This window comes from Rattus norvegicus, chromosome 8, assembly GCF_021556685.1.
Source record: "Rattus norvegicus strain SHRSP/BbbUtx chromosome 8, alternate assembly SHRSP_T2T, whole genome shotgun sequence".
In the NCBI taxonomy this organism is placed as follows: Eukaryota; Metazoa; Chordata; class Mammalia; order Rodentia; family Muridae; genus Rattus; species Rattus norvegicus.
The window spans coordinates 93981498-94125676 of record NC_141541.1 but is presented as its reverse complement, the minus strand read 5'-3'; the positions used below and the strand labels follow the sequence as shown (position 1 = coordinate 94125676).

General features: G+C 40.9%; 1 protein-coding gene and 1 long non-coding RNA gene across 3 annotated transcripts; one reads left to right on the top strand and one right to left on the bottom strand.

Annotated features, from left to right (window-relative positions):
• Positions 1-74750: 74750 nt before the first annotated feature.
• On the bottom strand, positions 74751-112069 carry LOC148004284 (uncharacterized). The gene is made up of 5 exons (XR_015627919.1): positions 111986-112069; positions 111602-111724; positions 110242-110375; positions 87817-87894; positions 74751-75212 (listed from the first exon to the last, which is right to left on the bottom strand). It is a non-coding gene; the product is annotated as an uncharacterized LOC148004284 (long non-coding RNA).
• A 2707-nt stretch (positions 112070-114776) lies between these two features.
• Tent5a (terminal nucleotidyltransferase 5A) lies at positions 114777-121534 on the top strand. 2 transcript variants are annotated; one of them, NM_001436475.1, is given in 3 exon segments: positions 114777-115031; positions 115275-115818; positions 116848-121534. In NM_001436475.1, coding segments are annotated over 2 exon segments (1284 nt in total). In that variant the 5' UTR covers positions 114777-115031; positions 115275-115311; the 3' UTR covers positions 117625-121534.
• Positions 121535-144179: the final 22645 nt, after the last annotated feature.

Below are 144179 nucleotides of genomic sequence, written 5' to 3'. Positions count from 1 at the left end.
TAATAGCATGGCCTTGCAGGCCGGTGTCTGCCATACCCCAGCCGTCCCCCAACTGGGAGACAACAATATCCACAACTCTCCTATCAGCACAAAGATTTGTAGTATTGATCTGGGCTATCAAGCATTTACTAAAATGCCAGTTGAATCTCAAAACTGCTTACTGAGCATTCATTTTAATTTGGGTGTGAAAGTTTCCCCCACAGGTTTGACCATTTGGTTGCTAGCTAATGGCTCTGTTTGAGAGTGAGTCTGTAGCATTCTCGGGTAAACGGGTCTCCCTGGAGGATGTGTGTCAATGAGAATCAGACTTTATAGGTGATAAGCCAGCCTAGTTTCTTGATGCTCTCTCTCTCTCTCTCTCTCTCTCTCTCTCTCTCTCTCTCTCTCTCTCTCTCTCTCTGCTTTCTGATCCATCAAGGTGAGTAAGCAACATCGTAAGCTACTGACAGCACTGCCATGGGTCTCCCCTTTCCCGGAACTCGTCAGAAAAGTTGCATTAGCTATGCGATCTACTACAGTGAAAGACAACATTTGATACAGTACCGTTCTCAGCACTACAGGTGGACGGTATGTGAAAGGGCTATTTGACCTCCTCACTCTTGTGGATTCTGCCCAAGGCAAGGCGACATTGCAGCCTATTTACAGATACAACAGGACAGTCACTCATCAGAATGATGATGATAAACATAAGAACTGGAACAAGAAATGACATATTGTGAAATTGCTAAATATGGGGCTTGGCTCTTCAGGTATATCATTCCCTTCAGTGTAAAGTGGACGTGGGGGACTTCATGTTAATAATTAGTGGAAATTTACATACAAAGAAACTAAAAGTCAGAGTGAGTTAGAGTACCTGCTACAGTCAAAGTGTGAGGAAGCCTTTGTGATTTCTCCCTTCGGGGGATTTTAAGTCCCCAAACTTGTAGTTATAATGCTGATATTTTGTTAAAGAGAGCTATTTAAAGAGAAATTGTCTAGCTTGTTTTCTAGAGAGAATAAAAATTATGTATTTGAGTAAAACATATACTTTGGAAAGATGGGAATTGGATAACTAATACCTATATCTTAATAATAACCAGTATGCAAACAGACAGGCTTTATAAAACAAATGTCTGGCTATCTACTATTTTAAGTATCTTATGTGAATTATAGACTTATGCCCTGTAATTATTCCCTACCCCTATAGCAGCCTAATTAGGCAAATGGCACAGCCCTCCAAATTTATCAACATTTTACATTAAGTAAACCCAGGCGTAGCGACATTAAACTTTCCAAAGTTACTCTACTAATGTGATGAAAGACTCAAAGTGTAACTTCCATTAAATGATTTTAAGTTTTGAATTGGATTCAAGATAAACTGCTTGCGACCCCCTACAATTAGCTTTAACACTTTATGTTTTGCTGTCTTAATTTGAACTATTGAACAAAGAGTTTTATTAGCACTAACTTGATGACTGACAGATAGATATCCGTGCTAAACACTAGGCACCAACAGGTAGAGAGATATTCTCTATAACACCTTCTTTTCCTCTTATGAAGAATCTCAGCCTGTTGGGGTTAATGAATTAGAGAGACAATTCTGAACACTGGATTCACAGAAGAGCCAGTGGCTGAAAGATACGGAAGAGCCGATTTAATGGCAATTCAGAGAAAATGTTCTGATAGATCAGGAAGGCAAGACATAGGTCACATAGAAAAATTAGTGTCGGGTTTAGGTGTCGAATATATTAGAATGTACTGCAATCATAAACATCTCATCCTTTTCGGAAGTAGAAGGAATATAGGACCTTCCCTACCTGTATTTATGTTGATTTTAGGAGACTGCCCTCAGTATAGAATCAGCATCTGGGTGCTCCTTCACAACGCTGTTCTTGCCAGAGTAGGAGAAAGGAAGATGCAAACATCCCATGTCTCTTCCCCAAAGTGTCTGCTTGGTTGTGATGCCCGTTGCTTTTTCTTATTTTTCACTGGTTAAAACAAGTCAGATGGCCGTACCATCTTTAAGGTGGTGAGATCATTACTTTACTGTGCCCTCAGAAGGAGGAGTCAGGTGGGAATAGTGTCAGGTAATGCTAATAAACGGAAGTGGAAAAAAAATTGGAGAGATGTGTTCAACAACTTAAGTTTCGTGAAATTCCATGTGGTTGAGAAATTAAATATTTTGGAACTTTTAAATAGTGAAGTGGGAAGTGTTAGGGATCTTTGACGATGTAGACTAAATCTGAGTTATAAAGGCCCTGGTTTGCATGCTTATAAGCTCTGGCTTATTCTGTAACTACACAGGAATGTTGGAGACTGCAAGGAGGTGAACATTAGACTTTGCTTTGGATAGTAGTAGATGAATTAAAAAGCACAGAACAAAATCTTTAAACTCAGGATGGACTTAAACCTGTGAGGCTAAGACTGTAGAGGAAAGAGTAGCTACAGATGAGTATGTGCTTAAAAGCTACAGGCGGCAGAGTGGATCCATTTGCTGAACAGGGAGAGCAGAGGCAAAGAAAAAAATGAGAAAAGTTCTCAGATTCAAGATTTGGTAGCTGTTTGTTTACTGAGTAATCTAGAAGACAAAAGAGGGGCCCTGCAAGGGTAAAGTGAATTTTAGATGTAGCCTGTGGCTATTGTAAGACCGGAAGTGTGAAGAGTGAACTCTGGATGAGCAGGTACAAAAGGAGATTCTCTTTGGACCAAAGCACCAGAGGACAGAATGTAGTTAAAATCCTGAAAACAGGTAGGAGATGAAGAGAGAGCTCAGAGGTTAAAAGCACTGGCTACTTTTCCATGGACCCGGACTGGAATCACAGCACCTACATGGTAGGTCAGACCTGTCTGTAACACTAGTTCCAAAGGATCCGACACCCTCTTAAGGCCTTAGCAGGCACCAAACACACAAATGACACACAGACGTACATGCAAGCAAAACACCCATACGTGTAAGGGAAAATAATTATCTAAAATACTTGTATTAATAAAAAAATCCTAAAAGCAGATGTTAAGACAGAGATCTGTCAGGAGAAGAACAATGCCAGGAGGCTGGAACCCTGGAAAGGGAAAGGCAAGCCAGGAGTGAGCAGGAAAGGAAGGGATCAAGGTCTGGATAGTTACATAGCCAAGCAAGTCAAAGAAGGGGGAGGGCCCGGAGGGAGAACTCAACAAAGAAAACACGCCTACATCAAGGTGATTTATGAAAAGGTCATGACGTGCCCATTGGACGTAGGAAGAATCACTAAGTCTTGATAAATTTGTTAGAGCATGTCAGTTGGTTGGCTTGGACAGAAAGTTAACGAACCAAGAAGTTACTGGACACTGCCAGAGTGAACGTATACCATTTTGCCAAAAAATTAATGAAGAAAAGCATTCAGATAACATATTAATGGGGCATAGGTTCAGGAAGTTTCATATAATTGATGATTTTAGGGGGTATTTTAGGGTATAACTTTTAAAGAAAATACAGCAATTATGGAAATGTAAGAGATTGAAACAAAAGACATTTTTAATCTTATATTTTTCAAGGAAAAATGTTTCTGAGTCAATGAAATTTTGTGCAAGGCTGAATTTTAGGGCTATAGAGATGAAGCTTTAGGAACAGAGGGTTTGGGTATCATGGCCAGGTGATTTATCTGCTGTAGAATGTAGAAGAAGTTATCACCTCGTTCAAAGGCATACAAAGTTTAGTTCACCTGAATAGAACTTAGTTCTCTGACTAGTTTCTGAAGTACATAATATAAAAGTCTAGGACCATAGGAGGGATAATTTGGCAAGATATCCGTAATAAAAAAATTATAGATAAACCACTGCATAAACATTTCTTAAAACCCACCCTTTCCCATCAACTTCAAACTGTTCTATGCTGCACCCTTATACTTACAAACCCTATTCTTGAAAAGTGACCAATAAGATTATAGTAGATTTCAAAGAGAGAAAGAGCATGGGTGTTATTTACAAAAGAACGAGATAAGAAAACCACATTCAAGACTTCCCTTGAATTTATTTCAAACGTTCTGGGGTTAGCAGACACCAACAAACCCTGTGGAATGATACCTCTGTACCTTCAAGTTCAGACTTGCAGGTAATCCAATCAGCAACTTGCAGGGTGGAGCAAACTCCTGCTCTGCTCTCTCTGCAAGCCTGTAACTTACAGTATCATATGCAGTCATGATCCCTGCTGCAGAGGGAAATTATCGTTGCTGCTCTTCTGTGCTTTAACTCGATCTCTAATTGAACGGCTAGTGATCTTTGTTTATCCTGCCCCGTTGCTTGGCAACCCAGCTTCCTCTCATGCTTTCCTGAGGCAGCCCGTCTTCCACTTGCAACTCTTGCCTGGTCCGAGGTGAACGGTCGAAAGTTGAAGGCCTTCAGTCATTAGTTTTCCCACACAAACTTTTATTTTTAATCTGTACGGCAATTGTTCAGACTTACTGCTTATAGGGTGATGTTGCAATACCTGTAGACAATCAAAAATTTCCAGAACACTATTAGAAAATTGCACTTGATTGTATGAAGTATCACAATGTCAGCTCTGAAGCCATGCCGCAGAGCAGCAGAAATCACTTGTCCTGTTCCTCTTCCTGCTCCACTGCCTACCTGTAATCCTCCGAAATGGAGACTGGATATGTTACTTTAAAAAGTTGGTTTTGGGGGTTGGGGATTTAGCTCAGTGGTAGAGCGCTTACCTAGCAAGCCCAAGGCCCTGGGTTCGGTCCCCAGCTCCGAAAAAAAGAAAAAAAAAACAGTTGGTTTTGGCTAGCATCCAAAATAATTTTTTCCATTACAGGTTTTTGTCCCTTGCCCTAATTCATGCTCTAATTAACAGTCATAATTCCCAATCCATGATTCCACTGGTCCCTGTCTAAATAGACCCTATCTGTTTTAATTATATAGCATATGTATGTATATAGTATATACATTATGTAGTATATGTATGCATGTACTATACACACAAATATTTTTCCATTTGAGAGAAAGAATGTAACATTTGCATATTTTTAAATTAGTTTTTCATAGTGACCTTGAACGCAGTGAAGCAGCCTCAGCCCTTGGAAAAGAGTATAGTGATGAGTGACAGATGGGTATGAAGGATGGAGAAAGAAAAGACAACATGAGACTAATGTAGACTAATGTAGCCATTTCCTCCTTCTCTGTGGCCCTTGCTTACAGATGACGCATTTGCCGTTGGGAGCTTCGACCCATGGCCTAAATATCACTGATTTTCTGCCTTATTCCACACTGTGGGAACTGTATTTCCACAGCATACCTTGTATCGGAGCCAGTTGGAGATGCTAACTGCTAGATTCTTTGGATGTGAATGTTGATCATGTGCAAGTGTTTCTGTCCTTATGCATGGGTAGTTTCAATTTACATCCTTGGACTATTTGTTGTCATAACTTTGCAATTTTCTTTCTTAGGGTTTGTAATCAATGAGCTATAAAAGAATTATGTTAAATTGACTGGAAAGGGAAAAACGAGTTCAGATAAACCACAGCTTTAATACCTACCAAATGTAAAAGAATATAGTTTTGAGATTATAATTTTAGTAGAAAAATGAAATTGATTAGCTTTCCATACAGTAAAACAAATTGAATGATCTCTGTGCTATAGGATAGAACAAATGAGTAAATTCACTGTATCATGGTGATTCAGGATTCATACCGTGTAAGAAACGTGTGAGGGAGATGGTGAAGAGAGACTCTGAGGTGTTGCGTTTGAACTACAGTTATCAAATGAGCTTGTTGTTTAAAAGTATATACATATATGGCTCTGTTTCCTGAAGGAACCTAAAATATATCAATCCCTTTAAACAAGAAAGACTTTGAAATCTGTTGAACACAAGCCATATTATCTGAGAGCTCTGCCCGAGAGTGAAGAAGATCACAGCGGATACTGAAGTTGCCTCCCTGTTCACTACCGCCTTTTCTTGCTGCTTTTCTTTTTTTCACCAACACATATTTTAGAGGATTTGAAAATCTGAGCTCACATCAATGATCACACACCTTGCTTCTGCTGCTCTATGTTTTTAACAAGTTCAAAGCAATTTCCCACTACTTTTTTTTTGCTTTGATGCAATTTCCAGTTTGGAACTGTTCAGGCTTGTCTTACGGAATGTTTCTGAATCTGCCTGAATGCATGTTCATGGGAGGATCCAAGCTGAACACTTTTAAAGAGAACTCTGCATGGGCGCGATCGGATTTATGCCATTTTACCACAGTAAGACATGCTTGAGCATGTTACCTTGTGTTGTTCGGCAACCTGGTTCCTGTGGTGAATGCCAACTTATTTTTCATTCAAAAATATTGACTTATTTAATTTGATGTTTATGTGTGAATGCCTGGGTGTGCACACTGGGTGTATGTTGTCTGTCTCTAATCTGGAACCAGCCGTCTCTCCAAACACTACTGTTTCCATTCAGTGATAATTCAAAACAAAGGGTTGTTGTTATTGTTGTTGTTGATGATGGTGTTGTTGTTGATGTTGTTGTTGTTGTTGATCATGATGATGATGATGATGATGATGATGATGGCCAGTATGGTTGTACAGGGCTATTCTCTGAGCTACATGGCCACCATCTCCAGCGATTTATCTGGGCCTGCTCCAAGATCCTTAGTTGTCTGTTCTTTGTGCAGGGTTGAGGCCTTGTGAATGTTCCATTTTCCATGTTAGCATGCCTATTGGTATCTTCATTGTTCAGGTCTAGACAGCCTAACATTGTTCATTGTTTAGGCAGCTCTTTTAATGAGACTTCCTGAGTGTGTGTCCTCTGACGTTACTAGGAGCCCCACCCACCCAGCATACTTCCTGGTCCTCAACTCTTCTAATCTTTCTGCCCTCTCTCCCATGATGTTCTCTGAGCACGAGGCGCAGGAGCTGCCAGTAGACCTGTGGATCTGTTTTATTTTAATTTTGAAACTTTAAATAACAAAGACATTGAAATCTACTGCACACAAATGATACTGTCTGAAAGTTCCAAATGACAGTGAGGAAGATCTCAAGCTGATACTCAAATTGCCTCCCCTGCTCACTACCACCCTTTCTTTCTTGCTAAAAGGGTCCAACTAATTTTCTCAGGGTCCCTCAATCTCACGATTCTCCAGGCTTAACTTCCTGAGTATCTGAGGTCACAAATATGTACCACTGCTCTTGGCCCCAGTTATTTTTTTAGGCATATGGTTGTATTATTTTAATATATAGTGTTTAATATACAGTGTAAATATTTGTTAATATTTGAGTCAAGTATTACATATTTTCATGTTCCATATATAAAAATTACTTGAAATATTTACACAACTTCAGACATTTGTAGATTATTAAAAACCAAACAACCAAACAAACGAGTTGCAGACTAGAGAAATGACTCCATAGTTAAAAGTGTTTGCTCTTCTTCCAGCAGACCCAAGTTAGACCGGCAGCACCCATGAAGTGGCTCACAGCCATCTGTAACTCCAGTTCAAATGTCCCAATGCTCCCTCCATGGGCAAGAGTCATGCAAATGGGGTGCAGACATACAAGTAGGCAAAATACCCACATACATATAAAATCATTTTCAAGGTTGTACTTAAGTAATCCTACGTTCTTCTCAGTTCATTTCACTACCACTCCCTTTCTACCTGACTCCAGAAAGGGAGCCACATGCGCACTGTGGTTTGCCCTCCATATTCATGTACTTTGTTAAAGGGAAACGAAGAATGCGACACTTACATATGTCGTGATATTAACATGTGACAATACACCCATCTATGCATTGTTTTATTTCATTTTTATCCAAATTGTCTTCATTTTCTCATTATAGTTTTGACCTATAACACCAGGCCTCAGATGACTGTCCCAAAACTTTAAAAAGAAATAAATTAAAAAAAATTGATGCTCAACCAACTCTCTACAATATCTGGGTAGCTTCGGGTGTTTTATTGTGACAAATGACAGAGTGAGTAACTTTTTAACCTATGATTCTTTTGTATTTATGGTAATTTAAAGTTTCGAGTAAGTTTTTAAAAGTGAGATTTCTCGGTCTCATGACATTTTGATAGATATTGCCAAACTCTACCCCGTAGAAGAAGCTATGTCATATTCACATTTCTGTCCAAGGTCAGAGAGGACTGTCCTCCATTATTTTGCCAGTAGCCTGTGTTATCACTTTTTGTTAATTTCAGGGGTGGACATCTTCCAGAAAATTTCCAGGTTAATCTGATGCACGGTGAGACTGAGGATAGCAGTGATTCTATGGGAATGAAGCACGCTGACAGCAGTGGTCACTGCAGCATACGCTAAGAGTTAGAGCTAGAGATGTAGCTCAGTTTATGGAGTACTTGCCTAGCATGTATGACCCAGTATGTTTGATATCTGCCATCATAGGGAGGGACGACGGGAGGGAGGAAGGGAGGGAGGGAGGGAGAAGGGAAGGGGAAAAAAGGAATGGTCAATGAAGGACTAAAATCAATTTTACTAAATTTTGTGCGGGCTTAGTAAACCCATAAGTAAGGAGTAATATTGTGTGGTAGCTTAAGTTTGCTCATGGGATAATGTGCAGGCTGCACTGGTATCTGCTTAGGCTCAGGCTGGGGAATACTTTCCCAGTGCATGGTATGTCAGATGTTCTATTCAGAGTAACTAACACTCATCTGAACGTTAGTATCCAAAATGCGCTGATAGAACCCAGGTATGCTGTTTTATTAGTTCTTAGATATGAGCAGCTGATCGACATGGGCTGCGTTCTGTATGTATCACTGAACAAACACCTCTGCCAATGGGAATGATATGGCCAAGGTCTACTAGACTCACAATCTTGTGTACTCTTGGGATTGGTATGTCAAGACAAATGTATTGGTGCACATGTATTGGCACACTTTTTTCTTTAATTAACTTAGAGGTGCTTATTCATTAATTACAGCCATAGAGAACCCCATCTACTTTCTCTATTTCTTTTGCTCTCTGTTTCAGAACTGGGATCCAGACTGGAACTTACTCACGTTTGTGGTTTGTGCCAACAAGACTTCCTTATATTCAGATTCCAGTATGTACAGTTCAACATGTGTATTTTGTCTGGCTCTATCTGTTGTCTCCGGGCGAACTACACTGAAGGTCAAGCTCTTGCTAACTCCTTCCTATACCATCTGTCTCTTGATTCCCACAGTGAGTCTTCTGTTTTAAGACAAAACCAACCCCTTCTCTCAACTCACTGTTACCACTTCACAGCCTGTAAGTTTCTCATTCCTTTACTCTCACAAATAATTACTCTGTTAATAGTACTCTGTCCTAAACCTGTTCTGTTCCCTAAAGAACCCAATTTGAGTGTAGGGTCTATGCCTTAATTAGACACTACTGGCTGACCAATAAAGCACAGCTGCTTGTTCATGCAGGGATACAGAGTCAGATAAGTTACGCCACAGGCCTCATGCTGCTCTGTAGTCCACTTAATTGTCTCCTGGTGACAGAAGGGTGAGTCTGTTCATCCAGTTCACGTCCACTGCACATCTAGTTGCAAAAATTCCCACAGAAAGTGACTTGAAAATTTGCAAATCGCTTGAGAGAAATATGGTTCTAATAACAGGACATTTTGCTCTAAAAATGGGAGATTATATCCATGTTTTAAGTTGTGAAATTTGGAATTCTGAAAGGTTTCAGACCATTTCTGGTGGGAGGCCATAAATAATATTTTATGTTTATAATGCCAAAATATCTTATGAAACAGAAGAGAGAGAGAAAGAGAGAGAAGGAAATGAAAGAGATCAGCAACCCAATCTGAGGAAAGCCCAGCCAACACTCTGCCTTTATTACAGTCTGCTCTTGCAGCTCTGTCAGTCAGGATGTGGTACACTGAACTGACAGTCTTGAGCCGAAGAAAATGGACACAACAATGATTTAAAAAAACAACTGCCTCATGAGTTTGTCTTGGTGCCTATTCTGTGATGAAACTTTTCAATGCCAAAATTTTAACCTTGTGAACAATGGACTCAGTGTGGCCCTTAGCAGAGGATCATAAATAAAAGATAAGCAATGGTTCATACTTTCCAACGGCCTCAGTTCAGGAGTAACTCTGGAATTCCAACCAAATCTGCATTTGGTTATATCCTTTGGCATAGTTTTTTACTTTGATACATTAAATTATAAGTGCTAGTTGTTCCCTTCTCTCATTCCAAATAAATGTCCCCAAAGTAGAGAGGACGAGGTCTTCTCTTTAGAGGAGAAAGAAGAACTTGAGGGCAAAACAAATAAATAAGATCAAAGGGAAAGAAAGCAATTCCAAAGCTAGTAACCTGCATGTGGTGTCTTTGCTGTTTAAACAGTACACAAGGTTGACTGTTTCAGGATGCTAGGATAACTCAAGTTCTCAGTAGGCAACCAGGAGGTACCGCTTACTACAGGAAGGAAGAACAAAGTTTTTATGAGAAACCCATTGTATCAGCTATCTTGTGTATGTCTGTGATTCTATATCTAACAAAAGCAAGTTAAGGTAGAACAGGTTTATGGCTCAGTTTGGAGATTAAATCCACCAGAGTGGAAAAGGTGCGCCAGTGTGTACTCGTCAAGCAAAGCAGTGAATCACATTATACTCAGTCAGGAGGCAGAAAGAACTGCTTACTGGTGTTCTGCCTGCTTTTGCCTTCTAATTTGGTTGGAGATGTTAGTCCATGGAACGGCGCTGCACACACATTGAGGGTGAGCCTTTCCATACCTCAGCCAATGTGGAGTCTCCTTCAAAGACCCACTCAAAGTGTCTACTAACTGATCCTGGACCCTATCACATCAAAAATCAGTTATTATCATCGGTCCACTCTTTATCAACTTAATATAGGAATTGCCTTTAAGCCATAACCTCCCCTTCCCATTGCCATAGATACATGGTCATCTGAGAATGTGAAAAGCACTGAGCCCAGCTTTTTTCTTTTTCTTTTTTTTTCGGAGCTGGGGATCGAACCCAGGGCCTTGCGCTTGCTAGGCAAGCACTCTACCACTGAGCTGAATCCCCAACCCCTACTGAGCCCAGCTTTAAAACTCTCCATGGTCTTTAACAGATCCAACATGTTCAAATGCAGCGTTTCTCTGGAGACTCAGGTAGTCTCTTAGGAATCTCTATAACATAACATTTGCATATTTTCATCATGTTATGAAACAGTAAATATTTCCATTCCAAAATATTGGAATGTATGTATAATGAAGAAAGACTGGACGAAAGCAATTTTGGTCTCAGCGGGGTAAACACAAAATCTACAGCTACTTGTCCACCATGTGTGTCAAATGATAGAATTACCTGACTGTAAAGGACTTTGGCAGCTGTACTCCTCCAACTGTACTCCCTGCTACACATGTAGTCTCTCTTTAGGGCTGGTTCCACTTCATCAATCTGTCTTTGAGGATGGAAGTCCCATTGCCCTGCAATCTACATCCTAAGGCTTCTACTGAAACTTGGACATTGCCTTCTCAGCTTTATGCAGTGGCTACTCTACTTATCTTTCAGGAAATTCAACTCTGACACATACTTCCTGGCCTCTGAGGGCTCTTGAAACCTTGACACAAGGTTCCATGACACTCTCTCTTGCACCTGACATGTTTAGAAAACTAACCCCACATGGATGACACTTTGCAAATTTTGCTGCCAGCCATAGATGCAGTCTAGACCCCTGCACAGACCTCCCTTTGCTGACCATAGAGAAGTCCTTCTCTAGCCCTCTCCCTCTGAATGAATTTTCATTTTCACAAAATGAAACCTTTGGTGGGTGGGGTCAAGCATATTTCCTGTTGGTACAGGGCTTCTCTCTAATGATGTTAACTTTGTTAACAATTATGACTGCTTTCTCAGCACCTGCCTCGCCTGCAACTTTAAACTCCCTCCTTTCCTAAACAATGTGCAGTTTTTCATATCTTTCTCTTCCTCTTGCTGCTCTTCCTCACAAAGAGACCTTAATCAGAACAGGAAGCAGTGACCATAACATAACCGACTAGCATCCTATCTTGTGCTGTCTCCTGCCAAACAATTTAACTCCTTATATTTGAATTCAACCTCACTGAAGTCCTCAGATGTGCATAGATTGACGTCAGATGCTTTTCCTGAATCTAGTATGAGTAGTTCCTACCTACATCCCAATAGATCCTCTGTCCTTCTCTGAGGCAGGCCTTTATGGTTCACATATTTCTCAGCTTTCTGGTCTTCAAAACTCCCATGAGATAAACCCATAAACTCTGTCTACAGCCTATTAGAGTTTCTCTAGCCCAAAGATCCAAACGCTTCCACATTTTTTCCACAAATCAGGTTTAAAAGATGAAGAACCACATGGCCAAGTTGATCACAGCAGCAGCCTCACATGGTATTTTATTGCTGTTGAGATGACCTGTCTGACAAAAGCAGCACTAAAGAGGCGTAATATGCCCTGGACCACTGCTTTAGGATGCCCTGGACCACTGCTTTAGGATACAGACCACTGTTGTGGACAAGGCATGGCCTAAGAACTCCAAACAGCTGGTCACACTGTATCTGAGGTCAGAAAGCACGGAAAGGTGATTTTTTTTAAATTATTCATTCTTATCCCAATTAATCAATTAATTAAGTTTTTGCTATGCAGAGGATAGGAAGGATATAAGTTTTAGGAGCCAAAGATAAATTACAAAGAAAGAGAAGCAAAACAAAAATAGGCTGTCTCAACTAAAGGAGTACTATGTTTAATATATTTGTATTTTAATTCTGATTATATTCAGTATCAATCTGAAACAAAAAAATTAAGTAAAGAATGATTTAGACAAAACACAAATTTAAAAATTTCCCTATTATTGTTAAGTACATAATATAATAAAATAGATTATAAATATAGTTTCACAAAGGTAACTAATGTATATATATCCATATATATATATATACATATATATGTGCACACATACACTTTCACTTTTTTTAAAATACTAAACTATGTTTAGAGTTTGAATACTTCATGAGTGCTCTTAATAGTGCTACAATATTCCATCACATGTGCCTTCTATGTGAGATTTAAATAATTTCTCAGTTCTTCTAAATGACATACATACAGTGAACATGATAGAACTTGTTTCTCTCAACTAATTTCTTAGCATTTACTTTCCCAAGAAGAGCTTACCAAGCAGAGAATGAAAGCTGGGTCCTATGGTCTGTGTCTCAGAGCTGAATTCCAGAAGGACTGTGTCTCCAACAATGTTTTTAGGGCTCTGATTTCACAGGGTGGCCTCTGTTTCCAATAGTTCAAGTTTCCTGGGCAAACGTGCCTTGTGGCCTTAAGAGGAAAACTTACCAGAAGTCTTTCATTTTAATTCTAAGTCAAACTTAAAACATGTTTATTCCATAGCTAGTAAAGTAGATGTTTTGTTGTTCTGATAAGGAATATACCTCTTATTTAAAACATAGGAAAAGTAAAGGAATTTTTCTAAACAGTCTATCTCTATAATTATTCATTGCATTCTAAGGGCTTTCTATGAATCGATCCATCAAAGGATTACCACTGTACAGAGACAGAAAGTCTATTGGTGACGGTTGCTTGGACAGAGATCCCATCTGAGGACAGTCCAGCTGTGGAGTCACATACTCAACCAGTGTGACAACAGAAACAGATTGCTGCTGAGTAACAGTTCCATGGAAGTCTGTTTCTTCTTAGTAACTTACGTTTAGACTGGAAATGGGCAAGTCAACCGTCCTCTTTCTTTAGTAAGGCCTTGATCTCATTGTCTTTCTCTCCTTTTTGATGCATGCACACAGGAGCAGAGGGCAAGGCCAGGACACACAGGATTGGACCAGTCATCTGCCTACCTCTGCAAATCTTTGGCTCCAGAAAATTATCAATGAAAATTCCAAAACAACTTTCCTATCAACCTCAAATGATTTAATTAGGAAAAATCCCTCACAGGCATATCCAACTGTTTGGTTTTAGTTGTTTCTAGATAGTCACAGTGACAACTAAAAATATCTGTCATACACACTGATGTTTTTACTTTCTAAGTAATAACCTCAGAGGAGAAAAGAAAGTAATAAATAAAATAAATTCAAATGGAAGGGTCATGCACCATCTTCCGTAGATTCTACAATCATGTGTAGTATGTGCATACGGCAGCCATTTTTTTTTGCATTGTCCGCCTTTCCAAAGGTGCTTATAGGTGTGGATCCAAGAAGGTTCAAAGTTATTTATTTTCCTCTTTACACTTTATTTCACTGCCATAATAACAAACATGTGATCTCCCCTCTTTTAGTGTAATTTAGAAAAATAGTGGTAAGAAGAAAGGAAACCATGTGTGTTGAGTGGACTCATGTATCCGTGTGATCCAGCTGGAAAGAGAAGACCATGTCCAATCCAGCCTTCCCAGCCCAGACCTCATCCCACCTGATGATTAACAACAAAATTCACAAAAACATGTCTTAGGAAAATTTTAGGCCTAGCACAGAATATCTGTTGAATAGTTGCTGTCTTGGGCTTCCTGAGCATGCAATTTGGCAGCTGTTGCCAATTTGCTGAAGAATCATATCTGTGCCATCGCTCCGTTTCTTATCCAGGTGGTAAAATGATAGCCTATCCCTATGAATCTAGTCATTTAGTTTGCTGGTATCTAATTAGAGGGCCTTGCAGACACCGTTCTCTCACATCAGAGCTGCAAGGACCAACTCCTCCAGGTGAGCTCTGGGTTCTGCCCAGAGTGCTTGCATCAGCACTACCTGCTGGGTTGACTTCCACAGGGACCCTCAGTCACAGGGTGGTTTGAGAAGACTGACTGAGATTATTAGATTAGGACCCCCTTTATCCCAGGGGGCTGGCTGGTGCAGGAACTTCTGGCAAGGTCTGGCTACTCAGACACACAACTTTATTTTTGCTTCTTTGTTTTGTTTTTAATATTTTGTCTCTTTTCTTGTGCGGTTAAGAAAAATGTTTGTAGTTCTGAACTAGGAATGTGTCATGAAGATTATGTATTCAAATTTTGGCAAGATTATGCCTTCTTTGACTTTAAATTACCCCAGTGGACATTTTACCTGGGATCCTTTTTACTATAACTCTTGACATTTCTTAAAAGTTTGCTTCTTAGCCAGCATTCCGCTCTTGCTTTGGGGATAGAAGGGAGGCTGGGATGAACGTTCTGGGCAAAGGGTTTTGAATGGAACATAATTGACTTTTCAACTGCCTCATAGATAAACCTCCTACAGGCATTACTCAAGTGAAAATATGCATATGTACTTTGTTGGCACCAGATTTTCTGGCTTGGGGATGATTGTTTTGCCCCATCATTTTAAAGGACAATACTTTATTTCTGTCTTCTACATTTTCATGTGAGTGACATTGTCGCCGAATCTCGTGGTCGAATCCATGCATGTACTCAGTCTCAGGCAGCTGTACGTGCTGTTTTCTGGCACTTCTGGACTCTGTCATTTGTGCCTAAAATGATCAGGATGCTTTCATCCACAATGGTATGTTCAGAAGCAACTTTTTTTTTTATTAACTTGAGTATTTCTTATATACATTTCGAGTGTTATTCCCTTTCCCGGTTTCCGGGCAAACATCCCCCTCCCCCCTCCCCTTCCTTATGGGTGTTCCCCTCCCAACCCTCCCCCCATTGCCGCCCTCCCCCCATAGACTAGTTCACTGGGGGTTCAGTCTTAGCAGGACCCAGGGCTTCCCCTTCCACTGGTGCTCTTACTAGGATATTCATTGCTACCTATGGGGTCAGAGTCCAGGGTCAGTCCATGTATAGTCTTTAGGTAGTGGCTTAGTCCCTGGAAGCTCTGGTTGCTTGGCATTGTTGTACTTTTGGGGTCTCGAGCCCCTTCAAGCTCTTCCAGTTCTTTCTCTGATTCCTTCAATAGGGAACCTATTCTCAGTTCAGTGGTTTGTTTGTTTAAAGATGTGATAACTAAGAATTTTAGTAGTAGAGGTCTCTTCTGTTTTATCCCTACATAAACTACATTTGCGTATTGAAAGCTTCCATTAGTACCACAAGTTCTATTTAAAGAGGATGTCTTTTCAAATTCTTTTGTACTGAAAACAGGGGCAAGACACCTTCATCAGAGGAAGATGCATGCTATGACACAAATAAGGGAAAAGAGTTGATGTCTGACACTGTATTTGCATATCCAAGCAAAACAAAAACTTAAAAGAGAAATGAAACAAGATAGGAAAGTTTATGCCAATTGTTAAAGGGTGGTAATGAATACATGAGTCCATTGCATTATTTCATATGTTTTGCTACTGTTTATCATCTTTTAGAATAAAATATTTACAAATTTGGGGGGTCATCCCACTTCTGAAGCCTTCTGTTCCATAAATTTTACTGTTAAATGAATGGATTTTGCAAATTCTCTATTTCATGCCACCATGTTTTCTTCTCAAACGTTCCTTTAGGGAACTCATTCTATGTTAATGAATGGGTTGCGAAGTGGTCTTGCTACTTGTCTGAAAGTCGGCATGGAGAACTCTCAAAAACGTAAAAACGTCTGCCACCTGACCCAGCTATTTGACTCCTCAGCAAATGCCCAAAACACTCAAAGATACTTGCTTAGCCATGGTCATTGCTGCTCTAGTCACAGAAGCTAGGGGATGCAAACAGCATATCTGTCCTAAAGCCTACAAATGCATAATGAAACCTTGGTGTATATGCAGTATGGAATACTATTTGACTGTAGAAGAAAGAAAAGAAAGAAATTCGTAGGTCATGGGTAGAACTAGAAAAAATCATATTGAGTAAGGTAACCAAGACTCAGAGAGACAAATGTTGAATGCATAGGATCAGTCGTTATGTGTGAATACCAGGAATAGCTGGAGAACCTAGGAAAGTAAAAGTAGATGAGTGTGGTGTTATACGGGTGAGGAAGAAACATGAAAGGGATGAGCAGGGTTTAAGTGATCTGAAGAGGGGACTTAGACAAATTAGACGGTGCTCTAATTAGGGAAGGGGAAGATAAATGCAGAAGAAGGAGTGAGGAATAAGAATAAGGAAGTTTGAAAGAGTCAGAAGGGGTCATACTATTAATTATTTACCCAAAATACCTGTAAAACACGTAATGTGGTCTATGAACATACAGACAGCTTAAATGAAAATTCACCATCTGTGCTGATAATGCTCCACTCAATGGCCAAAGACCATCTAACAAAACCTTCAATACCAGGCATGGGAATGTGTTTTTGAGTTGTTGGTTAGACTTATCAAAGAGTCTTCCAAAACATTATAAACTGCTACTATTGCCCTAGGCTGATCCCTTCCCACAAGAGGTGGACTATAAATCTCTGGTGCTGAAGACACAATGTGTTATAGAGATAGGGCGTAGAGGTTCTCTGAACTGGAACTGACCTGAAAGACTCCTCCGTGAGGACTAGGTTTCATGGCATCAGAAGGGTCCATGCCAGCTTCCAAAGGAGAAAAGCAACCAAGAATCCTACCGTGGTGCATATGACCTACATCAGTGACCAGAATGGCATTAATGCAACTAGGGCAACCCCAACTATGCAAGCAGTGACAGGCAAATATTTGACAGTAACAATAGGTCTTCAATCGGACTTAAAGGCCATGCAACAGGAATAAATCATGCCTGGGATGGGAAACCTAGTCAACTACCCAGGGCTGGTGAAGCCATGGATCTTAGAGGAGAACCTACAACCACCATTTACTAAACCAGAATAATTCTTAACTACATTCTCCATTTTTGACCTTATACCCGCAAATAAGTGTAATTGTCACCCCTTGTCAAGGAAACTTCTATTTGCAACAAATGAAGAGAAAAATCACTTAGAAAAATCACAGCCAGTTACAATGTAGAGTTGTGGAGCACAGTCCCCACAGAGATATCTCTAACAAAACTCCCGCACCTAAGGAGATAATTGTAGAAGAAGGGGTGGGAGTATTGCAAAAGCCAGAGGATCTGGGAATTTGCTGTGAGATTGCATTTCTTAGGTAAGTAAGAAGCCACACCCCTTAGCTTCATCAGCAAGCTTGCCTAAAAGTGAGCCGAACAAGGATGATGCTATAAGGCATGCTATTATAAATGGGTGAAAGTCTCACAAGGCCTCAGTCCTACACAAAGATCCACAGGCACCTAAGAGTGAAAGACAAAGTCTTCCTCAGGGAAGAACACTAACTGGGTATCTAATATCAAATGGTTAGATCTAAATTCATATATACAAGTAACCTTATGTGTATTGAACAATGTGTTTAATGACAATGAAAAAGGAGGTCATGAATTTGCAAGAGAGCAAGGAGATTTGGGGGGAGAAAAGGAAGGTGATTATAGTATAATGACAAAACTATTCTCTCTCTCTCACACACAATTGGTATTTTAATAGCATACTTTATGAAAAATGGCAAAAAGTTCTACTTATGAGTACAGTGTATTTGTAACATACTTTCCCTTCATCCCTTTCATCTTCTTCAGGTTATAAAAATAAGATACTTTTAATGATGTTGGTAGCAATTGTGATTGTCCTGCTGTCCTAGAGATGTGTCAATCTACAGCTTCTCCAACAGTCTTAGATATGTTATGACAAGTGATTCAGATCACCATCCACATTTACCTATGTCTGACTTTTGCTTAGCATTGCACTGGATTGGATTGGTACCCTGGAGGTTTTTAGTGGCTCCTCCCTGAAGTCTTCCTGGGTCTCTGCCCAAGACATGTTACTTCCTCCCCTGTGTTCTCTCAGGGATTTGCTTATACATTAAAGCCATTACTTAACACATTGTGACCTTTTGTGCATCTAAGTACCAGGATTTTGGCACCTTGTTTATAGTTTTAAACATTTAATTCCTCTTTTCTTTAGCTACTACCATAGATTTGCTTGAAAAATATTTGATTTCCTCTCTAGGTGAGAGAGTTAAATGACCCCATTCATCTTTCTTTTCTTTTCTTTCTTTTTTTTTGAGTTTATTTTAATAGTTCTCTTACCCTGGCCTAAATGGAAAGAAAAGTTGCAGCTGTTTTTATGTTCCACGTTTATCTCTATATTAATTTTTATGACAGTCTTCTTACACTTCTTAGAAAGATACCTCAGCATTTCTCTCAGTTTCCTTTCTGTTGCCAGTATGAAATATTCTGACTAAAACATTTTAGGTGAGGAAAAGGTTTATTCAGCTTACATTTCTCAATCACGATGCAATACTGAGAGAAGTCAAGAGCATAGTGTAAAGGCAGGCCTGCTTGATAGTCTACATCATACCTAGAATCAAGGGACTTTCTTAACAGCCAAAATGTGTAGGATGTACCATGGAGGAAGATGCTTGCTAGATGGCCGACACCATGGCTCTCTTGCACTGGATAGGTAGAGCTACATACCTAGAAATAATACCGCCTCCTTTATCGATTACCAATCATGCTCCCAGGTCATTCTGATTCAGGTTTCCCTCTCAGAGGGATCAGGCTTTGTCAAGTTGACTGTTAATGTTAACCAGGACATTGTTAGTCTGTATTTTATGAATGAACAGTGACACCTTTACCAATTAAAAATCATATTATATATTCAATTAGGGACCAAAAATATTTGGGGGGGATGATATACAGTTTTATACTAAGAAAATGGATTTAAATAAGTCAGACAAAATTTCTTGACACTGTCCTACTTCAGAATGTCCATTTCAGTCACCGTGCACTCCTTTTTAGCACTTGACTTCCTGTTATTATGAAAAGCTACCTTTTGTTAGACTCAATATATTACAGAACTAGACACATCAGGAAAACTGCAACTCTCATTAAATAGAATTGAAAACACCAGAAGCCCCAGAGAGAAGGGAAGATTAACAGATAGTAACTTGGTAACACTAGCCAAGCCACTGCACTCTGGTTCCCTTTTATTCTGTTTGTTGAACCAGTGACGTCAGAGGCAGTATGAGTAATTTTGTCCTTGTTGAAGGAGTGCACCTGTATCTACATCTCCACAAAGATACTAAGAAGGAAACTGGCGACACATGACTGTTGAGAGGTCATCGGGAGTGGAATGGGGAGCAGTGCATAAAACTACTTCTGCAGCATATTACCGGATCCAAGAAGTCTGTCTACTTCAAAACTACACATATTTCTTCTGACATTTTCTCCTGTTTTCATACTGCATTTTGGTTTTCTTTTACTATGGAAAAAACTTCTTTTTGTGATCAACATCAAGAACTAAGATGGAAATAAGATCTTTTTTTTCCCCCTCAGAGATTTGTCAAATAGTACAGGATAGTTTTGTAAGAAATATGGTGAGTCACTTCCGGCTTTGAGGAACAATTCCAGAAGAGTAACAAATGTGAACTCAAGAAGTTCCTTCACATGCCCTCCCCATTCATCCTCTTAACAAATACTGTTTGAACGCCTACTTGCTGTGTGTGGGGAACTACGGAGTGTTTTAGGGAGACAGAACAGAGCAACGGTTGTTGACCCAGCTCGCAAAACAACTAATCCAGCAAAACTGAAAGTGGCAAACAGAAAAGGAAAGTTTCAAGAAACAGGAGAGGGGAGTGGTGGTTTTTAGAAAAGGCTTTCTCCTCCGTGTGTGAGGGAAGATGATGCCAATGGACAGGGTAGATAATCAAGTGGCTCCAGGGAAAGGCTAATTTAATGGAGGAAACACCTTGTGCAAAGTCATTGAATTAGTAGCATGCTGGAATCACTTAAAGGTATGACAGCTCTATAAGACAAGGGGGCAGTGGAAGACGATAGGTGCACACAGTTCATGGCATTCACAGTTCCCTTTTGAGCATAGAAGAGCATAAAGTGGAAAAATGTCCCAGGAAGAGGACATTGGAATAAATCTATCCAATGAGAAGAGCTCCTATATGTACCCAGTTCTATTCAACCATACATTAAACAAACAACAACAACAACGACAACCAAACATCACTAATAATATTCCCTACCTCTATATCCCATTTTCTCTTCCAGACAGTTCTGGAAACCTAAATCCTCACACCACATGAGAGTGTGGACTGAGCATACAGGGCATCTGACAAACATGTTCCATTCACCAGGATCTTCACCCTGTTAGTCAATAACTGTTAACAGCCTTTTCCTGTATCATGTGTGATGAAGGAGGCCCTAAGAGGGAGAGAAGAGTGAAGCAGAGCAGAGAGAGGGGACATGCTCCCGAATCCCATCCTTTTAAGTATTCATTTTACATATACTAGTGTGTTTAAATTTTCTGAGTGCTTTGACTACTGCATTTTACTGGTGAGAAAACAGGCATTCGTTAACATTCTCTGTGTGATAAAGACAACAAAAATTCTGACCCAGTCTTAGTGACGCTAAAAATATTTTTTCTTTTTAACTTAAATTTTAGTTTATACGTTCGTTATGTATAGCATATATCATTGTGTTTTGACATAAATATACTCTATAGAATCATTGAATCAAGCCAATCAACAGCCATTTTTCTTTGTGTAATAAAGCATTTGAATATATTCTCTGAGCAACTTTCAAATAAATGACTTACTGTTAGCGGAAATAACCTTTGCTACCTACATTGGATCTTCTGAATTTATTTCTTTGGCCTAACTTGGCATTTGTATCATTTGACCAACAATTTGCAAGATGTACCTATCACTTCTGCAATGCAGCCTCCTTCTCATCTTGGCTTCTGTGAATTTAGCTTTATGGGGTATAGAATACTTGCCTTTCGGTGGATGGCTTACTTAGTCTAATGTTCTCCAGGTCCATTAGTGTTCCTCAAATGACAGATTTCCCTTTATGAAGGCGGTACAGCATACCACTGTGTTTACATACCTACCACATCGCATTATCCATTCATCCGATGAGGAAGCTTAAGAAGCAGATTCCATATTCCTACCCCACAGAATAATGATCGGATGGGATGAGTGCCAATATCTCTCAACAATTTGACTTCATCTCTCTCTCCACTGTGGTACTCGATACCCTGTCCAGGTGCAATCTTCTGCTTTCTAATGAGGCAACATCACAATGGCCAACTAGTCCTTTAATAATAAACCCAGGCCAACAATTTAGTCATGTTACAGTCTGGGACAATTGGACAGGTCAGGAGAAGGCAAATGAGAAGGAAGCAAAATGAAACAAGAGGGGAGGGGGAAGGAAGGGGTCTGGGCATGTATGAACAATCCCTGAGCCAGGTGATTCTTCTAAATTAAATATAGTCGTCAGATAAGGGTAACGGAAGAGACAGTGTAGTGAATTGTTCAGTTTGATGCCCTGTACACCCATTCTCCCAGGGTAGGGCCCTAGCTTTTAACTCGAGGTAACAAAGAAGAAAGAACTAGGATAAAAAGAAGGTAAGGATCCACCTCAGAGCAAGAGAGAGAGAGATAAACATGAGATACTAGCTGTCAGTCGCCAAGTGGCAAAGGGCAGAGATGAGGTTTAGAGAGTGAAATAGTCATCCCTGCTTGTACACCTCCTTTAGATGTCTTTAGCATGCTGTGATGTGGCTCGGACAGATACACTCTTTAATCCTTGAGGAATGAGGGTCCTACACATGATTGGGATGGAACGAAGATGCTCAGTCGCTTTGACCTGAAAGATCATAAACCTTAAGGGCCAATAAGGCAGATGCCACAAACCTATGGATAGACCTCGGGGCAGCTAGGAAATGCCGGTGTTTTCTGTCTGACTCAGTAAAAATGAAAACCAGAGCATTGCAGGAGAGATTTCAGTGGTGTGTGTGTGTGTGTGTGTGTGTGTGTGTGTGTGTGTGTGTGTGTGTGTGTGTGTATGTGCGTGTGTGTATGTGTGTGTATGTGTTTGTGTGCATGTGTGTGTGTGTCTGTGTGTATGTGTGTGTATGTGTGTATGTGTGTGTGTATGTGTGTGTATGTGTTTGTGTGCATGTGTGTGTGTGTCTGTGTGTATGTGTGTGTATGTGTGTATGTGCGTGTGTGTATGTGAGTGTGTATGTGTTTGTGTGCATGTGTGTGTGTGTCTGTGTGTATGTGTGTGCATGTGTGTGTGTGTATGTGCGTGTGTGTATGTGAGTGTGTATGTGTTTGTGTGCCTGTGTGTATATGTGTGTGTGTGTGTGCGCGCGCACACGTGCAATGATGATGATTACACATTGGCATATACCAGCTTAACATCTGAGTTCATAGACGCTTCCATTTCTCTGATAAAGAGAAATGGCCCTCGTGACGCCAGCTGTTTATCTAGTTTCCATAAAAAGCCTTCACAATTGTCAGCGAGGCCTCTAGGACTCAGCAAACAGACATAACAGTGCCCATGCTGCTGCCTACACTTCCTGATGGTGCTGCTGCTGGCCCTTTGCCACTCTCTGCATGAGGGAGAACTCTCAGTCCCATTCCCAGTTCAGGAATCCTCCATCTCCACAGCCAGCAAAGTTAGGGAGGTGTGTATTTCCTGTGTAGCTTTGTATCTGCTGACATTTCCGTCCTTTGATTCTCAATCACCTACACCTCGGTATAGAAAGAATAGGCTGCTGTCTTGTAAGTTGTGTGGTGTCAGAAAGGACTGAACTAAATCAGACCAGAGTATTCATTTGGAGGCTATCAGTTGAACAAGACAAGTGGGTGGGGCTTGAGTGTAGTTCAGTGGTAGATCACCTGGCATATGTAGGACCCAGGCTAGGGAGGTTAAAAACTAATTAGATGGTAAAAAACTGTCTCAGGATGCTTCAGGGAATAGCAAGACTTAGTGTTTTGAGATGTCCTTGAAACAGAAAAGAACACTTTGTTCCTCCAGGTAAGATGCTTCTTCTACTCAGTTATCAGAAGCTGTAAAAGAACATCTTGAGAAACTACCCCCTCGGATAGATGGTAGTGCTTCAACACTGTCTTAAACCTTAAGGCAATAGAACCTGAGATAGAAACATTTCCAAAGCCTCCCGGAAACCATCAAAGTTGAGAGCATCATCTAGTCCGCCTCCTTGTTGCACAATCCTTTATCATCTCCTGTTCAAGGTCCCATGCTGTTGCTAAGGTGGATCTGAGGTATTACTAAAGACAATGATTATCAACCAAGAAACCTCTGGAATGTTAGTGGCTTGCAGGTAAAGATCAAAGACTGACCCTCAGTCTTCGTTCATAGTTCAAATTTAAGGTTTACTGATATAAAGAGGCTGTAATGTAGAGAAGTCTATGACTATATATATCTGCCTTTAACTTTAAAATACACCCCAGATTCCAAGCAACCAAAAGGGGTGAGATCCATACAAATATTTTAGCAGCAATATAAACTGGATATTTTTGTTTTACAGGGCCCCACTATGCAGCCCTGACCTGGAACTTTCTGTAGCATGTGAAGAATACACAGGCCATGAACTCACAGGTACACCTATGTCTGCCTCCCCATTTCTGGAAGGGTTATGTTTTTATGATATGAAATAAAAGTTTAAGTCTTTGTTAATAATTGAGTGCTTCAATAAGCACATTTGTGAATTAGAGTATGTTATAAAAGCTTAACATGAGGGTGTCGCAGCATTCATAGTCATGTGGCGAAAACACGAACATGGTTTAGCATTGCTAGTAAAACTAAAAAAAATAACAGAGCTGCTCTCAGTCTGTTCCAGGGAGTCTTCTTTTGTGTTACCATGGCGAGTAGCTAGTAAAGAAGCTCCCAGCTGGTCAAAGTGTGGGAACAAGTCACTGTGGGGTTCTTGTACCTAACCAAGAGCCCTACTCACCCTTCCAAGGCTCGGGAAACAACAGAAGAGGGAACAGAAGATAAGAGTCAGACATTTGGCAGGGGGTGAGGTGGGGAGGGGGCAGTGCCTTCTACCTAGAGCAAGCAGCGTTGTACTCATGAGCTCACTGTGACGATGCTTGCCTGCACAAAACCTGCCGAGTCCATCCGCATTTTATCATATATGGAGGAAGGCCCCATGAGGCTCCTCCACTTGTGGGAACTGTATATATATATATATATATATATATATATATATATATATTAATCTATACTCAAGCAGATAAATCAGCATAACAAAAATGTGAAGAGCCAGAGTCCACAACTCTACTTATAGAACTCAGGAGGCAGAAGCTGGTGGAATTTGAGGTCAGCTTGGTCTCTATAAGTGAGTTCTAGGCCAGCAAGGGTAAAGATTAAAATAGCTGTTAATAAAATTAAAAGGTTTAAAGAAATAATCAACAAACCTAAAATTTAACAGTTTAGTTAAAATTAATCCATACCTCCAACTTTTTCGTATTTCCTGTAATGCAGATATAGGGGAACCATACTGTTTTAAGAAACATGGTATATTTTTAAAATATTACAGAGTATTTTCCAAGTTCCTCTTTTCTCATTTCATCTAGTCATTCACCAGTTGTAATGCAAAAGTTCATTATGAACCGAGAGGAATGCCGTTAAAAAGATTCTTCCCCATGATGACTTATTGTTCCTGCTTGAATAATCTTCGTACCGCTACTTATAAGTCCTGTGACTGTCAGTTTCTCTGGAATGTCTTCATGCAGTCACCTGGGAAACCTACAGGTTTTCTTCAGTTTGTCATCTAGAGACAAAGTGTTGTTAGCATAGCGAGCTGTCTTTAGCAACTCTCAGATGGCTTCCAAAGGCTGAGTGCTTTCCCTGAGGGAGAATATCACTGATCCTTGGACTGTGCCCTGGGTGGTTGGCTCCTCCTCGCTCTAGGTCAGAAAAACAGGCCCCCAATCAAATCCACATCCAGTCTCCCTGGGAAGTGATTTTATGGCTTCCAAAGGTCGCATGAATTAAGAGGCTGGCTGAGGCTTTTATGTGGAAAATGGCGATATAATTTGAAAGGTCATATTTTTTCTAGCTAGTCACTGCACATAAAATCTGTTTTTATAAGTTCCATTATAAAGGCCCTGTTCCTACAGCAGGAGAACCAGCCTGTGAGTGAAAGAACATGGCTTCCAAGCTGCACTGAGTTGCTGGGTGGGTCTGAGCAAATTTAACCAAGGGCGCCTCAATAGCCTTCTCCAGAGAACCAGACCATTATCCAGCTGTAAGTGGTAGGGAATCAATTATTGTCAGAGGCCTATAAAACAGAGTGTTAACCAAACGTTTTCTAATGCCTATCATTTATACCACACGTTTCAGCTAAACTATCCTCTAAAATGCTTGGGTTACTATAGCTGTGGCCTACATCATAGAAACTAATTCTTTGTTCAGGATCTGTGAGTATCCAGAAAGAGTCATAGTACTTCCATATTTAACTTTCCTGTCTTAATATCCCATTTTATCAGTAGGTGAAGACAATGGAGCCATCATATACTTAGAAAAATGGTGTATTTTGTTAGCTTCTGAATGAAATATTAACAGTAAGTGAAACCGTCTTAAAATCTGGCTAGACGGGGCTTTCAGACACTCAACCACCAACCAAAGAGCTTACACAGGCTGGACCTAGGCACCTCTCATATATATATATATATATATATATATATATATATATATATATATATATATATATATATATATATATGATATGTTTAGCTTGATCTTCATGTGGGTCCTGAACAACTTGAGCAGGTCCTATCTCAAAAGCTATTGCCTGTCCATGGCCATCTAGCTGGGCCACCTCATCTACCCGAAGTCCTCAGTGGGAGAGGATGAGCCTAACCACATAGAAACTAGGGTGGGAAAATACTCAGGGGTGGCATTCATCTTCTTAAAGTAGAGGTGGAGGGCAGAGGGAGAAGGTGTGGAAGGTTGTGGAAGGGGTGACCAGGAGGAAGGGCAGTGATATGAGGCTCAAACATTTTATCATACTCTAAGGAGACTGCATACGCTTTATTAGTAACCTTTCTTCCTCTTAGTCTCCAAGTCCCTACAGCTGCTGAACTGATGTTGTGGTTGAATTTCCCATTCTTAATTCTTTATGTAAATAGAATCGAACACTAGATAGTCTTTTGTGTCTACTCTCATTGAGAAAAATGTCTTCAAGCGTTAGCTGGGCTGAATCTTGAAGCACTATTTTCTCTGACTCACATACACATGCCATATTTTCTGAGCACATGTGCATGTGTTTGCTGGTGCTCACACGGGTTGCAGACACTGAGTCCCTAGACCCGGTATTGCAGGGAGTTGTGAACCAATAACATGGTGGTGCTATGAACTAAACTTCGGCCATTTGAGAGAGCAGTCAGTACCTATTCTTAACCATGGAGCCATCTCTCCAACGCCTTGATGTCCTTCTGCATTTTATAAAGTAAAGGTCCAACTTAATTTATATATGACTGCTTGATTTTACTTAAATTTACTGAAAATTTTCTATGCTACTTTATCAATTATCCAATTGAAAATTAACTATAACTGGTATTAGGTTGTTTTATATTTCACTGCTTTATAGGTTTTTTTATGAGCAGGCAGGTTTATTATAACCATCATAATTGGCTATAATAATAATTTTTCATGTGCATGTATGTGTATGCATGTGTTTTGGGGTATATATGAGTATGTGTTCATATGCATACATGCACTGGCAAGTTTTCTTACCCATGTGTGCCTTTGTGGAGGCCAGAGGTTGACACAGAGAATCAGCTATGGCTTTTGATATTATTATATATTTATTGTGTAAGATGGGGTTTCTCACTAGACCTTGAGCTCATTGTTTTGGCTAGACTGGCTAAAAACTGAGACACTGCGATCTACTTGTGTCTGTCTCTCAGCATTGGGATTTCAGATACACATGACTCCTGGCTTTCTATATGAATACTGGGGTCAAACTTTGGATCTGATGTTTGCACAGTAAGCATTCTACCAATAAACATCTCCTTGACTCTTTGATCACTGTAACATTTTTATTGGATATTTTATGTATTTACATTTCAAATGTTATCCCTTTTCCCCATTTCCCCACCTTCCCCTGCCTCTATGATGATGCTTTCCCTACCACCCACTTACCCCCACCTCACCACCCTGGCATTCCCCTACCCTAAGGAAATGAGACTTCACATGACCAAGGGCTTCTCCTCCCACTGATGCCAGACAATGCCATCCTCTCTTACACATATGCGGCTGGAGCTATGGGTCCTTCCGTGTGTACTCTTTGGTTGGTAGTTTAGTTCCTGGGAGCTCTGGGGGATCTGGTTGGTTGGTATTGTTGTTCTCCCAAACACCTTAGTCCTTGCTCTAACTTCACAATTGGGGTCTCCATATTCAGTCTGATGGTTAGCTGCAAGCATCCTTATCTGTATTAATAGGGCTCTGGCAGAGCCTCTCAGGAGACATCCATATCAGACTCCCGTCAGCAAGCACTTCTTAGCACCAGCAATAGTGACTGGGTTTGATGACTGCATATTGGATGGATCCTCAGATGGGACACTCTCTGGATGGCCTTCAGTCTCTGCTCCACTCATTGTACCTGTATTTCCTTCCATGAGTATTTTGTTCCCCCTTCTAAGAAGGACTGAAGCATCCACATTTCCATCTTCTTGAGCTTCATATGCTCTATGAATTGTATCTTCAGTATTCCCAGCTATTGGGCTAATATTCACTTATCAGTAAATGTATACCATGTGTATTATTTTGTGACTGGGTTACCTCATTCAGGATGATATTTTCTAGTTCCATCCACTTGTCTGTGAATTTCATGAAGTCAATGTTATTAATAGCTGAGTAGTACTCTATTGTGTAAATGTACTACATTTTCTGTATCCATTCCTCTGTTGAAGGGCATCTGGGTTCTTTCCAGCTTCTGGCTATTATAAATAAGGCTGCTATGAACATAGTGGAGTATGTGACCTTGTTATATGTTGGAGCATCTTTTAGGTATATGTCCAGGAGTGGTAATGCTGGGTCCTCAGGTAGCACTATGTCCAATTTTCTGAAGAACTGCCACACTGATTTCCAGAGTGGTTGTACCAGCTTGCAATCACACCAACAATGGAGGAGTGTTCCTATTTCTCCACATCCTCACCAGTATCTGTTGTCACCTGAGTTTTTGTTCTTAGCTATTCTGATTGGTGTTGAGGTGGAATCTAAGGGTTGTTTTGATTTGTATTTCCCTGATGACTAAAGATGTTGAACATTTCTTTAGGTATTTATTGGCAATTTGATATTTCTCAGTTGAGAATTTTTTGTTTAGCTCTGTACCCCATTTTTTAACAGGGTTTTTGTTCTCTGGAGTCTAACTTATTGAGTTCTCTGTGTATATTGATATTAGCCCTGTATCAGATGTAGGATTGGTTAAGATCTTTTCCTAATCTGTTGGTTGCCATTTTGTCCTGCTCACAGTGTCCTTTGCCTTATAGAAAGAAGCTTTGCAATTTTATGAGGTTCCATTTGTCTACTGTTGATCTTAGAGCATAAGCCATTGGTTTTCTCTTCAGGAAAGTTTCCCCTGTGCCTACGTGTACAAAGCTCTTCCCTACTTTCTCTTCTATTAGCTTGAGTGTAGCTAGTTTTATGTGTAGGACTATAAACAGATAAAAATGGATTAATTTGCATTCTTCTATATGCTGACCTCCACTTAAACCAGCACCATTTGTTGGAAATTCTGTCTTTTTTTTCATTTATTATATATAAGTACACTGTAGCTGTCTTCAGACACACCAGAAGAGGGCATCGGATCTCTTTACAGATGGTTGTAAGCCACCATGTGGTTGGTGGGAATTGAACTCAGGACCTCTGGAAGAGTAGTCGGGTGCTCTTAACCACTGAGCCATCTCTTCAGCCTGACTTTTTTTCACTCTATGGTTTTAGCTCCTTTTTCAAAGATCAAGTGATCATAGGTGTGTGGGTCCATTTCTGGGTCTTCAGTTCTATTTTATGGATCCACCTGCCTGTCTCTGCTCCAATACCATGCAGTTTTTATCACAATTACTCTTTAATACAGCTTGAGGTTAGGGATGGTGATTCCCCAAAATGTTCTTTTATTATCATCAAGAAAAGCTTTCACTATGCTGGATTTTCGCTTTGCCAAATGAATCTGCAAATTTCTCTTTGTAATTCTATGAAGAATTGAGTTGAAATTTTGATGGAGATTGCATTGAATCTATAGATTGCTTTCGGCAAGATGGCCATCTTTACTATATTAATCCTGCCAATCCATGAGCATGGAAGATCTTTCAATCTGCTGAGATCTTCAATTTCTTTCTTCAGAGTCTTGAAGTTCTTGTCCTACAGATATTTCATTTACTTAGAGTCACACCAAAAAAATCGTATATTATTTGTGATTATTTTGAAGGGTGTTGTTTTCCTAATTTCTTTCAGCATGTTTATCCTTTGAGTAGAGGAAGGCTACTGATTTGTTTGAGTTAATTTTATATCCAGCCACTTTGCTGAAGTTGTCTTTCTGGTGTGGGAGCTCTCTGGTAGAATTTTTGGATTCGCTTATGTATACTGTCTTATCATCTGCAAATAATGATATCTTGACTTCCGCCCTCTGAATTCATATTCCTTTGATCTCCTTCTGTTGCCTAATTGCTCTGGCTAGTACATCAAATACTATGTTGATAGGTAGCAAGAGAGTGTGCAGGCTTGTCTTGTCATTGATTTTAACGGGATTTCTCTGAGTTTCTCTCCATTTAGGTTGATATTGGCTATTGATGCTGGTTTGCTGTATATTGGATTTATTAAACTTAGATATGACCCTTGAATACCTGATTTCTCCAATACTTTTAGCATGAATGGGTATTGTATTTTGTCAAAGCTTTCTCAGCATCAAGTGAGATTATCATATGTTTCTTGCCAGTCCTAGGTATTTGAGTTTGTTTATGTAGTGGATCACATTGATGGATTTCTGTATATTGAACCATCCCTGCATCCCCAGGATGACGCCTACGTGATCATAGTGGATAATCATCTTGATGTGTTCTTGGATTTGGTTTGTGAGAATTTTATTGAGTATTTTTGCATCAATATTCATACGGGAAATTGTTTTGTAGTTCTCTTTCTTTGTTGGGTCTTTTTGTGGTTTAAGTATCAGTGTAACTGTGGCTGCATAGAAAGAATTGTTTAGTATTGCCTCTGTTTCTTTTTTTATGGAATAGTTTGCAAGTATTGAAATTAGATCTTCTTTGAAGGTCTGATAGAATTCTGCACTAAACCTATATAGTCCTGGGCATTTTTGCTTGGAAGACTTCTAATGAGTGCTTCTATTTCATTGGGGGTTTGGAGCTGTTTAGATGGTTTATTTGATCCTGGTTTAACTTTGGTACCTGGTATCTGTCTAGAAAATCAGATTTTCCAGTTTTGTTGAGTATAGACTTTAGTAGTATGTTCTGATTATTTTTTGAGTTTCCTCAGTTTTGTTGTTATGTCTCCCTTTTCATTTTTGATTTTGTTAATTTGGATACTGTCTCTGTGTTCTCTTGTTAGTCTGCCTAATGGTTTATTATCTTGTTTATTTTCTCAAAGAACCAGCTCCTGGTTTTGTTGATTCTTTGTATAGTTCTATAGTTGTTTCCACTTGGCTGATTTCAGCCCTGAGTTTGATTATTTCCTGCTATCTACTCCTCTCGGGTATATTTGCTTCTTTTTGTTCGAGTTGTTAAGCTGCTAGTGTATGCTCTCTCCAGCTTCTTTATGGAGGCACTTGGGGCTATGAGTTTTCTTTTTAGCGCTGCTTTCAATGTGTCCCACAAGTTTGTATTTGTTCTGCCTTCATTTTTATTGAACTCTAAATAGTCTTTTATTTCTTTCTTTATTTCTTCCTTGATCAAGTTATCATTGAGTAGATAGATGTTCAGTTTCCATGTGTATGCAGGGTTTCTGTTGTTTTTGTTGCTTTTGAAGTCCAGCCTTAGTCCATGGTGATCCAGTAGAATACATGGGATTACTTCAATGTTCTTGTATCTGTTGAGGTTTGTTTTGTGTTTGAGTGTATGGTTGATTTTTGAAAAGGTACCATGAGGTGCTGAGAAGAAGGTGTATTCTTTTGTTCTAGGGTGAAATTTTCTGTAGATATCTGTTAAATCAATTTCGTTCATAACTCCTGTTAGTTTCATTGTGTCTCTGTTTAGTTTCTGTTTCTGTGACCTGTCCATTGGTGAGAGTTGGGTGTTGAAATCTCCTACTATTATTATTTAAGGTTCAATGTGCACTTTGAGCTTCAACAACATTTTTTTTACAAGTGTGGCTGCCCTTGCATCTGGGGCATAGATGTTCAGAATTGAGAGTTCATCCTGATGGATTTGTACTTCGATGAGTATGTAGTGTCTTTCCCCATCTTTGATAACTTTTGGTTGAAAGTCTATTTTGTTGAATATTAGAATGGCTATTCCAGCTTGATTCTTGGGCTAATTTGCTTGGAAAAAATTTTTCCAGACTTTTACTTTGAGGTAATGTCTGTCTTTGTTACTGAGGTGTGTTTCCTGTGTGCAGCAAAATGCTGGGTCCTGTTTATGTATCCAGTTTTGTTGGCTATGTCTTTCTATTGTGGAATTGAGTCCATTGATGTTGAAAGATATTAGGAACCAATGATTGTTAATTCATGTAATTTTTGTTGTTACAGGTGGAATTATGTTTATGTAGCTATCTTCTTTGGGGTTTGTTGTGAAAAGATTAATTTCTTGCTTTTTCTAGGGTGAAGTTTCCTACCTTATGTTGGACTTTTCCTTCCCTTATCCTCTGTAGGGCTGAATTAGTGGAAATATATTGTTTAAATTTGGTTTTGTCTTACAATATCTTGGTTTCTCCATCTACGGTAATTGCAAGTTTTTCTAGGAATAATACCCTGGGCTGGCATTTTTGTTCTCTTATGGTCTGTATGTCATCTGCCCAGAACTTTCAAAGTCACTGTTGAGAAGTCGGGTGTAATTCTGATAGGTCTGCCTTTATATGTTACTTGAGTATTTTTCCTTACTGATTCTTTTTTTTTTTTTCGGAGCTGGGGACCAAACCCAGGGCCTTGCGCTTCCTAGGCAAGCGCTCTACCACTGAGCTAAATCCCCAACCCTCCTTACTGATTTTTAATATTCTTTCTTTGTTCTGTATATTTTTGGTGTTTTAATTATTATGTGACAAGAGGGATTTCTTTTCTGGTCCCATCTGTATGGTGTTCTGTAGGCTTCTTGTATGAAGCCTATAGGCATTTCTTTCTTTAGAATAGGGAGGTTTTCTTCCATAATTTTGTTGAAGATTTTTGCTGGCCCTTTGAAATGGAAATCTTCACTCTCTTCTATACCTATTATTCTCAGGTTCAGTCTTTTCATTGTGTCCTGAATTTCTTGAATATTTTGAGATAGCAGGTTTTTGTTTTTGTATTTTCCTTGACTGTTGTTTTCATGTCTTCTATGGTATCTTCTGTTTCTGAGATTCTTTCTTCTATCTCTTGTATTCTGTTGGTGATGCTTGCATCTGTGACTCATGATCTCTTTCCTAGGTTTTCTGTCTCCAGGGCTGTCTTCCTTTGTGTTTTCTTTACTATTTCTTTTTCTATTTTTAGATCCTGAACAGTTTTGTTCAATTCCTTCACCTGGATGATTATGTTGTCCTGTATTTTTTTTTTAAGGGATTTATGTGCTTCCTCTTTAAGGGCTTCTATTTGTTTACTTGCATTCTCTTGTATTTCTTTAAGGGAGTTTTATAGGCCCTTCTTAAAGTCCTTTATCATCTTCATCAAATGGGAATTTAGATTTGATTCTCACTTTATGGGTATGCTGGGGTATCCAGAACTTGCTGTGGTGGGAGAACTGGATTCTGATGTTGCCAAGTCAAATTGGTTTCTGCTGTTCTCTTATGCTTGATTCTTGCCATCTGGTTATCTCTGGTGTTATCTGGCCTCCCTGTCTCTGACTGGAGTCTTCCCTTTCTGTGAGACTGTAATCCTGTGATCCTGGATGTGTCAGAATACATGGGGAGTTGAGCTGCAACTGGAGTGTGGTCTGTGTGGGTTTGGATCCAGAGCCGAGGCTCTTCTATCGTTACTGTTGGAAATCAAAAGGCATACGGGTCTCTGCCAGCAATCTGTGTCCAAGGCTCTCAGGGTTGCCGGTATGCCAGGTATTGGGCAGGATTTGGGATCTCACCTGTGATGCTGGATGTGTTAAAATTGTTTTTTAAAAAACACACTTTCAAAGATTTTTAATGTATACTGTTTTTTACATTTTGATGTATACTTTTCTAAGTTTTATTATTGTATTATTTTTGATAGCGTATCTAGTACTGTATAATGTGACATCTTTAATTTATTTAAGTTTGAATTATTTGCTGCTAATATGTGAAATAAATTGGTCTTTGCAGATTGATTATATATGTAAAAATGTGGCTAAGTTGATTTATTAGTTTTTATGTTTTTCCTAAAAATGTTCTTTAAGTACAATTATAAACTCTGGAGTTGGAGGGATGATTTAGCAGTTAAGAGTGCTTGCTGCTCTTCCAGAGGACCTTATTTCTGTCCCTAACACCAGAGGATGCCCTTTTCTGGCCTCCTCAGATCCTGTACTCACATGGTCTCACACCAATACGCTGGTACATATCAGTGAATGAATGAATGAATCAATCAATCAATGAATTAAAAAAGCACAAGTGTGTCTAGATCTACATCCCCCTTTCTAGTCTGGGTTTCTTCCTTTTGTGGCTGTTAATTTTCATTCACTGGGCCAAGTACCTGCAATGATCATCATAAAATAATGTTTTCCCGACATGTTTGGAGTTTTGAACCTGTGATGTCATAGTACATAGTGAGAGAGGTGGGACTGAGGGAAGGCCTGGCCAATTCAGGATGTCGTGAAGAGGGGAAGAAGTCAGGGTCTGAATAGCCCCTTCCAGTAAATAAGCCCAGTGACCTAACTTTCATGAGGCCCAATCGATAAGGTACCAGCATCTTCCAATTGTACGGCAGACTGGTGTTTGGCCTTGAACACAAGGGCAAAGGGCAATGTTTCAGATCTAAAGTGTAGTACTGGTTTTGCTTGTTTGTCTTTGTTTTTAATTTAAATATTCTAACTGCAATGTTGAAAAAACGACAATGAGGAAGAAGATGGGTTTTCCTTGGTTCTGATCCTAAATGAAAAAGGCATTCAGTTTTTGCCATTAAGCACAATAGTAGCAGTCAGATTTTTTTTATAGATGTCTTTGTCAGTTTGCGGAAGTTCATTTTGTCTAAGTTTATTGCATGGTTTTATCATAAAACTCTCTTAGGTATTTGTGAAATGCGTTCTGTGTATCTAGTAATATACCATGTGGATTTCCTACACCACAACACTGTAGTAGGTTTCTTTTACTTTGTTTCTTCTGAAGGGAAGTTGAGAAGGCCAATTTTGCCTTTGGGTGCAGCCTTAGGTAGCTTTTACTTACAGAGATGACAGAAGCATTATTTATTTATAATCCAATCAAACTTAAAGCAGTTTCAAACAGTTCTAGAGTACTAGTTGTCTACCACTGTCATGTCCATGGAAGCTGCAAAGTTCCCACTAAGGCACATTCATGATGTAATATTTTCAGGGGGCGGAAGCTTCTACTTTAGTGACTTAGATACCTCAGTGCTGTCATACAGTGGTTATACACTGCACACTTTCTTGTCCCCTAACACAGTCTTTCTTGGCTACTATTGCTTAATCTCTGCCTTTCACAGGACACTTTTCATGTAGTGTTTCTTTTAGTCTCACATGCCTATGAGATCACATGGCACTCTTATCCTCATCTGTAAAAAAAAGAGAAGACAATTGTGAATTGCTACAACTGAGAGTCAATCTCACACTATGATATTCTGTCAAAGTGAGCATGCTTGGGGTAGAGAGAAACACCAGCTAAACTGAGGGTTGACTAATTCTGACTGGTTGCATGAGAATTCAGGCAAAGCTGACTGAAACCCCACGGCTCTTTTTTTTTTTTTTTTTTTTATTTTTTGTCTTTTTTTCGGAGCTGGGGACCGAACCCAGGGCCTTGTGCTTCCTAGGCAAGCGCCCCCACGGCTCTTTTATGTTAACAGGGGTGGGTCCAATTTCCTTGTTGGACATCAGGTACTATGTGACATTTCCTGGCTGGCAAATTTAATTGCTGGTAGGAGATTGTCTCAGTAGTACCCTCTTATCTGGGGAAGAAGTGTGCTGTGTTGAAAGGCCATTTTGGAATGAAAGTAGAACAAGATTAAAGAGGCAACATCACAGAGCCACGTGGATTGCAGGCCACCTGTGTAGGGGACAATTAAATGTTAAGAAAAGCAAGGCAGTCTGGGGGGTGTCTGACAGCGTGATTCAGGCCAACAGACAAATATAAACATGCCGGATTTCTTCCCATAGAATGCACTCATTAATTCTCCAGCAGGAACTTTGATGAGCCAAATTGTGATAATTTACAAAAGGGTGAAAAAAAAAATCTAGCAGACACTATTGACTTCCCAGGAAAGCCAAGTCTTCATTTCCAGTGTAAATCTTACTTATTTGCAAGTGTGCCTGGGATGTAACTGGGCTTTCCTCTTTTCCAAATCAATGAAAACCCAATGCATTGACCTTTCTGATCTACTTTAAACCATGCTTAATATCATGCCGTCTATTTATTCTTTATTTTCCTTTGCACAAACACTTCTGGCAGAGCAAGTTGGCCATATGGTTTATGAATTAATCAATAAACTCATTCTTTAGAACCACTGTTTGCTCACTGTAGTCAATTCCCATGAACCCATTAGAGCAGGAACAAGGGATAACAAACTTAAATCTCAATGACTTCCCCTACCTTCACTGGTCACATTCTGGATATTTTTACAGTCATCACTGTTATTGTCATTGTAATCAGTTCATTTCCTTGAAATTTTACTCTCATACATGATCAGGTTGGATAGTTTTATTTTCCATGAAAAGAAACTGAAACTTCTACCAGTAATTCAAGTTGATTCTTCCGTGCCTCATTAGTATTGGTTATCTCCAGGAGGAAGTTCCATAGGCCTTCATGTGGGGCTACTGCACTACAGCTAGTAGCTAGAGACAACCATTGCTTCAGGTCAACAGGATAAAATACCAAGGACTTCAATGTGGAGCTTAGAGAAGCTGCCTGGGGCTAAGGGAGATGGAGATAGGGCACAGAGGCAGCATCTTCTGGAACTCCAGCTCCTTAGTGGGCCTCAGCAATTTAGATGCTAACTCACTCTCCAGATCTCCCCTTTGTCCATCTATTTATCCTCTATACATCCACTGACTACTGTGTGACAGGTGTTTTGCTGGATGTTTGGAACCAACATTAAGATACATTTAAACCCTAACCATTTTTCAACTTTTTGTTGCATATACTTCTCTATGCTTTATAACTTCTAGGGGGCAAAATATCTTTGAGATAGTGATTTATAACTGGTGATCTGATTATAGATGTGGAGTTTTGGAAAAGAACTAGCTGGTACCCAGATGGATGGCACTAGCTACTCAGCCAGTTTCTCCGCTTGGGCTGCTTTTTTTGATCTCTTTGTAGTTTCACATGGGCAGCCAATATAGCGATGTGATCTTAACAGCAATATAGAGGGTAGAGAGATTATGAACCAATAGCAGAGAGGAGGGTGGTTTGGAAGCTCCTATGGGTTGTCAAGATGTTGGATAATGCTGAGGTTTTGTTGTTTTCTTTAAGTCTGGAGTAGTGACAGGGATTTTGTTGGCCTTGTTTAACTCTTGTGCTTTGCACCGACAGTTGCTAGGGTCAAATATGTATGGGGACACAGGCTAGGACATGTGCGCTAACTTCACAAAGCTATGACAAACACATTGCCAATTGTGTTTCAGGCAGGAAGCAGACACTACTCCCAAACTGAAAATCATTTAATAAAGGAGCTATTTTCAAAGGGGTTGAGAAAGGAAACACAATCCAAGACAGTACCTCCCAGAGCTCAACACAGCAGGCAAGCATCATAAGCAATCAGAGTGTTTATCAATCCCTAGACTTAGAGACTAATTAGTCAATCCTTTGAAGATGACCATCTGACAAGAGTTAGAGATTGTAACAGGGTAAAGATAACTCAAGGAGCCTTTCCTAAGAAAAAGGGCCTGGCTTTTATTAGTGCTCCTAGTATCCCAGTGAGAAGTCAAGGAGTAAAGAAGGCCTTGCCCAGAAGGCATCCATATTAGTCTCAAAGATAGTCGGGGGATACAGAAGTTGGGAAGTCTGGAGGGAGAAGCATAAGTGGTCCATCATATTTATACTAGATGTTGGTCCCAGAAAGAGAGTAGAGTAGAATTTGTCCACTGTTTGAACACTGTTTGTGTTCTTCCTGCTAAGGAAGTAAAATCAACAGAGAAACTAGAGATATAGATGGTAGTCTGGACTAGCTAAACTCAGAGGGCAGTAATGGAGGAGCTTCTAGACGTAGCATTTGCCATACAAAGGGAGGAAAGTATGACCCCATGGAAGCCATTTCCATGAAAGAGACTTCAAAGAGCTGGGAAAGTCTTGGATGGATTAAGGCACATGCCACGAAAACAATGACAGACAGGCTTAGGCATAGAAGTTACCCGAGTTTAAAAGGACTGCTCTTCATAGGAAAGCTTTTCTCTATACTTCCCTTTATCCATGAGATTGAGAATTGTATGTAATTCCATATCTATCATTAATTCCTTCAGGGAATCTAAAGGAACTGAGTTATGAGCTGTCCAATATCCAATACAGATTGCTTATTTCCCTCTTTCCTATGTGTTGTCTTGCTTCCTTCATTGTGCTTGAAATGCCTTCAGTTCTCATATCTGTCTTAGCTCATTTCTAATGCAGCAACAAAATACCACAGACTGGGCAATTTACAAATAATAGAAATGTATTTCTCCCTCTCCTGGAGGCCAAGAAATCCAAGATCAAAGGGCAGGTATGTAGTAAGGGCTGTGTTCTACTTCCAAGGTGGTACATGAGATGTCACAACCTCTAGAGGGAAGGAACACCTTGCCCTTGCATAGCCAATGTGGAAAAGGTGCCAAATTCCCTCTGATAAGGACTTTTATGGTAATATTAATTCATTCGTGAGATCAGAGCCAAATCCTATACCTCCAAAGACAGTTTCACTGAGGATTAAGCTTCATTCACTTGAGGTTTGGCGGGGACACATTCAGAACGTGGCAATATCTATTTTCTTTAGCTTGCATAGTCCTTCCATGGCAGGTGCTATGTAATAAGCCCAGGAATCTTAGATTCTAACAAGAAGAGAAAAAAAGAGTAAAACTTAAGTCTCTTAATTAGTAATAAATGGTATCGAGAAGGGGGGATAAATAATCAAGATTTGGGGTTTAATGGTGAATTTGAATAAAGGGATCAGCAGGCAACACATGGGAAAGGTCTGGTGGATGGCAAGGGTATCCTCCAGAGATAGTGTATGACTCAAATTAAACTGTAAACACGAATTACGGATCCTGTGAGAAAAGCCAGAAGCAGGAAGCTATTGCAATAAGTTGGGGAGAACTCATGGAAGCTATCTATGTTGGATGTGTTAAAAAGGTCAGCTTTTGGTTATATTTTGAAAGTAGAGCTACCATTCAATAGGCTTTGAGATAAAGAGAAAGAAAAACCAAAATGGAGCTATGACTTTTAGCCAGAACACTGGAAGAATGAGAGAGCTGTTATCCGAGTTCTTTCATTGTGGCAAGGGCAATATAATATGGGCCCTTTAGAAAAATGTGTGTGTGTGTGTGTGTGTGTGTGTGTGTGTGTGTGTGTGTGTGTGTGTATGTGTGTGTGTACACATGAGTGTGTTCATTATTTTTGCAGATAATTTTTGTAGTTGATATACTCAAGCGAAAACTTCAGCCAGGAAAAATTTACTTTGGTTCTTGGATCCAGGACATGCTGTTGATGGTTTCTTGATCTCATATTTTCCTAAAAGATCCCAGGATCTCTAAGATCACGTTTTCACGATCTTAGGCAGACCAATACAGTGGTGGGAGCATGTGGCAAAGTTCTCGTGGTGGTCAGGAAGCAGGAGAAAAACACTGGTATGAAGAACAGGTGCATCCTTTGAAAGCCTTCCCTCAGTGATCTACTTCCCCCATGAGCTTCCACTGCCTCTGTGTATAATGCCACCAGCTGCCTAACCAGCACTTGACACAGGAGACCAGCAAGGATCCGCATTCAAATCACAATGAAGGAACCAAGCTGTGGGAAGGACCCAAGGGGGAACAGTGTAATCAGCTGTAAGCTGCCATCCACTCATCTCTCATAAAGGCGGTGGCTGCCTCTCACATCCAGCTGCTGTATTCCAAGCCATACGATGGTGGCATCAGGATGGACCAACAAAGAATATTTTCAACCTACCAGCTCTAGTCTCCTATCACCAGCTAGCGATCTCTGTCCTTCCCACAGATATCAGAACACCTGGGGCTTACTCTTTATCACTACAACTGATCACTTCCTCCTCTCCTCACATGCTCAGGTTGTATACTGAACCTAGATTTTAATGCTGCCATTTAGTCTCCTTCCATTCATGAATCTGGCCCATACTTTCCTGGGAAAACCAGTGATGTGTTGTAGCTGATTACTATTGGGTTTTAGGGGCCAATTTTCTATTTTAGGAATTTTCTTCAAGCTTTATGGTAAACAAAATCATTTTTAAAACTTAAAATAATGTAAGACAGTATTGTAGAATTTAAAATCAAGGTAAAGAGTTAAGATAGATCACTTCATAATGAACTTATTAATTTCATATAGACCTGAGGTGTGTTTATACTCATTTTTATCTGTATTCTGGAAATGTTTCACAATATTATGTCTCTTTCCCGAAATATGCTTCCAGAGAATTCCTGTCCACGCTCCAAATTGCCATGTAGGAGTGTTTTTACGCCATGGAAATTGTGCCTACTCTCCTTGGAGATCAAGTCTCAAGTCTCAAATCTCGACTAGCATGCTCCCCCCAGCAAATGTCATCCTTAGGATTGCCTCACAGTGGCTGACAGAAACTGAAAATGGCAGCCAGTAGACACATAGAGATCAGCTTAGTAATCCCCAGTGTCACATAGAGTATTTACTTGACAATGATTGTTTCAAAATTCTGAGCTGTTGCCACAGGACTCCTTGGAGATGGTTTTGAAGTAGCCACATCTACAATCCGTACTTCTTACTCTCCCATTAGCAATGACAAAGATTTATGTGGTATATAACACAAAGTGAACAGAACTATGTCCAAAGGAGTTCCCTGGAAAACAGCTTGGCATTTGAATCAGGAATCTGACTTCCACCAATAATAAATCCCAATTAAAAAAAAAACTCAATTAAAGGAGCTGACCCTTGTTGGTCTCCCAAAGGACTTAAGTCCAGTTCCTTGAAAAGTTCCTTGTAAAGTGGCTCACAATCTTCTGTAACTTGAGCTTCTTGGCATCCTCTCCTAGACTGGTCAGGTACCTGAAAACACATGTCCCTCCCTACATAGGTAGAAAACCATATACATAAATAAAAACTAGTAAAATAAATGTAAAATTATGCAATTGAAAAATAATGTATTTCTCCAGTGTTTAAGGAGCAAATAAAGAGATGCAATGTATAAATAGGATGGCAGAGGAGTAGTTTTTTTAGGTGTGTGAGTGTCAGGGAGAGTGTGGGTGTGCCTTTGTGATAAATAAACGCAGTCACAAAGAGCCCCTGTTGGGTGTAAAACAGCTCTCATGTAGGTAAAACCAAATGAAGCTCACTTCCCCTTCCAGGTTTCCTGAAGCTAACCTTTTTCCTTCCTTTTTACAAGCCTTCCCCACAAATAGAGCTGGCGAAAAAGTATCTGTTACAATGACCCCGGCCTTACCATTCATGGCAAATCTCTCCAAATTATAGGCTTTTCCTCATGGAGACCATTTACAGTGGGCATAATGCAAGGCTGTGTTCAAGCATGCCACTCTTTGAACGAGCTGTACTGTGTTATTACCACACTAAACTAGAGTGGCCAGTTTTTCTATAAATAAATATTCCCGTCGCTGGGTAGATGGAACCTTCAGTAGCAGTTTCTGCATTATTGATTTCCTGGTTTCTTGCTTCTCTGTTGGGCGTGACTTTGGAGTTGTTTTGACAAAAATTCTTGTAAACACTTGACTGTTGCCAGACGCAAGAAAAATCCAATTAGCAGGAAATCAATAACATTATTTCTCAGTCGGGATCCCTGTCATTCACCCATCTCTGAGCCAGGTGAGAAGGTTTCAGTAGGATCACGCCTTCTCCCTGGAGTCTATTTGTTTCTCTGCAACGGTCCTTCAATTTTTCTCCATTGGAAATGAAGGTAATAATGACAGTCGTCCTCTTCTGTGAGAACAAAGCAAAGATGATCAGCTTTGGCAAAGATTTAATCACCCACTCTGGGAGATGCCCTATGTCCACAGGTTATGAAGAACAGGGACTCCCTGGAAGTTGGAGGGCTCCTCACAAACCCTCAAGTCCCCTTTGTGTTTTCCAGGAGATCGGTATGTTGTTTCTGTTGTCTTTCTTTTCTTAAGAAAATAAATTTTGAGGCATTGTAAGGTAGGGTGTTTTGTAAGACTTATATGGCACCTGCCATCCCTCATGGTCATTTTTTGTGTTACTTCAACTATCTGTCATCGGTTCAAGTTCCTGGACAGAAGTCCCTAGTTAAATTTCTGTGCTTTCAGTCAAATCCTGTATTAGAGTTGCAGCAGATACTTGACCATATCGTCAAACTGCTATGCTAGCTAAACTGTATTGCAGCTATACTCTCATTTTGTGCCTCCATGCTGACTGAACCCTTTCTGATGAGCCTACTTTCACATACCAGTTCAGTTCCACCAACTAAACTTTAACCCCCACAGAGACAAGGGCTGGGAACCACTGACCTAGCTGCCTTCAAATTTCAACATTCATGATGTCTGGATTAGGTTTTGACTCAATATATCCCAGCAGAACTCAAGAATCTGCATTTCTATTTAGTCCCCAGGAGTTAGAACTGCCACAGGTATCTGACCATACCAACAAACTGCTATGCTAGTTTATCATATGTTGTAGCTGACCTTGAATTTACAGTTTCTACTCCGTTCCTGTCACAGAACAACTAGGGTAGCCAAGGAACCCCAGCACTGGATCTCTACACAAGTTACTTCTGATTTGTATACCTCCAGATAAGGGTGAAAATTCCAAGGAAGGATGTCTAGGAAGAGTTAGATTCTCCAAAAGTTAGCATATGTACTTGTGACTTTATGTACCTTTCTACAAAGGGCTTGAGGGAACTACTAAGCCACAAAGAACTGGGTCACTTCATATTGGAGATATGAATCCGTGTTTCAGTTTCCTTAAATATGAATTCTAGAAGAAAACAATTCATTCTATAAGCTTATTTGTGGATCATATTTACTATGTGCTAAAAATAGTATATTTTTCCTCATTTTACTATCATTTGCTCTGAATCATCAACGCCAATACAATTTCACATTGGCAAGTGTACCTTTCACACTGCCACGAAGATACAGTGACATTCTGAAAACCACGAAGTCCAAGAGTGAACTATGGCACAAAACACAACAGCTTTTTCCTAACAGGACAAGCTTCTACAATGACCATTTCTCATCCCTCCTTTCCCATCCATCACTATGCTTCTTTCTCCTCTGTTGTTCAGCCTTCCTCTACAGGACCCAATTCTAGAAGAAAACACTTTCAGTTCCCAAACAGCTATACTTGTTTCCCAATTACCACCAGACTTTGCAAAACAGAAACAAATTTATTCCTGCATCAGCTCTTTAGGAACCCCAGAACATCTCCGCACCAGCGTTGTTTCCACATACTTAAGACAGTAAGGATGGGTAGGCTGCATTAGGCCCGTGTGCTCTGACTTTGGTTACAAATTATTCAACAGACAAGATCACATTACTTGCCAACAGATGGGGCTGGAGATATAGGTGATGAAGAGGGTTATAAATTGAAATTTCTTTATGAGATATCCTTACAGGTTGTGAAATTATGAGAGGTGAAGTTTGGGATGTAAACAACAGATAGAAAAGAGTCCAGAAACTGTATCATGGAAAGCAGATCATAGGTCACCTTTTCTGTACCAGGTTATGGTATCTACAGAAGGTGACACTCTGCCAAGGGGTCTCTGTGTTTTAAAAATGAGATATAAAATAGAAGTATGTGAATTGTTTCCTCAATAGCACAACTTGATCCCTTCTCAAACTTGCTTTTCTCTTTGAATCAAATGCAGGCTCAACTCTTAAGGCATTTTAGATTCTCCAGCCCCATTTTTTATTTAAGAATGGTTTTCTTCACTTTTTGAGTAACATTACTTCCTGATGTAATGCTCATCTGACACACAGATGTTTTATATCCATGAAAGAGTAAATATCAAGCCAGCTAGAAACAAGAGCAAAAGTATCAAGATTAACACAACTCAATCTCTACTTTCAAGCCCGTGCTTTGTAGGTTTATGCCCATGTTCAGAATTTATATTATGAGAAATTATTAAATTAAATGATACTTTAAGCCACCACCTCCCCCAGTCTACATTTCAGTCCTAAATTTCTGTTCGAGGTCTATTAAACTCCCCAGGATTCATATCATTGTCAACTGGAATCTCCAAGGAGTCCACAGAGAGACTGAGGCAGCCAATGGCAAGGCGACCACATTGGAATATACTGGGACCATTCTGATCTAGTCAACAATGCTCACTTAATTTTAGTCTCTATCATTTCACTTATGAAAATATGATGATTCAGACAGACTATGGATTATTTTATTATCTTAAGTTCAAAGTGCAGAATAAATGTTTGTGTTATTGATGCGACAGCAGGCCCCAAAGTAAAATACTTCACTCTTTTTTTTTTCTGAACTGTATAAATAGTTGGGTTGTGTGGAAAGCAGGTCTTCTATTTAGGTGAGTTAGGGCTTAAATGACCAGAAGAAAGGAAGCTGGGGGTCGGATGTTGCCTACTGGCTGTGTGTCCTTTTGCTCGATTCTTGTGGAAATCATAAACAGGCAAAGTGAAACTTTCTTACTGCGATCAGCTCTGGAATTTAGGGAGTCAGGATCCTCTTAGGTTTACAGCTCTGGGCTTCAGAGTCTGTGGTTCAGCACCCAGCAGCCAGTGCTACTGCTCCAGGTATTATAGATGTTAATGTTGTAATTCTGGGTCAGCTCTTGGCAAACAGAGCTGCTACTGCTCTGGAGCTTTCTGGAACCTGTACAACAGCCAGGATTTGCTATTATTCCACAGTCTCCACTCCCAGTACTCTCTTGCTTTCACAGCCTTTATTCATGTCCTCTTCCCAGACTCATAGTCTTGGCCATCCATAATCATCTGTACCCACCCCTAAACCCTGACTTGAAACCTTCTGGGACTTCCATCCCAAAGGGTTAGTCTGTGTTTGTCTTATCAGCCCAGTCCACTCCACCCATAAATGATAAACAGCCTTTGAATGTGACTTGGTAGGGACCTCATGTTGTAGCACTAGGGAATGGGGCAGGATAGTGTACAGGAGGAAAATGTTCTTGATTGCCCAGAGGAAAGTGATAGAGGACCATTTTTATAGCTGCTTAGCAAGTACATAGCATCGTGTTTGCTAACCACAAACATTTTGCTGAGTCAGTGTGAGCAGATGTATTTGGCTTGACTGTTCCATCTGTCCTGGGTGGGGAAGGTGCTCCTCCCTGAACTGATTTAGGACTTTGCTGAAGACATCTGGAGCAGTAGTGACTTGTGTCATGTGAGGATGACATGAAGTGGCTATGGCCAATATGAAGACTCTCATAACCATCTTAAAGTATCTGAAGTGGCAGTGACATAAGCAGTCTCAGGGAGCATGGGTTGCAGTTGTATCTGTGACCATGCAGCTATGACAGTTTTCATGGCTGGAGTGTGGGCTCTATTACCCACCAGCTTGATTGGAGCGTTTCTGAATAACCCTGCGATGCATGAAGCACCCCGGATTGCCGTGAGGACAGATGGGAGGTCTCTCTCAAGATGTGTCTGGATGAATGACAGCTCTAAAGTTTGGAGTTGTCACTGGAGTTACAGGACTCACAGGATTCAGAAAGTGGGAAGAGACATAATAATCAATAGAACTAAAATCTATTTCTGACCTGCAGTGACTGCCTGCTTTTTGTTACTACTGGCTCTTGGGCAGCTGCTTCTACTGTTCAGGTTGCCCAGGAAGGGTCTGACAATTGTCAGGCAAGCAGCCATTGCTTGCTCCTAAGTGCACTGACCAGTTATAATGAATATCTATTGATGGGGACTGACAATGAAGATCTAATATAACATCAGTTTTTTACTTCAGTGTATTTAATTTAGCAATCCATACCCAACAGCTAAAAGCCCCTAAGGAGTGATTAGGTCCTCCTAACATATTTAGTTGGAAAACATTGCCACGACCTTCATTATAGCTGATGGGAACAAAGGAAAAGCAAGTGACTTTTACTATGAATTCCAGGGGATTGGGACAAGTGAATAAAGGCTAGGGTAATCATGTTACTTACATATAGTCATCTCATATCATTTTACTAATAGGAAATCATCGACAAAAGGCAAAACCTCCAAGAGGGTCAATGAGACCTCTAGGGACCAGCAGTCAAGGGAACTGAAAGTTAAGATAAAAAGATTCTAAAGAGGCAGGAACTGGTCGAAGAGAAGAGCTGTGCCCTCAGTGCAGGTGGACTCCTGCACAGCTGATAGTGTCTCTGAGTCTGGACCAGTTAACTACCCTCTCTGTTCTTGTTTTTTGCTTACCCAAATTAGATGAATGCAATTTTCTAATCACAGCATTAACTAGAGATATAATTTTCTTCTATGAAGGGAGTTTTTGAGGAAGATGTCTTGTAGGAAGTGCATGTGTGTGTTCCTGAGTGTGGAAATCCCATCAACCTCTGTTGCTCCTCAGAAGTCATCTATCATTTTTATTAAGACAGGATCTCTCTCTTGCCTGGACTTGATGAGTAGGCTGGGTATGTAGGTTGCCTAGCCAGTGAGTTTCAGGAATCTGCTTGTCTCTACCTTCCCAGTACTGAGATTAGAAGCATAACACCATGCTGGTTCAGGTTTTACAAATAGAAATCTTTTTTTTAAATGTCTTCTTTATTTCTTCAGAAAGTTTCTGAAAGGAGGAGAAAAATCTGCGTCCTTCATGTAGTCATGGGGCGTTTCCTTAGACTAACCCTAGCTAGACTGAAATCCGCATCTCAACAATCAATGGAGAAACTGTACATTATGTGCATTATCTGAGAATTCACGAGCTGGCGCTGAAGGTGTATCCAGCAGTACAGCACATGTTCTAACACCCAAGGCTGTGGACATGATCCCCAGTGAATCAACATGAAATAAAATATGTAAGAAGGAATGAAATAAATACTGAAATATAAATTTAAATGAAGCAACACACACTGAAAGAAATGCATATATTTGCACTTACAATTTTCTAACTGTGTTTTTTGGCTTAACAAAGTTACCCATATAAAAACAATATACTTTACTCCCAGAATTAAAAGTCTAAGTTTATTTTTAGCATGTTTGTATAAATACAGACAGCATTTTGAGGAACTAGCTTGTCTCAAATCCCAGAAGTCAGAAAAAAACCCCAACTGTTTATTTTAAAAAGCTGAGACTACTAGTTTCTGAAAGGAGTCTCATATACTCACAGACCAAGGTAGAAATTTCTAATGAGAAAATGAATAAATCTTCGTTTAAAACGTAGTTTCTAATATACTAGATGCCCTGATTCCTCTTTCAATCCATATTAACCAACGGGGTATCGTATTAGTCTTGAATTAAATCATCTTTTCGGCCTTATTTTCTAAGATACTCAATGCTCTTATTCCTCTTTCAAGATTAACCGACACAGTATCGTATGACAGCAGCCTTGATGCAGAAGTGAGCTTCCCAATCTTTAGCATGGATATTGCCTTGGAAAGTCCCAGGACATTCTCCTTAGTTACAACATCAACTCTCTGCTTTTTTAATAAGCACACTCCAGTATGAGGATTAAAGAAAGAACAGTGGTTTCGAAATACAAAAGAACATATAAACAACTTGACCAAGTAGAGAAGGACGTAGCTTTAATGTCCCCTATGCATGCTCCAAAAGAGGAAATCGTATTCGCTTTCCAAGGGACATTTTTTAACCCCCTGTGCATAGTGATACTAATCAATGTCCAGGTTCTACTTGCCATGATAGCTTTATCTTTTGTATCTATGACAGTTATGTGACTATGCTTAAACCTCACGATTGCTATTTGCAAAATTTTGAACTTCCTCTAATGCTACTTCAATCTAAAGCCTACAACGTACTTTATTTATATAGCCTATATCTGTTTCCTTTGCTCTGAGACCCTTTCTTCCATTAAAGCACTCATAATATGAAATAGAAGAGTACATTGGCTTGGGCATATGCTATTTCTGGGAAGGTGGCCATGGACCAGTACCAACAAGGCCTAGATGAGAAAGATACAAGGTTAAAATAGAACCTAGAGTCTTCATTAGTAAAATAATCAGCATGTTTCTATCATGAGTAGTACAGGAGACTATAACATGAACCACAGCTATGAGATACTAGTTTTAATATGTTTTGGAGAACCAAAATATATTCTTGGCTAAAACTGCTTTCTAGAAGAATAATTAGTGCAAGGAAGTAGGGTTTTCTTGTTGCTGTTTTCAGCCATGCTTTCCCCAGTAGATCTTCTTCCCAATTAAAATCAAAATAAAGGTGTGTAGAAGAGGAAAAAAATCAGTCTATGCATACAGTGAGAAGAACAAAAGCTGTAGGGTCAGGTGGACATACCAGAGTTCTTTATCTGCTATGTTCAAACCACATACATGAGCAAATTACATTTCTAAGCCTCAGATTCTCATGTGTACAATGGCGACTGCATACTGTATCTTAAAAGTTTCTTTTAAAGAACTGAATTAGATAATTAATCTAAAAACACAAGCCAAAAAAATCACTCTCCTTTAAGCATTTTCTTAGTATTAAATATGCCTTATTGTTCTGAATTAATAAGCGGGGTTGACTTATTTGATTAAATAAATAGACTGGGAGACAGTTTCTTCTAAGATCGAAAGTCAAAATTAGCAAATGTGACCTGCACATAGAAATGTTCCCAACAGGAGTTAAAAATATGATGCAGTCAGAGAAGTCCTTGCTACAAAAGCCTAGAACTTAAGTTCAGAGTCCCAGGACCATGGGCAAAGCTGGGAGTGGTAGCACAAGTATGGAAACCTAGCACTTGTAGGTAGAGAGCAGAGGATCATGGAGCTTGGTGGTCAGTTAGCCTTAGCAAACCAGCAACATCCAGGATCAAAGAGAAACACTGTCTCAAAAACTAAGGTGGGAAGACACTTGACATCTACATCTGGCCTCTGGGTCACCTGTACCTCTAAGTGTACATACATAGATTAGCATACACAAACATAAAATAAACACACATAAAGATGGGTTAAGGACATAAAGGCAATATGTCTGTTTTTTAGTTTGTACTGGAACAAATATTAAACCTTAGTATAACTGTGGAGTTGTCTCATAGCTTCCAGAAGAAAAGAATCATCATGATCTTCAAGTGAACCTTAATATTCAGGATGGAGTCTTCCTTTCCATTGCCTTACTTTTGAAGGTTATGTGGGGGATACTTCTAAAAGGAAACATGTCACCCCATCCATACAGGATTTTAACTTTTCCCTAGGTATCCCCATTACCTCATCCATTCAGGCACTGATTCAGTATTTAATCATTGTGCCTGATATTGAACGAAGTGTTAAAAGTAATGAGTTAAACATTATGCAATTAACTTGGCCAGGAATATCTAAGGAAGAAAAAGGGCAGGGTTATAATATCAACCCCTGTGCTACACAGGACATTTGGTCAATGATGGACTGCAGGCACAGTGATGGTCCCATTGTAAAGATGATACTACATATAGCCTCCGTATGCCATTGTTCCAGTGATAAAGAAGAGCTGAAAGGAATGGGTAGCTTAGCTTCTGACACTTCCTGCAGTGGTCACTGTCTTCACCTTCACTGTAGGTCTGGGTCAGGAATGAGGGATGACAGTTACTATAAACTTCCCAGCCATGTTGCCTGTCTCCTTTCCCTCTGCTGGTTTTCACAAACTGAATGTTCCCTAAGTCTTTTGTTGAAGCAAAAGAGAGATATTCAAGGCAGTACAATGGATATAATTTTAGAGTCACAAAATTGGTCCTTTGGGTTGTTCTCAGCTTTGTTGTACATCTCATTATTTTTTCTTCTTCATATTCTTTTTTTACTTTTGTGCTTTTTTAGAAGAATAATCTCAATTTTGCTTTGAAAGGGGTATTGAAGACAAGCAGGCAACTCTACGCAAACACTGTGTCCCAGCTCCTAGGGTCCATTGTACTTTTAATGGCCTCAAAGCACATGCTCAACCATGAGAAAGAGATAGAGATAGACAGTCATACACAGATTGAGTGTGTGTGTGTGTGTGTGTGTGTGTGTGTGTGTGAGAGAGAGATAGAGAGAGAGAGAGAGAGAAAGAGAGAGAAAGAGAGAGAGACAGAGAAAGAGAGACTGTGTGAGAGAGAGACAGAGAGAGACAGAGACAGAGAGAGAGAGAGAGAGAGACAGAGACAGAGAGAGATCACCGATGGGTTGTCTGATGTGGGGTAATAGGTTAAAAAGTTGCATACGGAACTCCTAAAGTTAAATTAATTTATACACCTCTGTTGTATATTACACAAATAAGTCCCACTGGTTCGAACTAGTCAGATCCCATTCGTTAAAAGAATTGTGATTCTACTGCATGAGAGGCCTTTGGAAGTGCAGAGATGAGTGAGGAGACCTATACAACCTCTGCCTTTCCTTTTAGGAATGTTGTAGACTAACCCGAAGCAAATACATGGTCACGGAAATGGGGCAAATAAATAGAGTAGCACAGGGAAGTATTACTCAGAAACTGGAAGTTAAAAGCTGGAGCCCGTGGATGCCATCATGACAAAGGTGAACATGGGGAAGGGCACTGGAAGATGGATGAGAATGTAATAATAATGAGGAAGAGAGAGTTAGAGGTAAGTGCGGGAAATGCAGGAGAACATAGCCCAGGCTTAATGTAAGGTTTGAGTTTTCTCCCACAGGCAATGAGAACCCAGAGAAACGCCATCTTGTAGGGTTGCTGGGGTGGCAGCGGATCCAGGCACAGCCGTCTGTGGGCTGAGTGACAGAGCTGCAACCGGATGCTGAGTCTGATGCTTGGCTGTACCGTCTGTTCCTCGGCTAACCTTTGACAGGATGCTCAGACAATATTTATTCCAACAACAATAAAGAAGCAGCTTCTTTCCCATAATGTCCTAGTAACTATTAAGAAGAATACAAAGGCAAGGGACACTGTGATGCCTGAAGCAAATTTATAAAGAAAATCATTATCATAATTATGTTGTTGGCAGCAAGGTTTTGAACCAAAAGTGAGAGGAGAAATTGCAGAATAGGCACCATGAGTCCTTAGGAAGAAATTAGTCTCAAAATAAATATCTCTTTGGAGCCCGAGAAATGGTTGCTATCCTGATCCTTACAGAAAATAGGGCAGGTTGGTGGGATGCAAGTGATTTTCCCAGGCTGCTTACTGTTTCTGGGGAGAGACTTGTATTTTCCCAACATCAGGTCAGAAACAGGACAGCCTTGAAGAACAGATCAGTGAGTCTGGTTGTGAGAGGATTAGCAGGAGACAGTATGAGGAGAATCCATCAGAGAGGCTCTGGTCAGTTCCAGAGAGTCAGGACCACAGAGCTGCCCAGACACCAGTGGAGGATCTGTGCTACACCTAGCATGTCAAGGACACCAAGCATCTGCCAAAGTTTCAGGTCAGGTAGGAATAATGTTCTTATGTTCTTATTCACCTGCTAACTTGTTTTGAGATGTTTATCCAAGTTGGCTTCACTGATCTCAAACTTGGAATTCTCCCACCTCAGCCTCTGGGGTAGATGGGTTTGTTGGAAAGTATGTGGCAATGTAAAAGTCGAGTTTTCTTCTGATCTTCTCCAGGAAACCATACTGTTGAATTCATGGGTGCTGTCTTTCCTGCTGTGTCTAGCAGGCACTATCTAACAGCAGGTGTTCTGATCCTCTGATTCTTACAATTTTTCTACCCACTTCCTCTGTGATGTCCCCTGAGCCTTAGTAAGACTTGTGTATTGTTCTACCTCTAGGTGAAGAGCTGCCCGCTGTGAAGGGAGAATCCATTTCCTGTTGGATGAGCGCCTATATAGATTGTTTCCCAAGTGATTAGCCCTGGATATATGTACATATGGACGATGCTAAGTGAACTTGTAGGTTGTATAAAAATGTATATAATACACACACACACACACACACACACACACACACACACACACACACACATATATATATATATAATATAGTGGGATTTTCATGGATTCCACTTGAGGTTTAATTAAGACATGGAGGCATCTATATAGTTTAATGATGTTGACCTTTTGATGGAACAGTCTCTCAGCTAGCCACAAACTTATCCTGACTTATCTGCTACATGGTTCTCCTTGCCTGCTTCAAGTTCCTTCATCTCCCTTCTGCCTCCTGATGTATCATCTGTCCATTTTCTTCAAGTCTCTGGTGTCTCACTCCGTCTAGAAGTCCCTCTCCCATACTTCCTGTCCCAGGTGTGTGCCATCAGATCTTTGTTACACAAACTGCCATGTTCCCGTTTGAACCAATCAACAGCAAGACAGTGCCAGCTTCATCTTGTAGGTTGCCGTTGACATTTAGGGCTGCCTGGCCTTCATGTTTTGGACAGGTGAGGAAGGACAAGCATTTATAATAGAAAGTGATGGGCCATGGAAATGACTATACCAAAATCCTGCCAGCACTTAGCTCTTAACAATTGAAAATACAGGGACACACCATACAATGCAAGAGAAGATCAATCACCCCAACACACACACACACACACACACACACACACACACACACACACACACACACACACGCATATATATTTATCAGAAATCAGGACCTGGGGGGTTGCTAAGTAGGCGTGACTGCTTGCTGCTCAAGTATGAACCCAAGTTCGAGTCCCTAGCTCCCACGTAAAAATCTGGACATGGTCATGCATGTGTCTGAAAACCCAACACTGTGGGGAGCAGAGACAGAATGACTGTGTTTGCTGGACACCAGCCTACCTTCCTATCAGTAAAGGATGCTGTCTCAAGAGAATACTGCAGAGAATGATGAATAGGGCATTCGCTGTTCTCTTCTGACTTCTGCATGCATAAACGTGACTAGACACATACAAACATGCAAAATCATAAACACAAAGTTGTATTCTTTATACTTAAAAATTAAATATTTTCATTTAAACATTTAAAATTTTACACCCGCAATATTAGTTTTCATTGTGTCATTTTCAAACTTGTCTTTTTGAGTTATCTCCCTCCATGTTCTTTTTTTTTTTTTTATTAACTTGAGTATTTCTTATATACATTTCGAGTGTTATTCCCTTTCCCGGTTTCCGGGCAAACATCGCCCTCCCCCCTCCCCTTCCTTATGGGTGTTCCCCTCCCAACCCTCCCCCCATTGCCGCCCTCACCCCTATAGTCTAGTTCACTGGGGGTTCAGTCTTAGCAGGACCCAGGGCTTCCCCTTCCACTGGTGCTCTTACTAGGATATTCATTGCTACCTATGAGGTCAGAGTCCAGGGTCAGTCCATGTATAGTCTTTAGGTAGTGGCTTAGTCCCTGGAAGCTCTGGTTGCTTGACATTGTTGTACATATGGGGTCTCGAGCCCCTTCAAGCTCTTCCAGTTCTTTCTCTGATTCCTTCAACGGGGGACCTATTCTCAGTTCAGTGGTTTGCTGCTGGCATTCGCCTCTGTATTTGCTGTATTCTGGCTGTGTCTCTCAGGAGCAATCTACATCCGGCTCCTGTCTGCCTGCACTTCTTTGCTTCATCCATCTTGTCTAATTAGGTGGCTGTATATGTATGGGCCACATGTGGGGCAGGCTCTGAATGGGTGTTCCTTCAGTCTCTGTTTTAATCTTTGCCTCTCCCTTCCCTGCCAAGGGTATTCTTTTTCCTCATTTAAAGAAGGAGTGAAGCATTCACATTTTGATCATCCGTCTTGAGTTTCGTTTGTTCTAGGGATCTAGGGTAATTCAAGCATTTGGGCTAATAGCCACTTATCAATGAGTGCATACCATGTATGTCTTTCTGTGATTGGGTTAGCTCACTCAGGATGATATTTTCCAGTTCCAACCATTTGCCTACGAATTTCATAAACTCATTGTTTTTGATAGCTGAGTAATATTCCATTGTGTAGATGTACCACAACAGAGGAATTGTATCCATTCCTCTGTTGAAGGGCATCTGGGTTCTTTCCAGTTTCTGGCTATTATAAATAAGGCTGCGATGAACATAGTGGAGCACGTGTCTCTTTTATATGTTGAGGCATCTTTTGGGTATATGCCCAAGAGAGGTATAGCTGGATCCTCAGGCAGTTCAATGTCCAATTTTCTGAGGAACCTCCAGACTGATTTCCAGAATGGTTGTACCAGTCTGCAATCCCACCAACAATGGAGGAGTGTTCCTCTTTCTCCACATCCTCGCCAGCATCTGCTGTCACCTGAGTTTTTGATCTTAGCCATTCTCACTGGTGTGAGGTGAAATCTCAGGGTTGTTTTGATTTGCATTTCCCTTATGACTAAAGATGTTGAACATTTCTTTAGGTGTTTCTCAGCCATTCGGCATTCCTCAGCTGTGAATTCTTTGTTTAGCTCTGAACCCCATTTTTTAATAGGGTTATTTGTTTCCCTGCGGTCTAACTTCTTGAGTTCTTTGTATATTTTGGATATAAGGCCTCTATCTGTTGTAGGATTGGTAAAGATCTTTTCCCAATCTGTTGGTTGCCGTTTTGTCCTAACCACAGTGTCCTTTGCCTTACAGAAGCTTTGCAGTTTTATGAGATCCCATTTGTCGATTCTTGATCTTAGAGCGTAAGCCATTGGTGTTTTGTTCAGGAAATTTTTTCCAGAGCCCATGTGTTCCAGATGCTTCCCTAGTTTTTCTTCTATTAGTTTGAGTGTGTCTGGTTTGATGTGGAGGTCCTTGATCCACTTGGACTTAAGCTTTGTACAGGGTGATAAGCATGGATCGATCTGCATTCTTCTACATGTTGACCTCCAGTTGAACCAGCACCATTTGCTGAAAATGCTATCTTTTTTCCATTGGATGGTTTTGGCTCCTTTGTCAAAAATCAAGTGACCATAGGTGTGTGGGTTCATTTCTGGGTCTTCAATTCTATTCCATTGGTCTATCTGTCTGTCTCTGTACCAATACCATGCAGTTTTTATCACTATTGCTCTGTAATACTGCTTGAGTTCAGGGATAGTGATTCCCCCTGAAGTCCTTTTATTGTTGAGGATAGCTTTAGCTATCCTGGGTTTTTTGTTATTCCAGATGAATTTGCAAATTGTTCTGTCTAACTCTTTGAAGAATTGGATTGGTATTGGTATTTTGATGGGGATTGCATTGAATCTGTAGATTGCTTTTGGTAAAATGGCCATTTTTACTATATTAATCCTGCCAATCCATGAGCATGGGAGATCTTTCCATCTTCTGAGGTCTTCTTCAATTTCTTTCCTCAGTGTCTTGAAGTTCTTATTGTACAGATCTTTTACTCGCTTGGTTAAAGTCACACCGAGGTACTTTATATTATTTGGGTCTACTATGAAGGGTGTCGTTTCCCTAATTTCTTTCTCGGCTTGTTTCTCTTTTGTATAGAGGAAGGCAACTGATTTATTTGAGTTAATTTTATACCCAGCCACTTTGCTGAAGTTGTTTATCAGCTTTAGTAGTTCTCTGGTGGAACTTTTGGGATCACTTAAATATACTATCATATCATCTGCAAATAGTGATATTTTGACCTCTTCTTTTCAGATCTGTATCCCCTTGATCTCCTTTTGTTGTCTGATTGCTCTGGCTAGAACTTCAAGAACTATATTGAATAAGTAAGGAGAGAGTGGGCAGCCTTGTCTAGTCCCTGATTTTAGTGGGATTGCTTCAAGTTTCTCTCCATTTAGTTTAATGTTAGCAACTGGTTTGCTGTATATGGCTTTTATTATGTTTAGGTATGGGCCTTGAATTCCTATTCTTTCTAGGACTTTTATCATGAAGGGGTGTTGAATTTTGTCAAATGCTTTCTCAGCATCTAATGAAATGATCATGTGGTTCTGTTCTTTCAGTTTGTTTATATAATGGATCACAGTGATGGTTTTCCGTATATTAAACCATCCCTGCATGCCTGGGATGAAGCCTACTTGATCATGGTGGATGATTGTTTTGATGTGCTCTTGGATTCGGTTTGCCAGAATTTTGTTGAGTATTTTTGCGTCGATATTCATAAGGGAAATTGGTCTGAAGTTCTCTTTCTTTGTTGTATCTTTGTGTGGTTTAGGTATAAGAGTAATTGTGGCTTCGTAGAAGGTATTCAGTAGTGATCCATCTGTTTCAATTTTGTGGAATAGTTTGGATAATATTGGTATGAGGTCTTCTATGAAGGTTTGATAGAATTCTGCACTAAACCCGTCTGGACCTGGGCTCTTTTTGGTTGGGAGACCTTTAATGACTGCTTCTATTTCCTTAAGAGTTATGGGGTTCTTTAACTGATTTGTCTGTTCCTGATTTATCTTCGATACCTGGTATCTGTCTAGGAAATTGTCCATTTCCTGAAGATTTTCAAGTTTTGTTGAATATAGGTTTTTATAGTAAGATCTGATGATTTTTTGAATTTCCTCTGAATCTGTAGTTATGTCTCCCTTTTCATTTCTGATTTTGTTAAATTGGACACACTCTCTGTGTCCTCGCATTAGTCTGGCTAAGGGTTTATCTATCTTGTTGATTTTCTCAAAGAACCAACTTTTGTTTCTGTTGATTCTTTCTATGGTCCTTTTTGTTTCTACTTGGTTGATTTCAGCTCTGAGTTTGATTATTTCCTGCCTTGTACTCCACCTGGGTGTATTTGCTTCTTTTTGTTCTAGAGCTTTTAGGTGTGCTGTCAAGCTGCTGACATATGCTCTTTCCTGTTTCTTTCTGCAGGCCCTCAGCGCTATGAGTTTTCCTCTTAGCACAGCTTTCATTGTGTCCCATAAGTTTGGGTATGTTGTACCTTCATTTTCATTAAATTCTAAAAAGTTTTTAATTTCTTTCTTTATTTCTTCCTTGACCAGGTTATCATTGAGTAGAGCATTGTTCAATTTACACGTATATGTGGGCATTCTTCCCTTATTGTTATTGAAGACCAGTTTTAGGCCGTGGTGGTCCGATAGCACGCATGGGATTATTTCTATATTTCTGTACCTGTTGAGGCCCGGTTTTTGACCAACTATATGGTCAATTTTGGAGAAAGTACCATGAGGAGCTGAGAAGAAGGTATATCCTTTTGCTTTAGGATAGAATGTTCTATAAATATCCGTTAAGTCCATTTGGCTCATGACTTCTCTTAGTCTGTCGACATCACTGTTTAATTTCTGTTTCCATGATCTGTCCATTGATGAGAGTGGGGTGTTGAAATCTCCCACTATTATTGTGTGAGGTGCAATGTGTGTTTTGAGCTTTAGTAAGGTTTCTTTTACGTATGTAGGTGCCCTTGTATTTGGGGCATAGATATTTAGGATTGAGAGTTCATCTTGGTGAATTTTTCCTTTGATGAATATGAAGTGTCCTTCCTTATCTTTTTTGATGACTTTTAGTTGAAAATTGATTTTATTTGATATTAGAATGGCTACTCCAGCTTGCTTCTTCTGAACATTTGCTTGGAAAGTTGTTTTCCAGCCTTTCACTCTGAGGTAGTGTCTGTCTTTGTCTCTGAGGTGTGTTTCCTGTAGGCAGCAGAATGCAGGGTCCTCATTGCGTATCCAGTTTGTTAATCTATGTCTTTTTATTGGGGATTTGAGGCCATTGATGTTGAGAGATAGTAAGGAATAGTGATTATTGCTTCCCGTTATATTCATATTTGGATGTGAGGTTATGTTTGTGTGCTTTCACTCTCTTTGTTTTGTTGCCAAGACGATTAGTTTCTTGCTTCTTCTAGGGTATAGCTTGCCTCCTTATGTTGGGCTTTACCATTTATTATCCTTTGTAGTGCTGGATTTGTAGAAAGATATTGTGTAAATTTGGTTTTGTCATGGAATATCTTGGTTTCTCCATCTATGTTAATTGAGAGTTTTGCAGGATACAGTAACCTGGGCTGGCATTTGTGTTCTCTTAGGGTCTGTATGACATCAGTACAGGATCTTCTGGCCTTCATAGTTTCTGGCGAGAAGTGTGGTGTGATTCTGATAGGTCTGCCTTTATATGTTACTTGACCTTTTTCCCTTACTGCTTTTAATATTCTTTCTTTATTTTGTGCGTTTGGTGTTTTGACAATTATGTGACGGGAGGTGTTTCTTTTCTGGTCCAATCTATTTGGAGTTCTGTAGGCTTCTTGTATGTCTATGGGTATCTCTTTTTTTAGGTTAGGGAAGTTTTCTTCTATGATTTTGTTGAAGATATTTACTGGTCCTTTGAGCTGGGAGTCTTCACTCTCTTCTATACCTATTATCCTTAGGTTTGATCTTCTCATTGAGTCCTGGATTTCCTGTATGTTTTGGACCAGTAGCTTTTTCCGCTTTACATTATCTTTGACAGTTGAGTCAATGATTTCTATGGAATCTTCTGCTCCTGAGATTCTCTCTTCCATCTCTTGTATTCTGTTGGTGAAGCTTGTATCTACAGCTCCTTGTCTCTTCTTTTGGTTTTCTATATCCAGGGTTGTTTCCATGTGTTCTTTCTTGATTGCTTCTATTTCCATTTTTAATTCCTTCAACTGTTTGATTGTGTTTTCCTGGAATTCTTTCAGGGATTTTTGCGATTCTTTCAGGGATTTTTGCGATTCCTCTCTGTAGGCTTCTACTTGTTTATTAATGTTTTCCTGTGTTTCCCTAAGGAAGTTCTTCATGTCTTTCTTGAAGTCCTCCAGCATCATGATCAAATATGATTTTGAAACTAGATCTTGCTTGTCTGGTGTGTTTGGATATTCCATGTTTGTTTTGGTGGGAGAATTGGGCTCCGATGATGCCATGTAGTCTTGGTTTCTCTTGCTTGTGTTCCTGCGCTTGCCTCTCGCCATCAGATTATCTGTAGTGTTACATTGTTCTGCTATTTCTGACAGTGGCTAGACTGTCCTATAAGCCTGTGGGTCAGGAGTGCTGTAGACCTGTTTTCCTCTCTTTCAGTCAGTTATGGGGACAGAGTGTTCTGCTTTCGGGCGTGTAGTTTTTCCTCTCTACAGGTCTTCAGCTGTTCCTGTGGGCCTGTGTCTTGAGTTCACCAGGCAGCTTTCTTGCAGCAGAAAATTTGGTCTTACCTCTGGTCCCGAGGCTCAAGTTCGCTCGCGGGGTGCTGCCCACGGGCTCTTTGCGGCGGCAGCAACCAGGAAGACCTGTGCCGCCCCTTCCAGGAGCTTATGCAGCCTCAGGAGTGCCCACCTGACCAGGCGGAGAGGTCTCTCCAACGGGGTCTGGGGGCAGAGAGCTGCTGCGGGCCGGGATCCGCGAGTGTGGGACTTCCGGTAAACACAGGACGTGCCCAGTCCTAGAGGAATTCTGCCTCTGTGTGTCCTGATTTCACTAGGCAGCCTTCTTGCAACAGACAAGTTGGTCTTACCTGTCGTCCCGAGGCTCAAGTTTGCTCGCGGGGTGCTGCCCACGGGCTCTCTGCAGCGGCAGCAACCAGGAAGACCTGTGCCGCCCCTTCCAGGAGCTTCAGTGCACTAGGGTTCCAGATGGCCTTTGGTGTTTTCCTCTGGCGCCCGAGATGTATGTACAGAGAGCAGTCTCTTCTGGTTTCCCAGGCGTGTCTGCCTCTCTGTAGGTTTAGTTCTCCCTCCCACAGGATTTGGGTGCAGAGAACTGTTTATCCGGTCTGTTTCCTTCAGGTTCTGGCGGTGTCTCAGGCAGGGGTCCTGCCGCTCCTGGGCCCTCCCCCACGGGAGCCCAGAGGCCTTATACATTTTCCTCTTGGGCCAGGGATGTGGGCAGGGGTGAGCAGTGTTGGTGGTCTCTTCCGCTCTGCAGCCTCAGGAGTGCCCACTTGACCAGGCGGTCGGGTCTCTCTCCCACGGTGTCTGGGAGCAGAGAGCTGCTGCGGGCCGGGCTCCCTCCATGTTCTTTTTCACACCTCTGCACCTCACCCTCTTTAAACCCTTAATATTCCCTGTTGTCTGTTTTCTGCAATCACATGATTATGTGTCCTGTTGCCACCCCTCTTCTGAAACACCTTCCATCGAAAAGTATGAAATTTAACATAAGCTTACAAAACATCCAAGTTTGCTTATTCAGTGGCTTGTCTTTGCTTTGGAGAAGTGCTGTCTCTAGGTTTTATGGCAGTTCAAAGTTCTAACTGAAGAGTCTGTACAGCAGGCTGAGTACAGAATGTGCTATGTTCTTCAATGAGGAATTGATTCAGTTTCACTGAAACGAAATGTCATACTTTTAGTAATAAGAAATTCACAAGACATACACAGGCATAGCTGTAGCCTATGTGTCTAGTCCCCATAGATATACTCCATATGTACAATTCTTAGGTATCTGTTTATTTTCATACACATTATTTATTATGAATACTCATTCATGTATGTAGTTCTGTGTGTGGGCACGTGTGCATGTATGTGTGTGTGTGTGTGTGTGTGTGTGTGTGTGTTTGTCTGCATGTGTGCACGACCCTGGCTATGATTTTATGCGCTTTATACTCCTTTGGAGAGAAAGTTATGAGAAAAAAAGCCAAGTGAGCAGAAAATGTCAGAGTGGAATAGCTCCACTATGCTCCACAATGCCCCAGGATGCCCGGGATGCCCCATGGAAATGTTTTGTCACAGGCTCTGACAGAAACATGTTGGGGACCACGCACTGGCATGCTGAGAACGCTTCCTGTGCTGAGTCAGCCTTGTGTTCTCCTTGGGCAGTGGTGCTAGAGTGTCTCTCACAACAGCAGTGAGGCAGGCAGCTCAGGCAGGAAGATGGAGATGCTGGAATCAAGGACAGAGGTAGAGTTTCTGAAGATGTGCTCTTCCCTCAGGCATGTGTGTGCTGGGTAGATGACAATGAAAGCTGAGAACTCAGCAGACTTCTTCACAAGAACATACATTCATGTATTTGTACAGTTAAAAATCATATGCAAATGTAACACGAGAGATAGAGTGCGCAAATCTACTGTTTTGGTTAAATAAAAGATGTTTGTTTTGGTAAGAAAATATGATTCATTTTTAAAACCTGAATTATGGAACAGGCTGAAGAGTACTAATTGATTTGGGTTAAAAGAAGCAAACACACAAACACACACATACACACACATAACCACACATACACACACTCAGACACACACACATACACACATACACACAGACACACAGACACATACACACACAGACACACACACACACACACACACACACACACACACACACACACACACACACATTCCTTAAGTTTGGCTCCAGCAGAGCAGTGGGATCAGTATGAGAAAACACAAAACACTTTATTTAATACCACTGTTTCAGTTTCTTTGCAATATTTACTTGTGTATTTAGTTAGTTAGTTAGTTATTTGGAGACAGGGTCTCACAGGTAGTTCACAGGCTGGCCAAGAAATTACTGTATAGACCAGGCTGGTCTGTAATGTGTAGAGATCTGCCCTGCTTCTTCCTCCCAAGTGCTGGGGTTAAAAGCTGTGAGACACCATGTTTGGCTTAAAAAAAAAATAACAGACAAATACACAATTCTTGATAAATATCTTTAGTTGAAGGTGATTTAAAGGCCTAAACCGGAGATACAACGATCAATGAAGCTGATTGATTCAGAGACAATAAAATTCTTTCTGGATCATATTCAATGAGTAATAGTCTGTCTCTGTTGGTTCAAGCTATAAATAGCAAAATATCATAGATCAGCTGATTTCAAAACAGATTTTTTTTCATAATTCTGGATACTGGGAAGTTCCAGGTCTAAAGGTTGGTGTCTTCAAGGTCACTTCCTGGATGTCAGAATATTTTCTAAACGGTCACCTACCTAAAGAGGCATGCTAGCAGTTTGTGTCCCTTTCATCACAGCATTAACCCCACTCATGAATACACATGACATAATCATTCTGTGGTTTCCATTGCCCAACCCCATTATACTGGACAACTGATTTCAACAAGGTCAAATAAAAGCAGCCCATAATTGTATTAGTCAGACATAAAACTTGATATGTGCTAGTGGACTGTCATGTTTCAAATTAGAATAATTCAAAGTGTTGCATGGTGTGAAGTTCACACACAAATAGACTTCAGTGTGAATGAAGGATTTTTAAATGCAGAGGATTACACCAATAGACATTCTTATTGCTTTAATAATAATTGCTTTATTTTGTGATGGTTGTTTCTATTTAAAAGTATGAAAGATCTCAATTTTGAATGTCTACGCACACTCTTAAAATTTAATGTATTATCCTTTTGTTGCATGTCCCCTGATAATTTTGTGCTCCGAAACTGGATAGGATATTGTTGTTCTTCCTTTGGAGTTGTAAACTCTCTCAGTTCCTTCAGTCCTTTCAACCAACCAGACCCCCCCCCCCAGAGCTCCCAGGGACTAAACCACCATCCAAAGAGTACACATGGACAGACCCATGGTTCCAGCTGCATATGTAGCAGAGGATGACATTGTCTGGCATCAATGAGAGGAGAGGTCCTTGGTCCTGTGAAGACTCGTTGCCTCAGTGTAAGCGAAGGCCAGGGCAGGGAGGCGGGAGGGAGTGGGTAGGTGCAAGGAGAGGGGGGATGAGATACAGGATGTTCCGGAAAGGGGCTAACATTTGAAATGTAAATTAAAAATCCAATATAATAATGATGATGATGATGATGATGATGATGATAATAATAATAATAATAATAATAATAATAATAATGAAACAGTATAAGATAATGAGAAAACAGAAACCATTATCTTAACTAAAGTTTCCATTATGTTCCTGTGGCCTATGGTTTAATCTATGGTTTCTAGAAATAGATAATGAAAACAGTGATGAGTTTTATGTATGTAGACATAAATAAATATCTTGTAAAAATAGCTTTCTTATTTTACTGTTAAATGAACCTATACTGGGTTTCTTCTTCCTTCCTTCCTTCCTTCTCTCCCTCCCTCCCTTCCTTCCTTCCTTCTTTCCTTTCTCTTTCTTCCTTTTCTTCTTCTTTTTTTAAACCAAAAGTCACTAAAAGAAAACACAGGTCATACCCTATAAGATACCTGTGTGAGAAAGGGATTTCTGCATAGAACTCTGTTTGCTCAGGAATAAAAACCAAGGTTTAACAAACAGGACCTCATAAAACTAAAATGCATCTGTACAATAAAGAAAAAATGTAATCAAGTGAAGAGGGAGACCACAGAGTTGTGGAGCACCTCTGCCAAATTCACATCTGATAGAGGGTTAATATTCTGACTAGACACGAATGTAAAAAATAAAAACTCAACAAGATCAGTGACTCAATTTTAAAAAAAGAGAGGGGGATACAAATCTGAACAGGGGGCCCTCAAAAGAAGAAATAAAACTGGGCACAAAGTATCTTTTTAACTTCATCCTTACTAATTAGTGAAATTAAAATTAAATCACTTTGACCTTTCATCTTAACCTTTTCTGAGTGGTTAAGATAAAAACAAAACAAAACAAAATAAAAAATTGATAATAAATGCTGGTAAGGTTGTGGAGAAATGGGATCCCTGATGGGATGGCAAACTGGTCCATCTACTCTGGAAAGAACTAGGGTGGATTTTCAGAAAGCTACATATAGATCTACCACATGACCGAGCTGTATGGTCATATACCACCGCTTGGCATATGACCAAAGGACTTGGCATCCTACTGCACAGATATATGCTCATTCATGCCCATTACTGTTCTGTTCACAGTAGTTGGAAGAGGAAGCAGCCTAAATGCCCTTCAGTTGATAAGTGGAGACTGGAAATGTGGTGCAGATACACAAAAGAGTTCCATTTGGCTGTAAAGAAAAATAACGTGTGCAGGTAAATAGATGAACCCAGAAAAAATTACACTGAGTAAAGTAACCCAGACCCAGAGAAATCACATGTTTTCTCTCACCTATGGTTCCTAGTTCCAAATCTTCATATGCAATAATATATGGTCTGGATTAGCCATAGAGACTAGGGAAAAAAAGGACCATGGTGGGTTGTCAATTAAAACATGTAAGGCCATGTGGGTTAAAAGCAAGAAATAGGAGTTGGAATATACAGAGGCAGACAGAATTATGGGAGAGTGCCAGGTGGGAGATTTGCCCAGGAAGATGTGACAAGACGAACACATGGTGCCTGAGTACAGGTCACCCAACATGTGATAGAAAGCAGATCCAAATAAATGGGTTACCCTTAAGTTATGATTCTAGTCAGAGAAGAGCCTAGCTATATAGTCAACATACTTGTGCATAGAGAGAGGAATAGTAGAGTACAGTTGCTATGAAGCAAGAAATGGGGAAACTGGTGCATGACTTAACTGGGAAGGAGTGAGGGAGACCAATATAAAAGGTAAGGGAGGGAGAAGGGGTAAGAAAAGCCATAGGGAAACAGTTGATGTTTACTTAAAAATATATTTTATCTGAGCATACAATATACACATACATAGAGTCAAGTTACACCACATGGAATGATAATACACTGTCAAAATCTTTACTACCTGAGAAAGTTCCATACAGGCTGTTGATCAGGGATCCAAGAGATCCATGGAACAATGTAAGCTATTGTCCCTGTGCGGGTTGCCTCCCAGAACTTGACGATAAGACACTATTGATGAAGACACTACATACTTCAGACACAGCACTAGGAGGAATTGAGCTAGAATGGATCTGTAAGCCTTCTCCCTGAGGACTGGCTCTCACTGTATTTGAAACTGTATCCAGCTGCCACTGGAGAAAGACAAGCAACATTCCTACCAGGCTGCAAAGTCTATGGAGCACAACAATGACCAGCACAGTGGGTAACTAGAAATCTTGTTTTCTGTTTTGGTGGTGCTGGGAGTAAACCAGGGTCTCTCCACACTGGGTAAATATTCTACCACTGAACTATGTTCCTATCTCTAATCAATTGGACAGGACAATGTGAATATGAAAAGTATATCCCAATAGTTAAGTATGTTCTTAACTAAGACCCACTTCTCTTTTTTTCAGTCTTTTGAAAAGGTTTTCTTCACACAGACACATATATACCCATGCATATACAAACACCATATACTTTTATTTTCCAAGGAGGTTTGACTTTTATTATTATTATTATTATTATTATTATTATTATTATTATTATTATTAATTGTATTTTTCTTCTTCATCTTGAGAATTTTTTCTTATTCTTGAGTATTATTTATATAAATGTGTATAAATAATGTCTAATGATTATCCTATCATGCGGTGGTATTTAAATATAGCCAGTCTGAAATCGAATTAGTTCAGGTCTTCACAGGAAGCAGGTGACCTAGCCATCTGGTCTACCAGAAGGGCTTGCAAATGCTTGTGCACTGTCAGGGATATCAAGGTGGGAAAGTACTTGACAGCCATTATCACTCCAGACTAAAGAGTGAGGGGGTTGCATGGTTTCTGATGAGAACAAGAGAGGAAAGGCTCTCACAAAGGAGTTTTAGTTTGTAGGTCAGGGGCATGGCCATTGCCCTCCCTACCTGGTAGGTAGGGCAGAAGATAGATAAGTACTTTGATTTCTCACTGATCCTGTCTCTCAATATTCCAATGCTGTTTCCCATTGCAATTACTCAAGGAGAAGAGACCATAAACATCTGTTGATGAAAGCCACAGAGATGTCAGTCAGCCTCAAGAAGGATCTGATTGGAGGAGAATGGAGACTAACCTTGAAAATATCCACTGTGTATATATTTTCAGCATTTCCAGAACCCATTTTCATCTATGTATAAGTAAGGCTATGAGAACTACCATTGTATAGAAATATTAATAACTAGTTATTCAGTAGTTGTAAACAAATAGCATTTAATGAAGGAACCATAAGCTAATCTTGTTAATGATTGAGAGATAGAGAAGCAAACCTGCTTTGAACCTTTTACAAATGACTAAAATCACATCTCACCAGGAATCAATTGTCCTAGTTTGGTTGCATAGCTGATATTAATAAAACCCATAGGATAGAAATTTTGATTTACTATCTAAGCACAGACAGACTCCATAATGGCACACCCAAATGGCCTTTTCTAAGAGTTAGCAGAGCAGGCAAATACCTCTGGCTCTGCGGTTGTTTGTGCCGACTAAAGGTGAGCAGTTACAAGGCTAGACCTCCACCGAGTCGAAGGAGAGCTCCAGCAGGACAGACATTTGTTCTCCACTCGATTAGTTTCTTTAAGAAGAACTCAGCATGCAGCATGAAAAAGAAGCCAGCTTATGGATTTGCTTATTATTTTTTTAATATGAATAAAAAGAATTATGGTCTGCCATTTCCTTGTCATGGAATGTTGACTACATGAGCAGCAAGCCCTGAGCTGGTGTGTGAGGGATCAACAGGATGTCGACTGAAAGCCCTCTGGAAGAAAAGCATCCAAGATGGCACTTTTTCTTCTCTTTTGAAAAGAAAAATGCAGATTTTAAAATTTTAGCTGTTTCTCCTTTACCAAGATATAAGAGACTATTAACTATGGGCATGAGAATATGGTGGCCGAGAAACGTCAGTAGTCATCCAAAATACATTCGAGGACTGGAAGCCATGGAGAAAGTTTTACTTCCAAAATGACTCTTAATTATTATTTTCCCTGAGAAGTTATAGGAACTTGTAGGATTAGTGGATCCCGTTTCTATTTTGCCACAGGGCTCAGCTGCTTGGGGAGGAGAAACTCAGGAAGTTTGACCCCAGGGATGGGGAAGCACAGTCTGAAGAGCACAGCCTGGAGATAGCTGGGTGGGGGGGCTGTCCCCGGGCCTCCGGGGGCCATCAAGTTTGCAGGCTTTTGGGCATTCAGGACCTCTGGGATGTCTTGGAAGAGCTGAGAACGGAGTGGGGGCCTGGGAGGTTGGATCTAACCCAGAGCCAGGGGGAAAAGGTGGCACAGTAAGGCTGGTCCTGTGCAGGGGAGAGGCCTTTGGCTTGACAATGGTGGGCTTGGTGCAGGGAGGTCTTCTATGGGGGATTGGATGCAGCTCTGTAGGCAAGGGCTTCTCTATGGCTCCCCATGGTGGATCCTGATGAAAAGAGACAGTCCATAGAAGGGGGATGGGATAGGGGTGTGTCCACAGGAAACCGGGAAAGGAGATAATATTTGAAATGTTGAAATCTAAATTAAGAATATCCAATAAAAATTTCAAAAAGTTAAAAAAAGAAATTAAAGAAAAGGGACAGTCCACAGATTTAAGACATTTATTGTCTTGGCAGAAAGTGGATGAGTAAAATCATACCCCACTTCTCAGGGTGGGCCTGAGATTAAATACATTTTGCAGGGAGGAGGTCTGGGAAGGAAAGTTGATTGGCTAAGCCTCCAGGCCTTTAGGTACTTCATTATAATGGAGATCTGCCTTGAGTGACCTGTGGTCATGCCCTTTACCTGTGGAGGGGCTTGGGGGCGTTTCCCTTGCGTGACTGATGTCCACAAATCTATGGAGGGCTGCGGCTAGTGGGGCCTAGTTTCCTGGGAGTCATGTGAAACGCCAATTGTCCCGCAGGGTCACCATGGTTTCAAGCCTTCGCTCAACCAGGAACCAGGGTGCCTTTCACAGTACCACGGGAACCCTCATGTGTTTTGGATAGTATACTTTTTCTTTTCCCCAACAGTAGGATTTGCAAATATTCTCTACCATTCTGTACATGTCCTTTTCATTTTGTCCTATCCCATTTTCTGATTTTACACTGTTAATGAAAATGGCACCACTAATTGAATCCTTTCTTGAGTATTATACAAGTGGAAATAAGAGTTAACTCCCCTAATTTAGTGGACTTTTCCTCCCCTCCCCCACCATTTCCTTATTTTCCCTGATACTGGGAACATTTAACTCATATCCATTCCCACAAACTTTTTCCCTCTTGTTTGTGATCTTTCAGATCCTTATTGCTGTAGTTCTCTCTAGTCTAATATGTCTGACCTTTTCCTTCTTCTCTTTGTTCTTTCAGGACAATTATAGATTAGAAAAGATTCAGAACGTTTGCTACAATGTCCCAGTAACCACGCCCCACCCCCACCAGCCTCACAAGACTTATAAGTCATCTGAGGACTCAGAAGAGGTTATCTTTTAAATACTTTTGTACTTTGACAATTTCATGCACGTATATAATATACTGATTACTTTGTACTGCCTTCTCTAATGTCTCCTCCCATCCCTGTCAACCCCTCATCGTCCCTATGTACCCCTTTCTAAGATTTCTCAGCTCTTTGGGTTGATTTTGTCCACATTTTGTTTAACCAGGGCCATTTGTGTGACAATAACATCAGAACTCTCCATCAGAACCTGGTGAAGTCACCAGTAGGTGTAACTAAGAGCTCTACCATGGAGCTTAGGAAGACCTTTTAAGGAAACAGCCATACCCACTAGACATGGCCCCATCCCTTAAGATGTCATACCATATGTATGTGTCAGCAGGTGCACTTTGAAACATTGCATTTGGCCTTGAAACATGGATAAAAGCAAATAATTGAAATTTAAAAAGATATGAGCACAGGACCCTTATGCTGATGTATACACTTGGAATTTACAAAGAAGATTATCTTAGAAATTATGTCTTCGCATTTCACTACTGCCCAAGTGGGGTCCTTTGGAATGCAAGGAAAAGGAACTAAGTCATTTAGAGAAAAGACGTAGCTTGAACGATGCTGTTAGTAATATCCCTAGAAGACGTCAGGGCCTAAGTGAGTAGGGGACCTTTTTGCACACATTACTTTTACACACCTGGAAAGAACATGCCCCAGTAAGGCCCCCAGTCTTTAGTGCCTTTCTGTCACTCCTCCCAAGCAAAGTGATGGGTACCTAAATAGGAATTCAGACTCAAACACTGGTAATGGCTAAAACAGGAAGTTACCTCTTGATTGCTAACTATTGGAACCCCTACCGTAATGAGCACATTGATGACAGCATCCTGGAGTGTATATTATTGTGCTCTAATCACATTTGAGGGTGCAATGGTGGGTCACTGCGGTATAATACCTAAATTCCTGGGGTGCCTTTGTACCCCATCTAAAGTGAACTCAGCCTTGGATCACAGGGCTTTGAGCTCATTTGTCTTTACTGTGGTTTCCTCCCCTCAGGTCTGCTTCCTCATCCAGGGTGATACATTGTATTGTGACACATGGAGGGGGGTTCAGTGAAATTAACTGTCTTTCCCGTGGGAAATAATTCATCAGGGAATGGGTGAAGTTGTGGGAAGTGATAGCAATAGTGGAGGAGATAGACCTTACACAAATGTCATTCAGTGTTCACTAAGAAAGCAACCACTATATCCCTTACATTTTTTTACTACAGAAAAAGAAACACTCAATTTGGCTGCTGTAAAAAAAAATCCATGGTTCTAATTATAGCTGTGGAAGTTATTATGCTTATGGGGGCTATTTTCCATCTGTTTTCTGTGTATTTCGTTGCTCTTTTAAGAGTGCTGGCTGATGTTGGATGTGTCTTCCTGCCTTTTTAGAATTGAGAACATAGGTGCTTAACACTCAGGAGTGCAGATTCCCATCCACTTGGGGTCTGTATTGAATTTCCATCCAGTGAAGTGGAAACAGGAGAGGTTTAGTGAGCTAGAGTCATTCAAATTCATCTTCCACATATACCCCGATGGCTGCTTGTAAGTCAGCCATTATGCTAGACTTAGCAAGGTGGGCACAAAGAGAAAGACAGTGATTCTTGTCCTTTTCATCTTAGATGAACCTGATCCAGCACATAGATAAGGGTTTATGGATGTGTTATTTATAATATTGACAATTAAGAAATGGCTTAGCATAAAAGATGAGCAAAAACAATAACTGAAATGCCCATCCAGTGGAAAAAATCATCATTTGTAAGAGGGGCAGCAGATTTACGTGTGGAAAGTGTTGTGAGGCATGATTACCTAAAGACATTAGCTGTACGATGTATTATGTCCATCACTGTAGTCCATATAAATGCATAATGTACGTCATGCTAAAGATTCCCTCCATTATCTTCAGATTCATAGCACACAGTCCCAGAAGGGCGCCCTCCCACGTAGCTCCTGTACAGCATCGGGTGTGCTGCTGCTCACATACGGTGGGATGTTTGTTGATAGTCTAGAAGTCATTGGTGTTACCGCCTCACCAATCTGATGATCTGGGCTAACTTTGGGGAGTTCAAGGGAACAGAATTAAAAAAATAGTAGTCAAAACTTTAATTATTATTTATAATACCTTAGGTTTTTTAAATTTTTTATTAGATATATTTCTTTACTTACATTTCAAATGTTATTCCCCTTCCCGGTTTCCTGTCCATAAGCCCCCATTCCCTCCCCTCTCCCTCCCCCATATGGGTATTCCCCCCATACATCCCCCTACTTCCCCCCACATATTCCCCTGCACTGGGGGTCCAACCTTGGAAGGACCAAGGGCTTCCCCTTCCACTGGTGCCCCAACAAGGCTATTCTCTGCTACATATGCAGCTGGAGCCCTGGGTCAGTCCATGTATAATTTTTCAGTAGTGGTTTAGTCCCTGGAAGCTCTAATACCTTAGTTTAAAAAAGGAGATCATTATAACGTATCAAATAGATCAAAAACTAATTTAAATATAATTGCAGTGAAACACAGTACCTGCTTTGTGGGTGCCTACAATCCAGGGGATAAAGGCACATTCCCATCAGTCAGATGCAAGATGAAGGTGGCCAACCCTGCCTTCCTTAATATACCAGCCTCATGCAATGGGTTATACAGATTAGAAAGATCTATATCCCCGATTCTTGGGGAAGGAGGGGCTTAACATAAGTGTCCTCAGTGACAGAAAACTTCTCCAGCATTCTGGGTTACAAACCAAGCAAGCCTGGACCACCATATCCTTGATATCCATTGGCTCATCCATCTCAGCAGATACAGCTGAGTGGATGAAAGTTACCAATCATTAAAGAAGCCAGGGAGGAAAGTGTATCTTTCACTAGGGTTTATTTTTCAGGGAAGTAAAATTCATAATGGTCATCTGAATATCAGGAGAAGTAACTAAAGGGAAGTTCCCAGAGTCACAAAGGGACTCAATAATAATGGGTGGGGGAGAATGGAACTTAAAAATGACTTTCAAAGCCCCTTCAGTAGGACTGGTACTTGCAGGACAGGAGGTCATGAGATCTCTCCCCTAGACCTAACATCCTGGCCATGAATGAAATGTTTGTATTAATAGCTTTGTACCATAAATAGCCTGGCCTAGACCAGGTAGGTCATATATTGGCTGACAGGGAAATAAGAGAACTAAACAACAAAACTAATACCACTGTAGTGCCTTCAGTTACTCCGGTAGATGAATGCCTGGACATCTGTAAGGCAGCATGGCAAAAATCTCACAAAATGGGAATGTGATGGGCAGTTGAAAGGTGGAGAATCACTTCATGCACTGGGTACTTAGCAGGACAAGTACCTCTGCTAAATACTTTCTCTTAGTATCATTTCATTTGGCATCCACAGTGACTCTGTGAGTTGGGCTTTACTGTTACTATTAATTCCCATTAGTAAATTAGTAACTTTCTCAAGATGGTAAGACTCAGGGAGTTTGTCCTTTGACCCTGAGTCTGTTTTCTTCCTTCCTTCCCTCCTTCCTTCCTTCCTTCCTTCCTTCCTTCCTTCCTTTCTTCCTTCCTTTTTTATTTGACCTGCTACTGTAGATTTCCACCTCTTCTTGCTTCTCAGTTTGTATAAGAATACAAACATTTTTAAGCACTGCATGAAGAGGTGATGTGGAGGGAAAAGACACATGATCTAAGGCAGCTGATAAGTTCTCATGATCTGAAGCAGCCAACAGCCTCTCATAGCTGCAGTCTCTGTGCTTGACAGACTTCCAAACACTCATTAAAAAAAATGGATTCTGATTTTTCCAATAATAGAAAGAAGCAATTATGAATTAGATTATTGGAACGAATGATATATCTCTCAGTTAAGCGCTAAATGAAGACAAGGGTTTAGAGTCATGGAATTATTCTATGTGCAATTTTTTTGTGATTTTTAAATTATTCTAAGTAAAGGGTTCAACCTCCTGCTTAGAAAACTGTGACTAGATCTCATTTCACCATCCACACTGCCAGTCGCATCAGAATGAGTTGCTGTATCTCGGTTAGTGCTAACAGGTATCTTTTGTCACTGTCACAATGAAACCTCAACTCCTCATCAATAGGAGGGGTATTCAAGTCTACTCTGCCATTTGAACTTCGTATTTTGCCACGCCCTGTACAGCTCTTTCTTTTCTCATTGTTCCCCAATAATCTACTTTCTACCCTGGGAAATTTAAGCTCCTTTCAATCTAGACTTTGTTGTTTAGGTCTTCATGCTTGTTTTACTTTTCCCCTTAGCCTCGAGCAGGCTGAAGAAAGCGATCCTGACCATTCAAACTCAAGTCTACTTCTTCCTTATCCTTTGACATATGTAAATTTCTTCACAGCTCCGTCGCTGCCTGGAATCCTGTGGCTTATTTGTTAGTCTATTACTGATTAAAGGATGCTATTCTCCAGAAGATAAACTCTGCTGAGAAGCCTGCTTGTTTGTCTTGTTCAAAGTCCACACCCCAAGCCTGAATCCGTAACAAAATGTCCAAACATAAACGGTCGAGGGAAAAAATGTGTCCCGTTTGCTCAGCCTTACAGTGACTCACCTCATTTCCATTTATTCTTCAAAGGCTGAGTGATAACCAGGTAGTAAAACCTAGATAAAGCCAGAACATTCTAGCAAGCTACTAGCAATTGTGGACTAAAATGGAGGTGTCCTGAATGTCCAGCTTGGGCTCTTTGAGTGTGCTGTGCTGTCTCCATTCTGGATGAAGAACACAGGACACATCTGGTTATAGACTTCTATAGCCCTACACAGAGCAATGTGGAATCACAAATGTTTTATCTCTATCATTTTATCTCTTCCTTTCTCTCTTCCTCTCTTTCTTTCTTTCTTTCTTTATTTATTTCTTTCTTTCTTTCTTTATTTATTTCTTCCTTCCTTCCTTTCTTTCTTTCTTTCTTTCTTCCTCTCTCTCTTTCTTTCTCTCTCTTTCTTCCTTCCTTCCTTCCTTCCTTTCTTTCTTTCTTTCCCTCTCTCTTTCTTTCTTTCTTTCTTTATTTATTTATTTCTTCCTTCCTTTCTCTCTTCCTCTCTTTCTTTCTTTCTTTCTTTCTCCCTCTCTCTCTTTCTTTCTCTCTCTCTTTCTTTCTTCCTTCCTTCCTTTCTTTCTTTCTTTCTTCCCCTCTCTCTTTCTTTCTCTCTCTCTCTTTCTTTCTTTCTTTCTTTCTTCCTCTCTCTCTTTCTTTCTCTCTCTTTCTTCCTTCCTTCCTTCCTTTCTTTCTTTCTTTCTTTCCCTCTCTCTTTCTTTCTTTCTTTCTTTCTTTCTTTATTTCTTCCTTCCTTCCTTTCTTTCTTTCTTTCTTCCCCTCTCTCTTTCTTTCTCTCTCTCTCTTTCTTTCTTTCTTTCTTTCTTTCTTCCTCTCTCTCTTTCTTTCTCTCTCTTTCTTCCTTCCTTCCTTCCTTCCTTTCTTTCTTTCTTTCTTTCTTTCCCTCTCTCTTTCTTTCTTTCTTTCTTTCTTTCTTTATTTCTTCCTTCCTTCCTTTCTTTCTTTCTTTCTTCCCCTCTCTTTCTTTCTCTCTCTCTTTCTTTCTTCCTTCCTTCCTTCCTTTCTTTCTTTCCCTCTCTCTCTTTCTTTCTGTCTTTCTTTCTTTCTCTCTCTCTTTCTTTGAAACATAGTCTTATGTAGTCTAGGCTGATCTCAAATTCATTTATTAGCTAAGGATAACCTCAAAATCCTGATTCTCCTGCCTCCTGTAACCCAGTATTAGGCTGACAGGCATGCATGAGCACATCTTGTGATCTTTGACATTTTGGAGACAAATATCTTACCTGTGCAATGGCTGAGCATCTGGATTGTTTACAGTGGCAGGTATAGTGAGCGCCTTTCACATAATACATATTGTCTTAAGAGTATAACTTGTATTTATTCACGTAATCTTCACTAAATCTCACCCAATAGACAGTATTTTTATCTACATTAATAGGAAGGACACTGAAAAACAGACACCAGGGAACTCGAACAAGGTAACATTGCAATTAACCTGCAATGTCAGGACCAAACCCCAGGCAGTCCAACCCCGACTCCTGTTTTAAAATATAAATGCTATTTGGCTTGTTCCGTCCATGGGACATAGTTTATCCTTCAAAATACTAAGCCACAGAGTTTCCATGGAGGCAAAATCGGGAAGATTCCTGAGTGGGTGAGTGAGTCATGAGCGTGTGGAAATCAATAGTGCAGTGTTCATCAGGGCAGTATTGGCAGAACTCACTCTTTTTTAGGCTTTAAATTTTCTTGTACAATGGTCCTTAAAAAAATAAAGGTAATAAAAGAAACAGGACAAACACCAGTGAGTCACCAGCTTCCAAGGTCCTGAGTGGTGCTTTATTGATGGCAGGTAGATTGCACTTCCTGGAACATATTGTTTATGAATACGGATGTTTTCCTGGCAGTAGGAGAGCGGTGGACGGTTTACCTATCCTGCTGGCCTGTGAGCATGGTGCATTAAATAATTGATCAAAGCGGAAGGGCATCGCTGTTCCTCTGTTTAGACAGAGCTTCTGACTAAGGCTGCTTCCTGACAGTAGAGATGGTAGCTGGGCCAGGGCAAAGGCACCTCAGGCTTGAGAGAGATGCAAGCCACAGACAGCAGACTCTGCTTCCTGCTGTACACAAGCATCCCCGTTAGGCTGAGTGCAGTTTCCTGAGTGTAAAGATGTTTGTAAATTATGAGTACACTCTGTTTCATTAATTTGGGGCTAATAAAGCTATATTCTGATTCTACTACATTTCGCTTTAAACTAGAAGGCAACTTTCACGCAGAATATAGTAACTCAGATATACAAAGAAAGCAACTATTTGGATGATCAGAGTGGCAAGCATCCTTGTATTGAATTATCTCCTTTTATAACTGAAATCGGTGGGCCTTTTTCACCCCGTTTTTAGAGTCCCCCAGGTGGTATGTTCGGGAGTTTTCTGACTTCATATGAATTGCTTAGCTGGTTAAGTCTGGCCACAGCATAGCTGCTTTTGGTTTCTCTGACTCACATCTCGGACAAGACTAAATCCAGAAGCAAGGATGATCATTTCTGTGATGATTCTCAGAGTGGTGAAAGGTGGATGGGGGTTGTGGGAAGATGGATAAATGTATTAGTGGGTATCTGGGTCTGATGCAGCCAGATCTGCTTCCTACGAGACCTGCTTGAAGACTTTTGGCGGTCTGACTGTGCAGCTGAAACTCAATAGACGCTCTGTAAATGCTCGGCCATCTCCTCTGGAAACTTCTGCTTCTCAGTTTTCATCATGGTCATGATTAGTCAGTAGAGCTGTTTCTGTGAAGAGTGATAAAGTGTATCAAGTCATGTGGCCATAAGCTCAAACTACTCAGTAGCTACACAAAATTAAAAATTAGTTCTTTCTAGCCTAGACTAGCTCCCCAAAAGGTTCACCCTCAACTGAGAGCTGTTGCCAGAAGTGTGCTGAAGAGACAATCTAAACTTCCCTTTCACTGTTCTAACCACAGGAAATTAAAACTTGATCGACACAAACAAAAGAATAACAGGAATTGAAAACGGAGATGTGACTTTCCCCCAAACTCTCTGCCCTTTCCTTCCAAATCCTTCAGAGTCACTGATGTCCATTCACCTAGGATTTTTCTATCATGCTTTCAGAAAACTTGGTAAATCTATTTCCAGTGACACAGAAATGCCTAACATATGCTCTTCTGAGTGTATCGAATGATGAATCTTAGCTGGTAAAGCCCCTAGTCTTCCTCTGTTTTCAAATACCCACCTTTTTGTAAAGCAGTGATACATGATCTGGAAGAGTCATTTATTTTTAAAAACATATTTTAATCATTATTTTTGTAGTTCTGGGGAAATCTATCCCAGGACCCCACTTCATTTGAACCAAATGCCTTTGTACCAAGCTACTTCCCAGCCCTGTCAATGTTTTGAGATATCAGCCTAAGAATCAAGAAAATAAAAGTGGACAAAACTGTAGGGCCCTTTTTTCCAAACTCAACTAATGAATCTCAGTATCTAGGACTTAGTGAACAATACTTAGGTTTGCCCAGGAGTGTCAATCAAAATGTCAGTATGCCAAGTTTGCTGACGTCACTACCGACAGGCTTTTCTGTCCCTCGCCAATAACACAATCCATTGTCGTTTTAAAGAGCTCTAGAATGACTGTTTTGTGTTCTTGCCAAGGTTTTAACTGGTCACACTTGATTCTCTGATGTAAAATCAACTCAGGAAAAACTGATCCTTGGAGAAGGGAGAAGCAAGCAACCTTGGTTACTAAGAGGCATAGGGCTGCCACATACAGGGGGTTTAAACAGCTTTTGGGACTTCCATGACAAATTTATTTGGAATTGACATTAGTGAGTTTTCCAAGTCAAATAGAGCAGTAGATGTTGATTAAGGAGAAAGTAAATCACAAATCCTGGCTAATGCCTGCACAAGTATAAACATGCATGCACGCACGCACACACTCACGCACGCACGTATTTGAGTGTAGGTAAATAAAGAAAAATATGTTTCACATGAAGTAATTAAGGTGCAAACAGAGGGGAAGTCGTACTGGTGCCGCAGTAGTCAGAATGATTCTAACACTCTGAAGACACAACCTATAAAAACTGAAACTAAAACCCAGCACTAAAATCCAAGACTGTGGTGGACACAGTAATATCTCTGCTTTAGAAAATGGAAAATGTGAAACGAGAGCAGAACAGTTTCAGAAATTAAATTCATAGCGGGATTAGTTATTCTAGAAAAGCCAAGTACAAAGTAAATCCAGTATTTTGTTGCCAACCTAATCTGTCTTCCCCCACTGGGAGTCAAACGCAACAGCATCTGTACCTGTGTTTGGTTCCGTGAAATGTGAATAAATGCATGTGTGGATATTTCCCAAAACAGTGATTCTATGAAATACTTGCCTTGATTTCACAAAGTGATTCAAGTAAAAAGCTCGTTGAAATGTAAGCTCTCTCTCACAGTGGGACCTGCTTTCCTAGTTTTAATCAATTCCCTATCTGGAAGGTATGCATGCATCTCACTCTGGAACACCTCCAACCCCCCCCCCCCAAACGGACTACTACAAATAGGAACTGATCTAAAATTGCTTTCTTGCTGGTATATTGTCCTGTGCAAGAGGCAGTTAAGGGCCCTTTTTCACTATCATTTAAATGTGCCAGAAAATGGCTACCCTTTCATATCCAATTCAGGCTGTTTGCCAGAGTCTCACAATCCATTGTCTACACAAATTCAAAGTTTTCTGTTTTGGTTTGGTTTGGTTTTATTAAATTCTTGTAGGTGGTTGGTTGGCTTGTTCTGTCTGTGCTCAGGGAAGAATAGGAAACTGCCTGTGGTTCCCTTGTCCTTGCCCTGGCAGTGGAACTGGGTGTGCCTGCCGCTGCTGTCTTTCCTGGACAGCGTGACCTCTAGTTCTGGATGAGCAGTTACAGAGAGCAGGCTCCTAGAACTTGCTTCAGATCAATCCTTTAATCTATGGACTGACATATCTGTGGGCAGTTGGTGAATGACCTATGGACTCTCAAAAACGGGCAGATTTTCTGAGATGCCAATGTAGATATGATAATATAGAAGATGAATGTTTAGAAAATGTTTATTATGTGACTGAAGGGGCTAGAAAGATGGCTCAGTGGTTAAGAGCACTAGATACTCTTTCTGAGGACCAGGGTTCAAGTCCTAGCACCCACATGGCAGCTCACAACTGTCTGCAATTTCACTTCCAGAGAATCTGACCCCCTCATATGGACATGCGTGCAGGCAAAACCCCAATGCACATAAAATAAATAAAGTATTTTTTTTAATTAAGTGACTGAAGCATGGGTTGCAATAAAGCCCTCTGCTAGCTATGATGGTAAGTCTAAACCAGGGAGAGAAATGGTAATGAGAATAAGTATCATATCCTAATTTTAGATTGCTCTGATGATAAAGATATTTAGTGGTTTTATAGTTTCATAAATCATGGCCATTTCTTCTTAAATAAAGTGTAACACAAAACTTAATACAGTATGAAAGTCACGCATTTGATTACCCAATAGTTGAAATCCAAGTTGACTTTCTCTGAGTTCCAGGTCCTCCTTCCTAAGAGATATTGAGAAGGTGCTGGTACAGTAAGGGATGTTAGTGTTTGGATGGGAGGTCTTTCTTCATTGACATGCCTTTGTCCAGAGCAGCTTATCTATGTCTGTGAACATACGTCATTATGACAAGGCTTGCAGTACACTGAAGAGCATGCTGGCCAGGCCCATCTTGTAGTCTATTGATTTTAAATCTTGGAACTTAGGAAGGGAAATGTGGACATTTGTTTTGGTGGTTAAAATTCTGAAAACCAGAGGCTGGAAAGATGGTTCCCCAGTTAAGAGCATGTATTGCTCTTAAAAAAAACCAGGCTTGATTCCCAGCATCAGACAGACCACAACTGTCTGTAGTTCCAGCTCCAGGGGACCTGACACCTCTGGTCTCTCTGCACACCTGCACTCACGTGTACCCACCCACATGCAGATATACATATGATAAAAAATAATAAAACAAATCGTAAAACAATTCTGAAAAATAATGGCTTAAAAGAAACAACCGAAGGAAAAATGTCCCTCCTAAAAAAGGATATATATATATATATATATATATATATATATATATATATATATATAAGTATATATATATACACAGAGATATACACATATACTACATATGTATGCATATACATACAGATATACATACATAATCTGGGGATGAAGGTTGACATGATTAAAAAAAATTTGTTCATTTTTTACCAGTTTTGAACTCTATGAGGAATTCAGGGGAAGAATTTCTTAAAAGTTAATTTTAACATGATAGAAAAAAATTTTTTAAATGCTAAAAGTTTTCATATATATATATATCTTTTTATGGGTTTACTATATGAATTATTATACGTTTATAGGGAGCCTCGGGTATCATAGAAAGAGTCCTGGTTAGTATTCAGTGGCACAGCCTTTGCCTAGCACATTCACACTCTGGGTTCTAGCCTGAGTATCACAAAATGATGTGGGAACAGTAGTAAAGCTTGCATGGAGGGAGTTTTAGGCTCAGTTGCTGGAATGCGGTCCTATGGATGCTCCCATGTGTTCTGAAGTTAGTACTGAATCCTTCCCTCCTTTAACTAAATGAAAATTGGTTTTAGGGTTTTATCATCAGGGTCTTCCAGGGTAATTTGAAACTTTAGCCTACCTGGAAAGCATCCCAAGTGCTAGAGGTGCCTGGAACCATGTGGCTAAGGCCAGACTCACCAAACCATCAATAGAAAGGCCACCAAAACCAGGAACTATAGAATGAGCCTCCCAGTGGGACCAGGGGGCAATCTGGATGTATAAACCAGGTTCAGAACAATTGGAGTCTTGTCCCTCCTTCAAACTAGCTTGAGCAGGGGCACACATTTGCCTACATAAAGCATATTCCATTGAGATCCAGATTCCATTTACTATGCTAATGGTGCTACTCCAAAATGAGCATCTTATGTTAGCATAATGTGTTGGGACAACAAAAGGGCCTCCATATTGTCCTCTCTTCAGCTGGAGGCGTTCATTGCTTGGCTAAGAGTGGAGAGAAGCTGATGACTGTGGTAAAGTGCTAACCATATGTGACCACTGTGTTTGAAACACAGCTAGTCTGAACTGAGTTTGACCCTAATTTAAAACTTGTCCTCCTCTACACTGTTTCAAATGCATAGCATGAAAAAAATGTGTTCGACTACCTTGTTAATGATTTAGATGTTGATTTTAATTAATTTAACATTTCTAGATGTTTAATTATAGGTAATAGGAGTTTAAAACTGCAGATGCTACTCATATTACATTCTTACTAAGCATCGTTGATCTCTAGATATTAGTTTACCTGTTTATGTGGTGGGTGATTCAGGCTTTTGGCTGACTCTGCAGAACACAGGGATATGGCTCTTTATGTGGCTTATGCTTCCTCCAAGTATGGTAGTCTCAGGAGAGGTAAAACTCTTATCTAAGATGCCCCAGTGCAAGTCTTTCAGTGACTAAAATAAAAGCTCCAATAACTTGTTTTTAGTGCAACCTAGGAAATACTTAAGTTACTCCTAACCACTTTGGCTGTGATCTGTTGTAATTACCTGTAAGGTAGAAGTCTACAGATTCCAAAGAAAGGAATGGATTGTAGAGCAACATATGGCATAGGGCTACTAGCGCAGACATCTTACTAAAGGTGACTCTCTAGTTTCCCCAATGGACCAAGAGTTAATGAAATCTCTTCTGTCTGAATCACAAAGCTATTTCCAAAGTTTAAGTAAAATCTCGGATAAGGAGGTCAATTAAAGCTTTTATACAGAAATCTGTAAGTCTTAAAGTTAAGCACCGATATATTTTTAAGTATATGTATATTAATATCTACTGCCTTCTGAATATAAGATTGAAAATACAAACTTTGATTCTAAAAGCTGCCCACATGCAAAGTACAATTTGGTGTCACAGGGTGGATCACACAGTGAAGAATATTTCCAGGTTTTGGTTTGGCTTTACTGAGAGGTAGCGAATGGAGGCACACTTCTGATTTCTAAGAGGAACCGTTTCCAGAAATAGTAAAACTGTTCTATTTTTCTAAATGGTTCTGAAGCTGCTTCTAGGCCATGAATTATCACAAAGGCTACATCAACATTATCAACATTTGTCTATAATCAAATCAATGTCATTGGCCCAGAGGCTTCCTAGTAAAAGTACTATTCTAGAACTGATTGACTTTTGAGAGTTTCTTTCCCTTAAGTTGTCAGTAGGGAATGACCTGCATGAAGTTAGTTTAGAGGGTCAGTTTACATTTCCCTTGAACTTCCAGTTTAAAACTTGGTTTCTTGGATGATTTTCATTTTTAACTAATAATTACTATTTTATTACTTTAAAGTCCTTTAATGAATTATTTACTGGTGATTCCATACTTTATAATAATCTGTTTCAATTTTGCTTTTTCCTCCCTGACCTTTCCCTAAAGGCAATAAACTTCAGAGCATGACTCTTCCAGTCTCTCACGTTCCACTGGGTTGTTCATGGCTACACCTTCTGACACACTCATCTGGTAAGCAATTGACTGAAGTGGGCAGTGGGATGTGAGAGAATATGAAACAACAGACCATCTACAAGCACTTGAAATGCAAAATAGAAACAACACACCCTTCAGTGTTCACAAATGACAACATAATTCTGTACTGCCCACTCATCATGGCTTGCTTCTAATTCCAGTCCATGTAGAACCTACAAGACTTCAGCTTTCTCTCGCCCTTCAAAGTGCGACCAGATCCACATGACTGAGCAGTAGGCCTATGTGGGCTGGTTTTTATGGTCTAAAGGAGGTTCAGTTCATTCCAAACGTTTGCTTTTTTAAATGGCAAAAGCTCTCAAAATGATTCCTGAGAAGAAATATGTTTTAAAGCCCTTGGAAAGGATGTTCACTTAGAAGACAAGCCATGAGGCCCGTGGATGTGTTTGCTGCTGTTCCCTTTCTTACACAAAAATAGAGCACCGAGAGCATGGATTGTCTTCCCGAGAGATGGGCCACTACCAAATGAGCTAAAAGGAACATTGGCAAAAAACTCCAGGCCTTTCTCGTCAGGGTAAAAGGGTAAAACATGGACTGGATGATTCTGTTAGTACCAGAAGAAACAGCAGACTGGCTCAAATGGAAATTTTCTATCTTTTCTGGCTTTAAAATATTTATAGAGTAATCAAGGAATTGCCATATTCCATCATTTTAATGTATGCAGTACACACCTACCCTAAGGGTTGTCGGATACCAAAGGCCAACTTTTAATAAGTACTTCTTAAGTAAGGATTCCATCAGTTTGATTAGTCAATATCTTAGAACTAAAGAGGAGGTGGGTAGCATACAGGTTAAGGGTGTGTGCCTTTGCGTCAGAATTCTGAGGGTAAATATAACTAACTGTTCATTAACTCCGTAATCTTGTACAAGATATAGTACAGTATCTAGAGCTCCACCAACACTGGGCTTTTATTCCATTTCTCTTTAGAAAATCCATCATTGGTGAGTTAACATAAAATTTAAAATAAATACAGTATTTTAAAACATTATACTTTGATGTTATTGCACTATCTTAAAAATACACATAGGAAAAGGGGAGAGGTGAAAATTTCGTTTAACTGCTTATTTTCTGGAGTCGAATTAAGCTAGGTGATATGATTTCTTTCCCAGAACGAAGACTGAGCCACCAGAAGATCTCTCAAAAACTTCAGGTGAAGTTTAGTAATTGGCTTGCGTGCACAAAATCTGCTGTACTCTCACCAAAATACAGGTCCCATTGACACATAAATGTCTGTTTTAATACATTTCCTTTCTCTGGTTGGAAGGATTTTCCTTTTGTAATTAATGGGGTTCTAGAATCAGGTGTGATGTGGCCTCAGTCTGGTGTTTACTGTGTGTCGGGGTATTCTCACTTGCACACACGCTCCTTGTCTCATATCCACAACTGGGAGATGAGGGAGTTTTCATTTTGAACACAAAAGAGGCCCAGGCCAGTAAAAAATTAGTTATTATGATTTTAACCCAGATTTTGTGTTCTATTCTTTCAGTGGTAACAGATGATGTAAGTAGGGGAGAAGGGAAGAAAGGGAGGGGAGGGCAAATAGAGTGTGAGGAAGAGAGTCTTCCCAAGGTACCCCCAAAGCCTGGCCATTTTACCCCCTTTGCCTTCTCGTAAGACTGATGCTGCATGCATTACACTCTCCCCAGTGCCTGACTTTCTAGGTCCGGTGTTAGAGGTCAGGAGAGGTATCCTAAGGAAATTCGGCTTGGGCAGCTTGATAGTCTTGGTTTTCATTTTTGTTTTTGTTTTTGTTTTGCTGTTGTGGTTGTTTGATTGTTTTTTGTTTTTAGGTTTTTTTTGGATTTTTTCCTTCTTCCTTGGCACACTGGAACATAAAAGACATCTCAAAGATATGTAGAGTTTCCCAAAAGTTCTTTACAGATCTGATAACTGATAAATTATAAGAAACCATTTCAAACAGTTACCTGAATTGTTTCATTTGGGAAACAAGTAAACAAGCGAACAGGCAAGTCTAAGAAGCACTTTGGGATCCTGTTGCCAACTCACCCTAAGGTATCAGAACAAGAAGGTAGACAAGAATTGTGTTTGAGACTAAAGGCAGCATCGGAAAAACAAACAAACAAAACAAACTCCATCCAACCAAACCAACAGAAGCTCAAACCAGTTTTGCAGAATGTTTCTGAATAATTGGCACTCAGTGACAGTAACTGAATGCATCGTGTCTTTGTCCTTGCCACTGTCCTGTCCTCTCTGATGCAGTAGCTGGGCAGGCCATTTTTGTCCTGGCAAGCACTTTACCAACAGGCCCACCCAAGGAGTGAGAACAGAACACCCAAAAGCCTACGAGTGTTGAGGAGTGTTCACAGGGGTTGCTTGTGGTGATTTACTTAACATGAGCTCATAGGTGACAGGTTCTTTCCACATGTTCTTCAGAGCTTCAAGAAGACGGCATAAACAGGAAAACCAAAGATGTTTTCTGGTGGTGTTAGTTTGTCTGAGTCTTCATTCTGGTGGCCTAGGCTGACTTGAAAAATCCTATAGTGAAAAGGCTTTACAGCTCAGAAAATTCTATAAGTGGCCATTGTCCTTATGCTCCTTTCTCCTGGTCTGACAAGGGAACAGAATTTTACTGAAGGATGTGGCTATGACCGGAGAAGTCCATATTGAACTAAATGAATTTATGGTTATTTTAACCTTGGATGGATGTGATTAATACTGTACCACAAGCTAGGTACCCATGGGTGGCTCAGTCTAAACCTGCACAGACTAAAAGTCTCTTCATTTTTAACCTTTCCAAAGCCAATCGTCTCTTGGAAGGGAGGCATCTTTGTCTCAGTCCATCAAGGACCTTTGTAGTCCACCAAGGTCCTTTGACTAAGCATATTTCTCCCAAAGCACACAAACTACCCTTGGCTTTCAGCTTAAATTACCTCTTCAGTCATTTCATATTTGGGCTAGGTTTTACTGAGAAGGCCACTTCTGGAGGGTCAGCTCTTAGGTTATGTGCAAGTCTAAGTCTACCCAGACTCACTAGAGTAAACAGTAGCTATATCCTGCTTTTGTATCAAGCCCTGCACTCTGCACAGAAGCGCTGGCAAAAATCACTGAACAGTCCTCCTTCCTCATTTTCAAAAGCAGAACAGATGAATGAGCCCTTTTATTTCATTTGACGCTCAATTCATGAGAAGTCTGTAGGATACACCAGAGCCTGAGTAAGCACTAGAGTGGAGTGGTCGCAGCTGTGACCTCAAGAAGTGTGAGATGTTAGTCCACTGGTAAAGCACTTGCTGCCCTGAAGGAAGGAGTTGGGAAATGAAATACTGTTGACTATAAAGATGAGATGTTGGAGGGGGTTACCAGGGAATGTACTTGGACTTCCAAAAGACAACTACGGTAGCAGCAGGGCTGAGGTGAAGAGCTTAGGTGTCCATAAGAAACGGTTTGTATGTGGGTCATTAAAACATGAAGGCAAGAAGAGAGTTAAAATGAGAAACAGTTGACTGTGTTCAGCTGAACAATAGCGTCTCCAAGGACCAATGTTCGCAAATAGAATTAAACTATCTCTGTTCCTGTGAATCAGAAAGTCCTGTCTAGTTCTTAGGGTAAGCAGCTGGTGGAGGACTAATGACTAGATCTGGGAGCAATGAGTAAAGTGCCTGATGTCTGTGTGGGGTTTGTGTTCTATGACCCTGGCTTGGCCAACTCCAGTGATGCTTCTGAGACTCACAGGAGAACCCACTGTTATGTTCTTGTGCCCTGTGCTGATTGAAGGTCTTCTCTCCATCAAAGAAGAAATGGTAGGTTTAAAATTCATTTACTATAGGGGAAAGTCATAGAAGATCTTTGTAGATCAATTCAGGGTATCATGCACTTTTCTGAATCACTTATTGTCTGCACACAGTAACAAGGCAGTTTTCTTCATTTTAAAAATTTTGTTTTATTCTGCAATGTACTGATAATCACTTGGAGTACTTTTTTTTTTAAAGTCACTGATAACATTATGCCTAAGGAAGACACGATCCTCAAAGGGAAAACCTTCCTAGATTGGACATTTATAAAGGGACATTTTCAGATGATCTAAATTATGTCACACTTTATGAAGTTGGTGCTCATGAAAAAACAAGCTACAGGAATAGAGTCTTCCAGTAACAAATGATCAGTTGTGACCATAAATAGGCACTGAGGTTAAAAACAGGTGAGTAAAATTTAAAAGTGAAACATTGTAATTCAATAAGATAATGCTAAGACCCTCTTGTGGCAACAATTAACAGCCAAACAGCATTACAGAAATGTAATAAGGAAACCTGTCATTCCATACACTAATTCAAAATAAATATTTCCCATCCCATAAAGGGACAGCACCCAATAATGTAAATGACATAGAAAATTAAAGTTGGTGACAGCTACGCTAGATCTCTATCATAAGCACCAAACCAGAATCCAGAAAACTATCATCAGCAGAATCGAGTGAACAGCCATGTGATACAGCGCAAGGCTAGGAGAGAGTTTCATTTTCATTTTTAGCTGTGGTATTGGACACTGAACCCTTGACCTATCTATGCTAGGAAAAAGCTCCTCCAATTCCTTTTAAGGTTGTTGGTGTTTTTTATTTTGAAAAATACTTGCTTATAGACTAGTCTGCAAACGTGCTACCAAACCCAGCAACGATCAGAGCAAGAACCAGCCAGATAGTAATCACTGCATGTGTTAAGAAGTTTAGAAGTGTAAGCACTGACATAGTGGAGGGGAAAATGAGTCTTCACAGTTTTTATGTAGATATATAGCAATGATTATATGTAGGTTTTATGTTTATTTTATTTTTACTGAGAATTTTATATGAGTACTTTATTTACATCATCATGTCCTCCTTTCCAGCTCCTTTTGTATCCCTCACTCTTTCTCAAATTCTCTCTCTCTCTCTCTCTCTCTCTCTCTCTCTCTCTCTCACACACACACACACACACACACACACACACACACACACACACACAGAGAGAGAGAGAGAGAGAGAGAGAGAGAGAGAGAGAGAGAGAGAGAGAGAGAGGAGAACCTCCTGTGTCCACTTACTGTTGGTGATATGTATTTGTGTTTAGGGATGACCACTTGGGATTAGATAACCTATTAGGGAGGTGGTTCCCTGGAAAAGATTGATTCTTCTTCTCTTAACTGTCAATAGTTGTCTATAACTTCATTTATTAGTGGGTCCTTGTGAAAGTGCCCCCTATCCATGTTAGGATGTCAACTGGTGTGATCATTGCATAGGTCCTATTTCGGTGACTGTACTAGTACTCTGTCACCTATAGAAGACATTATCACAACAGCAGGCTCCCTGATCTTCTGATCCTAACCTCCTCCTCTTCCTCTTCCTCTTCCTCCTCTTCTTCCCCCTCTTCCCCCTCCTATGTGCTTTTCCCTAGATACACTATATTTTAAAAACAATTCTACTCCTTATGAAGGGCAATTTGAAAACAATAGCATTTTATTTAATTGAAATTAAACATTAGTGGCCTTAGGAGGCTGAGCAGGAGGATCGAGGGGAATATAGTAAGAGTCTACCTACCTCATGATACAAACAAAAGACATCACTAGCCACACGAAGGTCTGTGGAGGAGCTTCTGCTCAAGGTCCAGAGTCCAGTCTTCTATATCACAGTTAAAACTAAAATGAAACACTGGTAGCTTTCTCACTCCCCAGTGGATGGCCCATCCATCCCCTTACATACATGGTACCACTCACTGGACTTGATGGCGTATAAGGAAAAACAATGTTTTGGAATTAGACATGTTGGGAGGACATAGGTAAACTTGGAGAGGACAGATGGGGGATTAAATATACATTCATGTTTTATCGTATACACATATGAAATTTTCAAAGACTAGAAATAAAAAAGGTCAGCTCCTTTCCAGCTCTGGACTCCTATCAAAATGGCTGCTGACTGAATCCTGCTGACTATGGTTGGCTGGTCTAAGTTTGCTGTAGTTAACAATATGCAGTATGTTAGAAATACTTGAGTCCTTCTCACAGAAAGGCAAATGTTGGTTGATTAGTAGTAGCCCTAGGGTATTGCCTCTCATGGGCTCTAACTGGCCCTTACAGGAACTGTTCGGCTAAACTGAATGTCACTGTCTCTGCAAAGAACTGAGTAATGGAAAGGTGGGAGGCAGTAAGCACCGTGGCATAAGGAAAGGCACACCTTGTGCAGCAGTAGGAGCCAGAATTAGCCAAGACAGAAGTGGGAGCCTCCTGAAGGGACAAGAGCAGAAGGCACATTGTTCAAACCACTGGTGACTGAGATCTGCCCAGCCACTGGGCTGGACTCTGTCAGGGCTGCTGTAAGCCCAGTTTAGGATGACATTGCTCTTTGCTGTTATGGTCTTTCCGTTGGTTAGACATAGTAGCTGGTTTCTGAATAGCCGGTTCACCCTAAAGTCGGATTTCAAACCCAGTGACAGCTACAGGTTAGATGTTCCTTCAGTGCAACCTGGGGGCCTATCCTAACCATATGCTGGCGGTTTTGACTGGTTCCCTGGCCTGGATACTCTGTCTCCTCATAAGACATGCTCTCTCCTATATATTTCAGGCCCAGACCACCAGCCTCAACCACCAACTTTTCCTGGAACAATGATACTATCCTAGATCCCTAACCCTAAACAGAGAGAAAGACAAGATTCTGGTTTGGCCTACTACATTTGGATCAATTGGGAGTACCAAGGCAAGGCCTTGTTCCCTAGTGGGGGATGAGCCTGAGAAGGATGTATCCTTCTGAGACTTGCTGTTGGGAACTAACTTCTGTATAATCCTTTTATTTTTTTTCTGGAATACCTCTACTGTGTGGTTAAGCTTTCTGCTAAGTACCTTGGAAATGCCTGTATTCTTCCAAAATCTGTTTAAGGCCATCTTTTTTTCTGATTCTCCAATCAAAGTTGAATAAATCTGCAACATATAAAATATAATACAATAAAACAGATAGAATGATAAAGAGGAAAAGCTTCTTGGATAGGGATGCTTATTCCAAAGTTGAAAGACCTCTACCTGAGTCAACATTAGAAGATAAGGACATTGGGCACATCGCTCAACTCAACAAGCCATTCTTTTACTTTGAAGACCTTACCCAGGGATAAGGGATGCATAGACACCTGTATTTACAGTGATGGATTTGTTGGGAAATGGGTAGGTATCATAAGTGAGTTAGGGAAGTTTCAGACCTGTGGCCTGCCTGATAACACAGGACCAGGCCGTCTTATTCTGAGTAACTGACACTTACAGTTTTTCTTGTATTCCCATCCTGTGGGTAGGTGATAAACAGGACATACTGAGGTAGCTTTCTCCTAATGCCTGATATTTACTACTGAGAGTTATAGAATGTCAACTGAGGTCGGACAATGCCACTCTGAGGAAATTGAACCAGAAATGACCAAGTTGTTTCACATCCCACTGCTTCTCTGAAGGGCGATATTTATTTAGAGTCTTGAAAGGTCAGTGAGGTATAAAACAAAGTACTACAAATAAAGAAGGGTGGCTGCAGCAGTCCATATTGGTAACTTGTTTCGCACACCCCTTCCTGTTCTTTTCCTTTCTCTTCTACATGGTGAGGGGAAATTGATTTAATTTTAGCTCTATGATCACTGAATGAAATTGAAAGATGATGGCAGCTTACCTGGACACCGAGATTGGGGGTGGGGAGCATTGTCCATTTGGGTTGATCTTCCAAAACCTAGTCTCTAGAAGACGGTACAAGTGTACACTACACTAGTATTAGGAAGCACTCAGTAAACACGGGAGAAAGGGTGAGTGGGGCTTTCCGAACATTGTAAACTTGTACTACAAGCAAAGCCTGCTTCTGTGCAAGCCACTTTAAAATTAAGCTTACCTCAGTGTTCTTTTGTAACTGTTGAAAGGATTCAGGCCCAGGGAGAGGACTTCAGAGGGAGTCCTTGTTTCCTACTTGTATAATTTTCATTGACCTTTGTCCTTCAGTTTTTTTCTATTAAACGGAGGCAATAGAAATGCTACCCTATTGCTGCATCTTTTCTCACTAGATAGTTAAACTAAGTTGCTCTATAAAATGTTTAGGATGATGTCTATAACAGGCAAAGTATCATCTTTTATATTACTAGTACTAATATATATTATTGTGTTATTTAATGTAATATTGATTTTAATACTCATCTTTATCTTGTACTATTCTAATACCACATTGTTTGGTGATCTGCAATGATCAATGACTACTAATGTTTATGTAGTAGAAAATAAACTAAACTAGTTGGTCCTCTTTTCACTGCAGTCAAAGGATATAATGACTAAAAGGGCACAACTTTACTAACAATTAGTACACACCTTTGAGAAGAGCTGTGTAAGAATAAATACACTTATTCCCCTGAGATCTCTCAGAGTTGAACATAAACACATTTATACAGGAAGGGGTGTGTCCTTCCCCTTCTAATCCTAGGTTATGTCCACCTCGGCCAGTTCAGAGTGTTGATGAGCTTTTATTGTTGTTAGAAGTGCAAAGAAAACAGAACTGAATATGAGGCAAAGATGGGGCTGTTGAGCTGTGCGTTTGTTTCAGTGCCTTTTCTTGTGCTCACTCTCTATCATAGCAGTGAGTCCATCCTTTCTCCACCACAACCTAGGGAGTCTTCTTACAGACCAACAAATTCACTGAGGTCAAAGTATTTGATGTCTTTCCTGCTACTTGCACCCAACCAACCTTTGCGTCCTCTCACTGGTACTCTGGAGTGTTTTGAGCAGGAAGTCCTCTGAGAATCTCACTCTGTTCTGGGCCTTTGGACATCCACTCCATCCTCTCTAGATGTCCCTCTCTTCATTTTGTTCCTTTACTTTTCTGTTGTGTGTTAATAGGTCCCTGGTTATGTAGTGAATATGCTGAAATAATGACCTATGAAGACTATGTAGGTCTTATATTGGAATATGTAAAGAGGCTATCTTATTGGGGAAAATATAAGAGATGTTTATAGATGTGGTGAATTAATAGTCCTGAGATAGAGAAATTATCCTGACATATCTGGCTGGCCTTAAATACAATTATAAAGCATCTACAGGAGGAAAGGGGAGACTTGGTGATGGTACAAGTGTACCAGGCAATGTGACTTCATAGGGAAAAGAGAAATGACACAATTCCAGTCCAAATAATGTCAGCTGTCGAACAACAGGGATGGACGAAGCAGGGAACAGACATCTTTTGAGCGTCTTCAGAGGGAGTCCATCCCTGATGTTTCCATGAGTTTAGTCCAGGAATAATGAATTTGAACTTCCGGTCTCCTGACATGTTTCTAATAGAAATGCATATCCATTGTTTCCAGCCCACCTTCAAATAGATGTTTTCAAGTTTGCAGTAATTGTTATACTAGTCACAAGAAACAAATATAACTAGACAATCCCCCAAATCTATATTTTTAATTACTATCTCCTTTCTGAGTTTCAGATCCATACAAACCAATGTCTTCTGCATCCCACCCCCACCCCCTGATTTCCTGCTGAACTTCGAGGAAGCCATTAGTGAGAACTGACCACAGACTTGTTCCAGAACTATCCTGGAACCTTTCCAGACCCTTTAGAAATATCATTTCCTGATACACATTTAGTACTTGCTACAATTCAATAAGGTAGATAAATTAATTGGCGTTGCTTTCAGATGAAGAAATGAAGACTTCGATAATTTCAATAGCTTATGGTTTTGAAGATGATGAGTTTTCAAACTCAGGGTTCCCAACCTGTGCCCCAAGTCAGGCTCAGCACCTCAGCCTCAGTAAGCCAAATAAAAAAGCCAAGCTAAAATGGAAAAGCAGAGAAAGGAAATGTTTAGTGGGGCTTCCCTGGGGAGAAAGAGGAAGAGAGCTACTCAACTTCCCAAGTCCTTCTTTGCAGTCCTGGAGTGAGGTTAAAGTTTAAATAGAAGACCAAGGAAACTCACATCTAAGCAATCCCAGTCATGGTGGAGGTGTGTTCTCATCCACTCCCTACCCAATCATTTTCTGGTTTCAGTCTCATTCTAGAAAGTGGTCTAACCTGTTGTTAGAACTGTGGGAAATCTTTCTGTGAGACAAACTCTCCTTCTGGTTGGTACCTTTTCCTTCTCCCAGCATGAGATTACTAGAAAAAAAAGCCCTATTTCTTGAGGCCCATTAATCTGACAGTCATATTTTTAGAATACCTTCATTTCAGTTGGGCTTTTGACACTACCAGTAAGCTCTGGAGCTTAGAGTGGTGTAGTGCTAAAGACAAACCTTAGTAAAAAGTGTCATGACATGCCATGTTACCTAATGTCTCAGAGTACTCAGAACATGCTGTAGGCCCTGACATCATTATGCAAAGCCTCAGGATAGATACATTTAGTAGAATTTTGACATCCTATTGTAGAGGTCCCACTACCTGTCATGTGCCCTGTCAGTTTCTTGCATCCATCCTCTGGTGTGAGTATCCATGGTGTTCTTTTTTCAAACATCAAACTACCCGATTCAAGCACACTCCAAGTGTCATGAACTTTCAGAGCTAGAGTCATGGAGAGAAAACATGAGCCACATAAGAATTCTTGCTTCCTCCTGAAAGTGTCCTGTTTATTGACATAGTCTGGCCATGGACTATTGTGGCTGCAGATTTGCCAGGGGCCTGTGGGCAAAATGATAATAAAACCAGCAGTGTCCCTTCTAGCTTCCATGGAATTCAGATCCCCTCCCACCACCACCACACTTGCTCAGTCTGGATCTTTCCTAGTTTGCCCGTGCTTCTTTCCTTCTGTAAACTCTTGAGACACAATGGATCACTTGCTGCGGCATGCATGTGTATGATCAAATTAATCTTTCGCATAACTTTACCAATGCAATGTTACTTTTCCATTTTGTGGCTAATTGTCATGCTTGGAAAACTAGATTATTTGACCCACCTCACAGAGCTAGTCAGTGGCTGTTTGGAACTCAACAATAATACAGTAAGATAAATAAATGATTGAACAACCTAACGGGATTTCTTACCACCATCAATATCATTTCATCACCTCACTTTAGGGAAGGGCTGAGGGGGAAGTGGGGCAGAGGAGATCTGAGCTTGCTCATGCTGTGTGTGTTGCATAACTATTTCCTAGGCCAGATCCAGGAGCCCTCTCTCAACTCCAAGAGTATATAAGCTGTATAAACCACTCAAAGAGCCAAACAAGTGGAGCTTCCTAGAAGAGGATCAGACCAGTTGAACTGGCTTCAAACAGTGACCAGGCAAGCCACCTGGAAGAGGTTAAGATCACCTGAGCTGCCTGCAAAGGTGCTCAAACCTGCTAAGCTGCCTGCTGGCTGTGCAGTACACGCCACGTTTCTGACTTTTGTGGACTCTCATCCATGCTTGCCGTGACGCAGCTCTCTTTGCATCATTCCTGCTCCTGTAAACAGCTCGTCACTCATGTAAGCGGCCCCGCCATAAAACTCGCTGGTTCACCAAGTTGAACTTTCGAGGTAGATTGGCAGTACCTTGGCCTTCCACTGGTTTCTTATCTGGGGTGAAGAGGTGTTTGTTTATATCTCCCCAAGAATAGTGAGCTCCCGGGATGAAGCCTTCATGAAGACTGCTTGGGGTTTTAAATGATACAGATGTCTTTGAGTCCCTGTGAGGGACATCGCACCCATATTCTTCTTAGTAACTCCGATAAGTTCACTGGATTACTCAGGTAGACTTGAGTAGAATCCTGTCTTCAATCTGTCATCATTGCTTCTTCACATCCTCACAAGAGAAGTGACAGGATCGGTGCCTGAAGAGGGAACAATAGACCCAAGCTTGAGTTGGGGATGCATGGTTGCCCTGCTGCTGCGGTGGGATCTGAGACATGCAACTGATTTGTGTGAGGGCAGAGCATCCTCATACATGGGAGCAATCCCACACTGTCTATCTTGCCCTATATCAGAAGCAATTGTGTGCTCTCTCATTGTGTTTGCCATTTTATTCTCTTGAGGACAGCAAACCCAGGTCAAGCTTTCTGAATGTGGCACGACCTTATGGAAAAAATCCCTGGAGTGCTGGCTTTCTCTGTGTCAGTCTCGTTCAACTTCCCTAATGCCTTGACCCTATGATACAGTTCTTCATATTATGGTGACGCTCATCCATAGAATTATTTTCATTGTTACTTCACAATTGTAATTTTGCTACTGCTATAAATCATAATGCAAATAAACGTGCTTTCCAATGGTCTTAGGTAACCACTGTGAAGGCTCATTCAACCCTCAATGGGGGTTAAGACCCAAAGGTTGAGAACCACTGCTCCATGGGATTTGGAGATCCATGGTCCCCAGATGAGTGAGATCTACCATCTAAGTATGAGACTGGCCTCCAGTTCATGAACTAGAGAACGTATCTCAACCTCTGAAAGCAGCATGTGAAAGATGGACTCAGAAATAAATTATGAAAGTCACTTGGGTAGCTTGGTGCTAGTAGTAAGTCATGCATCTGTTGATGTCTTCCAAAATTAACTTGTCCCCATAAGGAAAGAGTCACAATGGTAAAAATACATGTAGATGCTAAAGATTACGTTAAATTCTCAGATTTGGAAGGGGAAAATGAATAAAAGGGAGGAAGAGATGGCGATGTTTGCTTGTCGTTTCCTACAGCTGACAGAATGTAAAGGAAGAAAGTGTCAGTTATTGCCATTTGTTTAAGAACCTCTGGGGTCTGTGAGAAGAACCAGATGGTGATGAAGATGAAGATGTGGTAGAATTAATGTAATATAGTCCCAGTACCTGACTTTTACAGCTGAGCAAGGAAGAGTACCTGAGTTAACATGAAGACAGGGACCTTAATTGTGACTTAGTGAAAACAACTCTGGTACCTGTACCTGCACTTTGCGAATTGTGAGACTTCCAAACAAGCAGTGAAAAGTGCCCCTCACGGCTCTGTTTGTAAGGTTAATGGAACTCAGGAGTGGGTGAGACCAGTCTGAAAAAAATGTGAAAGCAAAGAAATGGTAATACTGCTATCCATTTCTCTTCAAGGAAAAAAACAAAACAAAACACTGAAGCAATATGAAGGAACTCATTCTCTGATGGCCTGAGTTATACTAAGCATTAGAGATATTTGGTTATCACTGGCTGAGAGGTCCCCAAAAAAACAGAGGCTGGAAGACCATAAAGAAAGTAAGTATAGGCACGAGAGAATCAAGCAGAGAGATATGATTGAGACTCAATTCATTTTACTGGGCTCCATAAATCTGTTACAAATGCTCAAAGAAAGCGTTTGATTCAACAACTCATGTAAGACTTAACGTTCATAGCTTCCTGATCCTCACTATGAAACACAATCTTATGAGATAGAAGGCACATTGGCAGATCTGTATGACTTAGAGGAGTATGTAAACTGAATTTGTAAAGTGTTAAAGCAATCGAGAAAACATGAGAGAAAGGGAAAGCAGACAGAGGGGTCTGTTTATATCACTTAAAAGCAAATGTGGCAAGATTTGTGTGGGGCCAGAATTCCTAGGAGAAAACCTAGCAGAAAGCCAAATGCTGTGCTAGTGAGCTTCCAGGAAGCTTTAAAACTTGAGCAACAGCTCATGGAAAGCAAATTACACAACTGTACAAGTGGAAAAGATTAAGCTTGTCTTATGGGCGAGCAATCATTTCCTTAGAGCATGCTGTGCCTGCTATTTCCCTCAAAGAGACTATACTGGTGAGTGGAGATTGCTCATCTATTCCACAACCCTTTCAGTAGTCAAATATGGTCTAAGGAAAGGCAAAGGTCATGGTGCTGTCCCAGAGCCTGTCAGAACTGTCTTAGTGTCACACAGCATCCCTTACCAACACCATTGGATGTGTTCACCCCGAGGATGAAGATACAGGATGGGTCATAGAAAATTAGCATGGATTACTAAGGACTAGGATGGGATAGTATCTCCCACCATGCAGTTGTAGCCAACACTGTTCTTTTGAAACAATTTATGTGAAGTTATGGGAATCTTTTCATATTATTTGTACCTTGCTAACCTATCTGTCTTAGTATCTTGTTAGTCATCTCAGATCAACTTGATTCAAGTGGACAGCAGTGGGATGTCAGATACCCTGCTCGCTCTCTGCAACAAGGTTTCTTTATACAATGCTGACCTTTGAGTGTCTTATAGATTTCAAAAAATATTTATAAGATCAGTCAAATTAACAGTCAAATAACAGTCAGAAATGCCATATGATTGGAAAGGAGGATTCCTAGGAGCTATAAACTTGGTCAAAGAAAATCCTAATGTCAGAGATGAGCTGCTTCTCTATGGGTTGTTATTCAAGAGCCCCCAAATCATGAGGTTATTGCTACTGCTGTCACTTGTATGACAGGCCTAGATAGAAATTCCCTACTTCTGAAGATGGTATACACTTCTGCTGTGGACTTGAACAATTCAGGCTGGGAATTAGATGGAAACATAGATGAGGAAGAAAGACTAAGAACTGGGGAAGAGGGTAGAAAGTCGTGTAGCTACTTCCTCTGAATACAAGCATTCCCTCCAGGGGCAGGTAGATGAAAGGCTCTTAAAACTCAGGAAGCAGACAAAACACACGGGGCAAGAAAGCTTACGAGGTTATAAAAGTAGTAAACAGTTATTGGGGAAAGGATATTGGCCAGCTAGTTTCTCTGTCCAGAATCTGTCCAGAAAGCCCCACCATTGCAGTCTTCATGAACTGTGAATCATACTGTGTTAATGGTTTTCAGAAATGCAGCTACCTTTCATGTGTCCAGGCACCTTCAATAAACCCTCCTCTATGTTCCTATAAAGTAACCCTGATAAATTTACCAGTCCATTAATTTAGCTTTACTTGAGAAGAATCGTTTCTTTGGTCTGTTGTTATTTCCTTATCTGGGATGGATGGATAATTGTGTTTGCCCAGGAGCAGTCACATAGTCTGAACTCTCCAAGAATCTAAAAATACCTATGATAAACAACTTAACCAAAATATTGGATGGAACATTTATCTCAGTGCGAGATTATCTACCTAACATGCACAAAGCCCTGGACTCAATTCTCATCATTCAGAAAATGAAATCTGTGTTTGTCATACAGTTTTAAAGGTTCCAGCCCTATGGTCCATTACCACAGTCCCTTTTGTGCATGTGATAAAGTTGTGGATGAGGCATGCTGATAACCACATAGAGACCATGGGGGGATGAAAGAGAAAGGAATGTCCCAGCACAACCTTAGCAACCTCAGTTCTTCCATAAGGCCCAACCACTTAACTACCCCACCACCTCCCAGTAGTGCCACAGGCTAGACCTCTAGCCTTCTTCAAATACATTTACTAAACCATAGCACACGGCTTCAGAAGAAGCCAATTCTGGTTCTTTTCTTCATCTAAAGAGTGTACAGCATAGGCTCTGTCTCTGAGGTTGCCTCAGACTGGTGTGCAATAGATTTTAGTTAAGTTTTGATAGTATCTGTGTTTAATATAAGTCATTATGATATGAAGATCTGCATATAAGAGCTCTTCCCATAACTAGCAGAGGGCTGAAGCTCCTCTAAGCAGAGGTGGGTCTTCTCTAAGGCTAAAGAAGTTGAAATCTTGGATATTACTTGACAATTTAGGCATGCCTTTGTGATATTTATATAAGTTAAACATTTTAGGTCCTGTCAAATTTCAATCTCTTTCCATATCAAATTTCTTTTCTTGGCCTCTCATCTTAGAGAGTTTCAGACTGTGGGCATTTGAGGCTTTTGGCTAATAGCAAATTGAACTGGGGATGCCTTTGTTTGGGTTTAGTGAGAGGTATTGATGAAATTGGCAGTTACTTCCAGGTACTGTAATAATTGCAAACTTCTTTATGTAGATATGCTTCCAAAGTCCTTTACCCAGGCATTTTGGGTGGCAGAATGAAAACACAGGACAGGAAGTTATAATATGATATGGACACATTCTGCAGAAATATGCAATAAAGGAGAAACATATTTAGAATATTTAGAGAACAAAGTTTCTTTGTGGTATGTTCTTTAATGAAAAGTTCTAATAATCAAAGCTTTTCTTTCATAGTGATGTCATGTCCACTAAGAAATTATCTCATTTCATGAAATACATGAAGAAGCCATCAAAGAGTGTGCAACCCCCAAGGTAAACCTTAGGAAAAGAAACACCCCAGGATATTGGAAAGCTAATGAGCTCATGGGCCATTTTTTTTCTGGATTCTGGGTTATTTATGATATTTATACTGCATGACTCAAGCTTTGCCCTTTTAAGACAATATGCTAAATGAAACAACTTACAAAAGGAAAGATTAATTTAATTTTTTGAGGTGTCAGTCCATCACAGCAGAGAGGGTGTTGGGCTCCAGAGTTGCTCATTTTGTAGCCAGAAAGAGAGAAAACCTGTGTCTGCTGGTTTTGGTTTTCTGCTTCCCCTTTCACTCCGTCCAGCTTTCTAGTTGTGGGATTTTATCACTGGGGCAGGGCAAGTCTTGACCCTCAGTTAATCCTCCTTAGACTCGGCTTCAGAGACCCACCTATAGGCATGCTTTACTCATCCTGATGCTTTTGAAAGTGTATATTTGGGTTAATTCCTTTTATTATGGCCAACAAACATCTACATTTATAAAGCATTTAGGGCCCAAAGAGACTCTGTACTTGTATATGCTCAAGATTACATAAATCTTGATGTCTCCCTTACCAAAACATTCTATAAGAAAATGAAAACTAAACAGAGCTTTCAATGAACGTTTGGTGACTGGAGGCAGGCAACAGAACACAGACCTATGGATTGTTGGGGATGGGGGTGTGGGTGGTCTTGGAGCTGGCCAGACATAAACTTAGTTCCTGTCAGAACTGGTCAGGTCTGGTGCCGATGTTTCACTCAGAGTACTGTAGTTTTCATTAAGTCTGCCAAATGAACTGGTTGCTGTCATCAAGTCACCCTTTCATATCCCAGCTCTTTCAACCTGCTATGGAGGCCTGCAGTATTAGAATTAGAGGCACATTCCTGGGTTTAGAAAACGTTTGTCACAGAGAATGAAATTATTACAAGGCAATGTCATTGTGAAATAAACCAGCATTAAGTATCCCTTGCTTCTGAGATCTGAGAGATATTGCCATGGGCTATAAAATCAACACTTCAATGCATTAGCCTTCAGGAGACACTTATCTCAACAGTAGCAAGGTATCGAAGGAGAGGCCAACTTGGAAAAATAAGGGTATGGCTGAGGATGTTGAAGGAGGTGATAGGCGTCTTCTGATACCCCAGTCTCGCTCAGCTAACAAACTATATCTTCTCAGTGAGTCCCAGTGCAGGAAGAAAACTGAAGTGTGGATGGTCACACCGTATAAACTGAATGAGCAGGAGATTAGAAGACAAAGAAAGAGTTAAATGACAACTAAGGAGACAAGGGCTTCACCCAGTTCAGGCATTTCACAATCAGGCTGTGGGCCAGCCCTGCCCTCCACTGCATTCCCCAGCTCTATGAAATGCTGATTATACTCTTGTCTAATCATAGGGAGCATTGTAGGGTATAGTCTCCGTAAGAGAAGGTATAAAACTTTAACCTCTAGGCAATGAAAGTTTGTTCAAATTGGGATTAAATGCCAAGTGACACCTGGATTTCAACAACGACAGCACAAGTAATTACCAAGGAAAAGATCTTCAAGATTACTAGGAACACACGGTTAAATATTAGTGTCCAATGGTTTGAAGTGTTTGGGTTTTGCAATGGTGTGGTTTGGAAACTTGCCAGCTGAAAAGCTATTTTCTTTTAACAGGAGAGCTCCCTGCAAGATTTTCTTTAGCGAAATAGTGTGATCCTTAATGACATATTATGTGACCCAAACTTTAAATACACACCATTATTTAGTCAACATTGTTCTTATTTTTACAGGTCAGCGATGAACTAGCAACAGCTTCCTGCTAATTAATCCTGCTTGGCCCCAAAACTGTTAGTCTTATCTGCTCTAAGAGGAAGCTTTCAAATGTACCAGACTTCCTCAGTGAACAACAGAGAACAAACTGAAATTCTGTAGACACACACACAGAGTGGTGGGGTTTGAGAATGAAGAAACAGGTTGAGAATTACAAAGCTGCCCTGTTTTTCAGTGACTCGCTGATATTCTGCAGTTCATCTGGCATAGGAGTGGCTAACTGTGGAGTCAGCAGCACAAACATTCAGCTGGGTGAAACTCACTGGGAAGCTCTAGCAAAATGTATGGAGTCTTAACTATTGCCATTACCCGAATGGTCTGGGTTGAAAAGCAATGGCTCAGGCATCTCCACAAACAACCGGAAATAGTTCTCATGGAATTAGATTTTCTATCATTGAAAAAAATTTTTTTAAAGATGAAAGATCTCTAAGAATCTGCTATTAAATTATAGCTGCATGGTAACACATGCCTTTGGAGGCCGAGGCTGGTAGATCTCTGTGAACAACCAGCTCTACACAGTGAGACTGTCTCCAATAAATATATCGAGAGAGAGAGAGAGAAAGAGAGAGAGAGAGAGAGAGAGAGAGAGAGAGAGAGAGAGAGAGAGAGAGACACACACGGAGGGGTGGGGGATGGGGAGGGGAGGGAGAGGGGAGGGAGAGGGATAAACAGAGAGAGACAGAGAGGTAGAGACAGAGAGAGACAGAGAGACAGAGAGACAGGCAGAGACAGAGAGAAAGAATAAAATACAGCTGTAGACTTTAGTTGACCCTACTCCAAAGGAAGACCAGTATTTGATGGGAAAAAGGAGATATGTTACAACAGGGGTCAAAGGGACCCCTTTGAAGAACAAAGGTGTTAAAATAATAAAGTAGCTTTCTTCAAATGACTGAGAGTAGGGAGCTGATGCTGGCCCCATCTAACAATTTGTAAATGGGTTGTTTGACCTTATGGGTCTTAACATGTTTGTAGAGAGAGGGTGTGTGCTTCTTTGTGTAAAATGCAAAGACTTCTTGCAGTCAGCACAGCAGGAAGGAGCTCTGGTAAGGGCATGCTTTGTAATTAGAGGATCTGTGCAACTGCTAACTGCCCATGGCATGTCTACTTTCCTCACTGGGCTCATTTTTTTTTTATTTCCAGTGATGATTTATTATCAATATATTTGTCATCAGGTCAAGTCCAATGTACTTTAGTACATCTGGGTAGAGACTCATTAAGATGATCTCCTCTAAGAAAGGTCATTCAGTCCCATATTAGACAAAGTAAAAGAGATGCATGGTATTTAACCCAGTGCATGATGAATCTTTATTACTCACAGCGGCAATCAGCCAAATTTTTGAACACTTTGAATAGTCATAATGTGGTACTGGACAGTCCGGAATGCACTGTGAGAAAATTCAACAAAGCTAGACTTGGGACCTCAGAGAGAAGGAGGCCTAGGTAAATGTAAGATTTAAAGTTTCCTCCTGTATCTGAAACTTTTTGGAAATAGCCAATGTTCTGGAGAGGTAGTATCTTATTGAAAGAGGGATGGATGAATTACCTACAGGAGACTATAAGTGTCCCTATTGTCTTTACAAGTCCTCTGAAGTCAATACATTCCCTTGCTTGAGTTATCATTTTCCTATGTTAATGGTTCAATCTTACGCTTTCATCATTCAAAAGTTATTGTAAGTTGTATTTTGAAGAATAACTAGTGGATAAATATAAGAACTGCTGGCTTAATTATTTGCCTCAGTGCTATGGTGAAACACCAGACAAAAAGCAATTTAAGGGAGGGCTGCTTCAGGCTCATTCCTGAAGACACAGTGCAGCCTGCTGAGTAGTCATGGAGTCGGGAGTTCAAGGCACTGGTCACACTGGATTCCTAATCAGGAAACAGAAGGAGGTAAGTGTTGGCATTTCACTGACTCTCTCCTTTGATCGAGTCCAGGACAAAACCCCAGAGAATTATTCCACCCACGTTTAGGATGGGTCTTTATATCTCAGTTGAACTTCTCTAGATAACCCGTCATAAGTAGTTCAAAGGCTGCCTTTAGTGAGATAATCCCTCCCAGGCATGCCCAGAAGCTTGTTTCTTCACATAGGCTATGTTAAGGTGCAATAAAGTATAGCACACAACCCCATCTCCTTTCACAAGGTGTTTCCTAGCGGACTCTACCCAACCTTTGTTGATTCCTTCAATTTAAGTTGCTTTACAGCACAGTTGTGTACTTGTGTGTGGATACTTAGAGGCAAGAAAACAGAAAGGGATGCTGGGAAATGGTGTCATGACTTAGCATGCTTAATATTGTACATCAGTCTACTTTATTGGTGTTTCCAAGCAAAAAACAGTCAAAGAACCGCATGATCCTGAGAATCATCCTTTATACCCACATACCAATGCTGGCCTCATAAGTGGTCTCCTTTTTATTTTTCTCTTCTCCATTCCCAACTGCATTTAGAGGCAAGAGTGATATCTAAATTTACATCCTTTCATTCCCTTGTTTATAGTCACCAATGACTTCTCAAACTTAAGTAGAACCTGACTCCTCACTACAACCTCTGAGATCTGACCTTTGACATTTGCTCTAATCTAATCTCCTGTCACCACCCCCTTCCTCTGGGTGCTCTGTCTCCAAACATTTGTTTCAGTTCCTCTAGTATATCAGATTGTTGCCTGCCTGGGTACAAATTGCTCCCTGGGCTAGGACTACTCCCTAACTTCTCTTTTAGTTCTTGTTTTTTTCTTTTCTTTCTGTTCTGTTCTTTTTTTTAAAATGTGGATGGGCATTTCTTAACCATTCTGGTTTAAGCAGATAGTCCCTCTTAAATTATCTGTCTCATCCCATTAGCAAGCATCAATCAATCACACTGAGAAACATGAGGAAACTATATGTTAGCCAGAAAACTTTGTTCAGGTCACTGACAAGGTCTCCTCAGCAAGGAAGTAGTCTTTTGAGGCAGGATCACATTCATTTTAGGATCGAGAACTTGGACTTGACAAATGTGACTTTACAGGATTCCTCATTGACTGATGACTACCTTTTCATTCCTGGTTTAATATTAAGTTACTTTTATTTGGAAAAATTCTACATGTCACCATCTTGCTGAGATGGATGAAGAAAAGGTAGGGTTTAGTTTCACAGATGCTGAAGACTTAGAGACTGCCAGGTACTAAAAGTCACAGCCATAGTAGTGATCAAAGCTTCAGAACCCTACATACAGAAAGGCAGTAGTCGGAGAGTGCTGATAGAGAGAGCTCCCGTGCTGGAAGTTCTAGTGATGTAATGTTGTTGATTCAGAACTTAATTAGAGGGTGTGCACGTTCTTGAACCATTCATACCCTAGCTTTGGAGGATCTTCCTGACATGAAGATCATGGGTTAACTTTCTGACTTTACACAAGTACTGTTGAAGGACCCATAAGCACATAAGCATGTTTGTTCTAGTGACTGATAGTTGCTATTTGTATGCCAGCAATTCCAGGTCTATCAGCAGATTATCTGTGTACCAGCAGACAGAGAAAGATGGAAATTCAGAATATGTCTGGAGATTCAGGCAGAATATATCTGCCTTTTAGTTCAGGAAGGATTTAGAAAAGGCAACTTTACAAGAACATCAAGACGAATGCCCTGAGAGAGAATTCCTCAGAGACCAAGACTTGATGTCTTACAAGCCTGGTCCCTTGAAGATCCTGGGTGACTTGTGTTTGTCCCTCCTACTGCTGCCCTCTGCTCATGATCATTAGGTTGGCCTCCAGCTGTGGATGCACAGTTGGTGGTCTATGTGCCTGAAGTGCTCTCCCAATCTGTTCCTCTGTGAAAGCCAGGTGCTTACACCTTCTCATTCCAGCTTTAGGAAAATGTTCCCTAAGGTACATGTACCAGTTGTTCTCTCCAATAGTACCTATCTTGATGGTTCCCTACAATTCTCCAAAACTGGTTGTGATGACTATTCTACTTATATTTCTCTCTGAGTCTCAACATGAAGAGTTCTCTATGGTCTTGTGTAAGGAAGTGAACTGTTATTAAAAGGACTGGTTGTTATAAGCTCCCATAGGAAGACTCCATTTAAGGAGTGAAAATAAAGTTGTTCATGTCAAGGGTTCCTGTATCCAGTCCTCAATCTAAAGACCTAAACTACTACTACTACTACTATTACTACTACTACTACTACTACTACTACTACTACTACTACTACTACTACTACTACTAGTACTTCTTCTTCTTCTTCTTCTTCTTCTTCTTCTTCTTCTTCTTCTTCTTCTTCTTCTTCTTCTTCTTCTTCTTCTTCTTCTTCCTCTTCTTCTTCCTCTTCTTCTTCCTCTTCTTCTTCTTCTTCTTCTTCTTCTTCTTCTTCTTCTTCTTCTTCTTCTTCTTCTTCTTCTTCCTCTTCTTCTTCTTTCTCCTCCTCCTCTTCCTCCTCCTCCTCTTCCTCCTCCTCCTCTTCCTCCTCCTCCAAACACTTCAATTTAGAGCAGTTGATTCTGCTCTTCCCAGACAATTGCTGGCTTTTCCACCAAGAAATTTAAAATAACTAAGGAGGAGTTGGACTAAGGCAACCTTCCCTTAGGTTACAGGAATGTGTAGGGCTGCTACCTAAGGCTTCTGGACCATTGGAAACAAATTCAATTTCTTCTTGAGGCCAAATTGCACAATTTATGAAGACAAAGTGAACTGGTTATTTTGGGGCTAGGATTTGAACTATTACCCAAACTCTGACTAATCACATTTGTGTGGGTCTACAAGTGGCAGCATTTATTTATTTATTTATTTATTTATTTATTTATTTATTTATTTATTTGTTTGTTTGTTTGTTTGTTTACTGTAAGGAGTATTTTATTCTGGAAACACATAACTGATGAATACAAGGACCCAGTGAGCATTTATCCAGACTTCCAGAACCGCGAGGATGTTCCACTGGCAGTGAGAACAGCAAACAGGCAACACCTCAGCGGGCAGGAAACAGCAGCTAGTGCCACAGGTCATAGCCTTCTGGTCTATCCATGTGTCTGGATAGTAAGATCTTATACATGCAGAACTCGCTGGTACTCTAATCTTGCTACATTCGATAGGTTCTTAAGTATAACCGAAGACTTTTTTCATGCAACTGATACTTAAACTATGTCATGGGAGTTTATTGGCCAAAAATGAACAGCAGCAAAATAAAATAAAGAGTCACTGACTTCCAGTGAGGGAGGGTCATGGCCAGAGCTACGTGGGTAGATAGGAAATCCTTACCAGGTACCTAACTAAGATCAGGGGCTTCTGTGAGATCCCATACCTGTCCATAGAATTCCAGAGACTGTCTTACAGCCTATTTATATCATATGCACGGAACATATATACTTTCATCTAGATTATTTGTTAAGTGGTTTTTAAAGAACTCGGACTACATTTCATCTGTGTGTGAATGTGTGCACTCTCATGTCTTTATGCATTGAGCCATTTGTTTGATCTTGCTGGGTGATTTGTGGAAAATTGTAGCGCGTTATAAATGGTATCTAGTGTAGTCTCTGACATCATTGATCCTACATAATAGGGGATAAGATACAGGGTGTGTAAAAGAATAAACAAACTAGGGAGAGAAATGAAGGCAATAACAGCACATTCTCACATGTATTCCAACATACCATCCTGCTTGAACAGCCCGGGGCCTCTGCCCCCATTGCAGCTTGCAGGGTCCTGCACCATATTGGGAATTGAAGGGATCAAAGTTAAGATTGTTCATGGTGCCGTACAGCAGAAACTGGAATTTTTCATACATCTGGTTAATTTTATCAATATAAGCATTTAAAGTCTTTAAGGCCAGATTGAGAGCAAACGCACACATGGATTTGGTCTTCAATGAAATTTAAAAGGCAACTGAAGCCTCCATTATACTCTGTTAGACACAGGAAATTTAAACAGGCATCTGGCTGTTAAACATTTAAGTAGTTTGTTTTCAGGGTGTTTTTGTTTTTTAATTCAAATGTTTCCTCTCTTTAGATACAAAGTAGTATAAGAATTAGTTTGATCAACCAGGTTCTTTGATTTATGAAGAACTGTGAATCAATGTAATGGCTTGTCTAATGTAGCAATCATAAAATATTGACAAAGGTCATTAGTCTCATGTCAGAGACACTTTTATGTCACCTCTTCCCTTCCTCTAGAGGTGGTAACATAAAATTTAAACAAGCTGGGCATTATGGTGGGTGCATGTCATCTCAGTACTTGAGAGGCTGAAGCAGGGGGATCGTTTTGAGCTCAATGTGTACCTGAGCTTCACAATGGGTGTAAAGGTAGCCTAAATTATAAAGTGAGAGACTATTAAAACAAAACAGAAATCAAACAAACTCCTCAAAAATGAAAACATTCTGTAATGTACTATTAAGTCGAATATAATTATTACTTTTTTTTTATTAACTTGAATATTTCTTATATACATTTCGAGTGTTATTCCCTTTCCCGGTATCCGGGCAAACATCCCCCTCCCCCCTCCCCTTCCTTATGGGTGTTCCCCTCCCAACCCTCCCCCCATTGCCACCCTCCCCCCACCAGTCTAGTTCACTGGGGGTTCAGTCTTAGCAGGACCCAGGGCTTCCCCTTCCACTGGTGCTCTTACTAGGATATTCATTGCTACCTATGAGGTCAGAGTCCAGGGTCAGTCCATGTATAGTCTTTAGGTAGTGGCTTAGTCCCTGGAAGCTCTGGTTGCTTGGCATTGTTGTACTTTTGGGGTCTCGAGCCCCTTCAAGCTCTTCCAGTTCTTTCTCTGATTCCTTCAACGGGGGTCCTAATTATTACTTTTAATGATAAATCTCATTTGAATTTTTTAATGTTTCTTTTTGTCAATGCTGGGAATGAAACCCAGGGCCTTAAGTATGTGATACAAGTGTTTTACCTCTAGACTTCCCTCTTGCCCTTGAGCACTTTTACTTTCTCAAGAGGCCATGCAGTCCACAGGACAACACAGGAAATGCTCTGGGCATGTCAGGAAGGGAAGATGCTAGGCAAGACAGGCATCTTCCAAAGAAGCATTTTTTTTATTTTGTTTTGTTTCTTTTTATTAGATATTTTTATTTAAATTTCAAATATTATCCCCTTTTTTTGGTTTCCCATCCATAAACCCCCCATGCCATCCCCTTCCCTCTTCTTCTATGAGGGTGTCCCCCACCCACTCACCCACTCCTTCTTGCCTCCCGCCCTGACATTCCCCTACACTGAGGGGGTCCAGCCTTGGCAGGACCAAGGGTTTCTCTTCCTATTGGTGCCCAATAAGGCCATCCTCTGCTACATATGCAGCTGGGGCCATGGGTCTGTCCATGTGTTCTCCTTGGATGGTGGTTTAGTCCCTGGGAGCTCTGGTTGGTTGGTATTGTTGTTCTTATGGGGTTGCAAACCCCTCCAATTTCTTCAATCCTTTCTCTAACTCCTCCATTGGCGACCCTGTTCTCAGTTCAATGGTTGGCTGTGAGCATTTGCCAATGTATTTGTCATGCCCTGGCAGAGCCTCTCAGGAGACAGCTATACCAGGCTCCTGTCAGCATGCACTTTTTGGTATCAGCAATATTGTCTGGGTTTGGTGGTTGTATGTGTATGGGCTGGAACCCCAGGTGGGGCAGTCTTTGGATGGCCTTTCCTTCAGTCTCTGTTCCAAACTTTGTATCTGTATTTCCTCCTATTAATATTTTTGTTCCTTCTTCTAAGAAGGACTGAAGTGTCCGTACTTTGGTCATCCTTCTTGAGCTTCATGTGGTCTGTGGATTGTGTCTTGGGTATTCCAAGATTTTGGAATAATATCCACTTATCAGGGAGTGCATACCACGTGTGTATTTTTGTGATTGGGTTACCTCACTCAGGATGATATTTTCTAGTTCCATCCATTTGCCTAAGAATTTCATGATGTCATTGTTTCTAATGGCTGAGTAGTATGCTATTTTATAAATGTATCATGTTTTCTGTATCTATTCCTCTGTTGAGGGACATCTGGGTTCTTTCCAGCTTCTGGCTGTTATAAATAAGGCTTCTATGAACATAGTGAAGCATGTGTCCTTGTTATATTCTGGAGCATATTTTGGGTATATGCCCAGGAATGGTATAGCTGGGTCCTCAGGTAGTACTATGTCTTATTTTCTGAGGAACCTCCAGACTGATTTCCAAAGTGGTTGTATCAGCTTGCAATCTCATCAACAATGGAGAAGTGTTTCCCTTCCTCACATCCTCACCAGCATCTGTTGTCACCTGAGTTTTTTATCTTAGCCATTCTGATTGGTGTGAGGTGGAATCTTAAGGTTGTTTTGATTTGTATTTCCCCGATGACCAAGGATGTTTGAACATTTCTTTAGGTGCTTCTCAGCTATTTGACATTCCCCAGTTGAGAATTCTTTGTTTAGCTCTGTACCCTGTTTTTAATAGGGTTATTTGATTCTCTGGAGTCTAACTTCTTCAGTTTTCTGTATATATCCAAGCCGTTGTCTTTCTGTTTTCATGGTAAGTGAAGGACTGAGATCCTGCCCACCCAGTGAGCTGATGCGGTAGGATTTGATTGCCCCATTTGCCAGTGATAATGGAAACAATTTTCAGTAATCTTAATGGAAATCTGGGAAAAGTTACAGAGCAAAAACACTACATCCCCAAACCAAAAGCTCCCACTTGCCTGTTTTTTTCTTCCTCTTAGTGTCCTAAGAAGCCTTTATAAACTAAGAAAAATTAAACATACCATCTTATCATGCTAATGAATTACTCAATTCCTTCATGAGACACATGCTTCCAAACCTGGGAAGTGTGATTCTACCACATTTCAGAGTTATTTTACTGATGCAAACTTTGGTCAGCTTTCTTGGGAGTGTTAACTCTGATTCGCTTCTAATCCCTCAGGCTCATGATAGAGATGTGTTGGAAGCTGATCTCCATGTAAGATGTTTTTATGGTGTCTAGATCCATAGCTCCTCTCATTATGTCTCAACTAATGCACACAGCCCTGTACTCTGAGTCCTTTGCTTTGGTCAATAGATCAAGTAACAATTTCTTTGAATCACATTGGTGTTTTGGGTAACTACACACAGTGAGTCTACAGCTAGTTTGTGTACTCACACATAAGATCCTTAGGCTTGTCAAGGTGGTAAATTTTCTCTTAAGGTATGACTTGCAGAATATATATTTTAATTAATGTTCTACATCACACTAGGTTCAAAACTTGTTTACATATATTTTGTACTCAAATTTTCAGAACTATCTTTTTTAGATGGATAACCATAGTTCGTGCTAATTTTTTCTCTCATATCATATAAGGCAGTACATAGATGCTTGAAATAACATGTGACTCAGGTGTAGGAGAAAATGCGTCTTCTGCAGCATGCAGAGATTCACCTGTTAGTCATACACTCTCAGGATTGAGTGTGTAAAAGTGGCAGCAGGGGGTCTGAAGCTGTCACTTCAAAGTTCAAGTGACAAAGGCCAAACTCCAGTGTGGTGGAGTTTGGATGGAAGTCATTTAGGAAAAATGTGCAGTGGGAGATGACTAGGCCTTGGGCCCCTCAATCAATCACCCTGGCTTCAGGTCTTCAAGGTCTCCTCTGTAAGCGTTCCTGTCCCAACATGCAGTTGTGACTCAGCAAGAGACCCTCTCTGGGGGTCAAATAAATGGCCACGGATTCCAGAACTACCCATTTTAGCACTGCAAACTGTGAGTTGACCAAGTTCTTTTCCTTACCAAGCCTCAGCTATGTTGCTTTCTCAACAGAAAGTAGATGAATGTAATACTTGTTTAGCATTCGTAAACATACAAGCTTATGTAAAGGGAACCAGCTTCCGGTGGGCATCCAATACGTCAGTTCACGTTCAGGGAAAGAACTGGCTGGTGCACATCAAGATGAAATGAACATACCGATCGAAAATAACCTCGTTTCCCACAAGGCAAGGGCTGCAAATATTTGGGGATGTGTTCCTTATGAAAGGGCAGAGTGATCGAGTGGTGGTTCCTCTTTCCCTCCTCCACAGTGTTTCACGTGTTCCATAAGGCAAGCATCATCTCTTTCTCAGAGAAGCCCAACATCTTTCAGTACAAACACACAGGAGGAAACTACTTCAGGGCAAAATAAGTGTTCATTTATCTAGGCCTGTTCATTTGGAAAGACAGCGCGTACATTTCAAGTTTATATTTCACCAAATGAATGTAAAATCTGAACACCTGTCTGGAGTAAGGACCTGTCTGGTGCATGATACTTACAACACTGACTGGAACAGTCAGCATTTAGCCAAGATGTCTACACAGGAAGAAACGCTGGCCTAATCAGCATCAATGGCAGTACCAGAAAACTCAGGGCTGATAGCTTTGATGAAGAATTCTACAAAGGGGCAATCGGTATTGAATTTAATGTGATGCCATAAGTCTGTGATGGCATAATGCGATGCCTCTGGTACTGGTACTCTTTGTGGAATTTTATAAATTCATTGATCTACAACTGTAAATGGGGTTATTTTTCTGTGGTCAGCTATATCAAAGGAATAACCTTAGGATATTTTAATAAGATACTCAGCAATCTAACAGTAATATATAGCCAAGTCAGAGGACCGTCTGAGCAGCTAAAGTGTCCTTCTAAAAGTAAATGAGCATTCCTGGTTTTAAATCTACAAACACAAATATAAAATTTCGCAATGTGGCCGCTATTGGAAATTGTGTAACCTTAACTCTTCTATGACTAGTCTTAAAAAAAAAATGGCAGAAATCGCCCAGTCTATTCTCATTTATACTCATCAGAAGCATCAGAATAGTTCTTGAAGACACAGTGATGTACTTTAGAGGAAGAAGGGTCAATATTCTCCAGAGTCTCCAGCACTTGAATACTTAGACCTCAGTTGGTACAGCTGTTTGAGGGAGGCTTAGGTGGTCCAGCTTCGCTGGAGAAAGTCACTGTAAAATACTTCACCTCCACCCAGTTTGCTCCTTCTGGTTTGTGCTCACAATTCAAGGTATGATCATTCACTTCCTGTATGGGCCACCATTCTTGCTGGCTGCCATTCCTCTTCATCATGATAGGCTCATAACCCTCTAGAACCGTAAGCCAAAATAAATCCTCGCTTCTATAAATTGCCTTTGTCATGATACTTTTATCCCAACTACAGAAAGTAACTGATGAAATTACTAATAACATATTAAAAATAACATAACATGATTTTTGAAATAGTTTAGAAATGTTGTATCCTGGGATGCTGCTAGACTTTGAAACATGACTTCCTTGAAGAATTTTCTTTCTTTCTTTTTTTTTTAACAAGCACCATTTAGTTTTCTTAGAAGGAGTTCCCTCAGGAAATCTTAACTTCTACACAGAACGTTGTGATAAATTGCTATTCAGCCATTGCTAACTGGGGAGCAGAGAGGACTCAAGAAATCTGTGAGATGACACCCGTGTGTCCATGAAAAAGCTGCCCCTAAGTGGTTGTCATAACTTACCGAGGTTTGCCCTCTGAATGAGGTAGATGGTCGGAGCTGACAGCCCAGATCCTAGTGCTCTGCCGGCACGGCAGCGTGCTTCCACAGGCATGCCACGGCTGGTAGAAATGGTTGAAGAATAGAAGCAGCAAAAGCTGGAGGACATGAAGACAAGGAAGAGGCTGGTGTGGAAAGACCAAGAGAGCAATGTAGTTATGGGGGACAGACTCAACCCGGGCAGTGAGAGAGAGGTTAGAGTCGTAAGGATGGTTTTCTGGATTCTTCTTTCTCCTCTGCTTCCGGGTCTGAGCTGGGGAATTGCTTCCTGTTTGTTTACTTCCTATCTTCAGAAGCCATCTTTGGAAAGATAAGAATCAGAGAGAACAGGAAGAGAAAAGTGGCCCCACTACTTGTGTACTTGAGCCATCTCCAAACCTCCCACCGTGTTTCCCTTTGTGAGGGTTTTCTGCAAACTTCCCTGTTGAGGCTGCTGGCTTGCTAGCTCTTCATGATGGCAGAGGTTATTTTCTGGGCTTGGGGGTGGGGGCGGGCATCCCCATCAGTTCAGTCAGTTCATGGTACAGTTTGGCTCTTAGCAGTTGATTCAAGATTAAACATGTGTGTTCCAAATGTTATGCTGGAATGAACATCTACTACTTGGAAAAAAAATAAAGTATAATTCCAGGTTAAAAATTTAATCTTAATTTAAAATTTTATGCTTAAAATGAGTGTCAGAAGGCTGGGTGAACCCAACCCATAGGATGCAAGAGACTCCGAGAAGGATGGGTGGGTATAGGCTAAGGCCACGCCTCCTCTGAAAGACGCTCGACCTTCCAATGCCTTACTATTCCAATCCAGATAATGGGGACTTACTATGCAAAGCTGAGGTCTGGGGAGAGCTTAGCTTAAGAAAGAACATATTTAAAATATTGAGCATACTGTGTGGCACATGCTAGCATATTCAATTAATAAGGCCATAATTGACCTTTCTCTTACTATGCTAAGTCTGGATTGATTGTTACCATAAGTCGCAAATCAAGAACAACTAGCTACAAGTGACATGTTTTCCTCAAAAAATCTCTAGTAGGCTTTCCATTAAAAATATTTCAGGTAAAGATAGTTTGCTTTCTCAGGAAGAAGCCTAAAATACACAATTTCATTTTTGTGGTGGTTTTAAGAGTTCCAGAATTTTTAAAAAGTTACATGAGTCCCCCTTTCCTCTCTTTCTCTCCCTCTCCCTTCCCCCCCCCCCTCTCTCTCTCTCTGTGTCTGTGTCACACGCATGGGTGTATATTCCAGGTGCCCATGGAAACTCTTGGATCCTTTGGAACTGGAGTTACAAATGGTTGTGAGCTTCCTGACATGGGTATTGTTAACTCACCTGGGGTGTGAAGGTGTCCTGTGCAAGAGGTCCCTCTAGACGCTGAGCCATTTCTCCAGCTCCTTGTGGTGGCTCTAACCTTATCATATTGCCATTGTTCTTTGGTTTTGTTTTGTTTTCATTCTAAAGGGGAAAAACACTAAATTACCAAATAAGCCCAGAAGCTAAAGCCTTCTACCCTTTCTCCAAAAGTCAAGTCCATGTGAGTCTAATACCAGAATAACTATGCTGCAAAGTGTCTTGGCCGTGAATGGGCTGGGAAATACAGAATTTCTTCCCTCGTACTTCCCTTGGCCATCAACAGAAAGCAAGTTAGTGCTTACAATTGCAAACTTTGCAGTTTCGTGTAAGGATGGCTGCAACTTTCCAGAATATAAATATTACCTCGCTTTGACGACAGAAGGGGGACAATGAAGAACATGTGCTTCCATTCAGCACTGAGTAACCAGTAGCCTTTCTAGGCAGCAGGCATATATTAATCCAATAATTCAATTGCCTTCTGTGGCACTGCCAAGAGTGCGTTGCCCCAGATGTCGCAGTGTGGGAGGCAGGCAGGAGGGTCTAGTCAAGCCTGGAAAGTGTGGAATGCTCTGTTATTAAGGAAGTGTTACCCACAAAGGACTGCCAGCTAGAGGAAATGGGGTGTTCCCCGACCCGGTGACTGGATCTCTTCTTTCCCTCAGCACGTGGTATGGTGTGGTATGGCATGGTAGGCACTCCACGATCCACCCGTCTCATCCAAGTCTCCTGTTCTTGGGAGAGGCCTTGGGAGCAGCTGTGGAGAGAAGGGTGCTGGTTCCTGAGGGAGGGAACAGGACAAAACTACTGGTGAAGTGGAAAAGTGGAAGCTCTGGTTGTGCCCTCTTGTCAGGATCCCCTCCCTGGCAGCTTTCTAACAAAGTTGAGCCCGTCAGCCTCATAGGATACATGGCAGGTGTGAGCAAAGAACTCACGGCTCACACACTACTCTAGTTTCAGCTTTATTTTTCTCCGTTCTTTTTGATGGAAGCTTAAAATACCATGCAAAGTAATGAGAGTGGGGCTGAACTATTGCTTTTTTTTTAAAAAAAAATGCAATGTATTTAATCTATGACTAGCCTCTTTGACATTATTTTTAAGAAAACTCAAAATTATCAAGAAGAAAATATTTCCTGATACTTTATCAAGAAACTATTTTTATATTCTCTCTCTCTCTCTCTCTCTCTCTCTCTCTCTCTCTCTCTCTCTCTCTCTATCCAGCGTAGTAGTCTCCTCTCTTATTTGCCCTCCTCCCTGCCCCCACCGGCCTTGCTGCAGTTGCTTGCCTCAGTTTCCCCTGAGAAGGAAGAACTAAGCCAGGGATATCTCATTCGGCAATGAAGCCTAAATAGCATTCACAGTCAGATGGCTGTGCAAGACCTGATCCCGTACGTATGAAAGTTATGAATTTGGGAGGCGATCATTACCTTGTAACCCCTTTATTCCCAATCCCCCATGGCACTGACGCCTTCTTCTTGACCTGAAGACTGTGAGGTGTGTGGGAAGAGCTAAAGGTGGAAGGTGGTGGCTCACAAACGTAATCACATAACTTCAGAGGATGTTGATTTTGAGGCCAATTGGAGCTACCCAGTAAGACTGTGCCATACACGCTCGTGTGTGATTGCCACACACACACACACACACACACACACCCACACCCACACCCACACCCACACACACACACACACATTTCGTATATACGAAATGTGTTGCTAGGCACTGCTCATGGTTGGACATGTCCTGAAAGGAAGTAGCGGGATTTGAGAACAATGTAGGGGTCCAGGGATCCTTAATCGCTCAATTCAATTTGGCCTAGGCCGGGCCTATGCTAAGAAAGCCTGGCCTCTAGTAGAGTGTCTTCATTTTGTGGACTCACAGCTCCACAGGGCACCAGCAGGGGGCGGCGTTGTCACGCAGCTAGATCCGCGTGGGCGACACCCTTGCATCCCATCCCTCAACTCAGAGCCACACAGGTTGGGCTTGTAGGCCAGGGCTCCCTAAATTCAAAGGCTGGTTCTCTGAAGTTGTCTAGGGTCATGGGGGTAATGGCTGTTCATTCCAGGACCTCTCTCTAACCTGACTGCCTCGGCCCACAGCCTCTACCTGGAGCAAGGACTGCAAAGCATTACTTTGTACAGAGGCAGCGGGCGGCGGAGGAAGTGGACAAGGGAAAGCCGGAGCTTTCTAGCAAACATTGTGGTGCCAGAGCGCGCAGATAACCTTTTCCAATCCTTAAGCGCTACACTGGCGACTGAAGCTGGAGGGGAGAAACTTCGCGTCTTTTAGATTTGCCCTTTATGGCTGGTAAGGAGCCAGACCCTACCTAGATCATTGAGGTTTTATTCACTCGAGAACTGAGAATCTTAGAGACTGCTAGGAATGCACTTCGTCCCTCGGGTCTGAGCCGAAGGACCGCCACCCTTGGGTCCGCTTTCCTGCACTGCTGGGTTGCGCTCCGAGACCCCGCCGGTTGGCCGCGAGCTCCTGTAGCTGTGTGATAGGTAACGCGCGCTTGCCCGGCTCGCGCGCAGCAGCTGGACGCGCACTCAGGCTGGTTGGCTGGCATCCGACTTCCCCAGCACTTCTGGAGGTTTCGAGAATCGAAACTCAGTTCTCAGTAAACCCTCCCCCTCCCGCACGGAGACTGACGTGCGTGATCAGTTGCCTCTGGAGACTACACTTGGCCCAGGGTCCTTAGTGGAATCGGCGGTCTAGCCACAAACGGACACTGTTGGGGGAACCTCCAGGAGACCCAGAGTTACTCGGCAAATGACGCGCTACACCCGGCCAGAAGGCTAGGCTTGGGAAGTTTCTATAGTTGCATGATTTTTTAACCCTGATCCAGTTTTGATGGACATCTATCACATTTGAGGCAAAGTGTCTCCTCTTCAGGGGTGTGTGTGCGCGTGTGCGTGTGTGCGGACGTGCAGAAATGGACAGATCTACACGTAGGAGCCACAGGCATCTGTCTGTGCACATTAGCCAGGGGCTGCGCACCTTGGCCTGGCTCCAGCAGCCCTGAGCTCGGGCGACTGTCCACCCAGCCCTGGGGGGCGGTGCTCTATGCAAATGAGAGGGTGTGGCGAGCACTGCGCGCAAGGGCCCCGGAAGCGCGGAGAAGCCCGGTATAAAAAAAGTACTGAAGACATTTCCCCCCGCACAACTGCTAAAGCTCCAGAGACGCGAGTGTGCGCGGTGGCATCGGCGGCGTCGAGAGCCGCCACCTCCGAGACCACCGCAGCGGGGGCGCGGGCGGGGCGCGGGCAAGGGGCGGGAACGCTCAGGGCGCGGCGGGGGTCGGCGCAGAGAAGTCTCGGGCCGCTGCCCCGAGCGCACTCGCAGTTCCTGCGAAGTGTGTCCGCCTCGCGGTTCCTCGCTCGCCTGCGCTCCTAGAAGGGGCGGCCGCCTCCAGGTGACACAGACGGGACTCTCGCTTGTGCTTTCCAGATGCATCAGAGATACTTTTGGTGCGGGGCTGCTCTGCGGGGCGCGGCGCGCGGCTGGGCACTGGGGTCGGTGGGGGGAGGAGGGCTCCTATGGGCAGCTCCTGGGACGTCATGATCGGGGAGGGGGAGCCCAGGCCCCTCGGCGGGACCCCGGTCCCCGCACCCGCACACCTTCCTGCCGCTCCCCTAAACCCACTCTTTCCTCTTAGGACTGACCAAGGCCAAGTGGCGTTCGGCGGGCACTACATGGCTGAGAGCGAAGGGTACTTTGCCATGGCAGAGGACGAGCTGACCGGCGGCCCCTACATCCCTCTGGGTGGTGACTTCGGCGGCGGTGGCAGCTTCGGCGACCGCTGCTCGGACTATTGCGAAAGCCCCACGGCGCACTGCAACGTGCTGAACTGGGAGCAAGTGCAGCGGTTGGACGGCATTTTGAGCGAGACCATCCCGATCCACGGTCGCGGCAACTTCCCCACGCTCGAGCTGCAGCCGAGCCTGATTGTGAAGGTGGTGCGGAGGCGCCTGGAGGAGAAGAGCATAGGTGTCCGCGACGTGCGCCTCAACGGCTCGGCCGCCAGTCACGTCCTGCACCAAGACAGCGGCCTGGGCTACAAGGATCTGGACCTCATCTTCTGCGCCGACCTGCGTGGGGAAGAAGAGTTTCAGACTGTGAAGGACGTCGTGCTGGATTGCCTGTTAGACTTCTTGCCCGAAGGGGTGAACAAGGAGAAGATCACGCCGCTCACTCTCAAGGTAAAGCCACCTGATGGGCTTGGGCACAGTGGCGGGCCGGGGGCGGGGAGAAAGCAAGCCGGATTTGCCCTCACTGCGGACCGTTTGGCCGTAGGGAGTACATTTATTTATTTTTTTATTCTTTTTTTCACGAGTGTACTAATGTGCGTGAGTGCTATGGAGTGTTTTAGTTTCCTGGGAGCTCCAGCACCACAACTCTGCTTCCTCCTCTGCGTTTCCTTCTCTTCCTTCTCTCTATGGTTTAACTCTTGACTTTCCTTCCTGGACTCGTGTCCAGAGTATAATGTGATTGGTGGAAGGATGGAATGATGTAAATAATTTTTTTTGAGTCATCTTGTGATCTAGACTTTGGGAAAAATAGCAGCCCGAAGCAGAACTGAGTCAATGGTTTTTTATTGTATTGGAAAATATGAATAGATTCCTACTCTGGATTCAACTGACTCCAGCGTTTAAGATATTTGGTGCTTTTCCCTGTGAATTCACGAGTTGAGGGCATAGTAGTGTGCCCCTCCCCTTCGGTTTAGGTGGCATTTTGTATAATTAATTAAAGTTGTCTGAAGGCAATTTAGTTCCTCTTTGGCTGTGAGTGTAGTGTGTTACTGGAGAGACTGATAAGATTGATTGCCTAAGGGGGAGGAGAACTGCGTGGTTGGAGGCAAGGGTGTGAGAGGCGGACTCCACGACAGTGTCTGCCTTTCTGTGGATAGCGAGTGAATATTGTGCCTATTAGACCATCTTCAAAAAATAACATTTGAAGTCAGACATGACAACAGAACGTCTTAGTATGCTGCCGCGTCTGCCAAAAGCCTCAAACTATTACTTCTAGTCTCTTTCCCAGACGGCAAAACTACTCGTTAAATGTATTTTTTTCCCCCTGTTTTCCGAAGTCTGTTTAAGCTTGTAGGTAGTGTTTTGCTGAAACTTAACAAAACAAACAGGAAGGGGCAAAATAATTCTCAGCAAAGAAGCATTTATTGTTCCTTTTCCAGCTTTGCTCATTTTTCTCTTGTTTTATCTTTTACATCCTAGGAAGCGTATGTGCAGAAAATGGTTAAAGTGTGCAATGATTCTGACCGGTGGAGCCTTATATCCCTGTCAAACAACAGCGGCAAAAATGTGGAGCTGAAGTTTGTGGATTCCCTCCGGAGGCAGTTTGAATTCAGTGTAGATTCTTTTCAAATCAAATTAGACTCTCTTCTCCTCTTTTACGAGTGTTCAGAGAACCCAATGACCGAGACATTTCACCCCACCATAATCGGCGAGAGTGTCTACGGTGATTTCCACGAAGCCTTCGATCACCTTTGCAACAAGATCATTGCCACCAGAAACCCCGAGGAAATAAGAGGAGGAGGCCTGCTTAAGTACTGCAACCTCTTAGTGCGGGGCTTCAGGCCTGCCTCCGAGGAGATCAAGACCCTTCAGAGGTACATGTGTTCCAGGTTCTTTATTGACTTCTCAGACATCGGAGAGCAGCAGAGAAAGCTGGAATCCTACTTGCAGAACCACTTCGTGGGCTTGGAAGACCGCAAGTATGACTATCTCATGACCCTCCACGGAGTGGTAAACGAGAGTACGGTGTGCCTGATGGGACATGAGAGAAGGCAGACTTTAAACCTTATCACCATGCTGGCCATCCGGGTGCTAGCTGACCAAAATGTCATTCCTAATGTGGCTAATGTCACTTGCTATTACCAGCCTGCCCCCTATGTCGCAGATGCTAACTTTAGCAATTACTACATCGCACAGGTTCAGCCAGTATTCACATGCCAGCAGCAGACGTATTCTACTTGGTTACCCTGCAATTAAGAATCATTTAAAAATGTCCCATGGGGAAGCCATTTCAAAGATAGTAAAATGAAAAAAAAAAAGGAAGAAAAATTATGAAACAACACCAAAAAAGGGGAGTGACCCGGCCCTAATTAGGGATGTGTTTTGTGCACTGAGGACTTGCTCCCGATTTTAAAGTTGGCAATGCTTGGGGATCTTTCCATACGTAAGGGAGCATGATCTCAACTCGTCACCCTCTCCACCTATGGTCTCTATCCAATCGGATTGTATCTTGAAACAAAAAGAGGCCTGTTAGGGAAAGCAGCCAGATTCTCCCAAAATAACAAGAGAATTAAAAAAAAAAAAAACGGCTTGATTTTGACAATATGGGTTTGCAGCAACTACTCCCATAGCTCTGCCATAGGGAAGGGGAATGGTGGGGAAACTTTTAAGATGGCGTTCACAATGGGAAAATGCTGAGGAAGAAAGCCTTGCCTATCATTTGAGGAGGTCAGAAAGTGACCAGGGAAAGCAGGGCTACTGGTAGGGATTACCATCTGTCTAGCAGCAAGTGCTCCCTTTGGAGTGATCCTGTTTTCCTCACAGAAACAGCTCAGTCCAAATGAACGGTAGGCAGGTTGATGCTGTCCTCATAACAAACAGCAGAACTTAAGGATGACACAACCCCTTGATTCCAGCTCCGTGCAAAGCTTGCGTTCTTTTTTTCTTTTCCTTTTCTTAAATGTGAAGACCCAAGCAAAAACCAGCTGTAGCCAAGAAAACATGCGCAAGGACCAAAGATTTAACTGATAAAAGTTCCCAAGCAGAAGAGGTAGGATAGGATATATAAAGAGTTACTATATTTGTTACACACCAGTACACATCAAAGTGCCTGTTGCTTTCAGAAGATTAGAAGTGGAAAAGGTTATTTTATGGTTTAATAATTATTTTATTTTATCAGGGACTCAAGAAAAAAAATAAAGCAACATATTAAGCTTGTGAATGGTGGCGGAAATGGCCTAATTTTTTTTTGACAAATACCTATATAAAGTTGATATTGTTTGGTGTGATGTTATAGGTACGTATATACTGTTTGTGTGTATACACACACATATGTGATATGTATGTATATATACACACACACTACTTTGTCTATGACCTAAAATAATGTATCAAAGAGGAAAAATTTTAAAGATAGTGATTTTTATGTTTTTGGGTAGGATCTTAGAAGACATGGGCATACTGCAATGATGGCGTAAAACCCATATAAAAATGAGACAAATGGAGGGATGTGAGTAATATATTTGATAGGAAAAGCAGAGATTATACATTTTTAGCGAGTTTTTTTTCCTTATTTTCACTGAACCAGAGAACTTCACAAATGGGAGACTTCTTGGTAGCACACTTCTCAATTGCCTTGCCCTGGCATTTTGACAGTCTGAGTCCCTGCCCCTTAAATAAATAGAATCACATGCCTTCAAGGCTTAGAACGTATGGATCATGGATCAGAGATAGGATAATTAAATCCATAACTGCTCAAAAAAGAATTTCTGGAACCTAAACACTACTTTTAATATTTAAATGAATGCAAATGAGCGCATTCTGCATTTTGGACCACTAGAATTTAATAAATGTGAAATGACCCTTTTTAAAGAGTATTTGCACAACTACATAAAGTTTATATATAGGATATATATTATATATATATACATTTTATAAATTTATCCAATATGAAATATGTTTGATCTGGTTGTCACACTGCATAGAAATATTTAGTACTGTACCTTAAATTAAATCACTTTGTATTTGACCAAACCCAACTTTCGTTTTCTCTCCCAAGAGACCATTTGTATACCTTTGTGACATGAACTGATACTCTCATGTTCAGTGACAGCTCAACTTAACTCCTTTCCCAGCCCTGTAGACACTGGTCTCTGAAAAAAATACATTTCACAAGCAAAGCAAATGCATTAAAAACCTTCCTTTCTTGTTGTGAAACAATCACACAGGGTCTGGTCCCCTTGAACTTTCATGAATGACTGCTAAGTATGGTAATTCCTCTGCAGAGCCAGTCAGTTACAGAGAAGCTAGGGAAAACTTAACACTCTCACGTTGGCAATGATGCTATCTCCCAGCACCTCTCAGCTTCTCATGGCCAGATTAGTCCAGGTTGATGTGTCCGGACCACCCTTCTGTGCACCTGTATTTGAAGCCTTACCAGGAACCAGATCGGCTTGATGCTAGAGCCTCCCTGTGAATCCTCACCAAGCTGTCACAGCCTCCAACACTGCCACTCTCTTTTATAGAGAACTGATCCTACCATGGTGGTCCAGTTTTCCCCTTCACTGCCCTGCATTTGAAAGATCAGTTTCGAAGTCCCAGGAAACATTGTTCAGCTTGCAGATTAAGCCTGGAACTCACCTATCAGAAACCACAGTCTAGCCGGCTTAGCTCGCCTGTAAGTTCTCCTGGACTGCTGGTGGGGCAGAGGCTCATCTGGTGACCTGGTTTCTTCTCCCGCTAACTCTGCATATATGAGTTATCCACTGTTTTGAATAGTCTGGAGATCTTGGGCTCTGCCATAGTAGCAACCTGCTGTTAATTTTCAGCAGGGGTTTTTGTTTGAAAGGGGCCTTATTAGAAAATATGTCTTTCATTTACTTGTCAAGTGTTTATATTCCTTGCTTGCTTACTTTATGGCTGGTAGCTTAATCAAAAGTGCCAGCACATGGCAATCAGATAGAACAGGCTGTGTTCAAGACAACTTTTGGCATTTACTTTAACCCTTATATAATTTATTTCTATTTTGTGCATACTATAGTCCTGTGCATATATAGGTGAACATGCAATGGAATATATGTCTCTCTTTGTGGATGTGTGGCCTAAAAAAAAAATCTGAATGTCAGAGCAAAGAACAGCTCTCTCTCCATCTAACCAGTGCCCACGGTTTGTTTGCTCTTGTGTTTATCTGGCCTAGTGCACTGTTACTTTGAAACAGGGAGAAGTTTTGCCTTCTGGAGGTTCTGGCATGTCAGAGAACACTTAGCCTGTGACTGTGTCCTTTTATAAAGTTTACTTCATCCGCAGTAAATTCAGCTGCCTCAAGAACTCTTGCAGGGGGACGGACTTTCAAAAGTTGAATGGAGCGCTTGCGCTCTTTGGTACAGTTAGACTGTTTTGATCTGGGTCCAAAAAACCACAAGGATGGGCGGCATATTCAAGCCAAGAAGGAAGTGAAATGAAACGTGAACATACTGGGTTTTTTTTTCCCACCCCTTCTGTTTGCTGACGTTGGTTGCTTTACTGTGCATATCCTTGTTTTAATGCAATGCTTGTTAAATAAATATTGTGAACTCTTTTGTAAATGAAATGTATTATGTTAAAAGCTGTCAGCAGCTGTCCAAAAATAAGCTTTTGTTGTGAAAGAAAAATGTGTTAGATAAAAAACAAAACAAAAAAGCCAAAAAAAAAATCCTGTTTTCATATATAGCATCTATTTGAATATACTCTTTCTTTAATAATTTCTTTTAGCATCACCATTTCAGTGCTGTGGAGGGATCTCCGTGTCACGTGTTGTCATGGTAATGACTTGCTGAGATAAAAGTGATAACCTTACAAAGTGGGCGGTGGCGAGGGGCTTGGGAATGCTTGCTGCAAGGCTTCACAGAATGTAAGAGGCTATGTTTACTGTTGACTCTCTCTCCCACCTCCCTACAACCATTGCCTGCTCTGAGTTGTCCTACTACAGCAAGCTGCACCCTGGGTCACTCTTGGAATGTTTTGACAATTGTGTGTCACAGGCGGTAAAAGGAGTTGACGGAAAATGGACTCTTTAAAACTGACATGTTCGTATCAGTGCTAGAGGGAACAGATTGTGAATTTTGTTTACAGCATCCAATATTTGGATTTTTGTTTTTGTAAATAAAAAGAAGTTATTTTTTTCTATTGATCTGTGTCTGCTCTATTTGGTGTTTAATGTGCTAAAGATCGTGTCCTCTGAACCCCAAACTGTGTACACTGTGGAGCATGGGGCATACACAGGAGCAGACCAGCTTTCCAAAGCTTATTGCAGCTTAAGAAATGACAGTGTCCCACCCCCAGCCAGCCCATCTAAATGACTCAAACAGCTCCAAAAGACGCTAGCTATTCGATGCCAAAAATTTTTGTCTGGGTATAAACTTAGCAGGGTTAAATGACCCAGAAGACTGAACTGTTTTCAGTATCAGTAGTTTTCAGACTCTCAGTCCTGAACTTGAGGATTCTGGTAGTTTTGAGTAGGCTTAGATTTTTATGAGTAACCCGACAACTGTGATTCCATTATCAGTGTTACTTAAATGTCATTTATCTGATGCACAATTATGTTATTCAATAGGATGTTTAATTTGTCTAAGGAATAAATATTGATAATCAACAATGGGAAGAGGAAGTAGAAAAAAGATGAAGAAGTTTTGTGTGTGTGTGTGTGTGTGTGTGTTGCACACACATTCATGCAAGTTTTCTCTAGGTGCTAGAGCAAGCACTGAAGAATTCTCTAAAGATTAATGGGGGTTCTACACTATAAAGTATAGGCTTTCCTTGTGGAGTTTGGGACCTTCTTTAATACCACCAACATAAGAGTTTGGTAAACCTGTGTTACAATAGGACATGTGTGTGGTTATAAGGGCAAGGCAAAGCCTTAATGGTGAATAGAACACATGGTTGACACTGTCTATGAAAGGGGCATTTCTGATTTTAAAACCTCCTTCCTCACACACACATACACATACATCACACACATAACTCATATATACACACATCACATACATATACATGCACATCATGCATGAATTACACACACACATCACACACATCACACAGATCACCACACATCATATACACATCACACACACATCACACACATCATGTACACATATACACATCACACACATTGTACACACATCTCACACATAGCACATCATGCACATATATACACACACATCATGCAAACATCATATATCACACACACATACACACACATGGTACATCACACAAAACACACATCAAGTACACACATATACACATACACCACATACACCATCACACACACACATCACACACACATCACACACATTGCATACCATACATGTCACACACACATTGTACACATCACACAGATCATCACACACATGCGCATCACACATCACACATGCATCATACACTTCACACACACATCACACACACGCCCATAAATACAAGTTAATTAGTTAGATAGTGGCATTTGTGTGTCATTCTCATCTTCCTTTCTTATAACATTTTTATTTTTCCACAACCAGTCCTTCACATTTCTTTGGCCATAGCTTAGTTCTTTTAAAATAAGAGTTGGATAAGGATAGTATGTATTAAATTCCTCCTGTGCTTGCCTACGCCCTGCCATTTCTACTCAAATTGCCAGGATGCACTTGGCTAACCTGTCCTTTCCTTAGGAAGCTCATTTTTTAAATATTCAGTTCCTTTAATAAGAAAAAGAGAACATGGTGATTAATAACCAAAATGGGACTTACACTTGTCTCCTGTGGTTTATTTAAAATCATTGCATGTGTCTGAAATGAAGCCATAATTTCCTCCTCAGAACAAAGTTTGAAATCAATGACAGGAATATCCTGAGACCTACTGACAAAAGCATTCAGGAAGGAGAGTGGGACGAGGAGTCTTTTGGGAGCACAGTGGCTTTCCCTAGTCAGGGCCTACATCTTGGTTTCCAAGGCTGCGCTCCAATAGTAGTGGCTGGGATCTAAACCTAAGGAGAGAGAAGGAAATATGCACAAGGGACATAGAATTTCAAAACACAAAGGAAAGCTTAAAAACAGATATAATTGTGGGGGGGGGGCGAGGCAGAGCTCCAGTGGCTGGAGCTGGAATTCCCACAGCAAAATCAATAACGAGTTGGATGGTAACCAACACAATAAAATATCCATGCTGCAGCAGCCCTGATCCGAAAGGCTTGAGCAATCAAGGGACTCAGGTGAGGATGCAGGTTCTTCATGTAGGATTCAAAATAATCTATGTTGACCTACTGTACCCCCCAGTGAAGGGGAGACTGACTCCGCCTCCTTGTATGGGCAGTCTACCTATGCACTACAACTGGTATAGAGACCCGACAAGCCTCATGTGGATCCTGATCACACTCAACACCAGCAGGGCACCCTTGACACCTACACTTGAGGGGAATTCATTCTAGGTTCCGGACAAGTAAGCCTTCGTCACTGAACAAAGACGATCTGGAGACCACCCAAAGCAAGAGAATCCACAGAGGAGACCCAAATGTAAGGTGAGATCCTGGACAGCTGCCTGGAACGGAAAAAAAACAAAACAGAACAAAAACAAAAACAAAAAATAAAACTTGAAGCAAAAACTGAGGGAGTCTGAGTGTAGTCTTCTGACAGTCCTGTTCTTATGCTGTTAGGCCAGTCGTGACGAGTACACCATGCTGATGTGTGACGTCAGCACCGGGGGAAGCTAGAAATGGGTGCACGAAATGCCAGGAGAGCTCTATGATTTTCCATAGTTTTCTGTTAATCTGAAACTATCCCCAAAGTGTTTATGAACTAGGAAAACCAGGTGGTCTTTCCTCACGTGTTTCACACAGATTCTATTTGTCAAAAGGATAAGGAATATTGTAGAGGTCATCTCCCCAGCCATATTGAGGTAATATGAGTTGAAGGTAAAATGGTATATATTACTCAAAACTCGAAGAGAAGCCTCACCTGGACATTCTGGGGGAGGGGAGGATATAATTAAAGAAGGCCTAACCTATCAGCCATGTTCACCTGAGGGTTGTTTAGGGATTCTTTGCAAGAGATCATGATAACATTGTTGCCAGGGTTACAAGTCTGATACTCAATGGACGTGGCAGTGGGCTACTCTTTGGTATTGATAACCAACTCCAATTTGCTTACTTATGCTTATTTTTGACAGACAGCAGGTTTTCTTTAGAGACACTGACGTCTATGCTTCAACTGCCTTTCCCAGTGCAATAACTGGCATTCGAACCAGTTAAAAATGGTGTCTCTGTTGAAGGAATCAGAGAAAGAACTGGAAGAGCTTGAAGGGGCTCGAGACCCCATATGTACAACAATACCAAGCAACCAGAGCTTCCAGGGACTAAGCCACTACCTAAAGACTATACATGGACTGACCCTGGACTCTGACCTCATAGGTAGCAATGAATATCCTAGTAAGAGCACCAGTGGAAGGGGAAGCCCTGGGTCCTGCTAAGACTGAACCCCCAGTGAACTAGACTGTTGGGGGGAGGGCGGCAATGGGGGGAGGGTGGGGAGGGGAACGTCCATAAGGGAGGGGAGGGGGGAGGGGGATGTTTGCCCGGAAACCGGGAAAGGGAATAACACTCGAAATGTATATAAGAAATACTCAAGTTAATAAAAAAAATGGTGTCTAGGGGTTGGGGATTCAGCTCAGTGGTAGAGCGCTTGCCTAGCAAGTGCAAGGCCCTGGGTTTGGTCCTCAGCTCTGGAAAAAGAAAAAAAAATGGTGTCTAAGAGTAGATGCTTTCAGCAAAGCTAAACGGAACCATTCCAGCCCAGTAGCTTAGGAAGTTGGTTGAGACCCTGGCTTTCTTGCTTGGGGATGCAATGCACCTGAACTCCAGGGATTATGAGTGTATGGTAAGTTGTGGAAAATCCCCTCAGGATCCCCTTCAGAAACTATTGATTTTCCAGGACAGGGTGTACTTCCTAGTGATGCCAGGGTTTTGCAGCATCATCTGGTCATGTCATTAGAACAAGGCTGAAATGTTATACTTACTTAAAAAAAAGAAAAACAGAATTCCGTATAACAGGCTTCGGTGGGCGTGGTGCAGAAGGGACTTGTTTTTTGCACCTATTCATCACTTAGGTTCTGTTTTCTTCCCCCAATATCTCTTCAAACAAGGCCAGGGAGATCACACCTTAGGCGTCCTTTATTTTAACTGGAGAGAATTAAAAGTCATTAAAGTACTTTAATAGGGTTCTAGGAGTCAGGCACCAGAGAAGAGAAGAACAACAAATCATTTAGTTCAAAGCATGAAGCTAGAGTTGTGAGATTTAGAAATAAAGATGCAGGATACCCTGTATATAATCCTAGGAAACTTCATATCGATAGTGATCTTTCACAAAAAGTCACATTTGGTTCATGCTTATACTGAAATCATCCTTTCTACATATGTCTGAAAGTTAGACTTCACTGAGAGTCCTGCATTTCATGAGGTAAACTGAAAACCCACTTTAAACTCACAGAAGAGGGCACAGAGTTCCCTACCGTTTGATTAAAGGATATTTCACAGTTTGTTTTAACTAACATTTATGTGCCATCCATGCTATATCAGCGTACAGCACCACAGCAGTCAACCTTCCAAACATGGCTCATTCATTCATTTCAATAGATAATGAATGCTTTTTATGCATTTAGCCTTGTGCTGAACTCTGAGGTGGACCCAGCAGTGGAAGATTTGCATTTCTCATTGCTGTGACAGCATATCTGGCAGGAAAGCCTAGGAGAGAAAGTTTCCTTTGACTGCCAGTGCAGAAGGGGTATACACCATCCATCATGGCTACAGCAGGCAGCTAGTCACATTTGTTCTGCTAATGAAGCAGAGAGCAGACAGGAAGCGATGAAGAGAGAAAATCTTCAGCCTCTGATGACTGATCCACTTTAAGGGCCACTGTCTCTTAAAGGTTCCAGAACATTCCAAGCCTGTGCTACCAGTTGGGGACTAAGTGTTTAAACACAAAACCCAGCATGGACATTTCACAATCAAACCAAACACTCTTTCAATAGCTTACTTTTCACATAAGATACATGTAAAAAAAAAAAAACTGAAGACCTAACATACAACTGGTGATGAAAATTAATGTGTGTATACCTGAAGATTAGAGGTGTTGTCATTGTACCCACGTGTAGAATATGGTATCTGGAGAAAATAGAAAACAAGTTGGGCAAGGTAGCTCAGCTTGCTTTTGGTTAAAAAAAAATATATATATACACACACATATATATATATATATTACATGATATATAGTGTTACTTTGATATATATTCTTTGATGTATATAATATATTCTAATTATATTATATATACTATTATATAGTATGTGTTTTACACTATATACTATATATATTATTTTATTATATATAAATTATATAAATATATAATTACTTATATATAACATATTTACATTTTATGTAGTATTTTATATATATATATATAAATATAAATATATCAAAATAACACAAGGCACAACTTTAACAATACTGGTTTTATTTGTGTATTAGACCTAAATAAAGCTGGGACTCGGAGCATTGAAAGGCTTGCTACACTGTTCTGTAGAAAGTTAGGCTTTTTTCCCAAGGACTCAGTGGTTGAAAATTCCTTTTTTCAGATATCCTGAGGTTCATTCCTCTTGAGGCTTACCTCTCGCAGGAGGTGCTGTATCCCTGTGCCCGGAGGAAGCCCTGAGATGGGAACGGTCCGGCAGTGCGGCTTCTTGGTAGTTTTTAGAGGCAGAGCTCCGCAAAGGTGACCCCTGGGCACCAGGTATCTGCTCTTTCACTTGTTTTGTAACATGAGCAGGTCGGATATTTTCAAGTTTTTGCTGAAGTAGGTAAAAATTCTGAGACCGTGAGCACTTGCATTCCACTTTCCAAGAGGCTCAGACATTGCAAGGATTTAACTAGAATGTACCTTGAAGTTTCATTGCCATCAAATCCCGTTCGTGGCAGCTCATTAAATTCCCTTGAATATTTCTTATGTAACAACGTGCTTAACTATTATCTTGAAATTAGTAGAGTTTAGTCTCTGCTGCCTTTTCCGTAGTGTTGAAAATTGCCTTTTCAGTGGCCTTAAATGCTGCAAATGCACTGTGTCCTCTCGACCTTATCCCCCCTCCCGATTTCTGCAAAGCCAGCTGTAAACTTGTCTAGTTAGTTAGTGCCATTAGAGGCCTTTTTAAAAGAGGTTTTTAAATTTTTTTATTTAATCTTTTTTTTTACACTCCAGATTTTATGCCCCTCCTGGTCTACCCTCTGACAGTTCTCACATCCCACACCTCCTCCCCCATTACTCACCCCCCTTGTCTCCTCGAGGATGTGTCCTCACCTCTCACCCCTACTTCAGCAGACCTCTCCACATCCTGGGATCTCCCCCAGGGTTAGGTGCATCTTCTCTGATTGAACCCAGACCCAGCAGTCCTCTGCTGTGTATGTGTTGGGGGCCTCCTATCAGCTGGTGTATGGCTGCCTGGCTGTGGTCCAGTGTTTGAAAGCTCTCGGGAAGCGGGGTGTGGGGGGGTCTAGGTTAATCGAGCTACTGGTTCTCCTACAGGATTGCCCTCCTCCTCAGCTTCTTCCAGCTTTCCTCAAATTCAATCACGCACCTTCTGTCCATTGGTTGCGTGCAAATATCTGCATCTGACTCTTCAGCTGCTTTGGGTCTTCCGTGGGAGCAGGCATAGCTCCCTTTTTGTGAGTACTCCATAGCTTCAGTAATAGTGCCTTGGGGCCTCCCCTTGAACTGGATCCCACTTTGGGTCTGTTGCTGAACCTCCTTTTCCTCAGGCTCTTCTCCATTTTTGTCCCTGCAGTTCTTTTAGACAGGAATAATTATGGGTCAGAGTTTTGACTGTGGAATGGCAGCAACTCCGTCTCTCACTTGATGCCCTGTCTTTCTGCAGGAGGTGGGCTCTACAAGTTCCCTCTCCTCACTGTAGGGCATGTCATCTAAGGTCCCCCCACTTTGAGTCCTGAGAGTCTCTCACCTCCCAAGTCTCTGGTTCATTTTTGGAGGGTCCCTCCAAGTCCTGCCTGTTTCCATTCTTTCCGTTGCTGGCCTTCAGGGCTTCAGTCATTTTTCCCTACCCAATACCTGATTACATTCCCTTCCCCCCTTTCCCTTCCGGCCCTTCCCTCCCTCCTGCCACCTGTTATTGCTTTCTTCTCCCTCCCAAGTGGGATTGAGGTGTCCACACTTGGGCCCTTCTGCTTGTTAGCCTTTTTGAGTTCTGTGGAAAGAGACTTGTGGTGAGTCTTGAATGTGTATCGTCCTCTCACTAAATTCATTCTTTAGCCCTTTGTTTGTCTCTGTCTCTATGTCTCTCTGTTTCTGTCTCTCTGTCTCTGTCTCTCTGTTTCTGTCTATGTCTTTCTCTCATTTTCAGCAATGGGACTGGGCATTGAACCTCAGGCTCTCACACATAATCACAGGTTTACCAACCTCAGTCTACACTCTGAACTCTGCATCCTTGCATCTTTTGAACCTGTTTTTGTTTTGAAACTTGTTACTGATAAAATGTTAAGCTATCCAAGATTTTCCCTGATCTTTCTGCTTACAATTTTGAAACAAAACAAACAAAAACAAAACAAAACAAAACAAAAACAAAAAACCCCCAAAACTACAATCCAGATCCTTTATTCTGACATTTTAAAATACATTCTACCATCATATTTATGACTACCTGAAATCGCTTTATAAATTTGTTTATGGTTTATTAATCATCCTAGCATGACGTCCTATAGAAATGGTGACTTACATTTCTTTTACAGTTCTTATTTCACTTTTAATTATGTGAAATGTGAATGGGGTGACTGTAGAGGCCAGAGGCATTGGATCCTGTGGAACTGGAGCTAAAGGATTTTGTGAGCCATCTGGCCAAACTCATTCTCTGAAGAGAAGACTGACTGTGGCCTTGCCTTTAACCTCTGACCTATATATGTAGCCTCAAATGTACCTGTCTCCTTTCCTCCTCTATTCTTAGTGCTTGGAATCCTACATTTCATGGACGAGCTTCTCTTTTGAGTCAGTGTCTGTCCTCTGACTGCATAGTATGTAGCAGTTTCCTTTGAGAGTGAAATATTCCATCCCGCAGGGAAGTTCCTTAAGAAAGTAAACAACTCATAAACGTTAATGAAGATGTTCAAATGATGAAGAACAACCAGGATCTGTATTCAGTATGAGAGAAAATCCAAGTGGAGAAATTCTAGTCTTTATCACATTTGAAGCACTAAACTGTAAGAAAGATATATTCTCAAAGGAGTTTATTTTTATTGTTGTCGTTGCTTAAAAATGTTTTTTTTAAATAATCAGTATTGTTTTTCCTAAACTCATGAGAGAATTGAAGCTGAGAACACTAGAGCAGCCTATGTTGACCATATCTGTTGTGAGATTGTACTCAGAGACAAGAATAATAGATGGTGCATCTTCTAGTGTGCTGGGTTTTCCACTAGTATTCCAAACTCTCCTTCTCTCCCTATTCTCCCCCACCCATTCTCCCCATCCCTGTCCACTGTCCTCTCTCCTCTCCACTCCTCTCCTCTCCTTCCTTCCCCTCCCCTCCCCTCTCCTCTGCTCTCCTCCCTTTTCTTACCTTCTCCTTTTCTTTCCTTTCTTCTTCTCTCCTTTCCTTCCCTCCCCTCCCCTCCCCTCCTCTCCTCTCCTCTCCTCTCCTCTCCTCTCCTCTCCTCTCCTCACCTCATTTCTCCCCCTCATAATCGGCTACCTGTGCATCTAGAACTTCGATATGCCCAAGAGAATTTTCTAGATGTAAAAGTGCAGAGTGAAGGCTGAGACTACCAGGCAGCATGTGCAATTGTGCTGCTATTTGAAGAAGACAAACTCACCCACCCCTTTGGAAAAGCAACAATCAGCATCATTAACTGTTCAAACCTTGGGGAAGGATCCTGCTCCAGAGAATTACACCTATTGTTGATCTCTCAGAGTTGCCCTAGTTTCTCCCCTGTTGCCAGACCTGTCTGTGTTATTGTATCATACTCAGTAATGATTTTGAGTTCAGGTGCTCTTTTGTGTTCCCTGTGCTAAGACATGTATCTGGTGCAACGAAGATCCTGCATTCACAGATGAAGCAATATAGATAGAAATGATGTAAGATGACTCTCACACACTTCAGTTTTGGCTTCTGTATATATAAAAGCCAGGGAGGATGGCTTGAATCCTGCCCAAAGTTGCTGTATACTTGACCCCAGTGAGCCTCACAAGAAGACAGTGAGGGAGGGAGACTGGTACAGTCTCTACAGAGAGTAAAGTACTCTATTATGAGTTGGAAAAAGTGCTGAACATTTCTTGTAACGGTTCCACTGTGAAGAAGGTAGATGTGAGACTTTTAAGTAACGTTCAGGAGCCTCGAGGATATCAAAGGAGGAGATAATGAGAAACGGATTTATCACTTTCAAAAGTGGGCAGTTCTCTATTAGTTTTATAGAACATGCCAGGGAACAGGTTTAACAGCTCATGGCTCTAATCCCAGCACTCGGGAGGCAGAGGCAGGTGGATCCCTGTGAGTTTGAGGCCAGCCTGGTCTACATAGAGAGTTCCAGGCAACAACAACAACAACAGCAACAACAACAGCAGCAGCAGCAGCAGCAGCAGCAGCAGCAGCAGCAGCAGCAGCAGCAGAAGCACATATAGGGTTCTGAGGTCCTAAGTTTATTTTATATTTACAAAAGGAGAAACCAACAACAAAATTTCCACATTGTGTGATATTTTCTGGCCACCTCAAAAATATGAAGGAACCAGGCTTTAATTAAGTTTTTTAAACTAGCATCCTTAGTAGATTTTATATAACCACCCTTTTCTGTGTGTATTTACTTTAGTAACATATGGACCATGTTATTGTTATGGATTATAATTTTGGGTGGACAAGTTTGCAAGTGTAATGAAGCATCCTGCTTTATGTCACACTTTATATTTAATTTCTGACCAAATCAGCTTGCTCATGCACCACGAATCACCTCCATTATGTAATTTGTTTAGTATAACATTTATAATACTTAGAGTGAAATGGATGTACCACATGCATTTAAGAAGTTACTCATTTACCTTTGTAGTAATACTACAAGCCCTGTGATCTGGGGATATTAAAATTATTTTAACGACACAGCAAAATACAAATCTACACAATGAATCAATTTGAATCTATGTCAAGCTATACTCATGTTCATGAGCATGACATACTTCTCTCTACCTCTGTATGGGTCTTTTACATTTCATTTTAGTGTATATGTGCATACATGCTCACACAATTTCTGATATAAGAAGTTTTTTAAGTAAGGTTCCATAAATTATTTTAAAAGATTTGTTTAAGGGGCTCTGTAGATGGCCCGGTCTGTAAGTTATTTGCCTCAGAATCACAAGGATATGAATTCAATACTTAGCACATACGTAAAACAGATGACCATGGTGCTGCACTCTCATACTCCCAGAGGCAGGGAGGCAAAGGCAGGTAGATCCCTGGAACTTACCTTCTATCAAACCCCATCAAGTTAGCAAGTTCTAGAGCAGTGGCTGATCTGTTTTCAAAACAAAATGATTGACACCCAGAAAACAATATGCAAGATGTCTTCTGACCTCCACTCAGATGCAAACCTGCACACACAGACATGCGCACACACACACACACACACACACACACACACACACACACATGCACACACACAGAGAGACAGAGAGACAGAGACAGAGGGACAGAGGGACAGACAGAGAGACAGACACACATGCACACAGACAGACAGAGAGACAGACAGACACACATACACAGAGAGAGAGAGAGACAGAGAGAGAGAGAGACAGACAGACAGACAGACAGGCAGGCAGACAGACAGAGACAGACAGACAGAGAGAGACAGACAGAGATACAGACAGAGAGACAGACAGACAGAGAGACAGAGACACACACACACAGACAGACAGAGAGACAGAGTGACACACACAGAGGCAGACAGACAGACAGACAGAGATACAGACAGACAGGCAGACATACACACACACACACACAAGGCAAGCAGAAAAATGCTGAACTCATTGGTGGTCTTGGACACAGACTTTGCACTCAAACGTGATACCCCATCACACTGCAAGTACTTCTGGAGGGGAGGGTTCTCATGCCCTCTTCAGAGCTAATTTTGCCATAATGGCATAAGGTGTGGACATTTTGACACTCTCAGGTACCCTTAAATTGCATGTTTCTTTTCTGTTAACTTGATTCCTTGTTATTGAACCTCTCACTTATAATTTACTCTGTGTATAAAAGAAAACCCTCAAGAAAGGAGACAAAAATCTCTTGATCTCAATCAAAGAGCTCATTTTATCCATAAACATGAAATCTTAATAAGTAAGATTGAGGACTGGAGAAATGGCTGATGAGGTAAAAGCACTGTCATTACAGAGGACGGAGGTTTCAAATCCCACAACCAAAAGAAAGTTCAACACCATTCATAATTCCAGTTCTGGGGGATGCAATGGCTTCTTTGGACCTTTATGGGCACAGGCACACATGTGGTATATATATATATATATATATATATATATATATATATATATATACATATATATATACATATATATATACTATATATATACACACACACTACATATATGTGTGTAATATATATTTATATAATGCAGATGCATTATATACAGAACATTCATATATATAAAATACACTTAGCTTTAAATATCAAGTCATCATCTTTTCTTCCAGGTTTGCATTTTCTGATACATGGAGTAACCCATACCAAGAATCCCTGCTCTTGCCATAACACCTTTGAGAAGTCAGTGAATGAGCTTTTTAATATTTTCAGTTATTTAATTTGTATTATCCCTGTGTATGCTTTGCTGCGAAACTTCCTTAACCCATGGAGACAAATGTGCCTCTTCAGGTTCTCGGATACGTTTGAATCATTAATCTTCAGCATATGAAGAAAGAGAAATATCTATATCAGTTGATATCAGGACAGTGCAAAGAATCTTCTTTGGTTATATGGTTTGGTATCCTTCAAGTCCTTAAAGGCACATATTTGTCTGGCTGGTAGTTACTTGAACATTCCTCACCAGTGGTTTTCAACCTTCCTAATGCAGTTTCTTGTGGTGTGGTGACCTCCAAACAGAAGATTATTTTATTGCTACTTCAGAACTGTAATTTTGCTACTTTATACATTGTAATGTAAATATCTGATATGCAGGATAGCTGATATGTGATTCCCCCCAAATGTCTTGCCACCTGTAAGATGATAATTGCTGCTTTGTGTCACATTTTTAGATTCATCAAATAAAAGAATGGTAGCCATTGTTTCTCCTGCCTGAGTAAACACAAAATAGAAGCTGATATGAACCAAGTTGGACTGGTCTAAACTATTCTAGAAGTAAGAGGAACTGCAAAAGAAGTCTAATTGTTTATTTCTATTCTCCATTCTTCAAGTGTCCACCACACACCTCTCTCTTCTCATCCTGATCTACAGATTGTCAATGTTGTTTTTTTTTTTTGTTTTGTTTTGTTTTGTTTTAGTTCTCTATACTTAACAATAGAAGTCATTTCAGGCCATAAGAAACAAAGATTGGTGATAAGTTTTAAAGGCAAGCACGTGTTCAAAATGATTTGATAACCTAGTTATCATTTCCATTAAGTTATCAAGATAATCCCAAAAGATAGATTAAATTGCATTATTATCTTACCATTGGAGTAGAAGTAAAAAAAAGTCCTGGGAAGTCCGAGCTTGTATATTAGATATAAAGGTTTTCAGAACGCATTCCATGATTATGCTGAAAGTCTATTTCTGTCCTAAACACACGGACAAAGTGTGTCTTCAACAACCTATCCCATATCAATTACCATCTAAAAAGCAGGTGCATGATAACAGCATAGTACGCGGAAGGTTCAGGGAGAGCATCAGATTTTTCTTAATGCCTGAGATCACCCAAATTGCCTATTGTGGGTGGATTCCCTTCTGAAGAATAAGCATGATTTAGATTTTATACTTGGCAGTCAAAATTCAATAAGCCACATTAATGTTGACAAGGCTGGATTCTGTAGGCCAGAGTATGGAGAATGGGCCAATTAATCTTCAAAAGTGATCAATTAGCCTGTCTCACATCGCTTCGTACTCACATGCTACTCAATTGAGCTCGATGCTTTTGAATATTTTTTGAAAATTTTTTTAAACAAAATGCCTGAAAAGAAAAGTAAAGAGTGTAATGAGACTCTCTAATCTCTTACAAAATTCGGGTTGCATTCATGTAACTTCTAAAGTGTCACGTGTCTTCTAAAGTGTCATTAATCCTGCTTGTGTGCCCATCACACCTGCTTAGTTTGCTGCCTCGAAACCACCCCTTGATATTTTTCTTACAGTTTGTGACTTTTGCTTAATTACAACATAGGTTTTCTGTGGGGAGCAGAGGAACCCCTGAGTGTGTGAGGTCCTGAGTATTGTTCTTGACACAAGCATGACCATGACAAGGACCTTAGCATCAGACCCAGATGGAAACGGCAAAGTCTTCCCTTCTGGTCTGTGTGTGGATATTGACAGTGTGTGAAGAAGGTGTCTACTATGACTTTTCCCCCTGACACGTCTACAGCCTTAAGACTGCTCCCTGGCAGAGGCTGTTTCTACCAAGATTAGCTAACTGTGTCTCCTTTGATCCAACTGTACAGCACAAACTCCACCGTCTCATTATCTGTATTATGTAATAACCTGCTTCCTTATTCCAGTAACATGCACTAAATCTGTTTCTCTGTCAAGACTGATATAATAAGCACACTGAGCTGGTGTGCTGTGGTTTCTCCATCAGTGAGCCTAGACTACCCCATTCCAGCTTTATGGTCCTTTTCTTTATAGCCTCGACAGCCACAGCCAGGTTGGGGTCCCTGGAACTATGCAAATGATACAGCAACTTTCCTCAACACAGCATCAGTGGAATTCTTTGTCATCTAGTAGGTGTCATGTTCCTTGGAGTGCAGGAGAGGGATTGGACATGTGGGCCTAAGTCTCTCATGGTATTCATCTTAACTGATGCAACTTTAAAATTGTGCCTAAGGGAATACATAAGTTTCAAGCCACGACGCTTACCAATTATTATTTAACAGTCTTGGAGGAGATAAATCCAGTTGTAATTTTTACAAAATATTTCTAGAATACAGCTCTGCCGAGAACCTCTGTTTTATAGGTGTTTGGTCATGTGGAATATATGTCCCTTGGCCTGGATCCTCCAGAAAGCAGAGCCCGAAGCAGTGACTGTGCTTCTAATGGTTTCCTTGCTGGAAACCAGCACAGAACGTCGAGTTACAAAGCAGATGCAATTCATTATGACACGGCGTGTTAGCATGCAAGTTTCTGCACCTTAGGATATCATAGAAGACTCAAACAGCAGTTCAACAGGCTCGCACAAACAGCAAGAAGAGACTTTCAGCATGTTTTGGAGGGAGTGACGTACCGTAGAATATTAAGCAGGAGTGAGAAAGAACAGGAGAATTCTCTCCACCTCTCTTTCCCCCACAGAGCATTCTTTACTCCTTGAGCAATTATGACTCTTTTATTTCTAGTGCCTTCACTTAGTCCTCTATGCTCTGAGGAATCAGTTCTCACAGCCTTCAGTTATCATTCAATTCTGAAGGCAGGGCCAGTCTGGCATTAGTTCTGAACTTGATCAGATCTAGAGTCACCATGGAGATAGGCCTCTGGGTATACTTATGGGGAACCATCTGGATTATGCTAACTGAAGTGGGACGTGGGACAGCACATCTTAACTGTGGGCCTGATGATCCACTGAATGGGGAACACTGCACTCTATATAACTCCACGTTATATAGAGTTATATAAGTGAGGTGATCACACATTTGACACTATTCCTTGACTATTGAGGCTGTGACCAGCTCACCCAAGCTCTTAAATGTGAAACATCCCTTTCATGATCGATTGTAACCTGGAACTGTGAGCCAAAGCCAAGCCTTTCTCGCTAAATTGCCTTTGTCACAATATCATATTATAGCATCAGGAAAATAAGCAAAGACAATAGAAGAGCAAAGAGCTCATTTCAGAGCTAACCACCAAGATACAGCATCTTAACCTGGTGACCTTGACCACTGCACATCACTGTCTCCTAATCACGACTTCAAAGAATGACCAGAACTATTTATATCTCCAGCTATAGATAGTTCCTGGGATCCGGGACTTACTGATGGAGTGATGCTTAAACTGCAGTCTTTTTACTGGTACTTGTAACATATTCCTTGCATAGGTGACACCAGAGTTGAGAAATCTTTAGCTAAACATTTAGAGGTCTTCTATTCTAAATATCTGCCGCTTGCTAAATCAATTATTATATTTTTATTTTTAAAAAATGACGTGACATGCTTCCTTCACTCTCAGTGCTTTCAATCTGTTCCCAATGAACAGGCTGTCTAGTCAGTTAGGGCTTCAGGGCCATAACCTAAGCAACACCCAAACCAATGCCAGACGCTTTCAAAGTCGGATGAGCAGGCTAATCGTTTTGAAACTTGGCGACAGTATTAGAATTTATGTTTTTCTTTTTTCTTATCCTTATATTGGAGGCTGGAGGGACAGCTCAGTGTAAGGGCACTGGCTGCTCTTCCAGAAGATTTAGGATTGATTCGTAAGGCCTACATGATAGATGGCTCACAACTATCTGCAACTCTAGTCTCCACGGATACAGAGGATACAGTGCTTTCTTCTGGTCCCTGTAGGCCCTGAGTGTGCTGGTACACAGGCATGCGTGCAGACAAAAGACTCATACGCAAACACGGAAATAAAATAATAAGCTTAAGAAATAAGAGCTTATATTTACGCATAGCACATGTGTGTAGTCAGTACGTATAAAGCCACTGAATATACAATAAGCAGTCATTTTGGGTATGTGACCCAGAAATTTGAAGTCTTTGTTCACATTTTGCTGTTTCAACATGAAGCTTGAATTTTTCTGTGGTTACAAATACAATTTATATTTCACTCATCTATTGCTTTGTAACAAACTGTCCCATATCGATAGTTTAAAACAGTACTTCCTTATACTTATATACTTAAAATGTTTTACATATATACTATATTTATAAATGTAGCTTGTATATAAACTTATACATCTTTATTGTATATTTCTATTACATATTATTTAAACAATATATATGTATCATATAAATTACATATACAATAAATGAAAGTTTGTGCAAACATAACAATATACCTTAGAGTACTTACTATACAGGAGTGAGAAAAAGCAGATTTCTTCTGGCCTCTTTCCCCATTAATATATATTATTGTATAACTATATAATTTAAATTTACAATATACAATATACAATAGTATATTACAGAATGCATATAAACTTTGTTATATATAAGTTTGTATAAAATAGAATGAAATTATATAATTATAATATGTAGATATAACTATATATTTATAATGGGATTCTTAAATTTCATTAACTATAACTATAACTATATTTCGGCAGAGAAAAGGTGTTTCCTCTATCAATGTTTTTTTTTCTCCATCTTTATTAAATTGGGTATTTCTTATTTACATTTCAATTGTTATTCCCTTTCCCAGTTTCCAGGCCAACATCCCCCTAACCCTTTCCCTTCCCATTCTATATGGGTGTTCCCCTCCCAATCCTACCCCCATTACCGCCCTCCCCCCAACAATCACGTTCACTGGGGTTCAGTCTTGGCAGGACCAAGGGCTTCCCCTTACACTGGTGCTCTTACTAGGATATTCATTGCTACCTATGAGGTCAGAGTCCAGGGTCAGTCCATGTGTAGTCTTTAGGTAGTGGCTTAGTCCCTGGAAGCTCTGGTTGCTTGGCATTGTTGTTCATATGGGGTCTCGAGCCTATGTCTTAAAGTGACTCAGTGAGGGCTGCTCATTCATAGTCTGAGAATGACGCCGCCATTTTGGAAATGCAGTGTAGCTGGGGCTCTTCTGATTGTGTTTCTGTGTCTTTCCATGCAGTTGTTCCAGCATGATACCCTCAGAGTATTGATTCTACCTCTCTCCTCTACAGCCAAACTGAAGTTTCATTAAATACAAGTTTATTTCATTCTAATTCTTTTTGAAAGTGGATACCATCGGATTCTTTCAGTCAGGTATACCTGTAAGATGGGTTTCTGTTTCAACCCTTAAAATGGGGGAGGGATATTTCTCCATTTATCTGAATCTTAATATGAGATAATTTTAAGAAAATAACTGTAAAACTAAAATTTCTTTAACAAATATTATAATGCTTCAACTGTTCCATTGCTGGTTTTCAAACCATTTTCTGCCATGAGTGGTAAATGACTTTTCTCTTCCAAAAAATGACTTAATATAATGACATTTTAAGGTACTATGGCTAGAGAAGACCTTCCCAGAGACTGTGATTTAGTGAATTTTCTTTTCTGTTTTTAATCTTTTACTTACATTTTAAAAAGCCCAACTAGATGGGCTGCCTTGTCTGGCCTCGGTGGGAGAGGATGCCTAGCCCTGTAGAGACTTGAGGTCCCAGGGTGGGAGAATACTCAGGGGCCCCCACCAGCTCAGAAGAGAAGAGGAGAGAGGATGGAGGAAGGATTATGACTGGGAGTGAATGGGAGGGGGCAGTGAGCTGGACTTAAAGTGAATAAATAAATAAATAAATAAATAAATAAATAAATAAATAAATTTAAAAAAAAGATTCTAAATGCGCCAATTGACGGCAACCAACCGGCTTCTGATCTCCAAGTTTATAGATTTTCTCTAAATATACTGCAATCCACACACATATGGGTTAAGTCCATAAAAGACAAATTCAGGGCTGTTCGATGATTCGCTGTGCTCCTACATTCTCTAATTGAGGCATTGGTGACCTCTGTGTTCAGGGATTTTCCTATAACAGACAACTTGCTTTTGAGTTTCATGACAATAACTGTCGCAAAACTGCGTCCTGTGTATTGTGCAAGTACTTCCTTGCCTCAGATTAAATTCTTAACCTTAAAGCAAAGTGTCCCAAGATAATGTCTTAACCTTAAAGACTCTCGACTTTGTGGTAACTGCATTAACTGTAGAATAGAATCCAGATGACAACTCTCCTTCCTTCTGTTCCTCCTTTTTTTCCTCTTTCTTTTTTTCTGTTTAGTGTTCACCTTTGTGAATCTCTGCGATCTTATTGTAATTTTCATGACTGGGAGATAATTTTAGTTAGATGTCAAAAGAATATTGTTACTCAGAAAGTTCTGTCTCCTAACATCATTCCCATGGGGGGTTGGAGACATTTTGAAATATGAATTTTGGGGTGATTAGATAATCAAACTATAACAAGTATTTAGAGCTTATTTTGTGTGCCTAGATTTTCTAATTTTTGGAATCATCAAATCTGGTAAATTTCAGATCTCTCCTAACTTTTATGATTGTCTTACAGGTACATATAAACACCTGTCTTAGCAAAAACTCTGAAGGCTTGTGTTTCTTTCACTGAAGTGCATTTAAGAGGAGATATGCCTTTCTGAGACATGCTCTAAGCAGTGTTTAAACAACTGGGGAAAGTATGAAGATTTTACAAATTGAATGCACATTACATTCTTGGAACAAACAACAAGGGGATATTTCCCTTTGCTAATATCACAGGAATTGTTCTCTTTCACACACATTATCATAATCCAAATTTCCTTTCTTACTAGTTGCTAACTTTTATATGATTTCATTAGAATCTTGGTGAGCATGAAATCACTCCCTCTCCCAGACTCTATGTGCTTATGCAGTGGTGTCAGGCTCTGGGTGAGCATGAAATCACTCCCCCTCCCAGACACTATGTGCTTATGTAGTGGTGTTCTCAGGCTCTGGGGAAGTCTCTTTTTTTTGAGTTTGATAAAAGTCTAAGCTCAAAGACATATAAACCAATTGTTTGACAAATGAAAACAGAGACTGCTTTGATTACAAATCTTTGGGATGCCCCGACCTGACTTTTCCTCAGTGTGATAAAGCTCAACTTTTACACAGATGGTAGCCTATGAGAAGGTAAAATAGCCCCTGGCATGGTCATAGTCGGTCTCCTCTCTGTGACTTTATGATCCCTGCTTATCAAACTGTTAGGGACCCACGTAAAGAATTTGGTGATGAAATTCTCCAATTTATGCTTTTCATTACAGATTTAATGTGAAAGAGGGAGGCTAAACTCTTTGTCTTCTAAGACATTGGATTTGTAGAAGTAGCATTTCCTTGAGCAACCAAACATGTTAGCAGGTAGGGCAGTGTTAAAAATTATAAGAATTTCACAGGTAATTTTAGGACTATCTTTAGATCATCTTTTAATGTTGCTTCCTTTCTCCTTCTTGCTTCTTTTTGTGTAGTTCTCCCTAAGAGGTTTGTTTTGCTTTGTTGGTTGCTTTTTAATTTACATATTTTTTAGAGTGATCAGATTTGTTCAAAGAGAGCTTGAAGTCTTTTAAGATTGGCATTTCTCTCATATTGAAACCAAGCCAAGTTACACACACACACACACACTCACTCACACACACACACACATACACACACACACACTGCCCCTCTTGCACCCCACTCCACACACAAACCCACTCCTCATACGTGTCTTACACCCCACAAACACCTACATGCAATCAATATGCAAAAGTACATTTTATTGGATATCTTATGTATTTGCATTTCAAATGTTATCCCCTTTCCATGTTCCTCCCTCTCCCATACCCCCTCCTCCTGCTTCTATGAGGATGCTCCCCTTCCCACCCACCTCAACACCCCAGCATCCCCCTTCACTGGGGAAATGAGCCTTTATAGATCCAAGGACTTCTCCTAATGATGCCAGGAAATGTCATCCTCTGCTGCATATGCGGCTGGAGCCATGGCTACCTCCATGTGTACTCATTGTTTGGTGGTTTAGTCCCTTGGAGCTCTGGGAAGGGGGTTTGATTGGTTGATATTGTTTTTCTTCTTATGGGGTTGCAAACTCCTTGTTATACTACTCTTCGTAGATTCAGAATAACATTCAGAAAGCTTAAGACCAAATGAGAAATGGAATTCAGATAGACCGATACTAATAGCACACATTTTTAATGTCCTGACCATATGTTTGTAAGGCTGTGGGCACACTGAACAGCATTCTGAAAGTTTGGTATTAGAAGAGCTAACACAGAATACAATTCTATGGGTGTAACTATTTGAAAAAAAACTCCTAAAAGGTAGAGTTTTGTGTTTTATTTGAGTCAAACTGTTGACAGAGTTAGTGATCAAGGGCCCTTGTGGTATATTAGACAAATGCTCCCACCTAACACAGATACATCCCCAGCCTCAAAAGGTGATCTTAGCATCTCACCATCTTTCACCTTCAACCTATTCTTTTAGTTACTTGCATATTATTTCTTACCCATAAAACTGATTGATGCTTGATCTGATGATCAGAGATTAAGAGAAGATCTGGTTTGGAGTAGTCAAGGTCTTCAGAGATAAGTAGGCTTAGGTTTCAGGTTGGCTCCATTATTCTCACGAGTCTTTCACATTATGCTGCCATGTTGCTTGAGTTGTACACAGAGGATACAAATTAGTGTCTGCCTGGTTAAGGTTACTATTGCTATGATGAAACACCATAATCAAAAGCAACTTGGGAGGAGAGGGTTTATTTCAGCTGTTACTTCCAGGTAACTGAGGGAAGTCAGGGGAGGAGTTCAAACAGGGTAGGAACCTAAAGGCAGGAACTGATGTAGTAGCTATGAAGGGGTGCTGCTTACTTGTTTGCTCATCATGGCTTGCTCAGCCTGCTTTCTTATAGAGTCAGGCACCACCAGCCCAAGGATGCCCTCACCCACAGTGAGCTGCATCCTCCCCCATCAATCACTAAGAAAATGCCTCGCAGATGGATTTTATGGAGGCATTTTCTCGATTGAGTTTCCCTTCTTTAAGAGCACTCTAGCTGGTTCAAGTTGACTTAAGACTAGTCATTACCATGTCTACTTCTGCTTTGCTACTCTTTCCTAAGATGTTCTGTAGCTAGTGAACCCCTCTGGTATCAGTTTTTCATTCACCATGTACATCCATACGTGTTAGGCAGGGCTACCTGCTCTGCGGAAATGGCAGGGATGACAGAAATGGGACTCATGAAGCTCTCATTTTGTGGAAAGCCAAACACTAAACAAAACAAACACGGAAGACAGTATGCTTGATGCTAAGTGCTAAGTATACAAGAAAACTTGAAGCTGGAGATGGTTTTCATGAGGGAGACTTTTGAAGCTCCAAACTGGAGTGAGGGTAGGAGACATCTCATTGAGAACATAAGTTTTGAAGTAAGGATTGAAGGAGACAAGGGCATGAGGCAGGAGGACATGTTCTAGGCCTTTTGCACGAAGCAGGACTATGCCCTGGCAAGGACACAAGTGTGTCAGGAGGCAAAGTCACATAAGAAAGTTACAGAGGATAAAGACCAAGGTGCAGGAGGCTGGAAGGGCAGAGGGGCAGTACCATGGAGGCAGGTAAAGATTGCTCCTTCCCTGAAGAGTTTAGGTTTGAAAAGGGTGGGTTTGGCAGAACCTTTAATGTTAGGGCTGGGTTCTGATGCCTTCGAACCTGTCAAAGCTTTCAGCCCAGTACTCTAAGATGTTTGAGTGTTTCCCTCTCAGTTCCCATCCTGTTATTCTAGGAAGTAGAGTCCTGTTCCTGCATGATTTGTTCTATCCCTGCGATCAACTGCTTGATAGGCTGTAGGAATTAATTATTCATGAAGAGGAGGTCAGTGGGGCCATTTGAACTTCCACTTTCCCATGAATTTCTAAAAATATTTTAAGAAAGGTCAGAAGGACTGAAGAATTGTTGAGGACCCTTGTATATCTTACCTCAGCGTAGGTGAACCATCCAACACAAATCAATATGTCTTATGAAAGGCTCCCACCCTGTTCTGCTAGGTCTCTACCAATCCATGAAAGGCTGTCCAGTGAAGATTTTTTTTGTGTGTTTTTGTTTGTTTGTTTCTATGAGTTTATTACCTTACACAAAGGTTTGTAGGTGAATTGTATTGGATCCCAAAGCAAAGATATTCTGTAGAGACATTAAATGTTGTTTCCAGTGCTTAATTGTTTGCAGTCTCGATTTTACAAATATATTTCTGTCTGCCACGTCTATAAGTCCCCTAATACATTGTTATTTGATGAAGATATATTGTATGTGTGTGAAGACACATAGTTCTCCAAATTTTAGGAGGTAGAATCTAGTGTGAAGGGAAACAGATGTTGTTCTGTACTTCAAGGGATGACAGATGTTACTTACTATTTTTTTTAAGTTTTTTTCCCTTAAAACCATTTTACTTAAGATAAACATATTCTTGGGTGTGAAACTTTATTTAGAAAGTACAATGTATTGGAATAGAAATTATAATTTAGATTTTCCTACAGTCAGGAAGAGGGAGGGAGAGAAAGAGGAAGGGAGAGAGAGAGGGAGGGAGAGAGAGAGGGAGAGTAAGCAAGAGAGAGACAATGGTCTTTTGTAATTAATTTCATAGCTATGAAAAAACATTAACTATAAAGAGTGAAGTCATAAAAAAATCTGTGTGTGGCTGTTTTCAAAGAACATATGGATCCTCTGTGAAAGGCTTTGGAATACCCAGACATTAAATTTAACAAAGGCAAGGCAAGAGCATCATAATGAAATTCACGAGTTAACTTGGCAAGATACTCATCTATTAGCTCATAGTCATGCATAGGACAATTTCTCTGCATAACCACATATTGGAAAGGACATTCTTGTTAGTAAGAACATGTGTGTTGAGACACAACACAATAACACCGTGGCCTATCTAAAGCGCTGATTACATGTGAA